Source organism: Sander vitreus, chromosome 16, assembly GCF_031162955.1.
Source record: "Sander vitreus isolate 19-12246 chromosome 16, sanVit1, whole genome shotgun sequence".
Classification (NCBI taxonomy): Eukaryota; Metazoa; Chordata; class Actinopteri; order Perciformes; family Percidae; genus Sander; species Sander vitreus.
The window spans coordinates 9891573-10007006 of NC_135870.1; the positions used below are offsets into that span (position 1 = coordinate 9891573).

Sequence of the window (115434 nt, forward strand, 5' to 3'; positions counted from 1 at the left end):
TAAGCTTACCATATGATTTAAATGTAGACTTTTAATATGAAAGTAAGTAGTAGCTACAGCTGTCAGATAAATGAAGAGGAGTAAAAGGTAAAGAACAGTTCACTCTGATATGTAGTGGCGTAGGAGTATAAGGTAGCACAATTTCAATCCAAAGTGAGCTAGTTAATGTACTCAGTTACTTTCCACCACTGGCTATAATTATTAGACATTTTATTCGTCACTTTTAAGACACAGTGATATGTAAATGATTTTGGATCTCTAGCAAAATGTTGTATGAACGTGTTGGATGGCCTTCTCTATCAACACGGAGACTTCAACATTGGCATACCTTCATATACAAGGCTATTTTAGGTCTCCTTCCATCCTACCTTCTGACCTATATCAGTGTAAATAGTACCGGGACTTACAATCTTCGTTCCCAGGATCTTTTCCTTCTGTCTGTTCCAAAGGTTAGAACTGAGCTGGGAAAAAAGGCCTTTAAGTTTGTTGCTCCCTCTGCCTGGAACAAGTTACAGAAATCCATGAAACTTACTGAGTTGGTCTCATTGGTCACTTTTAAGAGGATGATGATTGACTTGGAGGCAGCCACATCTGGCTGCAGATGTTTTGCCTGATGTGTTTAGGATTGTGGTTGACATTGAAAGATTTGCTATGTCAGTTGTTTTATGTTTTTTGGTGTTTTTGCATATTTTGTGTTTGTATTTACTGTATGTGTGGTTGTACTGCTGCCTGTCTTGGCCAGGACACTCTTGAAAAAGAGATTTTTAATCTCAATGAGTCTCTTCCTGGTTAAATAAAGTTAAAATAAAAATAAATTAAAAAAAAAAACAGAAAACATGTTACACATTTCTAAGATATCACAACTCAATGCACTGAGCAGACGCTCTCAGTCCTCAGATGGCGGCTACGATCAGCCCATTTTCCTGGACACTTCAGGGCAAGTCTCAGGGAATTAAGCCTCAGCTGTTTGATGGCTGTGAGAAGCCCCAAATATTACTACTTAGTAATTCATGACACACATAAGCTGCTTCTATGAGCCTCTGAGGTGGTATGAGATCCTGACCTAATTTATTCCAAACTTCGTAAAGTGTTAGCTCTCAGTTTGTTTGCCTGCTTGTTTGGATTTGTACAACTATTGCCAGCTTCCACTTTGCCTCAAACAAAGCAGTAAGAAACAGACTGTTTTGTTTTTGTTGGGAGGAGTTATTGGAAGGAATATAAATCCGTGGCAGGCAGGAGTCCACAATCCCTTATGTACTGGTCTTGTAACTGCGTACACAAGCATACATATGTACACATAAGTGCACACACACACACACACACACACACACACACACACACACACACACACACACACACCTACGCTTGTTGAGCTGAGGCCCCCAACTTAACTCTGTGTCCTGCTGTGCTGCACTGAGGTGTAGAAGTTGAAAAGCTTTTGCTGCACGTACCGCCGCTTCAAAATAACACATTTACACACAAACTCTGTCGCGCACACAGTCTCACAACAACACAATCACACAACTAACATATTGTTCTCAGACCAACACAATGCATTATCTCCCCCGCAGTTGTTCCTCTCCCCATCACAACCAGGCACACGCTCTCTCCTAGTAGCTCTGTGTGTGCCGTGCGATGCTGAGAGTAGTGTAGAGTTGTCAGTCATTAATCTGCTACAGCACAGCCTGTAATCCTGATGACAGAGCAGAGCGGGCTTACAGAGAGCAGAGAGGATCTGAGCCCAGCCTGGAGTGGGGAACAAAGGAGCCAGAGAAGACTGGCTTTGAATCCATAAAGAGAAAGGAAGTGTTTGTGTGTGTGTGTGTGTGTGTGTGTGTGTGTGTGTGTGTGTGTGTGTGTGTGTGTGTGTGTGTGTGTGTGTGCGTGCGCGTGCGTGCGTGCGTGCACGTGTGCGTGTGCCTGTGTGTGTAGGGATTCTGGGGTGAGGTAGGTAACTATTTTGTCAGCAATGCTGCAGTGCCATTCAAGAATGCTGGCACACACAAAAGGGAGAAAAGCCTTAGATGGAAAGCAACCCTGGCTGCCGGTGTGTCACACTGACACATCAGGTAAATGGGCTCTGGTCATTATGGAGCTCCGGAGAGGCCTGCAGGGAACCAAAGAGAACAAACCTATTCAAAGAAACATCAAGGGTCAAAGTTGGCTCACGCAATTCGCTGCAACATCAGTCGAGGCTTGACTTAAAATGAATGAGAAAAAAATAACCATGTCTTGAGGCATCAACAACTGTGCATAATGGGCATGTGAAAACAACTACAACTGCCTCTGCATGCTGAGAGGAAGCAGCGAAGCTAATACGGCATGAGTCATTGAGCTTAGGCTGCTATAGAGATATTAAGTTTCACTTTACCACATTACATCTAAAGAGGTCATTTCACAGTCAATCAGACGGAGAAGTCAGAGGTGTTGGAGACAGAACCTGTCCAAAACGTCCAGTACAGAAATAATATTATTTGAAGGCTAATGAAATAAATGATGCAACATAATCTGTCTTTTCTCAATGCCTTAATAATGATGCCGATAAACAAACGCCAAAGATGCAATGATACTTGAAAGAATTTTCTTTTCTTTGAACTGAAATAGGAGCCTCATTAGTGACCAACTAAAATAAAAAATATGGATTGAATGTGGACCAGGGAATCCAAATTAAAAAATACACCCAAATACACACACAGAAACACACACACGCAGACACAATGCCTGGGCACATCCTCTGGCTCTGCTCTCTACATTTCAGAGGAATCACAGACAGTATTCCGGTCATATCTAGCATTCTGTGTGTGTGTGTGTGTGTGTGTGTGTGTGTGTGTGTGTTCGCACACGTGTGCGTGCGTGCGCGTGTGTCACTGGGACATTGTAAATAATGAATTAAAAAGTATTTCAAGACGACCTGCCAAGTTTCTGAGTAAACTGCGATAGCCGCAGATTGGTTTAATAAAATATGAGCTAAATTTTCCCCTGCCACTGCTGTCACTGATGCAAAAATGGGCAATGAAATGTAAATACATCATGGCTGGGCTGATGAGGATACCGACACACGGCAGAGCTGCAACAACATGATCAGATGTATATGGCACACATGAAAAGAGTTCTCAAGTAGGCTGGCTAAGAAAAATATCCAGTGTCCTGAATTTGTTAATAAGTTTGCATAAGTTTTGATTAGCTTCACAGAAAAACTTCAGACACACAGCAAACATTTTAAGAAAGAGTGGGATGATATTCGACAAGGGCCCAGACCAGAGATGTTGGAGGAGGTTCAGAAGAATCAGAAGAACATCCCAAATGTATATAGTTTGGGCTTCACAAGAACATCAACATAGGAGCTGAGCTGTGAGCAAAGTTTCAACTGTGTGCTCATTCCTTCACTTTTAATGACTTGTGTTATATGTTTTTGTAACAATATGTAAATGGTAAATGGACTGCATTTATATAGTGTTTTGTTCTAGTCTGCCATCTATAGTCATATGCCAATATTAACCAATTCACACACACATTTATAATTATGCCAGTAGCTCCTCACGGATGCTGATTGGTGTGGTACACTAGTAGTTTAGACACAAACGCCCTACTTAAAGCCTGCCTGACAAAATTGATTTTTTTGTGACATGTGATTCTCGCATGATCTTGTAAGAATCCAGCTGCCATGCAAGGTAGGCCTAAACATATTCATACCATAATGGTAGAGGCTGCCATGCAAGGTGCCAACCTGCTCATCAAGAGCAGTTAGGGGTCCAGTGTGTTAATGTGAGCAGCGTCATGGTGTACACTGTTTAATGCAGTTAAACTTAAGGCTGAAACATGATTCTCCAAGCTATACGTTGCTTCGTGCATGGGGGTCATTCGATCATGGTTGGTTGATTTTGTTATACTTGTATACAAGTTGTACGGTCCACCTCCCAATAGAAGTGGATCAACCAGTCAGTTGCTTGTAGCTGAAATTAGGCTGTGGCCCGAAAAAACGTAGCCCCTTAATTCACTTAAATGTGGTCGGCTGTTAACACAGGGGGGTGCCAACACTTTTGCCGATCAAATACATTGAAATACACATTACTGTTGGATAACTTTGTGACATGAACTCTGTATTTATATTGGGGTGACGTATAAAATAAAATAATTGCCAATGTGACAAATTCATGTTTCTGTTATTCAAACTGGTCTCCCTACATCCTATTTTTATCATCTCAACAATACCAGACACAACATATCCCCACTACCTTGTGTTGTCTTAGGGCTGTTTTTGGTCTGCCACACATCATTTGGAGGCTACTTACAACACTTGGTGGTGAGACGTAGAGTTTTTCACTCTATATAGTATACTCTATATACTGCATATGTAAAAGATCTGACAGTTCATAAACCAAATAAAATAAAACTGTTAAAGCCACACTACGGATGACAGTAATCACAGCTTCAAAATGTTAACTACTTACCATGACATGTCATGCAGCAAAACTCATTTTGCCAAACAATGACAGTTTATAAAAATGTTTTTTTTTTTTTTTAAATGAACAAAGAATAAATAAGAGTTCATGCCTGTGCTGCCTGCAGGGCAGTCAATGTGCTTAGGAACACGTTTGACAATTATTTTCAGGGGAATGTGTCACTGTTTGAAAGGAGTTTTCTGAACATCAAAGTCAGTCTCTCTGAAGACATGTTAGATAACTTCAAAGTCCTGTGACTGCTTTGCCGAGAGGTGCTTTTCCTTTGTTTTGTTCAGTTTGTTTTTTACTCCACTGTGGAGAAGATGACTGTGAGTGCATATTGCATCAGGAACCTGTTCTTTGGGATATACGCTTCAAGGTCCCAGTGGACATTGAACATGACTTTAAACAATATATTGACCTTGGTATCCAAGCAAGATGCTTAGAGAGATCATTTTCATGTGGATTTTCTTCTTGGTCTTATTAATAATTTGCCATGAATTGTTACGTGATGACACAACAGACAGAATAATTATTAACATTTTAAAACTTTGATTTTCTTCAGATTTTTCTCTGGTTGCACTTTACATTCATCCTTCTAATAAGAAATGTTTAAGAGACTATTTTCCTTGAGGCTCTCGCTTTTTGTTAATCCACAACAAAGAGCTTGTCCAAGGATCGCTGATTTTCTCTTAGATTCATGGTTCATATGAGGATCCTTGGCTGCTTGTGATGGAACTGAATTGTCATTGGCTGTGCTGCTTGCATTTACCTGCAAGTCTTCTGTAAAACATTAGCTCAGAAGTGGTCATAGCAATCAATATCCTGCTTTTTCAAACATTGCCTGATAAAAACATCTCCAGACTGTCCAGTCCAAGGTTGTATCTAAGTGATATTACGTTATGGATAAATCAATTTAAAGGCATTGAAAACCTTTTGAACCATTGCAGACTGAAAGCAGGATTAATTAGTATGTTTTAGAGGTTCTGGTAGGTGGATGTTGTTACCTTTGGACAGAGCCAGGCTAGCTGTTTCCCCTTGTTTCCAGTCTTGTGCTAAGCTAAGCTAACCGGCTGCTGGCTGTAATGTGTCACTTAATATTTACCGTACACACATGAGAGTAGTGTCAACCTACTCATCTAACTTTCGCAAAATGTTGAACTATTCCTTTAATAAATAGGATAGTACATATTTTATATTAGCAACCACCTGTATTTACAAACAACACTTTTTTCTTACGTTTTTTATATTACATATTTGAATGATTGTTTTGCATCTATTTTGTCCGGCAAAAGACCAGTTGCTGCCTTATCCCTTTATTTCCCACAACATCAAATCAGCAGCAAGAGATGCCCACAACTCCTCCCAATTAATAGGGGATCCTCCAACAACATGGAATATACATCACATTATGAACCTCATCGACCTGACACACACACATAGCAGGTCTCTGGTGGCATAATTATACTGTGTGACTAATGCTGTGGCATTAATTGAAATTACTGCCACTGAAGAATTTCATTAGTAAAATAACAGTAATGTATTGTGATGACTTATGATTATTTTCACCAGGCTAAGCCTGATGTAATGCAAAACAGGCAACAGTTCTTCTTAAATAACGCACACAGATCCTAGTAATATTTACACACTGGGACATGTTGCATCACATATCCTGGTAATTCTTAATTTCCTATCAACTCCAACTATTTGCATTTCTCCATGTAATACAGTATTGTATTGTTTTAAATATGCAATAATAAGATACTTTGGCACTGGATGAGAAGTTCAGAATGGATTTCGCTGTAGTATGCTTCAATGTAATGAGATGAAATAGAGCTTTCCAGCTTTGTAGATGGCACAAAGGATTTAATTTAGTTCACCTCCTCCTCCATCTTCTCCAGTTTCTCCTCACAATTGTCAACGGTATGCAAAACAAGTTGTTTTACCAATGTGCACTTTTCTGTGCAAGATTTTTTTTTAAATGTAGGTGTTTTAGTTACAGATAATTCTCCTAAACATGCTAGAACTGATCATCAATCAAAGATAATGCAGTAAAAGGCTGTGCTCTTTGAAGTAAAGATGGAAATACAATGTTATTTATTAAGTTTAAAGATTTGTTGGAAGTGGTAGATTGAATATTTTGTCAAAATATGTTTGCACAACATAATAATATTTATATCAAAAGTACTATTTATTTAATTATTACAAGTTCTTTATAATGCAGCAATTTATGTAGGCTTTTTGGTATACTAGCATTATTATGAAAAGCATGATAATCAATTTAATCATAATTATTATTTGCTGGATTATAAGTTTTTATATAAACCAGCAAATAACATCCATAGTACTTATAGATCCTTTGACAAACTGTCAGGAATAAGAGATGAAGTAGTAAATGCACTCCTAGAACTTGGTGCAGAAAATTATGATTGAAGAGATCTTTCATGTTTTATTGACTGTATTCCTTTATGTATGTGTTTATTTATTGAAATAAATGAGATCTGTGAGAGGTCTGTGGAAACCATATAAGAGCTAAGACAATGTCACAGTTAAAAAGCTATATGACAGAGTGCACAGTTGCTCAGAGGGCGATCAGATTGACATTTTGGGTAATATGGTTATTTACTTTCTGGCAGAGAGTTAGATGAGAATATTGATACTCCTCTTGTTAATGTTAATGTAGAATTCAACAACCCACAGATTTGCATTGTTATGGCCCTACACAGGTGATTTCTCAATTTACTAACTGCATGCAGTTTATCACCACCACTCAAGTCTCATCTGTGTAGAATCGCAACATTAAACATTAAGAATATCTTGATGGTATTCTTCTTACACACCATAAAGGTTTATTTTCTGATTGCTACAGATTGACCCAGTTAAAGCATTGAATCTTTAAATGCAAAGATGTCGCTTCACAATGAACAGACTGCTGTGGTGCCAAGGGAAAAGGCATTTGGCCAAATAATAATACTACAAAAACATCCATTGCCTCAAAGGAAATATTACTTGTTAAATGTTATGTGTTTTTCACTGAAAACACACAGGCCATATATACAATCAGTTTAGACAGTGACTCCTTCTCTCCACAAATGATTTGTCCAGGAGCAAAGAGTTGACTGAAATAACCATCACATGTTATGAGGTTAAAAACATGAATCTTATAATGGTATTATAGCTGAAATACTTCTGAGTACACATGCATATTGAAATACGATTATAATACAGATATAATAGAAATATGAGTCCATTTCACCTTTTAATGGTAATGCTGTGTTCTAAATCAGTGGTAGAAGACATACTCAGATGTTTTACTTAAGTAAAAGTATTAATACTACCGTCTGAAAATACTCCATTACAAAGTCCTACTTTCAAAATCAAGTAGAAGTACAGAAGTATTAATTACCAAAATGTACGTATGTATGTGTGTTGGGCCTGAAACAGTTATTTAAATGAAACCATCAGAGAAATGTAGATAGGAAATGTTCTTTTGGGGGACATGCTAACAACTCATAGACTTCTAAAACATGTATCAAGGGGCCTCAACTAGACATGGCTCGTTTTGTGCCGGGTCACAATATGAAAACCACTCATTTAATCTTTAACAATGTGTTGCATTTTATAAGATCTTCATGTTTTTTAATATAAAATCTTAATCTGAACTACAGCTACATCTCTTAAATAGAGGTAGTGGAGTCAAAATTACAATAATCGCCTAGCCCACCTCGCCTACCTCGAGTAGCTAGCCCAGTAGAAGTACAGTAAGTATAACATAAAATGGGAAATATCCAAGTAAAGCACAAATACTTTAAAACTGTACTTAAGTAGGCCTACAGTACTGGGAATAAGTACATGTATTTAGTTACTTTCCACTATTGGTTCTAATGAAAACATGTTATTGCAACTGCTTGCCATTTTTGTGTTTAGGAATACAAATAATTTGTAAAATGTTGTTGTTGGGAAACGTAGGTCTACACCACTGACTCTATCACTATGTCACTATGCCATAGTCCTATAGAAAACGCTTTTTTTTTTAAATCATTTATAATAATGTAGCCTATTTATTGTATGCTGCTTTGTCAATTTAAATGCTTATTAAATTATTGAGGCCTATAATGATGACAGTTTATTGTAATTTGCAGTTTCTATTAGACAGTTCACATTTGTTTCTGTGGCCACATCTTAAAAATGCACATGTTTTACAGTAGGCTATAATGGCAACTAATGAGGAAAAACAAGGGTTATTTCATCAACACGACAACGTGCAGACGAAGCTGCATCATAAGGGCATTTTGGGCTACAACCAATCCTCATAAAGAAATACACTACAGGTGATCCCTGGCTCCCATATTGAATCAGTAAATCGATGCTTGTTTCCAGTGAATGAAAGTCAAGTCTTGACAACTTCAGCCGTCAAAGATCCTTCCGTTCATGCATAACATCCCATGAAGCAGTTTTTTTTTTTTTTTTTTTTGCGACAGTGGACTTCCATTTCGCCATTGAGAAACACGTTCCGCAGGAGAGACAACGCATGAAACACCTGGTGCCTCACTCTAATTAGAGGAAGCCTCTTTATCTCTGCAGTCATGCGGTTCTTAGCGATGTGGATGGGAATTCTGCTTCAGTTTTGTCATGCAACGATTTACACCAACGACTGGGCGATAAGAATAAGAGGGGACAGTGAGTCTGTCAACAGGATAGCAGAGAAATATGGATTTACTAATATGGGTCAGGTAAGTGTGATGCCACATACAGCACTGTAGCCTATATAAGAAGCACCAGAGAGGGACACACCGAGCATTTGCAGTCTTCATCTTAATTGTTGTTTAGTTTCTTTTGAAGTATTTAATTCCTCAGTCGGTCACTGTTAATGTAAGTGTGTAGGGAAGTTCAAAGTGTAGGCCTCTCAGTCAACGAGCTTCAAGTTAGGCCTCAGCCCTAATGGGACAAACACATCTAGACAGAAACCAGTCAACAGTATGAGGATTGTTGCTAAATATTGTCTTACATTGTTAAAAAGAATAATCTCTAACTGATCACTATAATTGATATAGATTTAATCAGAGAAATCAATACGTTAATACTGCCCCGTTTAGCCAATGACCAGACTGTCAGATCTGCAATGTCTTATAAAATATTTCAAAGTAAGGGTAATATATTGCAAATATCCAACTGGAGTAGTATGGTATTATATTTGAGATTGAAATTGATTCAAATTGAATTGCAATTCACTGTCTGCCATCTGCCTGGCATAAACTAGTCATTTTTAATTTCTGCACACTATTCTATAATATTTTATTTCATATTTTATTTGTTATATTTGATCAATATAATAAACTTGCACTATTTTATGTCTTAGATTGTCTTTATTTTACTTGTGTGATTTTTTTTTTTTTAAACATAATTATGAGCATTGTTGGAGAGAGCCTGAGACCAACAAATTTATTGACTGCTTCTGTAATTATTGTGCATTTGATAATAAATAACTTGAAACTTAAGAAAAAAGAGTTAAGAAAATCATGATCATATTATTAGTAATTTATATAGCTATCTTAGATGATTATGTTTCAATGATTAAAAAAAAGGTAATAGCCTAACTGGTAGAAGTATAACTAAACTGTTACTGCAGAACAGCGTTTACATATTAGTTTAGTCATAGGGACTGAAAGCTTTTACTTTTGAGGAGTCCTGGAGAACTTTTTATATCAGAAGTCAGCAGCTGCTCATCTACATTACAAGCCTGCCGGGATGTTTGTCGTCAGTGTGAGAAGGATACCAAGCTGCCGAAAAAACCAAACACATTTTGTTCTCTTACCTCCTTGCTTTCATTTCATTATTCCAACCCCAACCATATAATTTTAATTATCCGAGCAGTTAAACCTCAAAGAAGCAGCAGTTTATTGCCATCTCAATCAAGGTTGCAAAGAATTTGTCAGAACTCATTTACACAAAAGAATAAAAAAAATTAAAAAAAATCAATCAGACCAGAGATGTCAATACACCCACAGAATGACCAAATAAAAACTAAATCAATAAATAATAAAGCAAATAAATAAAACCGAGCGAGGCCAGGCCCATAAAATTCAACACATGTGCTCCCTGGGTATAGGTGCTGTAATGAAAGTTGCAGTTCTTGGGTCCATGTTTCACTACGGGTGATATGAACCAGGACAACCCTTTTGAACTTGGCTTCATATAGCTGAGGGCAGAAGTCAAAAGCAAATTTCACATTGAACCATTGGCCAATAAATACGGATTAGGACTATAATGTAGTCTTGTCAGTCACAGAACATAGCCAACCCATGACACTTACTTTATATTAAACATACATTACCCAGAGCTCCTTTTCTTATATATTAAAAAAATCTATCTGTTTACTTGGCATTATAGACACACACACATGAGCAGCAGTGTGGTTGGTGTCTTGTGGCTCAGGTTGCCGTTGCCTGAAAAACTATCACTGGTGTAAGGTAGCCAACTTAATGAAACACACCAGAGGCAGTTTCATAATTTAACAGCTGTTTAGTGTAGGGACAGAGCAGGATGGGCAACACACCTTCACCTGAAAACAAATTAATTTAGAGGATTTGATGTCTGTGTCACCAGATTGGAGACCTGAAAAGTTATTACAGTTTTCGCCACCACGAGACGGCAAAGAGGTCCATTGTGTCCAACAAAGAGGTGTCTGTTAGCATCGCCAAGGAGACCAAGGTATAGTAATGAGATATGAGGAGACTCTGCTGGATTATTTATTAATTAGCAGCATGTCCCCTTCCTATCTCCAAACACATGAGCACACACATTCATGTACTAGCCCTTTCTACACACACATGTATGTTACTCAAACTGCCTGTTTGAAACACCCATCACTTCCTGGTTAAACTTTGACCCATCTACTAGATCGGCAAGTACCAAGTCTATGCACCAATCTGATTCCACGTAATTTAGCCCACAGTTTTTTTTACTTTTACTTTGAAGTAGTTTATTTATGTTATCGTTCTGTTATAACTGACTGTCAAACTAGATAATAAAAGAAAGTTCTATGGCATTCATTCTCTGTATGCATGTGTTCATGTTTTACAAAGGGTTTAGCCAGGCCATACAGCAATGATAGCAATCATATCACATCCATTCAGGATTAGTAGTACACAGCTGTTAAAAAATTATATATAAATAAATAAATGAATATAATTTACACACTGGTATCGGATCAGTACTCTGTATCGGCCGACACTCAAGTTCAGGTATCTGTATCAGGAAGGAAAAATGCTATTGGAAAATCTCTACTATCTATAACTAAAGTTGAAAGCATAGTTTTCCAGTTCAGTTGACCTTTTGCTAAACCCCTCTTATTTAAACGGAGCAGCCAAACGGGGTTATATTAAAACAAAATATCTGATCTACAGCCATGCTACAGTAGGAAGATTCTTAGAGCTAATGCAACAGCTGCTGATGTTTAGCAGGTATAATGCTTACCATGTTGACATCTTAGTTTAGCATGTTAGCACGCTAACATGTGCAAATAACACTAAACCCAAAGAACAGATGAGGCTAATAGGAATTGGTAATAAACCATAGTATTGGACAAATTAAAAGATTGACCTGATGATGGTCGTAGATAAAAAGTTAAGTGATCACCAAAGTTGGTACAATTCATCCTGAGGGGCTAGACCAATGTCATGGCAATCCATCCGATCGTTGCTGAGATATTTCTCGACTAAAGTGGTGGACTTACGAACCAACTCAGACTAAGCCACGCAGCTATACTTGTCTACATCTGTACAAGTGCCCTGTGTGTTCCTTTTAAGGTGGAATGGCTCCAACAGCAGGTGGTCCAGAGAAGAGCAAAGAGGAACTCCAGAGCAAGTCACATCTACTCCATTGACATGAAGACCAAACACCTTCCCACTGCTCATCCTCAGTCCAACCGCACCCAGGCGCTGCTCTATAATGACTCAATGTGGAACAGCCTGTGGTACATTGTGAGTCAGATTTTTTTTTTTTTTTGTTCCTTTTACTGAGCTAAAGTCTGAAACCCAGACAGACAGAGCCTAGAATAGACCCTGATTTATTCTTTACTCCCAGGGGCTAAATTGAATGTCCCACTATTTGCTCCACAGCGCTGCAGTGATGAGTCCAAAGGCTGCCAGTCTCGTATGAACATTGCACGGGCCTGGAGGAGAGGGTATACTGGGAAGGGTGTGGTGGTGTCTGTCCTAGATGATGGCATTGAGACAGAGCATCCGGATCTGAAGCCAAATTATGTAAGTGCCCTGGGATGGGACGCTGTTTTCAGGAAGGGGACATTAATCATAAGCAATTTGGCGGAGCTCTTAGTGTAAAAGCACAGAGCTGAGACAGATATTGCAGGCAGAGCTTTTGGGCCAAAGGTTCGGATAGAGCCAAGAGTATAGGAATGGACATTAAACGTCTGATCCACTTAACTGTCGAGTGGACTGGTGAATAATGTTCTTTGTGATTTGTCTGATGAAACGGAGACAGACAGCTACCGGCATCTCATAATGTGCTGCTACTTACTATCCATCTGATTCAGGATCCACTCGCCAGTTATGATGTGAACGGACAAGACGAAGACCCTTCTCCGAATTATTCCAACGATGCGTTTAACTAGTGAGTACTTCTTATTCCTAGATTTCTTTTTGCACCTGTTTTGCAGTTTCCTCTCCCTGTCATAATTCCAACAATTTAATTAATGCACGCTTTTCTTTCCATTTTTCAGTAATTGCATGCATATATGGATATGCAAATCCCCCAGTCTGTATTCTGTCTTCTCACTGGTTTGATGTAACGGAAATAGCCCGTCTTCTCCTCATGCATATGCATCTAACCTCATGTTCTGATGTTCTCCTCCTTTCTCTGAAGCCATGGGACACAGTGTGCAGGGATGGTTGCTGCCGTTGCAAATAACTCTCAATGCACGGTTGGAGTCTCTTTCCACGCACGGATAGGCGGTGAGTCCAAGTGACAGCATGAAACTGGAATGCAGAAGGACTTCTGGAGGTGCACGTTTTTGTATATAATAGATTCAAACATTATCTTTACCTGTAGGCATCCGTATGCTGGATGGAGATGTGACAGACATAGTGGAGGCCCAATCACTGTGCTTCAGACCACAGTATATTGATATCTACTTAGCCAGCTGGGGGCCAGAAGATGACGGGGCCACTTTGGAGGGACCCGGGCCTCTAACTCGTCTTGCTTTACAGAATGGCATCAAAACAGTGAGAGAAAGAGAGTTTGTGTATGAAAAAGACTTGGCTACATGTGGTTGTTTATGTCTGTGTCCTACCTGCCGCTGTATATTTAATTCAAGGGTGTATCTTTTTCTTTTTCATTGATAAATGAATCACCTCTGTCTGCTTCCCCAAATAATCTCAGGGCCGGCACGGGAGGGGCTCTGTTTTTGTCTGGGCGTCAGGGAGCGGAGGGCGAAGAGGTGACCACTGCTCCTGTGACGGCTACAGCAGCAGTATCTACACTATCTCTATCAGCAGCAGCACTTGGCGTGGAAGCCAGCCAGATTACCTGGAGCAGTGCGCCTCCACAATTGCGACAACTTACACTGGTGGGGGGACAGAGGAGATGGTGAGTAGAGGCTGTGAGTTGCATAAGAAAGATTTTCAGTGTGATTGTTTAGTACCAAAAGATGGTAAGAGGCCGTGATGTGCTGAAATGAATCTTTATGGGTAATAAAAGAATTGTGTGGGTATGTACCCAGATTCTTTTTTAAAAGAAGCATTTTATTTCTTGAGAAAAGTCCCCCCATATTTAAAATTGTCTACATTACTAGATATCACTTGAGGTAAGTGTGTTTATTTTATATTTTAAATGCAGCAACATAATGTTTAAGACGTTTCCTGTAAAATAGTATTCATAAGGAATTATAAGGACAGTGTTCAACAGCTAAATGTCCAATTGATAATTCCAATTTGAATTGAGTCAAAATTAGAGAGTCAAAATTATGTTAATAATACATAAAAATAGTATTTACTTGGTTTTATATGGATCTTTTCCCTCAAGGGCATTCATGTTCTTCTTTGGAATCTTTATCAAGTTGCATAGTTCTTTTCAGAAAACTTGTTGGAAAGTTTTCTGAAATGTGGACTTGTCATGGAATATGAAATGGCTAAATCTATTGACATTACACCTGTAACTCCAAATAATGACAGTTACAGGTGTGATGTAATGAAAGAATGAGAAAATAAAAGTACTGTGGGTCAAGTCTACCCATCCAAGAACAACTTGAACAACACCTGTCAATCAGCAAAAACGCCCCAGACATACTCTCTATGAACTTTCTTTCTGGTAGACCACTAACTTTGAAATTTGCAAGACACAAGAAGAAGTGAAATTGGCTAGTTAGACCCTGTTTTTATAGGGTCAATAATCTCATGTGGAATGTGGCATTTTCCCATTCACTTCAACAGATGCAGTATTTTTTTTTAGCCTTTAATTAATTTGCACTAAAAGCCATAAGAGGAGCTGCATTGTAAGGCAGTTGCAGCGTGTCTAATTATACAGTAGGAACCTTCTGTAAAAATCCTGGAAGCCACATACTCAGGAGGCCATTTTTTTGCCTGGTTGATTGGCAGTAGTCTTTGTTTTGCATTGCAACCGACCAGGGAAGATAGACCGTAATTATACAGTGTAATTATGTGTACTGTAGGTGCAGGGCTTTTGTAAAACATGCAGAAAAAAGGAACTCCTGCACATTGACACATTTATTTAAAGGGGCTGTACTTGACATTCAGAACATTGATTTAGCAGCAAACAAATACTTGCCATGTAAAGATATAGTGGAGTAATGGCGTCCTGAGCAGAGAATGTCACATTCACATATTGGGGAACGAACGGTCTGTGAGGTTCGTGTGGAGGCAATCCCAGCCTGCTGTTTTTTCTTCTTCAATATTTTAGGTGCACATTTTTAATGTTCTCTATTTAAATACATTTGGAGTCAGAGAGCAGAAAATGGCACATACTTCTCTCTCTCCATGTAATTTGCAGGGTTCATGGGTTAATCAAGGTTGGGTGGCTGATTAGAGTAAATTGGGTGAACACTGAGAGCTGCTCCTCGGGCTCACTGAGGGCTTTTCCTTCTGCAGAATGTCTGTTAGGACACCTGACAACATGCCAAAAGCAAAATCATGCATTCAATTTAACGGGGCTGCCTTCAGCAGAGACAAGATGGAAGAACAGGAGCGGATGTTATGTGTCTTTATAATACATCCATGAACAGAAGTGGATGGCTAGCAGAGACGAATCTCCTTGAGCAGAAATGGATAAAGAATAGGGCCTTTGAGTGGCAAGTTGAGTTTCAAAGTCCTTCCAGATGGTTCTCTCCAGAAGACTAAAGTTTTTTGCATGTACTGTCGATGTGAACTGAGGAGTACGTCCAGTACACTCATACGATTAATTGCGATTAAAAGGTTTAATCGATTGACAGCCCTACAATATATATACATATACAATGTATGACATTTTAATATAATACCATCCATCCATCTTCATCCGCTTATCCGGGGTCGGGTCGCGGGGGTAGCAGCTCCAGCAGGGGACCTCAAACTTCCCTTTCCCGGGCCACATTAACCAGCTCCGACTGGGGGATCCCGAGGCGTTCCCAGGCCAGGTTAGAGATATAATCCCTCCACCTAGTCCTGGGTCTCCCCCGAGGCCTCCTCCCAGCTGGACGTGCCTGGAACACCTCCCTAGGGAGGCGCCCAGGGGGCATCCTTACCAGATGCCCGAACCACCTCAACTGGCTCCTTTCGACGCAAAGGAGCAGCGGCTCTACTCCGAGCTCCTCACGGATAACTGAGCTTCTCACCCTATCTCTAAGGGAGACGCCAGCTACCCTCCTGAGGAAACCCATTTCGGCCGCTTGTACCCTGGATCTTGTTCTTTCGGTTATGACCCAGCCTTCATGACCATAGGTGAGGGTAGGAACAAAAACTGACCGGTAGATTGAGAGCTTTGCCTTCTGGCTCAGGTCTCTTTTCGTCTAACGGTGCGATAAATTGAATGTAATACCGCACCTGCTGTGCCGATTCTCCGACCAATCTCCCGCTCCATTGTCCCCTCACTCGTGAACAAGACCCCCAAGGTACTTGAACTCCTTCACTTGGGGTAAGGACTCATTCCCTACCTGGAGAAGGCACTCCATCGGTTTCCTGCTGAGAACCATGGCCTCCGATTTAGAGGTGCTGATCCTCATCCCAGCCGCTTCACACTCGGCTGCGAACCGATCCAGTGAGTGCTGAAGGTCACAGGCCGATGATGCCATCAGGACCACATCATCTGCAAAAAGCAGCGACGAGATCCCCAGCCCACCGAACTGCAACCCCTCTCCACCCCGACTACGCCTCGATATCCTATCCATAAATACCACAAACAGGATTGGTGACAAAGCGCAGCCCTGGCGGAGGCCAACTCTCACCTGAAACGAGTCCGACTTACTGCCGAGAACCCGGACACAGCTCTCGCTTTGGTCGTACAGAGATTGGATGACCCTGAGAAGGGACCCCCTCACTCCGTACTCCCGCAGCACCTCCCACAGTATAGTAGGAACCCGGTCATACGCCTTCTCCAGATCCACAAAACACATGTAGACTGGTTGGGCATACTCCCAGGCTCCCTCCAGGATCCTTGCGAGAGTAAAGATCTGGTCCGTTGTTCCACGACCAGGACGGAATCCGCATTGTTCCTCTTCAACCTGAGATTCGACTATCGACCGAATGTAATATAATACAATTTTATAAAATAACCAGTCAAATCTACAGGAAGTACTTAATGGCACTGAGGCAAAAATCCTGTAAATTCAGTATTGCCATTGTTTTGCGTCAATGATCTAATACATATAAATACATTTACACGGTAACGCCCAAATCTTTGATGGACAAATGTAGATCATCTGATGGTATACTGTATATCATATTACTCAATCCAAATGAACATCTTCTCCATTAAGGCCTTCAAGCAAAAAAGAAAACACTTCTGTGTAGTGGCAGGTGAAAACTGTTAAAGATGCAGTAGGTAAGACTTATAAAACTAACTTTCTGTCATATTTTCTGAAACTGACCCTATGTTCAAGTAGAACTACATAAAGTAGTTAATTTAAAAAAAACATCCGGCTCCTCTGGCTCCACCTACAGCCTGTAGTGCGATTTGCAAAAATCCACGGCTCCCTGTTCAGATGCACCAATCAGGGTTAATCATTGCTCATGCACACACATTCACCCTCCCTCGTAGGGGGAGGGGCTTAGGAGACAGTTTGGGCTTTAGAAGAAACGGGGGAGGGACTGAGAAGTTGTAGATGTTCAAATTCTTTGGCTAAGTCCTGGATCTTCACAATCCTACCTACAGCACCTTTTTAAATGTTGAAAAGCTAAAAAGATCTGGTGTCGTGGACAGGTAACGTTGGGTCCACAACAGAGCTGCAGTTGGGCTAAATCAGAGATGTCAATCTCCTCCTCCATGGCTGCAGGCATCATCGCTCTCACTTTGGAAGCCAAGTAAGCAGCTCTCCCACATACGTACACAAAACCCATATATGCAGGCACCGTTAATTGGTTTGATCAGGTGATGAGAGTATGTTTTTGTTTTTTTCCTCTGACCTTTTCTCAGCCCTTTACTAACCTGGAGGGATGTGCAGCACATTATTGCCCGAACATCAAAACCTCAGCAACTTCTTGCTCCTGACTGGCGCGTTAATGGAGCCGGATACAAAGGTATTCCCATTGGACGTCTGCTAAATTTATAATTCCACACAGTTTTTTTTCTTCAGTATTTGCAAAGTAGTTTGAAGAAAATTAATAATTACATGATGTATTTTGAATCCTCTCAAAACTTATAATAAAGAAGATGAGCAAAGAAGCTTGATAAGCATATTTCGGTAAATGTTCTCTCAGCTCTTTTTAGGGAAACTATCAAGCAGCGAGCAAACAAACTAATGAGATACTGTGAGCAGGGGAGTAATAAACGCCTACAAAGTCCCTGGAGTGCGTGATGTTTTTTATAAGCTACAGCGCCTTTTCTGCCCCAGCTTATGTGTGTGTGTGTGTGTGTCTGTGTCTGTCTGTGTCAGTGAGCCACCTGTATGGCTTTGGCCTGCTGGATGCTGAAAGCATGGTGAACGAGGCCAAGCATTGGAAACAAGTCCCCTCACAGCATGAGTGTGTGGAGGAGGCACCCATCCAGCTGAGCAGGTATCACACCAACTGCACTGCAAGACATCTTTGCTTTGAGTCAGGGCTTCCCTTGATTCCTCCTCTTTTATCACACTTTATCTATTTCTGTCTCAGTTCTCACATGGATTTCTCTTGCATTGATTCTCGCACATTTTTTATTTTTACTGCTCTTTCCTTGTAACTTTGTCTTGTGCTTCCTGTTTTCTGTCTCCTCTTTTATCTCTGCCACTCTCTGTGTCTTCATTCTTTTCCCATCTCCATCTTATGACAGAACTATTCATCCAGGCTCGGCGCTGACGTCTGTGTATGAGAGTACGGGCTGCTCCAGCAAGCCCCAGCAGCACGTTGTTTATGTGGAGCATGTCGTTGTCCGTGTAACCATCACTCACAGTCGTCGTGGCGACCTTTCCATTACGCTCATGTCACCTTCAGGCACTGTGTCGCAGCTGCTAGCTAACAGGTAACTAAGATCAAAGCTCAATCAGCTCGATGGTGTTTTAAGCCCCCAACGTCTCCTTCCAGGCAGCGCTACAACCGTTGACTTCAAGGCACCTAACCCTAACCTTAACCCTAACCATAACCATTGCCTAATCCTAGAGCCTTCCAGGCAGCACTGCCGATAAACGCTCAGTGACGGACTGTGTGGCAAATACATCATCACCCTCTCCCTATAGCTTCACCCCATGGTTTCTACATGCATTAATGTATGGGCAATACCTTCTTTTTTTAAAGCAGAGCATATAACTGCTTTAAAAGCACACCATAATTCTCCACAGTTAAATTCTTCAGTTTGACACCTTGTCAAATTATGGGGGGAAATTGATTTTGGCAAACACTACTGGAACATAGCAGCAGAGAACTGGGGAACTGGTGTCTGAGAAAGATGGGCAAAATTAATTTCTTGAAAACTGTAATGCCAAAAATACAGCAACAAGACAGACACATGTGTTGATAACGCATTGGGGGGAAAAGTAAAATATGTGCATTTTTCAAGTACTCTATTTGAAGCTGATCTAATCAATATTTTTATATTAACGATGGATATAGTAGTAGACGTACTGTAGTAGTAGATGCAATGGTAGCAGCAGTACTAGTGGAATTGGCAGCAGCATCCCCAATAGTAGTAGTAGTTGTAGCGTTGGTGGTGTTGGTAGTATTATCATGATTATGTATAGTAATGTTTTGCTGTAGGCCTTTTGACGCCTCCACCGAGGGATTTCAGAACTGGGATTTCATGACAACTCACAGCTGGGGGGAGCAGGCAGCAGGGGAATGGACTTTGAAAATCCAGGATACTTCCTCTCAGATGAGAGACAACACTGAACTAGGTCTGCTCTTCCTCTTTGTAACATCACAGTATTATGAAACGGACATTAAAGTTTAACTAGAATAGCAGCTAAAATACAGCGCAGGCCTCCCGGGACAGGCCTCTTATCTTGCTCTCTTCCTGTTTCTCTGTTGTTATTAAATAGGGATGCTAAAGGAGTGGTCCCTGGTGATTTATGGCACCGCAGAGCAGCCATATCCCAGACATCGTGAGCGAGCCCGATCAGCTGGGATGCCGATGGATGGTGACCTCACTGAAGAATACAGTGGTGAGTCATGTACTCAGCTGATATTAAGTTGCCCTTGTTCTAGTTCAGACCTCTCAGACAGCAGCTAGTTTGTTGGTTAGGTAGTTGTTTTTTTTTGTTTTTTTTTAATGTAAATATGGAACTACAGTATATCGGCAATCTAAATAACCTCTCTGTTGTTGCTATGACTGTGCAGTGACTTTGCGAGCATTTGCCCTTCCAGGACCCTGCGACCCAGAATGCAGTGACGATGGTTGTGAGGGGCCCAGCCCACAGCAGTGTGTTACGTGTTTACACTTTTATCTCAAGTTCAAGAACAACACAAGGTTAGCATGAGTACAGTTTGTAGATCCAGAATGCAGTGTACAGTATGTGGTGATGCTGCTGCAGAGCATATGGCTCACACATACAGTATTGCAAAGGTAAATAAGCAGCTACTATTTAGTCCACGTGTTTATACATTATTCCAAATTCTTAAGTGACCATGATTTCACATTATGATGGTGAAAATGAACCCAGACTGTCATTCACTCCTACTCATTTAGAGAATGACACCTGGTGTCCTCTATGTGCTTTGGTCCGTGTCGTTCCAATAGGATGTGCGTATCAGAGTGTCCCAGGGGTTTCTGGGGCGACCGCCGGCGTTGTAAGAGGTGCTACTCCCCCTGCGAGAGCTGCACTGGGAGTCGTAGTGACCAGTGCACTTCCTGTCAACCTGGTCATCACCTGACTGAGGGGGCCAGTACCTGCACAGCCGCCTGTGGGGACAGCTTCTACCTTGACCACGGTTGGATTTTTGGCCTTAAAACTGCTATTATGAATTGTGTTTTGTTGCATATTTTGTAATTATACTTAAGAATGCAGAAAGAACCTCCTCCCCAGTGAACCTTTTAAGGGTCCATGGTTTTCCAAAGAGCTGCAGACGGTTGCATATGAGCCTGCTAATGAATAGTCAGTTGATGTAACTGCAGTTGAGGGGTGTGTGAGTAAGATTGATTAATCGCTCTGATGTGTATTCCATGTGTATTGTTTGATTTCCCCACAGATGCAAATATGTGCAGAAAGTGCAGTGAGAACTGCTTGAAGTGCACCTCCTACAGCATCTGCAAAGAATGCAAACCGGACACAAGGTGAGATAAATTCTCTGATGGTGCTTGAATTAACTGCTCACTGCTCTTTCTCTTCCAGCCGCTGAGAATACTGATTCTCCTTGTGCGCACACACTCTGCAGCATCATAACAATTAGAAAAAGCTACAATGTTTTTAACTCTGTACTCAAAAGAATGTTACCCTTTCCTTATCCATACACCGCTCCAAAAGATTCATCATTTATCATGATTTCCATTTTTGCAGTATTGTCACAAGAAAACAAAACGTCCCTGTCAAATGTAACCATATTTTTGAGCTAGAAGTTTCCAGAATACTGTGTTCACTGACTCAGTTCTTTGAGTACTTGTGGTGGTGTGCTGTGGGTTGGAAAACTGAGTCTACAGTCTAAAGGCAATGAGTCATCTTCATGGTGTCTCATGATTGGTTGTGTGTGTCACGGTGCCACATGCTTTATCCGCCCTCTCCAGTCTGCAGGGAAATCGGTGCCAGCAGAGCTGCGTGGCAGGATTTTACCTCGACAAGCAGGAAGGCAGATGCAAGCCCTGTCATGAGGCCTGCGCTACCTGTGCAGGTGAGAGCACAGGTCAAAAGTAATCAACTGCATAAAAACTTTAAATGTTATTAAAATGCATGACGTGGAATTGTTTGCAGTACTCTTCTGTGTCTTTCTATCATTTAAAAACATTTTTGTTTCTGCAACATCAGGTGCAGGTGTTGCGGCATGCAACCAATGTGCAGAGGGTTACTTGATGGAGGAGTGGAGGTGCGTGCCCTCCTGCAGTGCTGGCTTCTACGCCACAGAGCCAAACCCAGAGATAGCTGATGGGCACAGGATATGTAGGAGGTGAGCTCACTGGTGTGTGTTCAGGTGTGGGTGGTTTGTTTATCTGCTGATTGCAGGCCTTATTTTGGTGGCTGGCTTCTGTGTGTTTGTGCTCGTTCTCATGCTGTTTGTAGTTGTGTGCCTATATGGGCTTTTTTCCCCTCTGTTTTTTGTGGTCAGTATGTGTGTCTGTGTGCGCATGTGTTCAGTCTCTGTGCTCTCCTCCTCAGGTGTGACGCCAGCTGTCTCACCTGTGTGGGGCCGAGCCGGGGTAACTGCAGCAGCTGTTCCAGCGGTCACAGCCTGCTGGAGGGAGCGTGTGTTGTTAACACTGAGTGCACAGACGGTCAGTCAACCATCTTCTTCCTCTATTACATGTTGGCTTTACTGCTGCTAGATACATAGAAAGCAAACTTAACATATTTAGTTCTTACTTCTTTAACTTCTCAAATACAACTATTTCCTTTAACTAAATAAATGTAATATGTTCACAACTGCTGCTAATGTTTAATGAGATTATAAAGGCTATTTTATGGACATTTTTTATATATATATATATATTTTTTTTACAGTGTGGTAAATGTATACATGTGTAATGATTACATTCAGTCATATGAGTCAGCATCGTTCTTTTGGTCCATGTCTATCAGAAGAGTACCAGGACAGTAACGGAAAGTGCCACACATGTGATGCAACGTGTCTGAAGTGCACAGGGCCACAAAGAGAAGACTGCATCAGCTGTGCTTCTTCACGGTGAGTTAGTCTTTAGATTCAGGGTCAGAGGGGAAATTGATACATGTCACTGTTTCTTGAATACAAAATGGCACTTCACCATGATGTGGAGGATCAAATAATACTAGAAAATGCATTTCCTGCAGAAAAGACTTAAATGCTGAAAAGCCAAATTGTTACAGTTAAACTGGATTGCTGGCATAATTGCATAAGAAGAAGGTGAAGAAGTGAGAGTAGTTGGAAAAGTGGGAAAGGTTTAATTAGAATGACTTTAATTGAAATGAAGAATAATAATAATAATAATGTATTGAACAAAAGTGGAATATTAAGGTTTTTTTTAAAAGCTGTCGCTACACTAAAATGCTGGTTAAAATGTGTAAGAAGGTGAAGTTGTAGGGAAAAGTGGAAATGGTTCTAATAAGTCGAATAATACCAATCTTGCATGAAGGCTTTTATAAAAGCTGATGCTAAACTGAATTGCCGGCTTTAATTTGGATGAAGAATTAACTTAGAGTTATGAATGAGTTGGTAAAAGGGAAATGGGTGGGTCAAATTAGGAAATCTCAATCGGCAGTGTTCAATATTTTCATTCAAGTACAAAAAGAATTTACAATGAATGAAAGATGTGGAACATTTTTAAGACTGAATTAATAGGAATTCGTAAATAAGACTTGATTAAGCACGGAAAGCAGCTGCAGCAGTATAAATAGCTAAAGTGGGAAAGGGTTGAAGGATGCAAAATAAAGAGTAAGAAATGATAGGGGTTCAAATATTTTGCCTATTTGCGCCACTATTTTTTTTTTTACAGCAGACAGACATATTGACAGAGAGACATATAAACATATACATATGGAGAGAGAGGCCCCATTTTGACCTGGTATTAAAATCCTGAGTGATCGTATCACAAGTACAGGTGTAAACGCACTCCGGACACACACACACACGAGACATGTATTGTTATAAATACACAACTACACATGAGATTTTTTATATATATATATATATATATATATATATATATATATATATATATATATATATATATATATATATATATATATATAGAAAGTCATGATGCAGTTTGCCGAAAAAAGTGGGAAAAAGTCATAGCATAGTATTTCGAAAAAAGTCATGGTATAGTATGTCGATAAAAGTCATAGTATGTCGAAAAAAGTCATTGTGAAGTATGTCCAAAAAGGTGATAAAGTCATAGTTTAGCATGTCGAAAAAAGTCATAGTTTATTGATTAAAAAGTGATAAAAAAAAGTCATAGTATAGTGTGTTGAAAAAAGTCATAGTATGGCATGTCGAAAAAAGTCATAGTATAGTATTTCGAAAAAAGGGATAGTCATAGTTTAGCATGTCGAAAAAAGTCAGTTTATCTATTAAAAAGTGATAAAAAATGTCATAGTATACTATGTAAAAAGTGATGAAAAAAGTCGTAAAATGTCATAGTATGTCGAAAAAAGTGAAAGTCATAGTATATCAAAAGTAGGGCTGTCAAATGATGATTATTTTTTTTAATTGCTGAATGTCTATAGTTAATCGTGATTAATTGCATGTTTTATCACATGATTAAAATTCTATTATTTTGCATTTCAGAACTGTTTTTAAGTACATATTAACAATGGAAAGCAATTCTTACCAGTGTATCTTGATTGGGAATCAAATGAATGCAAAGAAAGTTACTGTGATGTCGTGTCGTACAGGCTGTGTATGCGTGAAACTACTGTCCCCCTCAACGGCAATGTATGAGAAGGATCAGAACATGCCAACCGTAGTACGTCTTTAAGACCTGAGTCTTCTACGATGCTGACAGGTCTGCAGTTAGTTGCCACCCATTTCGCAAGAGCTGTAGTAATTTTTTTGGATTTGGTTTCATCCACAGGTCGGCAACTAGTAGCACTCTCCAGCCACGTTAACTGTACTATGCGTAGCTCGTAGGTGGTAGCTCAAGCTTGACGTGCTTCGGTGATATTTTAATTTGGCTTTACACAATGTGCATATGGCTTTCGACTTCTGAGCCGTCCGGGAGTTTTGGAAAATAAAAAGAGCCATTGAGAATTGTGTTGCTGCTGTCTTTCTCCATCATACCTGCAGCAGTAGGATGTGTTACAAGGAAGTATGGCAGCTTGATGATAAGTAAAGGTGCGGCAAAGGGTCAAAATAGTAGCCTGTTAGGCACGACGCAAAGCTGAGTGAAGTGTAAAATAAATTAATAAATGGCGGCATGCAATTAAAAAAAAAAATTATGCGTTATGCTCGGCCCCTAATCGCATCGCGATTAACGCGTTAATGCTGACAGCCCTAAAATAAAGTGAAAAAAGTAATAGGATAGTACGTCAAAAAAAGTAATAGTATAGCATGTCAAAAAAAGTGAAAGTCATAGTATGTAGAAAAAACTGGAAAAAAATAATAGTACAATAATCAAAGTGATTACAAAATGTCATACCATACAAGTCAGTTTGTTGAAAAAAGTCAGTATATCGGAAAAAAGTGATTTAAAAAAATGTCATAGCATAGTATTTCGAAAAAGTCATAGTATGTCGAAAAAAGTGGAAAAGGTCATGGTATAGTATGTCAAATAAGTGATGAATAAAGTCCTAGCATAGTATGTCAAAAAAAGCAGCAAAAATTCATAGTATAGTATATTGAAAAAACTATATATATATTGAAGAAATGTGATAAACAATGTCGGAGTATGTCGAAAAAAGTTCTAGTATCTAGAAAAAGTGAAAAAGTCATTGTATAAAATCTCAAAGTCCAGTATAGTATGTCAAAAAATGTGATTAAAAATATCATAGCATAGTATGTCGAAAAAAGTCATAGTATGTCGAAAGTCATAGTATAGTATGTCGAACAAAGTGATGGAAAAAGTCATGTTAGAGTATGTAGAAAAAAGTCATAGTATATCGAAAATAAGTGATAAAAAATGTCATAGCATAGTATTTCGAAAGTCATAGTATGTCGAAAAAAGTCATGCTAGAGTATGTAGAAAAAGTCATAGTATAGTATGCCGAAAAAAGTCATACTATGTCAAAAAAGCAGAAAAAATCATAGTATTTCCAAAAAAAGTGATAATAAAAAACTTCATGGTATGGTTTGTCGAAAAAGCGGATAAAAGTCATAGTAGTATTTTGAAAAAAAGTGATAAATGACATATGTTTGTCCAAAAAAAAGTCATAGCATAGTATGTCAAAAAAATTATGATAAAAGTCATAGTATATAATGCCGAAAAAAGTCATTGTATATTATGTCAAATAGCGGAAAAAAGTCATAGTATGTGGAAAAAAGTGAAAAAGTCATAGTAATGTCAAATGTCATAGTATATCGAGAAAAAAAAAGTGATTTAAAAAGTCATGCTAGAGTATGTTGAAAAAAGCGAAAAGTCTTAGTACAGTATATCAAAGTGATAAATGTCTTAGCATGGTATGTTGGAAAAAAAGCCATAGTATAGTATGTTGAAAATGTCGTCATAGCATACTATGTTGAAAAAAGTCATAGTATGTACGAAAAAAGTGATGGCATGTCGAAAAAAGTCATAGTATATCGGAAAAAAGTGATAAAAATGTCATAGCATAGTATGTTGAAATAAGTATAGTATGTCGAAAAAGTCATAGAATAGTATGTCAAAAAGTGATGACGCGGTCTACTTGGTCAGTTAGGACAGAAGACAAACAACTTCTTTTATTCAAGGTGCTTTATTAAAGCTGGAAGAATAATAGAAACTTGTATACAAGGATCTTTCTGGTTTGAGAATCCACAGTCAGCGGATTTTGCTGTTTCTCTCTCTTCTCGCCCCAAAAAGAATGCAGTTCAAAAGTCATAGCTCAATATATGAAAATGTGCAAGCTATTGTGATTATTACTAAGGCGGGAGGCAGCTGTGGTTTAGACTCTGACGCTTCCTTGTTGGCGCACAGACTGGTCCTAGTCTCTTGGCACTCGATCCATCCAATGAAAAGACATTTCCTGCTCTCCCTTCCCTCCGGGTATTGTTTACTTGTTTACAAGGATGTCAGGTTACTTTAGGAGGAATTCAAACTATTTCAACCCAGTCTAACTTCCTCCACATCCTCAAATGTCAGTGCTCTGTATGTGTGTCTATCACTATGTGTGTGATTTTACCCAAGAACAGCCATTCTTTTAAGATGACTGTTCTCTACAGTACTAGTAAATACTCCTAACAGTGATTAAAAAAGTAATTGTATAGTATGCCGAAAAAAGTATAGAATGTCAAAAAAAAGTCATAGCATAGTATGTCGAAAACAGTCATAGTATAGTATGTAGAAAAAAACTGGAGAAAAAAAAATTAAGAGTATAGTATGTCGAAAAAAGTTCATACTATAGTGTGTCAAAAAAAAACTAAAAAAGTATGTATGTCAAAAAAAGTCATGGTATTGTATGTTGAATGTCACAATATAGTATGTCGAAAAATGTCATAGTGTAGTAAGTCAAAAAATTATGAAAGTCACAGTAAACTGTCGAAAAAAAGTGATAAATGTCATCGTATAGTATGTCGAAAAAAGTCATAGTATAGTTTTTCAAAGAAAGTCTGGAAGAACATTCCACACAAAGTCCCAGCCTGGACTGGGGATCAAACCAGGGGTCAACGTCTGCACTGTCTACTTAGTGGTGCTTGTTTGAACCGTGCTACCATGCAGCCAAATAGAAGACATTGAAAACAGTCATAGCATAGAATGTTGAAAAAAGTCATAGCATAGTATTTCGAAAAAAGTCAACGTATAATATGTCGAAAAAACTGATAAAGTCCTAGCATAGTATGTGAAAGAAAGTCTGGAAGAACATGCAAATTCCACACAAAAGGTACAGCCTGGATTGAGGATCGAACCAGGGGTCAACTGCCTACTTAATAGTTCTTGGTGTAACTGTGCTAACCACTCAGCCATCATGCAACCAAACAGAATATGTTGAAAACAGTCATAGTATAGTATGTCGAAAAAAGTGATAAAAAATGTCATAGCATAGTATGTCAAAAAGTCTAGAAGAACATGCACATTCCACACAAAAAGGCACAGCTTTGACTGAGGATTGAACCAGGAGTCAACATCTGCACTGCCTATTTAATAGTTCTTGGTGCAACCGTTCTAACCACTCAGCCACCATGCAGCCAAATAGAATATGTTGAAAACAGTCATAGCATAGTATGTCAAAGAAAGTCTGGAAGAACATGCAAATTCCACACAAAAAGGAACAGCTTTGACTGAGGATTGAACCAGGGGTCAACATCTGCACTGCCTACTTTAATAGTTCTTGGTGTAACCGTGCGAACCACTGACCCACCATGCAGTGGAGTATGCACCACTTAGCATGCTTAGTATGTCGAAAAAAATCAGTATATGTCAAAAAAAGTCATAGTATAGTAAATCAATAAAAATGTGATAAATGTCAGTTTGTAGTATGTCGAATAGCAGGGTTCCTGCAGGCCTTAAAAAGTCAAAAATTTCAAAATCAAAATTTTAAGTATTATGTTCTAGGTTGTAAATAATTTTCAATAATAATAATTTTTACTGTATGGAATGTTGGGAATAGATTAGTGTTGCTGAGATATTGCTCATCAGCAGATGAATTGGTTATCAACAATTTCAAATAATCAGCGCTGGTGTCTAAAAAATCCCTCATTACCTCCAAGTTTAAGCGACCATCCCCACCCCTCCCTCTCTTCTCACTGTGTCAACACACTCCGCTTTATCTGTGTAACTCTGCCATATGTTACATGCTGGGATAAAAATGAGTTTAGCTCATTTGCATAGACATAATTCAAAGCTGTTGATTTTGTGGTGTTGCAGCTGAAAAAAGTGGTTCTGATGTTGTTGTCGGCTGCAGGGCTCTAGATGCAGGCCGCTGCGTGGCGGAGTGTGCCAAGGGCAAGTACCAGTCAGGTGGCCAGTGTCACCTGTGTGACCACACCTGTGCCACCTGTGTGGATGCAGGGTCTGCCAACTGTACCAGCTGTGACACTGGTAAGGACTGAACACATGAATCACACTGTTTGTGTGTGTGTGTGAGAGAGTGACAAACAATTGACTGATTAATATATCAGTCTGCTGTCCATAATGCCACATATTGTTGATCATGTTTATCTGTTGCTAACATGCGAAACAGAAAATGGTACGGTTTTTCTCCCTTTCCAGTCACTGTAATGGTCTCAAAATCACTTGGTACATGCACGCAAAGCAGAGCCTCCTAAAACATATAAATCAAAATGCATTTTTACCTAATTATGCAAATGAACAGACAGTTTACCCTTCTGTAAAAATAACTAGCAGGACTATATTAATTTATTATTATTATAATAAACAAAGACATTTGTGTGCTAAAATGTGACTTGGAGACCTGTTTTGCAGTACAGTGAGTAAAATAAAGAGAGCCGATTTAAGAACTACACTTATGTAGGTGAATGGTAAGCTAAAATTTGTGTGCATTGCTCCATAGAATAACACATACTCTGTACTTAACGAGTCCATGTATTTTACCAACGTTACACTAAAATCCAAATGGCTATGGCAAACCAAACGTATGCATGACCAGGAATTTCAACATCATACTTCTTTTAACCATGATTGTTTTCCTCCAGATAAGTTTGGACTGGAGCGTTACCTGTATAAAGGCCTGTGTGTGGACGCCTGTCCTGAGGCCTTCTACCACACTGAGGAGAGGAGCTGTGAGGCTTGTTCGGACCACTGCCGGCTCTGCTCGAGCCCCACCCACTGCCTCAATTGTAACTCTTCCTACTACGTCTCAGATGGAGTGTGTGTTAAGCTGGAGTGTGGAGAAGGTAACAGCATTTTGTATGAGCTGGTTTTCTTATGTCATGCTACACAGTGTCAAAGAGGACCTTGAAAAGCTTAGTCTCGCACCTGTCCCTTCGCTCTCTCACCCTCTTTTCTTTCCCTATATCTTTCTTTCACACTCTTTTCCTTTTTTTCCCAGGGGAGGTGGAGGATCCAGATTACGACGAGTGTATGGCCTGTGAGGAGGGCTGCAGGAAGTGTGTCTTGTGTAAGTCACGGCTCAGTAGCCATAAAGTTTCCCCTAAATGAACGTTGCCTACAGGAGACCGAGCTCTCCTGTTCAGTGTGTTGCCGGCCACGTTCAAGGGTTTCTCCTGGTAGTTCCTGTTAAAACGAGAGCTGAGTTTTTTTTGTCTGCTTTCAACAGATAACCCCAGGCATTGCCTTTCCTGCACTGAGGGCTTTTACAAGTAAGGCTGTGTGCCTCACTGTCGCCATGTGTGATCTCACCTCTCTGCACTCGCTCTGCCTTTCAGTTTACTGCTACACTAGAATGAAAAGAGCCCTTTTTGGTGTCTGTCTGTCTGTCTGTCTGTCAGTCAGTCACAGGTATAGACTGCTGCTTTTGTTAACAGTTTTCAGGATGGCTGCTACAGAAACTGCCCGGCTAAGACGTACAGCGTGGTGGAAGAGGAGATGACCTGCGTTCCATGTGATGACAACTGCGTGAGCTGTGATGAACATGAGTGCTACTGGTGTGAGACCGACCTCTTCTTATCAGGTAGAACTGCCCCACTTGGCCAAGGCATGAAGCATTATTTACATTTCTTGGCGGAGGAAGTATTCAGATCCTTTACTGAAAACATCAATACTGCAATATAAAAATACTCTATTACAAGTAAAAATCTTGTATTGAAAGTTTTATAATATGTTGGATTATTATTACTGATGCATTAATGTGTAAGTAGCATTTTACTTTTCTAGTTGGTTTTTAATTGTATATACTGTTGGGTAGTTTAATCTTAAACAATGCATTATATTTCATGAGATAATCAAATCTTTTGTATGTAAACTTTTAATATTCAAATGTACTAGTAATTATAGCTGTCAGATAAATGTAGTGGAGTAAAAAAGTACAATATTTTTTTCTGAAATAAGATGCATTATCGAGTATCAAAAGTGATCAACATGCCCAAAGGCCCCTTACAGTTATATTATCATGTTTACTATATTTTATGAGAACTGATGTTTAAGCTTGTAAGCAGGTCAAACTAATTTTAACTACTTTATGTTGACTAATTTAATGCATCATATTTTACGAGATGATCATTAATTTTTTAAGTATTAATCTCTCAAAGTGACTAGTAACTATGGCCAGGGCAAGATTAACCCACCAGCAAAATGGCTGTGGTTCCTAAATCTACCCACCCAAGTTAGTTTGAGATGTTTTGATTACACACCCCTTTTTTTTTTTTTTTTTTTAACAGCATGCACCATGTAAGCGTGATATCAACTGATCTATTAAAAGTAATAAAACTTGATTTTGACACAGGATCTGTAAAAAGCCTTGAATCGGTATTGGGAGTTCCCCTTTAAGTATAGTACAAGTACCTAAAATAGTGAGTTGTAGGCTTCATACAATGTATATTGAAAAAAAAAAAAACGTTTCCCAGAGGGGAGTTGTGTTTCAGTGTGTCCTGATGGTTTCTATGGCGACGAAGACACCAATGACTGTGAGGAGTGTCACTCAGCCTGTGAGACATGTGGCGGCCCGGAGGACGATGACTGTCTGTCGTGTGAGGAGGGAAAGATGCTGGAAAATGGAGAGTGTCTCTCTGACCATGAGGTCTGTCCCATTAAGACCTTTCGCAGCGGTGAGACTTATACTTACGTATTCCACTAATCCAACTGTCTGCTAATAATGAATCAGGGATTTGGACACTTTCACAGGGGCAGAAAAGAAATCTTGGAGGGTAATTGGTCTGTGTGCCACCGTCCCTGAACCCCGAACCAACTTAAGTACTGGAAACGGGCAGAACTACTGAACGTCGGCTGGATACAGACTTTAAAATAATTGATTGTATATGCTGAACATTTAGTTCCCCCCCAAGAATTAGTTGGGCAGACCTTAAAACAACATATGGTAATTAGTGCGAGGCAAGACATTTTAATTATAGGAACTAAAGTAACTCTGGTAAAAGTACATAGGTCAATACAAAGGTTGAAAATGAACACACACAAGTGAAGTTATTCTTAAACTTTAAGTCATGGCAGCTACAAAACCACAAATTAAAGCCCCTTCACACAACATTTGGAATCAATCAACATTTATTTCAATCAACAGTTATTTATATAGCACTTTATAGCAACCAGCAGGTATCCAAAGTGCTTTACATCAGGAACCAAGAATAAAACAACATATCATACAATAAAAAGAATGAAACATAGAAAACGGTAAAATCAGAAAAGGTTACATAAAAACAGGAGAGGGAAATTGTCACATCACGACTACGTATTAAAAGCCATTCTAAACAAATTTAATCTAAACTTTTAATACGTAGTAGTGGTGTGAGAATGTTGCAGGACGCAATTGGACTTTTGTGGAATGGCCTGTTGATTTAAGAGTAGGTTTAAGTAACTTAGTTTTTTTTTCTTAACGCCATTATTGGAAGACATTTTGGGAAACACGCTTTCTGAAGGGTTGAACAAATGAGACATAACATGTTAATAAGTACAATTTAAAGGTGTTGGTAGGCAGACTTTAAAAACTTTGGACAGAGCCAGTCTAGATGTTTCCCCCTGCTTCCAGTTGTTATGTTAAGCTAGCTTACCGCCTGCTGGCTCTAGCTTCATATTTAGCATACCAACATGAGAGTGGTGTCAATCTTCTAATGTCATTCTTGATATGAAAGCAGATACATGTATTTCCCAAAATGTCGAATGATAGTCTATATAAATTAGACTACTAGCAGTACTGTATATCTTGCAGCAACCATTGTTTTCAACCTATATGTACTGCAAGTCGCTAAGCAGATAGGACGGAGGTTAAATTAATCATCGATGCGTCGTGATGCGGACCTGGATGATTCAGCATCGATGCAGTGACAGACCATAATCGATTTATTTCCTACAGATGCTACTTGTTGATTTTCCGGGTGCTGATTTTTGTTTTTGCCTTATGTCTGTTGTCTGCTTTGTTCAGAGTCCGCTACATTAAGTGTCTTTTTAAAGAGCAGATACAATAAAAAAGGGAGTTCATATATATATCTGACTGCTTGAATTTGTTGATTAAAAACCATGTGTAGCTATATATATATATATATATATATATATATATATATATATATATATATATATATATATATATATATATATATATATATATATATATATAAAAAATAATATTGAGGAGGTGACGCATTGTGATTTCCAATCGTTGATAGGGTCATCGAATCGTGAGACCAGTGAAGATTGACTCCCCTAGCAGATGGCCTTCCACTATCTGACTAAAATGTTCGAGCTCCAGCTGTTAGCTAGACAGTGATTTGTACTATAGTGGTCCTGGATCAGGGATTGGTTTCCCTCTGTGGCTCTATCATGTTCACTGTGTTGTTTCCCCTTCAGATGACGGAGCATGTGAAGACTGCCACACATCCTGTGAGTCCTGCTCTGGAGAAGAGAAGAATCAGTGTACAACATGTGCAAAAGGTCTGTCAGTCACTTGCATAGATTATTGGTTTGAATACTTTCAGATCTGGTTACACCACAGCATATCCAGCTATTTCGCAGTGCAGTGATGAGGTTTACTCTTTCTTCCTCCTACAGGGCGGTTTCTGACTACACAGCAAACATGTGTGTCAAAGTGCCCGGGAGGCTTCTTTGCAAGTCGGCTAAGCGGTGTTTGTGAGGTCTGCCCTCCAGGCTGTTTGCAGTGTGTGGATGCTCAGCACTGCACCCGCTGTCAGAGCCCTCGTAAAGCTCAGTTATTCCTGCAGGCTGGACAGTGTGTCCAACAGTGTGTCAGGTAGAGGTCAATCCTATCAAATATATAAACATAAATGTGTATGTTTATCCACACTGGGACACAAGTGTGCTTCAGCATCTGGAAATTGATTATTCTCTTTTGGGAAATACTGTGGGGGAATTAACCCTGCTGCCAAAATCATGGTAAATCTCATCTTTTGTTAACAACAGGCCATGTGTTTGAGGCACGATCTCCGAAGAGCCAAAATAAAATTGCAGGAGAACATGGCCATGGTTTTGACGTATCCTACTTGATGTTAATGTGGCATTAAATTGTGACATCCTTGAGTTTGAAAGAATATCTCGTCCTTGCTGAAGAGGTCCTTGAAGCTCCATTAGCCCTGAGATGACCATTTTAGCTTTTTGGCCATGAGGGCTTTATTTTTTTATTTTACTTTAATGCAGCTTTTTGAGCAATACTTAAGTGTTACATGATTGTCTGGATGATTTGTCAGTCATCTTGTTTACCCCAGCAGCACACACACATTCATCACAGCATATTTAATATTTTTTTTCACATAGTGAAAAAGAGAGAGATATATATATATATATATATATATATATTGTGTGTATATATATGTATATATATGTATGTATGTATGTATATATATGTATATGTGTGTGTAATCCAGTTTGATACATATTACAAGGAAAGCCGATCAATTAAGAGACTCTTAACACAACAATAGTGTTAATACTTGCCGTAAAGTAGGAATTTGAAAGTAGTGCATTGGTTAGTGATGCATCTAATTTATGTCCATTATGCAGCATGGTTAAACTGATATGGACAAGGATGCAAATGCAAAAGTATACATGCATAATGAGCCCAGTGTACTGGTCATGTGTGTTTACTGATGTCTGCTTGGCTTCTGTCAGGGGTTATCCTGCCGGCCAGGTGTGTCGTAGCTGTGCAGCGGGCTGTGCGTCCTGTGGGAAGAACGCCACCCACTGCCTGGGCTGTGAAGAACCTCTCCTCCTACACAAGCACCAGTGTGTGGAGGAGTGTCCTCTAGCGCACACTGTCCGGGACGGGGAGTGCCAACACTGCCCCTCAGCCTGCCAGGAGTGCAACCCGCTCGGGCAGTGCACAGGTACTGAAACACGATGCAAATAGGGACAGATTCAGCTGTTACAACTCGTTCAGACTAATGCAGAATGTGCTTTAACCTCACTATAGTCGACTTTGGATGGTGTTATCATTACCAGAAAGCGGTTATTGTCGGTCAGTGTGCCTGACGGTCCACCACTTTGATCCAAACTAAAATATCTCAACATTGTCAGATGGCTTGCCATGACATTTTGTGCATGTATTCATGGTTCCCAGACAGTGTATCATAATTGCTTTGTAATCCTCTGACTTTTCCTTTAGCACCACCATTAGGTTGACATTTTTGTTTTTTAGTGAAATAACTCACAGCTATTATACTGTAAGTATTGTCATGAAATTTAGTACAGACATGTCCCACACAGGATCAATTATAATTCTAATAACTGGTGATCCCTTAACTTTTCCTGTAGGCCTATCAAAACTTGTCTGCTACCTTGGATGGCAACCAAATGCCTGCAAACTAATGACTTTCCCATCAGCCTCAGCTCTACTTTGCATACTAACATGCTAAACTAAGATGGTAAACATGATAAACATTATACCTGCTAATCATCACCAGCATTAGCATTGTTAATCTGAACATACTGACCTCTTGCTGTAACTCATGGTCTTGTTCTCCACTAAATGCATTCTGTCTAGATGAATATCAGTATGTTTTTTTACTCCATGTACTGTTTACACACACCATTTGACTCATCTGTCTCAAGTCTATTTTTCTGTCATGTCTTGTCACTTTTTGCTCAAATGAAATCGATGCCTGACAGAGAGATGACTTTTTTCCTCTTGCAATCCTCTCCAAGACGTTAGGTTACTTAGTATAGATTTACTGAGTTGTACTAAATTGCTCTTCCATGCAGTGCTAAAAGCTGTTCTTTGTGCAGGCTGTGAGGAGTATCACTTTCTCCACGAGGGCCTGTGTGTGCCAGACTGTCCTGAGAGGTTCTTTGAGGACAAAGAGCAAAGGGAGTGTTTGCAATGCCACCCTGACTGCACTTTGTGTGATGGTCCGACCAACAATGACTGTGATGTCTGTATAGACCCAGAGGCCACTCTGCACGATGGGGCATGTTTGGAAGCCTGCCCCTCCCATACCTACAGAGACTCTATAACAGGAGAATGTAAAGGTACAACAGAAAACATACAGCACGTTTATCTGCCCGTTTCAGAGTTTTGGTAACTAAAATGCTGAGTTGCATAGAGCACAAGCAAAAACATGCACTCATCTGATCAAAACCCATTTATTTTAATATTACTTTACTTATTTTGTAATATACATTCAGTACTCCTGTCCTTTTTAGGTATGACAAATGCAGAGACTCCATTTCTCCTGAAACTTTGTTTTCTCCTTACTGATGAAACATTTTCTGTCCTAGCGTCCTTCATGCATTTTCTCAATTATATTCTCTACTATGCCTGAGTGTGTTTCCTGACTTTAGCTCAGACTAAAATAGCAAAGCTTTTCAGACAACAGGCAGCTGTCAAACTTGAAAACAGAACAGCGATGTCAAAGACAGTTCCCTAGAGAAAGAGGCACTTTGGTTTTTGTTATCCCACAACACAGAGGATGGTTAGTTTCTCCTAGGAAAATGTAGGCGATGCCCACTTTTGTTGCTACATACAGTAGCTGCCAGCACGGTGAGGTTTAAGGTTTATTTTTTATCCAAAGTTAAAAAAAAAAGTCTGCAGGCTGCTGTTTTCACAGATCACTCTTTGAGAATCCAATAGGTGAAAACCAGATCAGATAAAGTGTATTCCTGCATACAAATGTGCTTCAGTAAAGGTGTGAATCCTTTGACTGAGTTACTTTTTCACATGTATTTCCAGAATGTGATGCATCTTGCCTAACCTGCTTTGGGCCCCACGCTGGCTCCTGCGCCAGCTGCAGAGAGGGTCAGAGGCTAGAGGGCTACAGCCATTGTGTGTCATCGAGCAGCAACTGCTCGCCTCAGCAGTACGCAGACCAGGATGGGAAATGCCATCCGTGTCACAAATATTGCCACCGGTGTTCAGGTCCCGGCAAAACTCAGTGCCTAAGCTGCAACCAGAGACATCTCCTGCTCAGTATGTTTGGTCTTTGCTCATGAATTCTCTTAAATCTGCTAAAATGCTCTGCAACCATCGGTTACTTGTTTGTACAGCTTCATGATAATGTGTGTTTGTTGGTACAGATGGCACCTGTGTGGAGAAATGCCCCACAGGCTACTATGAGGATGAGTCGGGGCAGAAATGTGAACTATGCCACCCTTCCTGTCAGTCCTGCGTTGGAAAGCACAGCCACGAGTGTCTCGCCTGTAAAACCCACCTATTTCGAGAGGGCAAAGAGTGTGTGGAGACCTGCCAGCACAGGTAGTTTAACCTGCTCACCGTCCAGCTGCGTCGCTCATCCATCACATTAAGTGCGGTCACACAGAGTTGTCATTAATAAAAAATCGGGCTAGTCCCATAATGTCATTGTGGACACTAAACCATTGCTTTTCTTCAGTTAGCTGGACAGGGCTGCAGTTTAGAGATGGAAGCTCATTTAGCCTGAGATTTAAATAGCCCTTCATGTGGCCCGTAAAATGCTAATTAGACTTGATTTTATTTGGGGTGCGGTGATTGAGAGAGTTAAATTAATGTGCCGTTAAATTGATGTGCGTTATGTGCAATACTCAAGAGAAAACACAAAAGGGATCCAAAGCCTATTTATTCCTCGGCCAACCCTACATACTTTCAGACCTTTATGGAAGCAATGCAGCATATAGCAAAAAACAAACAAACGTATATATCACTTTGAATTTATAATGCAGAACCTGTGTCTCACTTAAGTGTTTTGTTATGACTTTGTTCCTGTCATGGTGTCTTGGTCAGTCATGTCTGAGTAGTTAAAGTTGTGTATTATCTGTATGTGACTGAGTGGCTGTGGAAAGGAATTTCCTTTGAGGATAAACAAAACTCTAATCTCATCTCCTTTTAATTGAATCTTATCTATCATAACTTTTCTCACCATCTATCCGATCAGTCACTATGGAAACACGGGCTCAAGGGTGTGTGAGAAGTGTGACCCGAGTTGCGGAGAGTGTATCGGGGGCGGGGAGGACAGCTGCCTGAGCTGTGCTCTGGGTCTTATCTACTTGCGGAAAGAAGGCCGTTGCCTCCCCTCGTGCCCTCAGGGATACTACCACGACGCGGTGCACAGGACCTGTGAGCCCTGCCACACCAGCTGCAGAACATGCTCAGGTATAAGCGTCCAATATTAATATTTCCAGCAGCAGGACAGTGTATGTGGAATTGACTGAAAATAAACTACATTGCTTAGGCTTTGGCTACACAGATAATACTTGTTCATAGGATCAATTCATTGTTGGTTCTTATATTTTCTTGGGCTTTGTTGACAATAGGAAAAATCCAGAATATCCCCTGACTTACCCTTTAAGTTGTCGTGTATCTGCAGGAAGAGATTCCCAGTCCTGTGAATCATGCTACCCTGGATACCTGCACTCAGATGGCATGTGTGAGTCCATGTGCGACATAGGCCTGTATCCTGTAATAAAGGTAACCACACTGTTTTTAGGTTTTATTTGACAAATATTAACATCTTTTTATTTAAAAAAAAAAAAAAACTTTACCCTGCTTCACCCAAATAATGGTGAATGTTTTGGCCCCAGGTATCATATAATGTAAGTCAGACAATTCTTTTAGTACTGCACCAGTGGAAATCTCAAAACGGCAGAGTGAAAATTATTACCGTGTTCAAAATAAATCTCCTGGCTTGTGCTGTGAGGCAACTGACTGAAAGTGTTTGGCATGTAGATGCATATTAATTGATTAAACTGAGAGGCAATGCAGAACTTATGTTCAGTCCTTTTTAGTAATGAAAGTCCTGCATATCTTTGGAGGTAAAGAATCAGTAGTTGTGATGTAAAATGCATGCTGTAGTCTTTTCAGTCCTCTCTCTTGCCACTTATCAGGGTTCAGGCCACATTTGTGAAGGCTGTGACAGCTCCTGTATGGCGTGTTGGGGGCCCGGTCCAGCCAACTGCACCAAGTGTCCTACTCAGGCCATCTTAGAAGCTGGAGGGCGCTGTTTGCTCTGTTGCCGCCATGAGGAGGAGGAGGAGGAGGAGGAGGAGGAGGAGGATGATGATGATGATGAGGCAGCTGCCACAACACAGCAGCAGGACTGTTGTAACTGCACCGAGACTCGAGGTAGGCTGTAGGTCGGTCTTGCTTATTGTAAGAAAATGGAGGAGGATGGAGAGGCACGACTGGGTTTGAAGTGTCAGGTGTTATTTTCTGGATAAACTTTGTCAACACTGACATTCAGATTGCTTACTCACTACTCACTCAGTCTATAAAATGTCAGAACAGCTAAAAATGCCCATCATAATTTCCCATAGCTCACTGATATCTTTAAGTTGCATGTTTTGTCTGACCAACAGTCCCAAACCGGCAAAAATATTCTACTTCCAGTGACGGTTTCAGTATTTGCATACAATTATATAAATCTGACAAATAACAAATTATGATGAAATTGGTTATGGTGGTACTATGACAAAAGATAATTAGAAATGCTTTGTAAATTGCTGCACTATTAATGCAATAACCCTACTTGCTTTTATTATTTATCTCGAACAATCAATGTTGCAACTTGTTACTTGAAAACGTATTTTCTCAGTTTTTTTATTCACTTTGAAAATGGAGAAGATTGTTTTTGTAGGACCCGATGCTCAAAGTAAGAACATGGATTATTTCACATTAAGATTCCTCTCACTGGTTTGAAGTGGGCGGGACTTGGTTAGAAAAATGTGATGTCATGTACTATTGTGCACAAACAATGTGTCAACATTTGAATCACAATGTGATAACAGTTGGTGGGTTGACAGGCCACTGTAATCAAATCTGACCCACACAAAATAATACCTTTTTAAAAGTTTGTATTTTTAACGGATTATTGCCTAACTTAGTCATTAATATTTAACGTGAGCATTTCTTTTAGGGGCTTTAAAATGTCATATGGATGATGTCATATTTGCATTTTTACTGCAATGAGTAGTGTTCCTTTTGATGTTCAATTCTAGCATCGTTTTAGGGAGACTGTTAACTGGAAATAATATCGATCGCTTTCGGACTCTCGGCTGGCAGTCTTTTTGTAGCTCTAAGAAATGTTTTAATGTGTCTAAACTTCCTGTCTTTGTGGGTTTCTAGGAGAGTGCATCCTGAGCACCAACTTCGCCTTTAGGAATGAGGAGGCCGGAGGTAACCTGGCAATTTTCATTATCTCCTGCATCCTGTTGGTGCTGGGACTGGTGGCTGTCGTCTTCCTCATCAGGCACTCCCGCTCCAAGAGAGCGCCCCCAGACATCACTCCCCGCGGCTACGAGAAGCTGGGCTCCGGCAACAGACTCGGCGGCTACAGAAGTCGCGCCAGCTCCTCTGGCGGTCGGTTCCAGGAGGCTCAGTTGGTTGACATGACTGAACGTCACTCAGGGAGTAAGGAGGAGGAGGATGATGATGATGAAGACATTGTTTATATGGGCCAGGATGGCACCGTGTACAGGAAGTTTCGGTACGGACAGCTGGGAGAGAACGAGGACGAGTTGGAGTATGATGATGAGAGCTACACGTTCCGGTGAAGTATAAGAATTTCTCTAAAGATCTCTCTCGATCTCGATCTCTCTCTCTCTCTCTTTCGGACAGACCAGTTATCCTTCACTGAGTAGGAGTTGAACCAAATAAGACATAAAAAGCTATTTATAATAAGGAGCATTTTACAACTGCTTTCCATTCACAAAATGTGCTGCAAAAAAAGATACATACTTATGACTTTTTACACTTGGCTTTCTGGACTTTGTTTGGAGTACGATGACTTCCCACATATGAATTAGTCATGGGCATTTACTAGTTTTGACAGTTTCATTAATCATATTAATTTTAAATTTTTGTGGTGTGGATTAGCATTTTAAAATGTAATTAATCATGGTATTTTGCTTTTCTATAGTACTCCAATGTTATCATTGAATTTCAATTTTATGTGTTCTGTTTAAATAAAGTCTTGAAAAGATGCAGAGTCAGTCATGGGCATAAAAAGACCAATACTATCCTGCTAAATGTTGAATCAAAGTCTTTACAAATCAAGATAGAAAACAACGTTCAGACTTCAGTCCATTTTTATTGAATTACTAGACAGTGATCCATTATTTCTTTGCACATCCTCAATACACCATAGAAGACTCATGGGTAAGAGGATCATTAGTATCAATGAGGGGACATGCACTGATGCACAAACAGGATATTGTGCTTTACAGAAATGCCATCCTTATTTCTCTGAGGTTTCTTCCTGATGATCCAGGAGAGGCTGAAGAGATTTCCAGTTTATGTATCTGACAGATTGAAAACAAACGCACACATTGCAGGGCTAAAAAGACATGCGCTCAAATTGCACTGATAACTTGGTTTCAGATCAAATATTTTTGGATTGCTTAAATGCAGTAGTTGGTCATCTATGGCACAAGGGTTTTTTGGCCACACCATGTGCTTTTATTGTAGATTGATGTCACACAAGTCCCCTCTTTATCTGAAATACTGAGTGTGTGACCAGTAAAGGGGGATATTATTGCTTAACTGCTTCTCATGCACACAACTACAACACAATAGACTCTACAAATAGTGCACTGTCTGGTGTGTAATTGCATTTTCTACCCCTCCGTGAACGACGCTGCTACTCTGTAGGTGCTGCCAAACATCACCCCTGACTATAGTTCTCTGGATTGCAGGTGTAAAGGTACAGGAGATGCTACAGCAGCCATAAAGAATGAGAACTAACTCTTGAGTGTTAACAGGAACTATTGCAAGTTGTGTTTTCATATTAAACTCCCTTGTCTAATTGACAAACACTAAGACACAAACATACACACTAGCTTTACAAGCCTTTGACTTTGTTTTCCAGCTTCACCCGTACAATACGTAACTTCAAAACATTGAGATGACCCATCCATGTAGGATGTTTGGGTTTAAGAGCTGCTGGCACCGGCTACGTCTGGTCTGCGGGGAAGACGAAGGAAAACAAAACCGACATTAAAGATGGGTATGTTTATGTGTGGGTGACAGAATGCTGACACAAGGCCATTTCTCTTCCATGTGTGAACTAAAACGTCTTAGAGGACTTACTCTGTTCCGCCTGCTGCTGGCTCCGGTCCCAGCAGAAAGCTATTCATTCTTGAATGAAAGGGGGAAAAAAAAAGAGCGGTCGTTAGAGCAGAATTTATTGTTGTCAGGTGTTGTAATGCACTGTTATTTTGCAAATTTCAAGACACATGCAAATTATGATTCGATGTACAATTAATCAGCCACAGATTAGTGAGTGAATTCTACAGTGTTGTTCCAACATTTAGAGAGTAATAGATCACTCTGCAATGAGGACTGGCTCGTTTATTTTACTGTAATGATAAATTAGATGAAAGTGATGCATTTAGCATCTTTTTTCCCCGTGTCCTTCCCGTAATTGCAACCATAGTCAAATCCAATTGGTCCTCATCCAGCAGAAGATCTCTGATCTAAAAGTGAGCCCATCTGATAAATGAGCGCTCCAGCCAAGTATAAAACTGAGGTAGGGGCCTCGACCTCTGCAAAGGGAAGTAATAAGAGGCAGGAGAGTTGATGCTTACTTTGAGTTCTCCGCTGCTTCCTTCAGTTCCTTGTCAAGTCTAGAGGTGAGAGTTCAAATGACAAGATGAATATAAAATAATTTAATGAGACAACTCGTGCGTTGGTGGGGGTGGTGCAGCGTTTGGAGGGACTCACTTAATGATGCACTCTGGGATCTGGATGCAATCCATGGGGATGAATTCCTGTAGTTCGTCCAAACTGTTCACATACTTAATCTTACTGCTGAACTTGGTGCTGTGACAGGAGCAACATGTACACACACACACACACACACGTGCAATGACAGGCACATGAAAAGCACAGTGAAACTATTTAGCACTTTTTGCACATTAGCAAAGTTGTTAAAATTCATCCTCTGGTAACCAATATTGTCTGTACAAATCTAATAGTTGTCGAGCTATTTCAGTGGTGGACCGAACTGACACTGCAAAGATAATTTTTTAAAGAATTTTTACCTGATGAAGGGCTTGGTGATGGCTAGAACAGTCCTGATAAACCATGAAGGATGGAGAATAATGAAGGATTTCAAATTCTTCCTGAGTCTGAAGACAACACAATGAGTCACATGTTAGGTGTGTTAATGTCCATGTTGCATTTTACACATTTATTCAGAGGAGATACAAATCATCGCCACAAGTCATGCTACTGTTATCTCTCACAAAGTCCTTATCACATAACGGTGTAAGTGAACGGAACAGACCTTCTGTCAATCATGTGATAGCATTTCTTTAGCCAACCAAGGCCAGGCATTCTTCTGTGGGGTGTGGCTCCATTCAGGTACACGATCATGTAGTCCTCTGCCACCATCAGCTCCAGTGTGCTGATCACATAGCTGGAAACACAGATACTTAAATGCTTGATGACCTTGATTTCTAACAGAGAATTAGAATTTTTTCTGGAATAAGAAAAGTATAATTGACCCAAAAATTCCTCTCCACTTACCCTTTATAAGCCAAAATTCAACAAGATAGTGTAAAGTGCCATGCTAGCACTGTACATTAGCATAGTGGTGCATTGAGCTAAATACTAACATCAGCACGCTAGTCCACACAACTGCTCTGGTTTATTGGCATTTCTTTAAACCAATCACTAACGTCATGGGTGGCGCTAAGCTAGGGTGACCAAACATCCCGGTTTGACCGGGACAGTCCTGATTTTGAATTGTGTGTCCCGAGTCCCGACAAAAGCCTCTCGGGACGCTAAAATGTTCTCGTTTATACCACTATGACATTGTCCCGGTTGTCAGCATTTATATAGCCAACATGGTCTTATTATAGCCCGATCATTAACTAAACTCATGTAGAAAGACTAATAAAGCGTCCAGTGTATGATTTTTAACTGTGTGTGTGTGTGTGTGTGTGTGTGTGTGTGTCAGTCAATCGTAGTGGTCTGCATAATCTGTGCAGCCAGCGTTACAATGTAAGCTATATTTGTAAACATAGTTGCAATGCCACTTCTTATCTTTCTTGTTTTAACCAGTCCCTCCAGGTCCGCTGGAAAGTCAGCGGACGAGCGCTGGGTGGAAATGGGGACATTCTAAAACGTGAAAAAGCTTAACGTGGTTTACTGTACCTAAACAATGACTACCAAATTTCTCTCTCATATTTCTCTAGTTATGAGGAGCAATATGAGAGAGACATTTGGTGATCATTGATTAGGTACATTAAACCACGTTAAGCTTTTTCCTTACAATAGCCTCAATGAAGCAGAAACGCGTAATGTCATAACGTCCATAATAATTGGACTTTGGGTTAGATTTTTTGACAGTTTGCAGTGGTTATGAGGAGCAATATCAGAGAAATTTGGTGATCACTGATTGTTGTTGATATACATTAAACCACGTTAAGCTTTTTCACATTAGGACTTAAATAAAGCCCATGACAACCGTGGAGAGTCAACCCACTATCATCAGGAATTGACGTGTTCATAGTCTGTCATTTGTGACCTCATACATGAACAACACAATTAAAGCATTTGGTACGTGGGCACATCATTATGAATTATGATTTATTAAGCATGATCATGATTATTTTTCTGCAAAAAAAAAAGTGGTCATCACTGCGCAAATTCTGATTTGAACACAACTTTTGCATAATGATGTACCCACCTTACCTAATGCTTTAGTTGTTAGTTTAGTTTAATGTGTTGTTCATGCATGAGGTCATGAATGAGAGGCTATGAACTCATGTCAATTCCTGATGATTCATAAGATATAAAAGGAATAAAGTAATGCACAAATCATGAATTAATTCATGCATGAATTCATAATTAATGTACCCTTACCATAAAGTGTTACCATAACTTTAGTTCAAGCCTGTGGCAGCAGTTCCAAATAATTTGTTTAGTGCCATGCAATGAAAAATACCTTTTCACAAAGTTCAGTGGGTGAATTTTCCAAAAGAATGCTTTAATTCCGAAAAATAAAGTTGGTCCCAACAAAACTCATTCAATGTCTTTTAATAGCCTATTATTTCTTAGATATGTAGGCTACATACCAAGAAAATTCATGAATATTAACTGAGATACCCCATTATGTTGTGAGCAGTAGGCCTGTGTGTGCTGTTGGCCAAATTGTGTCTAATCTGTCTGTGTCTATGTCTGACCTGGGCTGGCACATGTTCACGTTAAAAAGCGTGTGTGTGCACGAGCACTACCGTCACGCGCCAAGTAGTTCCGGGAAATCTGGTCACCCTACGCTAAGCACCGGACAGAGCCACAGTGCCGCTGAAAAATAGCCTCGGGAAGGAACTTTTTTTGGTGGAACGTGTGTACGTTCAAAAGTTGTTTTAGTCGTGCAAGAGAAAACTCAGATTGGACAGATAGTCTAGCTAGCTGTCTGGATTTACCATGCAGAGATCTGAGGAGCAGTTAACCATAGTCCTCAGAAATCAACCACTTTAAAATTCCAACACAAAGAAAGCGGAAGGTAACGGGCATCCGGCCGAAAAAAGTAAAATCCGGTGGAATTTCCATCAGCAATTGAGCAATCCTTGAAGTGGAACGTCGTGGATATAGACTAATAGTTGTAAAAATATTTCAGTCTGGATCAAAGTGGTGGATCACGCAATAGATCGGCACTGCTATCCCTAGCGCCAATCTACTAGCATGCCTAAAAATTGAAAAAATAAAATAAAAACAATCCATTTCCATTGTTTAAATATGGTATTGGAAATACAAAGACAATTGTGACAAATAGGGCAAAACCATTAGGAGAATATTATTGTAGTTCTTATACTGTAGATAAAATAATTAGCCAAAGCGCAAACATCAAAACTATGTTACAATAATTTATGCCCTCATGCATCTTACAAAAATTATCCCGTTTGCCACACTGTCATGTCATGTGTCAGTCATGTATTCCAATCAGCAAAATTCCAGATACCAAAAGAAAAAAAACATCACTTAAGTCTTTAACATCACATGTCAAAATGGTGAAATGCAAGAGCAAGAAATGCAGAACCATGTTTTGAAACGGGAGACGTATACCATCTTGCTATGATCCTCTGATGACAGCTATGAGAAATTGGTACAAACGTTGCTTCATGGATGAGCGGTTTTGCTTTGAATCTCTTTTTTTCCCCCGTCTCCTGCATCCACCTCAGCAGCTTAATCAGACGGCTACCTTTATAACATCCAATACTCTGAAACCAAATAAAACCAAGCTCTCTCTCATTTCTCTCCTCAATCCCCCCCCCCCCACCTTCTCTACTTCTTCTTAGTCAGCAGGGACCTTTGTCATCTCCTTTGAAAATGGTTGACAATATTCTCAGCTAACAGTCCTCTCTAGTTTCCTCAATAACGCCTCTAACTTTTTGGGCTCACTCTGACTCTCCTCTCCTTCTGATCCAATGTCATTCTCCAGCTTACAAATCAACTCTGCTGATCCACTCCGTTTCGTGACTATTGTGATCATCTCCCACTGACATCAAGCTGCATACCATTCACTTCCCAGCTATAGTTAACTCCTTGCAAGGATTCAGACCTCAAGCCATCTGGCATCAGAAAGTACAGACACTGCGGTTTACCCACTTTCATTGCTATCCAAAACTCTCAGATATGCCAGCTTACTCAATATCTTTCACAGAACAGCCTGTGGGATCCCAATCACACTGTCCAAGCATGAACTGCAACAGTGCCAGAAACACAGTGAAGACATCAACATTGGAGGTCTCCACAAACAAGTTAGACTATCACTTTGAGTTTTCCTTGTGCAGAGGGACTATGGTTGATTTAAAGAATTAAGTAGCATCCTTAACATGCTAAATACTATTTATAGAAAATAAAATGTATCTTTTGAGTGAGGTCTTTTTGTATAAATTCAAAAAGGATGGCATCATATCTTAAATAAAATAGAACCTGAGATATGTCATAAAAAGAGTCTTTAGCAATGCTATCAGCTCTGTGAGACTGTAGGCAGTGTTCCTCCATCTTAGTTTAGCATGTTAGCATGCAAACATTTGCCAATTAACAATTTATTTTCATTTTCGACTGATGGAAGTGTCTTGGTCACTGTTACGACTCTGTCCTCTGGAGACCATGAATGACTACAACATTTCACTGCAATCCAACAAACAGTTTTTAGCCATCTTAGCTGCATGGGTCTAGGTGTGTGTGTGTGTGTGTGTGTGTGTGTGTGTGTGTGTGTAAGTAAAAAACTCACAGGAAGAGGTTCTCCATTATTTCATGGTAGTCCTCTCTGTCGCTGTCTGGCAGGAAACAGGCAGCAAACACTATGATGGCATTCGCTCCGTTGCCATAGTAGCCTTGATAAAAACACAAATAAAAGTAATAGGCGTTAACTTGACCTTGTGCCATTGTTGGTGAGAGCTTAGCCTTAATTAGCATAGTTATTATAATTTGATTGCTCCCATATTTTCCTCGTTTTTGTTCAATTCATCTCCCAATATGTGTCTTTTGTCTGAGTGTCTCTCTGTCCTGTTTCCTCTCACTACTTTTCAGATTAATGTAATTTCCTTTTATTCACCAACCCATTCATCACCAAATTTGGTGTCACTCAGACAGAGGGTCTTTTATCTAAATGACAGAGCTTGTGATATTTTCAGTGACAGACGTCTCCGTTTCCATGGGATGGCTGTGTTTCACTTAAGCCCACAGCACAGTGGGAAGAAAATGCACTACCTGCTATGGTTAGGGATCAGATTTCCACCAATATGGCCAGTGATTACTAAAGGCACAGGCTTACCAGGATGGAAACCCATGGCCCTGGGGTTTTCGAGGGCCCCGCAGAGAGGAAAGAGAGAAATGGCGCCCCTGCCTGTGAAAGTAATATCGCGTGACTCCGTGTCCGGCCTCAATTTAAGACCCAGGTCCCCCAGCAGTCTTAATGAAGCTACATATATGGTGACTGACTAAAGGGAAAAAAACAACTTAATTAATCTGTATAAGTACAGGTTGGACAACCATGAGAAAAGCTTAAATGCTTGCTGGCAAAGACTCTGGAACTCTGCTTTAGAGATAAACACTATTCTTCTAATAGATGTTCCCTCATTCGGTGTTTTGTAGAGCTGAATGATCAATTAGTCGAAAAATGCCAAAAATGACTTTTCTTCTTTGACATTTTATAGACTGATACATTGAGAAAGATTACCGACAGATCAACTGATAATGAAAATAATCGTTAAGGTTAAAATGATGGTCGTGGAGAGTGCCGTCTAACACATTACCACACACACATTCACATCATTTTCATATCATTCAGTGACACCTAATGTATTGAAGTAACTGCACCCGTTTCTCCACTTATTGTTTTCCCTTTAATTTGTCACTTGTCTATACGCACTAGAGTGTTGTTTGGGATAGCAGCAGCCACCCATCATCAAACACACAGGGTATATAATTGTCTAGTGACCACTTTGCCAATTTTCAACTTGAATCCTAATTGTTGTAATGTGCAGAGGACGTGTGAAAATTTCTGTTTGTGGAGAGTTCCCTCCCTGACGGCCACTGAATGATGAAATACTCAGCTGGCTTCAACTACAGTCTGCATTTCCTCATTTTGTTTGGTTGGCCCACCTCCAAAGTAAGATGAAGCATTTCCAAAATGAGACATCATTCTGCCATCTTGTTAGCTGAGAAGTGACAGTTGCCAGCTCGAAAACAATAGCCGATTGTGATACAGTAGACCAGGGAAGACTTTTAATATGCGGTTACTTTTGGAATCAGATATTCAGGCCTGCTGTAAACTGAAACAGAAAATGTTTACTGTGCTCAAACAATAAGGATCCTCATATTAAATACATGAATACATGCTGTCAGTTCAGTGACTTTTTTTGGTCTCTTAAAACAGTCACAAGCCTGTATGTGCATTTCAACAGTTGTTGGTAGCTCCAATTGTTTCAGAGAACAGATCTCTTTCTAAAACTAAGTTAAATTAATGCAAGACATGAGGGACAAATGCCACAATTCTCTTCTATACAAAAACTCCAAGTTCAGCTGTGTTCAGCCCGAGTTTGTCAATTTAAGAGGTCAAATGCACACAATTAAGTCAAATTGGTCTACAAGCTTTCCATAATAATGGCAGTATACCAAAAATATGTAATATGCTATGTAAATACATGCATTATGAATGCACTAGCCCCACTAACCTCATACTTCTCTTCTCCTAAAAACCTCTCTCTAACCTTGTGTAATGTGTATATTGCCACCTTTACTACAAAGAGCATTGTCCTGCATGAGCTTGGACTGGTGTTCAATTGATCAAAGTTTCAAAGTCACCCTTTCAGGAGAAGACGCCTTGAATGCAAAAGAGTTGGAGGTGAGCAGGGTCTCGGGTCTTCCTCTCAGAATGTGTAAAGCCCCAGCAACCTGCCTCCAAGGAAATATTCCAGCCTGTATGTTGCCTCAGAGGTGAAATCCCAGGGGAAAGAGTCTGCAAATCACTCACAACTGCTCTAAATCTTAATTGCTGTGAGCACATGGTAATACTGAAGGCCATTTAATGCCACTTTGATCAACTCAGCTTTTCCCATTTGATTTTTAGCAGATGGACAGTAAGAAGACAATGTTTAGAGAGAGTTTAGTGAATAAGTCAAATATGATTCTGAAAAGTGAGGCAGACATGTTCCCCCATCTCCCCACCACCCCCCATATACCCTATAGGTATGCAAGTATTGCTAAAACTTGCAAGATGTGAACCATAACAATTTCTTATCCAGTATTGAGTATATTTGAAAAATATTTGCTTCTGTAAATACAGGTAGATGGACATAACATCCATATTTACAATGGTAAAACGGCTCTTTAATAGTCACCTCCATGGGAGATGACTCTCATGTAGGACTCAATGATCTTCATGTTGATGCGGTGCTCCTGCTCCCCAATGACGACCGTCCTCCATAGTTTGCCGTCCTGGCGCTCCTCTTCAGCGCTGTATGTCGGGATTGGATTGTAAGGCTCACTTGTTCCGCTCCTATTGGCTGCATTGGGGTCTGATATGAGAAAGGACCAATACTGTGTGATAGGCACAGGTGTTACTAACATCATTAGTGATGGCTTTGTTTTGTTCAAGTGTCCCAGTAAGCCATGACAGTGTGACATTTAATCCAACATGCACAATACCAGCTGGCCCCTGAAACTAAAGTAGCTAAATGGAATTCAGCCATCAAAAATTTTATTATTCACACCCGTGCATTTCCTACTGTGACATGTCAAAATGTCTTCCGTGAAAAAATAGACTGAAATCCATAGTCAACCTTGGTGGTTTGGAGAATTATAAAAAAAACTTAAGTTATAAAGTTGCTGTAAGACAAAAAACAGCACAAACAAATCTCTTTTTCGGGAGTTGTATATAGAAAATGAGACTAGCTAGGAAAGTCTTTTTTGTTTTAAATTCTATACATCAACATGTTGGCACATCTTGCCTCCTTCAGCATCATGATAATTCAAGAGGTTTCTGTTCTGAATGACCCACCTTCCCAGTCCATTTCATGGTCCGTGTAGTCGAGGTAATCCCCCTCATCAGGAGTGTCGAGGTCGTCAACATTAATGTCGAGATCATCTGGCGTCTCCCCCAAGTCATCCTCACTCTGGTCCAGTGACAGGCTGATTCGAGGGGCAGATAGCTTTTTTCTTTGGGTGGGACCTCCTTGCAGGGGTAGAGAGGTAGGAGGGACTACAGAAAAAAAAACATGCATAAAAACAGTGATTCACTTGGCTCATGGCTGTCTTTTAGATATCAAAAATAATTTTCTTTACATTTCTTTTGAATAACTGCTGGTTTGCTTTGAATCTGAGCATTGGTTGACTCATACTCACCGGGTCTGCCTTCACTCCCCTCAGAGTTCATTTTACTCTCTGATGCCAGGTCCATCCCCAGGAGGACCTATCAGAAGATAATTACAGTTATTAAGTTGACTCTTATGATACAACAAACCTGGAGAGTATCCAGACTATTGTGTAATGCATCGCCTGGGATTCCTCTAATCTGAATCTTGATAGGATATTGAGTGGGGAAGACCAGTTGTTAATTAAAATCGCAACTTGTGCCAAACTTTAAAAAGACCAGTAGTGGAAAATAACTAAGGAAATTTGAAAAATGTACTGTACTTATTTCTTTATACTTTTACACTACATTTCAGAGGGAAATATTACTATTATTTTATCATACATTTATTGTTTTAGTCACAAGTTACTTTACACATTAAGAGTTTACATATAAAACACATGACAAACAAAAAATAGTTTGAATTACTTCCACCTTGACCAACTACAACAGTATCAGTAATAATATATCATAGTATAACAGCCATTTTCTGCATTATGAGTATTTTTACTTTTGATAAGTACATTTTGCCAGTTTGCATACCTTTTGCTTAAGTGACATTTTCAATGCATGACTTTTACTTGTAATGGAGTATTTTTATATTGAAGTATTTCTACTTCTACTTAAGTCAAGGATCTGAATGAGCCACCACTGAAAACTACTTTCTTAAATAGTGTTTGGATAATAGTTTTTTTTGCAGATACGGTTATCTAAGTTGAGGTAATTGAGAAATAGTGTCACCATAAAGTGTAGTGTGTTGAATGATTACCATTGGCCAATATATCTTAATCTGATATTTTACCAATGGATTTCCACAGTTATCAGAGAGCAGGGGTACAAGAGTGGTAAGGGGAGAAAGGAGGGGGAGGGATGAGGGAAAGAAAGATTAAGGTTAAAGGTCATCCTCCCCCATTAATAATCCTTCAATTCTGGAGGACGGGATGTGATGCTGAGGGATGGGAGGAGGGGAAAGAAACCGGGCATGTTACATCATGACAAGCTCGTGCCCTCTCCTCGCAGTCTTTTTCTAGTGCCGATTCAAATCGAATGACTGCATGCTCGCATGAGCACAGATTGAGCAGAGATGCAAATTCACAGTGAGTCACATGTGCTCATTCGCATGAAAAAAAACATCCATGTTCCTTCTCGGAAGACTGCCTGGAACAAGGAAGATGTGATTGTATTAACAGCAGCAACAGAAAAAAAATGCTGAATGGTGACTCCTGCACAGCTGACACGCTAATGATTCACAGGAACATGTTGTGACAGTTTGTCCCAAACGGGCGACATCTTCCAAGCTGTCACAATGTACAGTATGTGCACACAGACACGCAAAGATAAACATACAGTGATATACACTCCTACATTGCAGAATAACAAAATCAGCATCAGCTGTTATGTGCATCTTCCATGGAGGATGCTGAGCTGCTTTAGATCCTCTTTCACAGCATAGCACAGGACCACAGTGCTGATGACAGCAGCCCCTCCCTCATTCTCGCTTCCTGTCTGCTGGCTTTGAGGCAAAAAAAATACAAGAACATATCCATTTTTTTATCTTTACGGAATAAAAGCCATCTACTCACCACTGCTGGGGATCGGGAATCTCTTGTCCTTTTGCGTCTCAGAGCATGGATGTACTTCCAAGTTCCCTGCCTATTTCCTTTTCTCCCAGCCTCTCGGTGGAGATGCTCAGCTTACAAACAGCTCACAGCTTCCACCATTTTGTGGTCACATGATCTGGGCCATTACCAAATAAGGGCGATCACCTGCTATCACAGCTCTCAGCACAGCAGCAGGCAGTGCAACTGAATGGAGATATAGGAGGAGTTGTGATTGTGTGTCATTATCATCCTCGTATGGAGGGGGTTAACTGTGCGTGTATGTGTAGACACTGTTTTATTACTACCCGTGAGGAGTGTGGGGCTGCTCTTAATGCCTCACAGTAGATTTGATGAGCCTGACTGTGCAGCTACGTACAAGATTGTGTTAGCCCTTAGGCTTAATAAAATAAAAATAAAAAACAGAAGCAATAACAATCAGAAACGAGAACACTGTAAGCTTCTTGTGCTGATAATATTCACACGCTTTACCACATGCTGGCAAGAAAATAGAGACTGCAGGCAACTTTAAATGTGTCCTTAATATTCTGAATTTGCCCTAAACTTTTCAACCCTTAAGAAAACTACTGTATAGCCACAAAGCAGATACAGTCGTACCCATTGGCGCCGGTGTTGTGCCGAGTTTTGCATCTTTGCCAAGAATTGCATCCACCTCACGGGCAGCAAGGAAACGCTACTACTACTACTCCTCCTCCTCTAACAAAACATTGATGACTCTAAATGTTCTAAAATTATAGACTTCAGATAATTTACCATCATTGATGAACGTGACAAAGAAGTTTATATAGCTTAGTTCTTAACAGTACTTTGCCTTAGTACACACAAGAAGCACCCGCTCGCTTGTGGTATCCACGTGTACACATTTGCTGCTTTCCATTTAGCTCGGAAGTCAGAACTGGGAATGACATCACACCTGAGATGACTGTGTTCCAGTTACAAGTCTGAAAAAGAGGGGTTGGGTAGGGGAGCTCTAGCCAGGTTAGCAATACCAGTTGATAATGATGGATTGTGTGGCATTTTGTGGATGACAGAAGAGATAATGAACAATATTCATACAGCCACTCCCGTTGGTGCATGAAGCAGCCATGTTGGATTGTGATGTCAGGGTTGGTGAGGTTCTCCCGAATTTCCAACGACTGTAGGAAATCTGACTTCAACGCGTTCCAGTTGACATTTCAGAGTGGGAACTCAAAAATTCTGACTTGCTAGTTCAACTGGAACACACCAGTGAGCAAGCAATACTGAGAGAGACTGATTCATTTTTGCACTAATGTTACCGCTACGCCACCACAGAACTGATTAGCCTACCGCACACATTTCAAATACCAGCCAACAGGCCGAGTTTACACAATCATACATGTCGTAATGTCTCACAGAAAACGGCGCTGTCACTCAAGTCATCAGCAGGCCAGACCTGCCCCCCGTCTGCTCCACCAAACACACTGACCAAGCAAGTACCATGCATTCCCCAGAGAGGTAGTAGACGATAGACTAGCTCCGCTAATCCAGAACTCCCAACTGTACAAAATCATTTAAAAAAATTTAAAAAAACTATATAGACACTGTGTGTACAGCAGACTGCTGGTGCCACTGATAGTACCTAAACAGTCTCTCCTTCCATATGGAAACAGGCTTTGTTCTCTCCACAGGTCTAACCCCGCTAAATGACTTAACTTACCACTGTTCAGTCCCAACAGGAAGACAGAGGCCAGCCTGTTAGACCTGTGCACATTGTTTAGTACAAAGGTTGTTACCACAGAACGCCAATCAGTGTGACCACGCCTGGAGCTCCAGTATATGGCAGGCATGTCAAAAAACAGCTTTTGGTTAATGAGTGCCATGCAGCTGTTGTCATACATCATGAAACGGATCCTACATTTGTTTTTTTCTCATATACAATAATGTCAATAAACAGTTCTGTGCAAAGTGACAAGAAAATAAGGAACGAACAAGGCAGAATCCAGGTAAACTTAAAACACAAATTACAGATGGTTTAAAAGTACCCATATTGTGCTCATTTTCAGGTTCATACTTGTATTTTGGGTTTCTACTAGAACATGTTTAAATGTTTAAAAAACATTTCTTATAGCGTTTGTCTGAATATACCTGTATTCACCCTCTGTCTGAAAAGCTTTGTTTTAGCACCTGTCACTTTAAAGCTGTAGTGATTAGAAAGCAAAAACATGCCAGGATTTGAAGCAGAGTGAGATCTCTTTCCTGCAGCTCTCCCTCACCCCTCTCTGACACACGGGCATATGGGCTAGATTTTCTAAAGCCTGAAAACAAAGCCAAGAGGAGGTGCATAAGTCTAATTTTCTCTCAGACAACTTCAATTACAATTACCTGAAATATTATGGATTTTTTTGCCCAACAACACAAAAACAAAAACCTACCACAGCTTTAAACCCCCCCCTCCCCAAAAACATCAGTCTGCTCTGATTGGTCAGCATTTACGGGGGTCTTTTGATCTGCGCTCTCGTCTCCGTAGCAGCACATTCTACCTACAGTAAAGTTGTGACATTACAACCGTACAGATGTCCTGATGACTCGTTTAAAAAAGGCACAGTTCTTAAATACAGGCTGTGCGCATTTCTGTAGATTGAGGGTCTTTGATTCTTTTACAGTATGTATATAGCGCCTCCACCTGCTTTATAACCAAAAAAGGACATGGAAATCTCACTTTTTACAATATCGGCCCTTTAATATCTAGTGAAAAAAAAGAGGAATCATTTTATAGGCTACATGGTTGTTGTTGCACACATAAAAACATTAGCATAAATACAAACTTGGGAATTGTTGGTCCCAGCAGGGTATTTATTCTTTTACTTCCTCTTCAGAGTTGTAAGGCAGGGTGGGTTGCATTAGTAGACAAGACTTTGTCTAACCAGTTTGATACCATTTACTATCCATCTAATCGATCCATCCACCAACTGCAATGGTATACAAGGAATCTCTCTGTAAACAGTTCAGTACAACAATTAACTGACATTGCAGTTGTTCCTTTCTCTCCTGTAGCAATAGAAAATATGCTTTTTTACCATTTACAGTTGTGTTCAGAATAATACTGCGTTTAAAAAAGTGAATGCTCAAAATCCTTAGAATAGCTTTTAATTCCATAATATCAATGCATTGGGAACACTGCACATTCAATTCCAAATCAAAACATGACCAAAATTGATCAAGTTTGTGTTATACCTTTACAGAAAGTGAAGAAAAAGGAATGTTAGGCTGTTAAAAAAAAATAGCAGTATTTGCATTTTTCTTTACAAACTCAATCATTTACTGTATGAACTGAAACATGTCTCAAGGGTTTGCTTTACTTTGAATCACTGCACTAATATTTAGTTGCATATCCATTTCTGAGAACTGCTTCACATCTGTGTTGCATGGAGTCAACCAACTTCTGGCACCTGTGAACAGGTATTCCAGCCCAGGACGATTGAACTACATTCCACAAATCCTCTGCATTACTGCGTTTTGCCTCAGAAACAGCATTTTTGATGTCACCCAACAATTTTTCTATGGGATTGTCTGTGGATTGGGCTGGCCACTCCATAACATCAATCTCGTTCATCTGGAACCAAGACTTTGCTCGCTTACTGGTGTGTTTTGGGTCATTGTCTTGTTGAAAGACCCATTTCAAAAGGCATTTCCTCTTCAGCATAAGGCAACATGACCTCTTCAAGTATTTTGATGTATTGAACTGATCCATGATCCCTGGTATGCGATAAATAGGCCCAACACCACAGTATGAGAAACATCCCCATAACATGGGGCAACATTTTGCACCACCATGCTTTACTGTCTTCACGGTGTACTGTGGCTTGAATTCAGTGCATGGGGGTCGTCGGACAAACTGTCCGCGGCCCCTAGACCCAAAAAGAACAATTTTGCTCTCATCAGTCCACAGAATGTTGCACCATTTCTCCTTTGGGCAGTCAATGTGTCCTTTGGAAAATTTCAACCTATTCAGTACATGTCTTTTTTTCAGCAATGGGACTTTGCGGGGGGTTCTGATAGCTTTGCTTCACATAGCCTTCTTCTGATCGTAACAGTACTCACAGGTAACTTTATGTCTTCTTTGATTTTCCTGGAGCTGATCATTGGTTGAGCCTTTGCCATTTTGTATATTCTTCAATCCATTCGAATGGTAGTTGACCGTTTTTCCCCCACATCGTTCAGGCTTTGGATGCCATTTCAAGGCATTTGAAATCATTTTGGCTGAGCAGCCTATCATTTTCTGCACTTCTTTATATGTTTTCCCCTCTCCAATCAACTTTTTAATCAAAGTCTGCTGTTCCTCAGAGCAATGTCTGGAACGACCCATTTTGCTGAGTATTTCAGTGTGAAATGCACTATAACCAGCATGCACAACATTTGCTTCCTTCCTTACTTCCTTAAATATGGGCCATAACTGACACCTGTTTCTTCACAGAATCAATCACCTCACTAATTGAACACAACACTGCTATGATTTTGAACATGCCCCTTTCAATTACAGATTCAGTTACACAGAAAGAGCAGTATGCATGTCATGACTGTTGGGTCTGTTGGTTTTCTATGACTTTACAATACTTACTAGTAAATTATTTGCCATGTGGAAATATCATTTCTACCAAAAAGAGGTTAGTGATGTTGGACTGCTATTATTTTGAACACAACTGTATATTAAGAAATGGCACATACTGCCTGTATTTTACAGTGCAAAGATAAATGTCCCTTACCTGTCATTGCTGTCTGATTGCCTCCCTTTGATGTCTTTGAACAAGCTGCAACCGACAGCACAACAGATAAAATGTCCATAAAAGTGACATGTCACTGTATAACCAGGCTCCTAAAAGGTGAAACCATCACTTTGTCCTACAACCTCCTTATTGGAGGTTGAACAGGTCAAAGTTCTCTTGGCGGATTGTATCTTCAACGGCTTTGAAGACAACGCGGATGTTCCCTGTGTCCGTGGCACAGGTGTAGTGTGAGTAAAAGGATTTAGGATGCCCTCGGTGCTCATCCACATACATTTGTTTGATGAACTTTTTCGCAGCTCCAGCATCACACTGAGGCCCTGTGGAGGCAAAAATGCCCAAAAATCAGGAACATGTAATTAAAACATTGAAAGCAAAATGCAGAAAAATGACCCGTGTGACAGTTATACTATTATATATTGCATCATTAGATTAATATTATTCATGCATTAACAGCATTTTACTGTTGTACAGTAGTTGGACTACAATTAATAATTATTTTCATTATGGACTTCAGAAAATAGTGAGAAGACCTCAAGATTATTAAAAAAAGAAATACAAGAAGCAAATCCTCACATTTGAGAGGTTAGAACAATGAAATGTTATGTTAATGTTAGTTTGAAACAATTACCAAAATCTGTTGCTATTTAATTTTCTGTCACTCAACTAATCAATTAATCAACAAATTGTTTCAGCTGCACTTGTGTAAACTCTTGTTTTGAATCTTTATTTGTAAAGGAACTAGTAACTAAAGCGGTCAAATAATTGTAGTGAAGTAAAAAGAATGATACTTCCCTCTGAATTGGTAAAGGTGGAAAGTGACATTAAATGAAAAGACACAAGACACAAGTAGTACCTTAAATCTGTAATTAAGCACAGTACATGTAATAGAGTAAATGTAAGCAGCAAATCATCGTTTGAGTTCAGAATACTCAGACACTCAAATAAAATGGCAAACAGTTATTATGGTGCACTAAATTCTTAATAGCGATTTTGTTCTCAGCTATGAATGCTGTTTTCACACAGAGCAGAACAAAAAAAGAACACATAATTTACCAGTAAAGGCCGGGAAGTAGGTTGCCAAATGTGAATGTGTGATTTTCTCCTCTAGCAAGTCTGTTTTGTTCAGGAAGAGGATGATGGAGGACTCCTGGAACCAAGGGTATGAGATGATGGTCTTGAACAAGGCGACGCTCTCCTTCAGTCGATTCTGAAGGAGGGGGTGAGGAAAAAACTAATGTATGGGAACTAGTGAGAGCAATTGCAGCCATGGCACAAGAAATCAATAATTAATACTTACATCTTTCTCATTCTCGTAAAGGACTTGATCATACTCGCTGAGGGCCACTAGAAATATGATGGAAGTGACATTCTCAAAACAGTGGATCCATTTCCTCCTCTCTGAACGCTGACCGCCCACATCCACCATCCTAGAGACACAACAATTGATTGAAGTAAAACTCATGATTGTTTTTAAAGGAATAGTTCGCTAATTTGAGAACTACAATACTTATTTGCTTTCTTGCCGAGAGTTTGAGAAGATGTTAAATATGAAGCTAGAGCTTAGCATACTGTACATTCTGGAAACAGGGGAACAGCTAGCGTGGCTCTGTCCAAAGGTTAAAAAATAAATAAGTCTACCAAAACCTTAAAAGCTCACTAATTAACACATTATAGCTATTATTTTCAATTTAGATGAAAACAAAAAATGTAAAAAACAACAATGTTGGTAATTTAAAAACAGCTGGACATTTTCACTTTTGTTTGCATATGAATAATAAAAATACAGTATGTAATGTGTTGATTAGTGAGCTTTTAATATTTTTTTTTCCCATCATTGCAAGGAGCCAGGCCAACTATTCGACCGTTTCCAATCTTCATGCTAAGCTAATGCGAATCTCCCGTTTGCTCTAGCTTCATATTTAGCGTACAGACATGAGTGGTATCAATCTTCTCATCAAACTCTTGGCAAGAGAGCAAATAACGTTTTATTTTTTTCAAAATCTTGAACTATTTCTTGAACAGATGCACTCTCTGAATTTGTTATAGGGCCATATCATTTCACCAAATGCCCAAATTCCCCCACTGAAGTTTTAAAGCATCAGAGATATAAATCTGGGATTGTACTCTTTTTCCTGTGTTGTTTTAGTCAGAAAACCTGTCAAACATTTACTAAATTTTTCAATTGTCCTTACATTTGTGCTGTGGCAGGCAGGTAATAAAAGTACCCTACCTGAAGATAACTTTTGACAGGTCAAAGGGGTACTCCATGATGCCCGTGGTGGGGACCCTGACCCTCAAGATGTCCTGCAGTGTGGGGATGTATGACTGGGCTGTGATTCTGTCCAAGTCACTCAGGTAACTGAAAAGTTAACAATGCAGCCACATTTAATATGCTAACTGGATAAAAGTGAGCATCATGCAGAAATGTGCACTTGTATGCACATTGACAACTATGCTTTGATCAGTATGAATCCACACTCTTAAAATTTTGAGTCAATCAATGCATAATGAAGCACTGCAAAAGCTTTGGGTCTCTGGAGGAGCCTTGGGTTTATGTAAATAATATACAATATATAAAAGTCTTACTATTTGGCAGAGTCTGATAACTGGAATTCCCTCCTGCGGTCGTAGCACCTTTGAACACCGTGGTCATTCCACACTCGCATAATGGCGTCCACCTGCCAAGCCTCCAAAGTGGACACCTGGTCTGCCTCCACTTGGCTCAGCTTCTGTGCGTGACTCTGAGACACACACACACACACACACACACACACACACACACACACACACACAAACTTTCAATCTTTGACTGACCAATTAATAGACTGTTAGGAGGATGAGAACTGCAACAGAACCAAGTGGAGTTTGTGGAAACCAACAAACTCTGCTGTGATAAAAGTGGGTTACAGAAGCTCATCTTAGCGATGTGGCTCTACGGATGGCAATGTCAGTCGGTTGGTCGGTTAGTCCACAACTTTGGTCCAGACTGAAATATCTCAACAACTATTGGATCGATTGCCATACAATTTTATACAGGCGATTGTGGTCCCCACACTATCCATTCTAATGACTTTGGTGATCCCCTGGCTTTTCCTCCAGCACCACCATGAAGTTAACATTTGTAGTTTTGAGTGAAATGTCTCAATATTTTTATTTGTCTAAATACTTTGGTTTATGACCTGCAAAACTGACATTCTCATAAGCCTCAGCTGTACGTTATGTTTAGTGACAATTATCAAATGATAGCAATGCTAACATGCCAAACTAAGATGGTGACCATGGAAAAACATAGCCTGCAAAACATCAGCTTGTTAGCATTGATATTGTGAGCACACGGAGTCTTTTTATTTATTTTTTTTTAAACCTGCACAGTTTCTCACAATGTTCTGGTCATCGACGTAGTCAATCCGTAGAGTCCTCATGGCGTGGATCAGCGACTGGATGGCTGTGACGATGTTCTGAAACACTAGCCGAGTGAAACCTTTCCTGTCACCTTCACTGTAACCACTGCCATGGATGATCCTCATCTGTTTGATGAAAGTGCTCTTCCCGCTTTCACCAGTCCCTAGGCAAATGAGATGAATGAGACCGAAGGATGAAAAATGGAATAAGATCAAAGCAATGCCAGAAATAGGACAAGAACCAAAAAATAATCTGAACATCAATCAGTCACAGCTAAACAGGATTTCGGCAACAAAACAACGGCAATATTCTTAAGAATGCAAGACATTTTCAGAAGTTGTTTCAAAAGGTTTTTATAGTTTTTTTCCAAAGGTATAGATGTGAGTTATGTGTACGTGAGTGGGTGCATATATACTTGGTTTCTTTAGGTGTATGCAATCTGCCAACTTTCATTTCTATAAAACATTGATAATGTTAATTATTAGGAATGCAGGTATACACGCTCGTTAACTTGTTTGTACTTTCCTTTTCCATGTATTTACTTACTTACAAAAACAGCATAAAAACAGAAAGTACAAATAAATCTAACGATAAAATCACAGTGGACCAAAAGAAATTAAAATTCAGAGAAAAAGATACAATATAAATGAATAAACAGTTACACTAAAAGGTTTGTGTTTGATCCGTCCAAGTCAATCAACATCCATGTGCCCTTGAGTGAAACAGCTTCCTGCTGTCTGGTTGTAAATTACTCTTGATAAGAGTGTCAGCTAAGCACCTAAAATGACTTAAAATGTTAACCATTAGACTGACCTTTACAGGAGGATATTCCAATCTCCAAAATCAAGATGAAGTTTGAAGTAGCGCTGAACTTTAAACAAAGTCCTTTATGTCCAATGCATCATTTCCAACATATCAAACAGTGACGCTTTTATAAGTGGACTGTTTTGATAGTTGTGGGGGAAATACAGGCCTCATGTGAAGCCGTGATATATTTCATACGACTGGTGTTTACGCATCATCATGGTTGTCAACATGTGGCTCTGCACTGCAGGACACATTTATTCTCTTTTTTTGCTCTGCACTTTTAACTTACCTGTCATATATTTTGCATATGCATATTGACAATTCAAACAAAAGCAACAAAACAAAACCATCTTGCATGTATTGTTCTAACCTAACGCAAAAAACGTCCTAACCAAGCAACAGCACATAAAGCAGGGCTGCACCAACTATTTGAAAAATGCAAACGGTAACCTGTGACTACTTTAAAAAGAGAGGGAGTGCAATCAGAAACACATACCAAAGCCTTGCTATCTATCGATCCAGATACCTTTGTACTGTATTTGCTGGGTTTGTCAGCTCAACCTTACGCATTGGAGCTCAACGGTACTTGAGTTTCGGTCAGTCCACCACTTTGGCACAGACTGAAATATTTCCAAACCTTTTGGATGGATCATGTTCCCCAGAGGATGCAATTTTTGGTGAAATAACAACTATTAAATTGATTATCATGAAAATGTCTACAGACATTCGTGGTGCCCAAAGGATGATGCATAACGACATTGGTGATCCCCTGAATTTTCCTCTAGCGCCAACATGAGGTTGACATTTGGGGTTTTGAGTAAAATTTGTGAGCTCAGTGCGTCAGGTTTGTTAGGTGCTACTTCAGCAACTTGTAACTTCTGATGTTAATGCTCAACAAAACATAGTAAATAAAAAATGTTAGCTCAAAGCAAGGTTGGCTACATAATGTGGTCACAATTCTGTAATGTATTATTAAAAAGGCTTAGGTGCAGTTTAGTGTCACAAATTATTTTCCAAAAACTGAGTGTCCCAAATGATGAGGGTCTTATTTGAGACACGTTAAGGTTAGGGTTAAGGTTAGGGGTAGGGTTAAGGTAGCACAGGTGGTTTAGCAGGTTCATAATTAATTAAGGACATTGTATTGGGAATTTGGGACACTAAACTGCACGTATACCTTACTAAAAATATACAGCTACTTGACTCCAATAGAAGTCATGCAGGCTCTATCACAAACTAACTACAGCTATTTTATTTGTAACATCTCAAAAGAAATCAGTGACTAGCCTGGTATATAAAGATAACTAGCCTGGATGAATAAAAAATGTTTCTGACTTTAACCTAGGCATAGCAAACATGTATGATAACAGTTTAAAGTCACTTTGTCGACTACATTTAAACGGTAGCCTCATAACCATTTTTTAAAGGAATATTTCCAATGTCCATTTGAATTGTTAAGCGTCTCAGAAGGTGAGCATGTGGTCGTTAATTATTTCCAAACATTTTCAGTCGCAGTGTAAACGTGTGGAAGTTAATTAATAAACTATTCTGACACTCACCTAAAAGCAGCAACTTCAACTCCCGGCTGGAGATTCTTTTATTACGACGAAGTTGTTTCTCTATTTCTCTGTGTATCCTCAGACTCTCCGCTTTCTCAGCAGGCAGGCAGCAATCCATTGTTGTACGAGTCTACGAGCCGCTTTTAGTGAAACTGCGCCCCAGCTTACAGAGATTAATAAAATAAATGGGTAATGATTTTTCTCTCGGACCTGTCCCGGAACAGGTGGCTTGGCTACTTTGATCAGTCATACTTCCTCGTGCAGGATCCAGTTCAGGTGCATTCCGCATTCCTGGGGAGGAGGGCAGGGCGGGCAGGTAGTGTGAGTTTATGTAGACAGCGTGTGTATCTATGTATCTGCTTAAAGGTCCATACTCCCATGGGCCGCTGAATTTGAAACTCTTTTCCCACAATGAAGTAGAGTCAAAGACTGTAAAAGGGTAGAGTTCAGGAAAGAAAACATAATGGAGAACAACCAGGTACAATATACCAACATCTCTGTTTAGGCCTATGTGTTTAATCTATACCAAAAACCTAATGACACTATTCATGGACCAATACAAATTAAATTAAAGGGGTAATCCAGTAATTTATTATTATACTTACTTGACGTTGGGGAACTCACACGAGACATAAAAAAGTGGTCAAAATTGAAGTTTAAGAAGGCAAGATACAGCCTACTGACTTTAAATCCATATTATAGCTAAATATCAAAAAACGCTTGATCCTACATTTCCCATCATGCAACTCTAGCGTCTTACATTTACACTGCCTGGTAATTGCCCACATCTTTCAAACTCTATCCTCCAGATCGTAACACAGGGTTTCTGTTCAAATGTTTAAGTCTCAAGCCCAATCTGAGATTACCCTGATGACATCACCATTATATAAATGTTTTCACAGACTGTGTAGCTAATATTCCTCGTGATGGGTAAACACACAACAAACATCACAACAAAGATTCTCCTTAATCCTATAGTAGGCAAAGTAATTTGTTTTTTCAAAGTGTCATGCAAAATAACCAATATAACCTCCAAAATCAAACAATGTCAAAGCAAATATAAACACATCCTACTCATTAGACATTACAGCTACACAACATAATTTAAGCGCACAGACTGCGCCTGAACACATCAAACAGAAAGCACCTTCCTATGCTGTTGGTAGACATACACAAACTGAGCTAGGTGAAATCAGGTACTGAAGTCTACATTCATCAGGCATAGAAAACAAAATCAGGGCATTCTGCAGACAGTTTAAGAAAAGCCTGGGTCTAAGATTGTGATTTAATGGACAATGGAACAAAAATTGCAATTCATTTACGACCTCTTCCAGATCGCACAGGTGACACTTTCTAGTCCCCTTCTGGAATTAAGTGAAAGCATCTGGTTTCCACCTCCAGAGGCAATATACCACATCTCAACTGGGCACAGACAGACCTCTGTGCTCTGGTCATGCTACATTTTGGAGCCATTTAATGCACACCCAAAAAACAGTGCCTATGTACAGTATGCTGTTCTTTACCCAGATTAAGCTTGTTTACTAACCAGGCCAAAGGCGTCACTGAGAGCCCAGGGCCCCTGACCATAGGACAGTAATCGCTGATACAAAAGTGAGGCCCATCATCACAAATGTATTACTTGAAGTGAGTCAGGAGCGGGGCCAGGGTGCCCCCATTAGTCTGGTTGTCTTTCTCTTATGTAGGAGGGGTGGGGGTCTTTTACATGTCTGTGTCCAGGAGCCTACTGTCTTATAATCTGCCCATTGCTTTGAAGTAATAAATAACAGCTATTTATTGATATTATTTCATATTACAATGTTTAACGTTGTTTATTTGGTATTCATTTACAAAGTATTACACTGAATAATTAATGTAACTATTATTAATGTAGTTTCTAGTGCCATGTGCTGCTGTCAGGTTACTTCCAGTGCTCGTCTTCCTCCAAAAATAAAGATTCTTTGCCACACTATATATATATATATATATCTGTGTACAACACTAGAACTATGGACCCCTAACAGAAGTACTGCTGCAGCCTCCAGCCAGATGGATGTATCACAGAGGATTTCAGGACCAACACTGCTCCAGCTTAGCAGACAGAGCAGCCAAGAAGACAAACACTTGAAAGCTAAACCAACAGTGTGCTGGAGCTAGTTTGTAAACACAGACAAAGAATTAAAAAACTGAGCAGCAAATGTCTGTTTATTTATCCAACAAAAACTGCATAAAGACATCGCAGTGACAGTGAAATCTAACCATAAATTACTGTTCAAATTAGGTCGTAATTATTTCTGAGAATAAAGAGTTGTGTAAACATTAGTGCCTAGATACGCTCTCATTAGCTTTTTATTCATGCATTTGATACCCTTGAACAGCATATGAAAAAAGGATGCACTAGTCTAATACCTCAGTGATTATCATTGATTGATTATTATTATTATTGTAACAGTTCTCCCTTTAGCAGTTAGCCTTTCAACACTGACCTTGATGCAAGCAAAATGTGTACCATTACTGTACCATGTGATATTTACAATATGCATTCAGATAAATAATGGGGTAAATTCTAAAGCCATTTTAGCAAAAGACTTTTAGGCAAGAAAACTACGTAAATCCAATCAAATAGTCCCTGAACTGCACGAACACTTGATTCTACAGCTTTGACAAAATAAAAACTTGTGTGTTAAATTACATACAAATATATTAATACTGTGCTTACAAAAAGTGGTTTAAGACTGAATAATGCCATCACAGACAAACGCGAAAGTGTACAAAGTCTTGTGAAACGAAATGAGGTTGTGGAAATGAGAGTACCCAACTAAGTGAGGTACACACAAACAGAATATCAGCACAAAGACCAATGTAATACAGTAAATGTGTCATTAGTGTTAATTATTACACAATTTCTCCTTAAGTCAAGACACAAAATAAGCATTTAGAGTATTTAAAAACAAAAGTTTTTAACTTTCAAAAAAAGTATGACTAACTTGGGTTAGTGATGTGAGGTGCTGCATTGCAGTTAGTCTACATTCACTTCCACAGATTCCCTGAAGGAGAGACCTAGTACGTTACAAGTCCTCGGAGGCTTTTGAGGCCACTGACATACTTTTTTCCCTCTCAATCCATCCATGTGCATTTATACTGTTACTGCTCGAACATTTTCACAAAGAGCTCCATAAATTTCAGAGTGCATATTATAATAGACCCCTCGCTAAGGCAGCATTTTAATTGTCGGGTCACACTTCATTATAGCTGGAGACATGCATTTTCAAAGAGCCTAACAGGGAAATTTGAAATACATCAGTAGTACAGTCATTTGTCGACAAGCTCTGTAGCTTCTCAATTTCCTGTTGTGGATTATAGTGTTCAGCAGCAGTGTGAGGCAAACTGAATCACTGCAGAGCTCTCCAGACTGCCAGCTGTACAAAGCCGATTGAATTACAGCGGCAACACTACCGTTTTAAACCAAGTTGTAGACTTCCAGGTTGATATGCAAGATGTGGTCCTTCACTGCGCTGAAGACAAATCGAATGCTGTCTGTGTCTGTGGCACAGGTGAAGTGTGAGTAGATGATTTTTTTCTCATTTGGATTGAGACTGACAAACATATCTAAGATGAATTGTTTTCCTGCTTTGACATCCTGCTGGGGACCTGGTAGAGAGAGACAGAGGGCAGAAACAGCACATTAAAGTCATTGTAGTATTTTTCAGTAGTATTATAAAAGCTCAAGAATATAGAGAGGCTAGCACAGTAATATAAAATGGTTGCAGAACATTTAAGTAAGACTATGTAACTTATAAAAAATAACCCATTAATCCATTCCATATTGACGTTTGCATACAGACGAACATCTGGTGCCACTGATATGTCTGCGCTTCTCTCTGATGCTCTCAAACAGACGTTACAGGAAACACAAACCCCGCTGCATGTGACGCTAGTTAACACAATACTCAACAGCAGCTAACGTTAGCCTACCGCTAGTTAGTAGCTGGATTAAACACGGTTAAAATGCTGACAGCTAACGCTAAACGGTGTAAAGTTGTAAGACTGTGTTTTACTGTAGAGGATTCAACACCGGTATGTAACAATCTGCAGCTGCCGTCGGAGAAAAAACACAGACGGTGCGTTCAATTAAACTGGTAAACTACATTCTCGTGGTGCATTTGAAGTTATTGTAAATGTCCTTTTCCTATCTGGTTGTTGTTTTTGTCGTTCAACAGCAATTTACTAGTGAAATTTGTTATTGGTATACATTATTATTAAATCATTTAATTTTGACCATATGGCCTTAGCAATAAACAAGCCATTCTTTAATGTCACAAACTGTTGTTTAGTACCCTTTTTTTTCTTTTCTTTTTTTACTTTCTTAAAAAGTATCGGTTCAGGCACCGTTAATTATGTATGCGATTAATTTCGATTAATTAATCACAGAGTATGTAATTAATTAGATTACATTTTTTAATCAATTGACAGCCCTAAATATACATATACACACACACATATATATATATATATATATATATACTCCACAAAATGACAATTTAAAGACATCACCATTAGGTGACCCAACTGAGAGCAAATAAAATGGGACCACAAGCAGAAAACAACTAAATGTGTCAGCGTATTTACCTCTTGGTTTACTTTTGTTATAACAAAACACATTACATTGTTTATCTGGTACATGCCAGCAGTACAAGCAGAGAAGAGTTATAAGATCAGACTCAGTAAGTCAGTAATATTTAAAGTTGGCTAACATTAGCCACTAGAAAATACTGGTGATACCAGACCACCCTGGGCTGTACTGTAGCAGCAAAATTACTGAGCGTATTGAATTGAGCCAGGCTGTGTTTTATTGCACATCAATTCAACTTTTCATCTGTAAAAAGAGGACAGTTTTTTTCTTCTTTTTAAAAAACAAAACGCAAAAAAAATGTCACTTTAAAAAGAAACTCTAACTAAACCAACAACAGATAGAGACGCTTAATCAATAATGTTGTAATCAAAACATAAATACCATCATGCTTGGCTGCATTTTCGCCAAGAATGAACTGTTTCCTCTTACCATCATATTCAGGGAAGTAGTCGACCAAATGTGAGTGCATAATTTTCTCCTCCAGTAAATCTATCTTGTTGAGAAACAAGATGACTGAAGACTCTTTGAACCACTTGTATGTTATGATTGTCCGGAACAAGGCCATGCTTTCCTCCATGCGATTCTTTGAAAAACACATGACACAAATACGTCTAAACATGAGCAGAAATATGGAATCAGTCATATAGAGTTAGACAGCAGTACTTCAGCAATGACTGCTTGTGTGAGCAAATTCAATTGGCTGTAATCTCATCAAGTGAACAAGCCTCTCGGAGAGGTGCACTTTGCTGAACAGAGCGACTAAAGAGCTCCCCCTGCAGATGAGCTATGTGCACTGCCACAAATTAAGGGTTTATCATTGTGACCAGAAAGAGAGAAAGAAAAAAATAGAGAGAGAACCAGACTTGTGCTGGACACTGTAGAAAGCTAGGTCTGCCTAACACGTTTGGCCTTAAACAAAAGAAACAATGTCTCTTTTGTGTCCCACACATTTATTTTTTGATGATCTCAAGCTGAGCCCTTTTCTTTCCTATATACAGACTAACAAGATATGTAGGGAGAGATGGTCCTGTAATTGTTACAGATTATTTTTGCAGGCAGCAGCCTGCATCTCACCTCATTGACGGACTCAACAAGGACCTGATCGTACTCGCTGAGCGCCACCAGGAACATGATGGAAGTAACTTCCTCAAAACAGTGAATCCACTTCCTCCTCTCTGAACGCTGGCCACCCACATCCACCATCCTACAGCCACAGGTTCAAGCCATCATTCAAATGAAGCATCATACTACCAATTTACTGACAGTTTTATTATTTATATTTAGCGCTGTATTTGTGGTGATTAATGCAATTATTAAATCCCTTAATATAGATAGTATGATGAGTTTTTTTTTTTCAGAATTGATCATAAGTAGACGTGATGACTACTGACTTTTTACTCAGAACAGTGTTATACAGTACATTCACAAGGTTGCACCAGTTAAATGTACTGAAGCATTTGAGCATCTATCTCATATTTAACAATAATAACATTATAAAACCAAAACTCTAAATTATATCTAGTCTAATATCACCATATCAACATCATCTCAACTTATTGCCTAGTTGTATCTGTATTATTGTCATTACCTAAAGTCCATGTATGGTAAGTGTTACGGGGCTACATTCCCATGACAAGTAGAAAACTGTCAGCATTTGCCTTCAGGGCATTAAAGTTAAAATATGGGAATAGAAACTTTCACTTCATCAAATAATGTGATTTCAAAAGGAGACATTTAAATGTTTTAAGACCAATTGAAGGTAATTCATTAATATAGAAACAATACCTATTTCCACAACTGGCCTGATTTGACATAACTAATGGAACTTGTGAAACTACATGGGCAAAACAAGACCATGGACCTCTGACAATTAATTATTAAATGAGGTCCAGCTGTGCTGGAGCAAAACTATTAAAGACTAACAAGACATAATGGCTTCCAAGGCGTGTCTCTACTTCCACAGCAATGCTCTTTAGTCGTGTCAGAGGACACAGGAAGAAAAAAAGAGGCTACAGCCTAGCTAGCGGCTCTGTGAGGCTGTACTTGTAGCACAGTGGTGCTTTGAGAAAAATGGTAACGTCAGCATGCTAACATTCACTATAACAATGCAAACATGCTGATGAGTATGTGTACCATGTTTAACTCTGGTAGCACGGAACACAAAGCACAGTCCAGGCTGATGGGAATGTCACTAAATACTAGTCACCGACGTCAATCTATGACATAAAATATAACAATGACATAAAACACTCACCTGAACACCACATTCTCCAGGTCAAAGGGGTACTCTATAATACCGGTTGTGGGCACCCTGACCCTCAGGACATCCTGCTGGGTTGGCAGATAAGCATTATCTGAAATTCGGTCCATGTCATTCAGATAGCTATTTACACAGGAGGACAAAAATGAAAACCAGTTAGAGTGGTTTAGAACCAGGAGAAGGACAGAGGAGACATATATTGTAAAATATTCACGTCATTGATGCTTCTGTTTCAGCCAATTCACTAAAAGTGAGAATTTAAATGGTGTTTCTTTGCTTTTAAGCCTTTTGTCAACAACTTTAAATATGAGCCTTCTGATTGCATTAAACAGACAACTAGCAGATACAACAATGGAAACGATTTGACAATATCTGAGTTTCTGTTTACACTCACTATTTGGCTGAGTCTGAGAGCTGGTATTCCCTCTTACGATTGTAACATTCCTGAATCCCTGGGTCACTCCACAGGCTCTTGATGGCATCCACGTAAGGGTTTTTTAATGTTGTGACCTTCTCCACCTCAACCCCACGGACAATAATGGCGTTCGCCTGAACAACAACAGAACGACACAGTGGAATTAGTGACATACGCCGACACTTTCAGAAATAAATATACTGAGGGATTTATGGTGGACATGCTTTCATGTTTGTGTTCTTGTACATTGTTCTCGTAGCGTTATGAAAGATACAATTCAGTTTAAATGTTAGAGAGCAGGGACATGGTGATGTCACTGGGTTTATCTCCCACTCCAGATGTTTAATTTCATTAGTGAGGGGAAAAAAGACCTTTATGTTCATCTTTACCCTTACAGTTTGACAAAATCACTTCATCTTACACCCAGTGGCCCATCGTTTCATTCTGACCTCAGTATCAGTCATAATAGGTGGTAAAGGCTGACCCTCATGGCTTCAAACAGGATGCCCTGTAATTCAGAACCTGATTCGTACCACTGATCTTAAAGGTCTATTCAAAGACGGTCCAGAAACTACACTTCACCAGCAACAAGTACAAAATACCTTATTTACCAACGCTGTGATTAGAAACTAGGACATTCTGCTTCCATTACAAATAAGCAAATGTGGCATTTTGATATTTCTGAGCCTAACCAACAGACTAGAGTTAAGTTGTCTATACGTGATCACCAGCAGAGTTTACCTGTGATGAGACATGATCAGAGGTGATGCCAAACCTTGCAGCAGTGCTACCTTAAGCCTCGAGAGATCAAATTAATTGAACTTTAACCACATTCATAGACAGCCTTTAAAGCACATTTAGTCTGACCAAGAAGCTGAAACACTGAGAACGTGCCTCCGAGTTTCCAGAGATGTAATACAATTAGTCTAATTTAAAAGTCACTGTGTATTGGGTTGTCTTCGGCAAGTTTTTAACAGTCCTTGATTATAAATCATGTTATGTAACTTATATGATGACGCTGATCTCTCAGCACTGATTCTATGCTGACTTGAATGTCTACAGTTTTGGACGGTTGATCAAACAAAACAAAGGATCACCTTGCAATTTAGGAAATTGTGATTATTGTGAGTATGTTTTTTTTTTCTTCATCTTTTATAAAAGACCAAATGATTAATCAAAAATACATTACTGGCAGATTACCCAATCTTGAAAAGAATCATTAAAGTAAACTTTTACTGGCTAACATATTTAACGAGAAATAATTACACCACAAGCTGAGGATGATGTGGGACTACCCACTCTGCTACAAAACGACCCAAACTATTCTGTTGTCCTCAGAATGCTTTAACCCCGATCACAAGCCTCCACAGTAAACCGCTGGTAGATTTAGCAATAATGTACTGCACACAACATATTTCTATCCTTGCTGTTTATTTCAACTGTTATTTCAGGGGTTTTTCTTAAAGCTAAATGAAGTAGGGCTGCTTTGTGTTTTTCTGGATTTGTAAAGAGTTGTCCTCGGTCTTCTTGGAATTCCCAATCTCTCTATTTTACCCTCACTGGACCCACAGTGCAATTAGTCAGCCAGAAAACTCACACACTCACAAACTCTGCACAAGCAGTTTGGAGTACTTTTATGGTCATTTATGGGTGAACAATTCCTTTAAGTCTGTTTATTCTCAGTTACTGCTGCCTGGGACTTTGGCACTGCTCCACGGTGCTGTGCCAGCGCTGGAGAATGGTCTGACTGCACGAGTTAACATTCTGGTATTGGGGCATATTACTTTAAAGCAATCACAATCGTTTTGGGTGCCACTAAACCCCGGATGCAGCAACGGTGCCCTTCCAAAACAGATACAGTAGCAGCGTTAAGGAAGGGGAAGAGAATGCCTGCCATCCGGTGCATGAGAGACCAGGCTTTATACCCACACTGACAATCCGGTAAACCAGACTACACCAATTCTAACTTCAATGAAACCAATACTTTCTAAAGAGCTGTTTGCTGTCATATCTCTATACATAATAATAATAATAATAATAATAATAATAATAATAATAATAATAATTTTCCTGTTTTTCTGCTGTTTGGCTGACTGAATATTTGCTACCAGATATTGTATGTGTGTTCAAAACTACCTGAGAAGTTTATTTTTAGTTACTTCTTTTTTTACACTTCTGGGGGAAGTCTTACCCTCAAATGCCTTTTCCTTTTCGTCCATCTTTTAAAATTAATTTCATGGCTCCTGCTTCAGCACTTTCATGCTCCCACTCTTCTCTTTGGAGAAAAGATGGGGAAAATTTGAAGGGATCGTTAGAAGCTGCTGTGCCAGTTTTTTTTAACCTCTTTTTTTCTCTCCATTCTCTGACATCCTGAGATCAATCAAAAAAATCTTAGCAATTTACTAAAAGCTCACTATTGATTCCTCCAACTTCATTGCATCTATCAACCATCTGCTAAGCCCTAAGGCTGTTAGGGCCTGTGTCCATATAGCGTTTTTCACCACTCACCCGATCTGCTCTGCTGAAAGAAGCTGGCGCTCAGAAAAGAACGCTATGTGGACACTCAGCCTTAGTTACTGTTGCTAAGCCTGTCAAGCTTCTCATCCTCACACAGCGCGCACACACACCGTAAATGATCAAATAGTGATGGAGGCCTTTAATTACCTAATCTGCAGAGGGTACCAGGCCTTTGAAGCAAGCTTATATTAGAGACAGATCTGCTAACTTATTACGCTGTTAATACAAACTCAACACTTCCTGTATCCGTTTCAAACTAAAAGCCCTCTAGTGTTAGTAGACCGTTTAGTTCGTGAATGGTAACATGGCTTCTTGACCTCTCTGACCCACAGCCACTCTGCACTTCAGTACTAAAATCTGCATGCTCAGTGACAAACAGTGTCATCCTGTGAGCTTGCACAGAAGATCACCCTCACTCAAACACGTGCGGACTCAGACTTGGTTAATGCTGCTAAAGGTCCACGACGGCCACATGACCCCCTCCTCCTACAGTTGTCACAGGAGACAGGAAGTGGACTCTTCATCTAAACCCTTACAGCTGGAGCACACCGGGCGAGCAAGTGTCGCGTAGCGTAGATACGTGCGCCTGGCCATTCTACGCGCTGGTCACAAAGCGATCCTTCTCCTCTCTCTCTCTCTCTACAATAGAAAGAGACAGGATGAGTGGGGAAAACTGTGGTAATTGTAGCCTATAAGTGGTTGTGTGTCTGGCTGTGTGTGTGGCTATGTGTGTGTGTGTGTGTGTGTGTGTGTGTGTGTGTGTGTGTGTGTCTCTCACACTCTCTGTCTGTCTGTCGGTCTCTCTCTCTCTCTCTGTGTGCCTGATTGCGTGTCTTGCTGTGAGAAGTCAAGACAGCTAAAATCACCATGAACCTAGGTGTTTTATTTTTAATGTGTTTTATTTTTGTAAAGTATCCGGCTGCACTGTGGTCTTCCTGTATGTGATTACCTGCCTGGCTTGACACATACACTCGCGTCTCGCGCAAGAAATAGAGGAGACGCCGAAACTATTGCTGCAGCGCGCGTGCCGACGCGGATGCTATAGCCCGGTATGAACGGACAGATTGGATAACATGTGCGCCAAAATAAAAATAGCTGCACTACGCTGCTTGCTATATGTGACGCTTACGCGCCCAGTGTGTTTTGGCTGTTACCTGGAACTTTAACTAATGTAACATAATTGTGTGGACCAGCAAATGTGTGTGATTAATAGGCACCTGCCATTAGTATGATTCCTGTATTCCTGTATGATTAATGGGGAATTCTCTGTCTCCCTTCCTCTTTGTCTCTTACTTATATTTGGCCCAGGAGTACCTGTCTTTACATGCCTGCAGTGTAACATCATATGTACTTTCCAAAAGTCAGCCTGCTCTGTCTCAGCCAGCCTCTGTAAGTAGACAAAACATTCTGGAAGCATGATTGCAAAACTAAACAATGTTGCAAATTACCAGAAGTACTTCACCGTAATACACACCGCAGGCTCTGTCAGTGTCTGAGACACTGAACCATGCCGATGCTTCTGTTGGACAGTGTGCAGTAAAACCTCTTTCTCAATCCGTCTGCGTGAAGCAGAAAAGTAAGGACAAAGAAACAACCGTCTGGTCTACCTTGTTGTGTTCATACTTGTAGGGGATCTTTAATGTGTCCATGGCCTGGATCATGGCCTGCATGGCTGTGAAGATGTTCTGGTAGACCAGCCTGGTGAAGCCTCTCTTGTCCTCGTCAGAGTATCCACGGCCATGGATGATCCTCATCTGCTTGATAAAAGTGCTCTTCCCACTTTCACCAGTACCTAGCCACCAACAGATACATAACGTAAGTGCACACATACATATCAACTTAAAGAGCACCCGGGGGAATGTTAAATGCGTATATTTTCCCTATCAGAACTGAGATCACTACAACAACATAAAGCTCACTTGGGTCTCAAAGAAAGAGGACAGTCACCCATTCATTGTCCATCGCGCAGCTCCAGACTTTACACTTGATGACATCACAAGTTTAAGACTTACTTCTCTGGTTTCTGGCTTTGAGAGAGAGTAGCTCATCTTCACAAATATTGATTGAACTTTCCTAGGCCACAACATAATGGCATTCCTAATTTAGGTAGTGTTCCCCTTTAAAAGACCCAAACCAACAATGCGCAGTCCATCTCTGTGATCTCTTAACTTTTCGTCTAGCGCCATCATCAGGTTTGTCCGATACTTTGGTTTGGTTTGTACTTTGTGTATTAGTCATATTAGCAAACGTAAACTAGGATGATATAACTATGGTAAACAGTATACCTGATAGACAACAGCATTTTAGCACTGTCATTGTGACATGAGGCAAGCATTTAGCTCAAAGCACCACTTAGCTTAAAGCACAGTCTCACAGAGCTACTAGCATGGCTGCAGACTCTGTGCCACAGACAGCAATGGAGGGCTATGGCACAGAGAAATAAGCTACATCACAAGTTTGCTACAGAGGCAATACTTGTAAGTAGGATCAATTTAATGCTTAAAGGTTTTGATCTCTTCATTCAATATGAACCACCATTTTTCATGTCGTCAAAATATTGTCTATATTTTTCAAAAATATAGAATATCGCCAGCCTCTGTTGTGTGTGAAGTACTTTCACGTCTCACTTTTATGCAATCTTGGACTTAATAATCAGAAATGCCCCTTCAATTGTGATATTCAAAGCCAGGCTCAAAACTCACCTTTTTACACTGGCCTTCCCGGCATTTTAATTGTCTTACTCGGCTATGTTTGTAATTAACTGTTTGTCTTTTGATGTCGTTTTAGCCTAAACCACTGATTTGTGTATTTTATTTTTATTTTATTACCGTGTGGCTAATGCGCTATGTACAGCACTTTGGTCAGCACGAGCTGTTTTTAAATGTGCTATAGAAATAAACTGACTTACTAATATACATGAATTACCACTGTCTCAGTTTTATCTTACCCTTGGGCCCTGTGGGTCTTTGAGTCAAGATTTACAAACAGTATTGTGTCATCTTACCAGTGTCTGCCTGTAAAAAGTGGAACTAAAAGAAGTTGCAGCATTTCCCCCTGTAGCTGACAAAGTTGAAATGAAAGCATTTATTGGCAACCGTTAAGAGGGCTTTGTAGACAGAGTGAAATGATTAGCATGTAATTTTGAAATTTTAAAGGATTATATAAAATAGTAGACAGATATATTTAAGGGTTTATACTTAATATGATTATCCTGATTCATTTAAATCTAATATGCTGTACAGTGTGAAATGTAAGGTAAGGTAAGTGGTCATTGTTTGGAAAGCACTGAAGCTACACATCGGACTTTGAACCTAAAAGAGTGGTTATACATTCAGTATGAGTCAATCATTTTTTAAAAGCAGAATAAGCATAACAAACTCGACCACCTTAAACCTTCACAGCATTGCTGATGCATCCTTTGTCAAGTAGCACAAATAAAATGGCCTCCCAAGATGATACCTCTATCATACATTTATCTACCAGTTGGGACTAATGTGTGTCTTCTTAACAGTAAGTTATAAGCAGTGATGGAAGCTAATTTACTGTACTTTAGTACAGTGTTTAGGTTGAATATTTCTATTGAAAAATATTGTACTATTCCTCCACTACATTTATCTGACAGCTATAGGTACTAGTGACTTTACAAAAGAAGAGTTTGCATACAAGTTACATTTATAAAATATGATGCATTGTTACATATGAAACTATTAAAAACTAAATAAAATATCAGAAATTTGCTCCACCTCAAACAGCTACAAGAGTCAAATGCAGCTTACACATTAATGCATCAGTAGCAATAATCTAATAATATAGCCTATTCAATAACTCTCACCTGGAACTTTTCCCTGCATAAGTACCTTTACTTCGATTTGTTTTTAGTAAATGTAGCTGACACAATGTGGTGTGTCAAATTAAAGTCAAGGATTCAAATCCTTCTTACACTACTGGTTATAATGATGATAGTATTTTTCAACCCACTGTGGTATTGCTGTAGAGTTTTCTTTGGTGGGGTGTACTGTGACTAGACACAGCTGCATCTATTTATTACTTGTGGATTAATAATGTAAGCAGTTTTTTGTTGTTGTCCAGGGGAGCTAACCTAACTTTATATACTGTTGGAGTACTCCAGTTTACTACAGTTTTGAGGCACTTGTAGTGTATTTCCATTTTTGTCGCTTTATATTACATATAAAATATTGTAGCCTATACTTATTAATCCAGTACATTGATTTAACAGATTTAGTTAGTTACCTAGTTACAGATTAGGATTTTACATACAAAACAATAATAGGCCTAATCATCTCGCGAAATGATGCATTGTTAAAAATAAAATACCAAATACAGTATATGAAATATTTAAAATTAGCTCTACTGTACGTTACAGAGCAATGTTCAACATGCTCCTTTACATAATGAAGCAATAATAATAATCCAATAACACAACATATATAATGATATATATATGACAACACTCTGAAATTAAAAGTCATTTTACTTTCGATACTTTAAGTACATGTCATCACTTCGATAAGTTTGAATACAGTTTTTAATGTAGGAGGCTAAGTAGGCTAATATGATACTGCTTCTTTTCTTCCGTACAGAGAATCTAAATTACTCCACCACGGTTTAAATAGCCTTAAGTATTACTGAAAGACAGTATTTCATTGTCCCATACCGAGCAAAAGGAGCTTGTATTCCCGTCGCGAGTCCCTCTTGTCCCGGCGGAGCTGCCTCTCAATCTCATCGTTGATCCTGCGAGCCTCTTTGGCCTCTGGGCTGAGGCAGCAAGCCCCAACGGAGCTCAGAGTCATTAGTCCTGGATAACACGTCACCTTCCAAGGAACAGACACATACATAATGTTGGTTATACAAGAAATAAAAACCCCCGGAGTATCCTAAAGTCAATATATTTTAATTAACCCCTCCAGAATCCCCAGTGCGTACGCCAACAGTTTTCTCCTGAGGTGGAAACAAGGTTTAACAAATGTAAATTTAAGGAAGTAAAGTCGTTAATCTCAAGGCTGTTTGTATTACCTTGTTCCTCTCCTGTAAAGAGGACATTAAGTTTGTGCAACAACTTAAGAAGACGAGTGAAGCAGCGAGTCTTCCCTGGTAGCTGTGCTTCGGGCGTGGTGGGCTGAATATGGCGGAGTTTTATTTCATAGCGCTACAAAACAACACAATTGGCAAAAGTCATTCGCCAGGGCTAAGAAAATGATGCTCACGTCAGGTTTTCTGTATAGGCGAAGCTCGGTGTTATTTCCTCTGCGTCCAGTTTGTTTTGTCCCGTCCGCTGTCCTGGATAAAGAAACAACAGTGCACCATGTGACAGAGGGCTGGCTTTGATGGGAAATCGTGTGGGCTTTCACTATTACATTATGGGAACAAATTTCCGGTGTTAACTTGTAAACTACGGATGCATATGACAGAGCAACAGGCTGGCACAAATTAGAACCACAACTAATTACAACCAGAACTAGACGGTCATATCTTATCCGCCGTAGAAATAAAGTAGAGCACACACTTAGTGAACTGTGACACAGACTTTATTTACCAAACACCTGCAGGTACTACAGATAATCAGACACAGAGCTACAGATATGACCGGATAGAAAACACCACTCATGGACTCACAAAGCTGTATGCTCCTCGTTTCAAACGGCACCCAAGAGCCTATTCAAAACTTTACAAATGTTTCCAAACTGTTCAAATTAAAAACACTAATGCAAGAATAATGGATCAAACAGATCCAAAATTGAGGTTGCATTACAGCGAGTCATAATTGGCAGAAAATAAATCAAATAACATAGAAAAAAAAGGTCTTATGGCTCTTTGGGCTCTATCTATTTTAGGCCTATCTAACCTAACCACTCATGAAATTACTGTTTCTATGTAAATATATACACACATACACACTTTATACAGCTCTTTGTCTTTCTATGAAAAACAAAAAAATTTCTTAAAAATGTTCTTTTTGCTATATCACACTGGCACGTTTATCCCAACTTAAAGCAAAAGTATGACATTTTGAGAAATAGGTTTATTCAATATCTGGTAAAGAGTTAAAGCTGCAGTGGGTAGAATGCAAAAAAAGCCAGAATTTGAGCGAGACCTCTTCCTGCAGCTCCACCTCTCCCCTCAATGTAGCGTGGGCAATGCATGCGCAGAACAGCCAATAGGAACGCTCTTTCTCTGAAATGACCTGTGATAGATCAAAGTCTCCTGTCACAGCTAGATTTCTAAAGCCTAAAAACAGAGCCCAGATGAGGTGCAGAAGTCTCTTCTCTCAGACCATTTGAATTACAATATGCATGAATTATATATTATAGAGATTATAATGAACATGGTGCCCAATAAAGCCAAAAAGAAATGGCCTACCACAGCCGTAATGAAGGTTACTGCTAGCAGCCGGTTAGCCTAGCACAAAGACAAATAAGCATATTACTCAAAATGTCAAACTACTCCATTAAAGCCCATCTTACAAAAAGCACTTCATTTAAAAGTGGAAAAGGATAATGGATGTTGTGTAAAAATTAAAGTTTATTTCAATGGTTCTTTAACCATTCTGAAACCATGCATCTTTATTTAGAGTGTGCTTAAACATTGAAAAAGGGGGGTAGAGAGAGAAAAAATCCTCACATAATGTTCCTTACAAAAAGATTACATTCTGCATGCTGTATTGAAATGAAGATAAGGGCCCAGGGCAGCTCACAACACCAAAAGTTATCACACGTACAGTATGAGTTTACTCCACTGACGGCACAATAATCTCATAAAAAGAATTACACCAGCACAGAAACACCTTGACTCCTTAAAGTTTTTTTTAAATGCCTGTAAATAAAAATTGTGATTTATAGGTCGATGGTGTAGTGTGCGATAGTGAATGGAGGAGGCAAAGCAGAGGAATGTAGGCTCTGAATAGAAGGAGGAAACAGTATGGCAGCATGGCTTCACTCTTCTTCTTCACTTCCCCTCTTCCTAGAAGAACCGACCAGAGTACTGCCTCACACTGAAATAAGAGACAGACGAAGGTAAGGGCATTGAATGTGACATGGGTCAGGAGCTGTTAATGCTGTAAAGCAAACTGTAAAACATGTTTTATGTTGAGCACAACTGTAAGTCATAAAAAGTATGCCAAGGTCAACGCTGAAAATAAATTATGTCTGCAAGAAGCATGACTGCTGAGACCAGCTTAGCCATTTAGGGATGGAGGCGAAAAGGAAGTGTCTGAAAAGTAAGTAACTGAAAAGCTCAAAGGCTCAACACCCTTATGTTTTGGCATAATGTAAAAACATTTGAACATGTATCTAAGAACACTGATTTCAGTAAAATTTCAGGTTTGTACAAAAGCTTAATACAATTAGATATTTCTCAGTACTTTGTCAATCTTTAATTCACACAGGAGTACACAATAATAGTCTTTACCATGTGGTTTTTTTCATATAGACTATTTATTTAGCAGAAAACATGTTATATCGCGATATATATCGTTATCGAGACATGAAATGATCTATATCGGAATTGAAGATTTTGGCCATACAGCCCAGCCCTATTGTCTATAAAAAAGGTCACAAAATAGTGAAAAAGGCCCCGTATAATTTCCCAGTGCCCAAGGTGGCACCTTCAAAAGGGCTTGTTTTCTCAGACCAACAGCCCATCATTGTTTACAGTTTAAAGTGAAAACAGCAAAAAAGCAGCAGATCCTCACAGATTATTAAAGTGAGTAATACATTATCAAAATAGCTGCCAATTCATTTTCTGTTGATCAATTAATCGCTTCAGCTCTAGACAAAATTAGCATCTCTCTGGTGGGGTTCAATTTTTGTTACTGATCTTGGTCAACTTCTGGTCTAAAAACTTAGGAGGTAGTCGTAATAGTAAATGCAGCATATGGTGTATAGTACAATTAACATAACAGCAACAACTGACGACAAGATTATTATGTGTTTTATGTATTTTATTATTAAGTCTGTGTGTGTTTCAGCTGGCTGCAAGAAAAAAAAATACTCATTGGGTACAATAAAGTTAAAGGTCCCATGGCATAAAAAATGTCACTTTATGAGGTTTTTTAACATTAATATGAGTTCCCCCAGCCTGCCTATGGTCCCCCAGTGGCTAGAAATGGCGATAGATGTAAACCAAGCTCTGGGTATCCTGCTCTGCCTTTGAGAAAATGAAAGCTCAGATGGGCCAATCTGGAATCTCCTCCTCATGATGTCATAAGGAGGAAGGTTACCTCCCCTTTCTCTGCTTTGCCCACCCAGAGAATTTGGCCCACCCATAAGAGAGAGACATCATGGCTTGAAAACAAGTGAAGCATGGCAGTTGGTCAAGCCCCCCTCTCCTCAATAGCATTTAAAGCTACAGACACAGAAATGGCACATCCTAAGTAAAGCTCACTGTGGGCCTGGCTCTAGTGGCTGTAATTCTGCACCAAGGCTGAATTTTCGGGAAAGAGACTTCAGATACAGTATTAGGGGACCACTAAGGCCTATATAAAAGCATAAAAAAGCAGCATGTTATAGGACCTTTAAGTGGAAGTAAACGTTTTAATGCAGCAACAAAAAAAATGTTTACTTCCATCCAGTGGTGGATGAGCCTACAGGCCATCAGAGGAGACCACACTGCTCCAATGAGATGAGTTGTTTGGGGGAGTCACAGGAGCACATGCCTGTTCTGCAGCAGGTACTGGGCGTTCTGGATCTGGTCCTGTGTTCCTGTGATGGTGATGATGCGGTCCTCAGAGCCCTCTAGTGGTTCATCAATCTTGATGGATGCCCCAGATTCATGGCGGATCTGCTTGATCCTCTGGCCGCCCTTACCAATGATGGAGCCAGCCAGCTGCAGAACAACCACACAGGCCAATTAAAAGTGAAAAGTCTTTTCTGTCATTCTTAACTGCAAGAGTCTAAAGATGTCTTACTTACATCTTTTGGTATGGTGACTTGTGTTGTGATGACTGGGCCTCCAATATCACTGTATGAGCCTCTGCCACCTAAAGTCAGAGGTGAGAAAGAACATTTAAGGTGAATTTGTCTTTAACTTAAGCATGCAACAAGAAGAAATGATCCCATAAGGGTAAGGAAACAAGAAACTGACAATAATAATCCCTCCCCACTCACCAGACTGAAAGTGCTCCCAGGAAGAATTGTTGTCTTTGAAAACATTGGAAAGGAAATAAGAAAAGGGAAAAATGAAAATACACCGCAGGGACAAAGACGAGAGCAAATGCCCAAAACAAATAAGTTTTCCCTCTATGTGCTCTGACAAATATGTAATATGGAAAATGTTTTTTATAGAAAATGTTTATTCTAGGATGTGTCGACATGTCAAAACTTGCAGTCATAGCTTTACAAAAGAGTTTAAAAGGGGTAAACAACATGAGTAATCAGGCAACCAGACAGGTTTTACAACTAAACATTAAAATGAAAACATTTAAACATTTACTTTTGTGTTTTTAATGGTTTAGATTATAAACGCAGTGTCCACTCTGTTAGGTACACCTGTACAGTCAAATGCATTTTGTCCTCTCTATTTACATACATGAGGTGGGCAGAATATTAAAAACAGACCAGTTGTATTGGATATACAACTGTTCTGTATTGTATATGCAACTGCCAGAAAGTCTACTTTCATAATGCATGATGCCTACAATAGTCAGTTTTTGTTGACACTGTCATAGAGGTGTTACATTAATTGTTTTAGTATTTAGGTCATAATTAGCATTATTATTAGACTTTTGATTTTCTTTTGATGAAATAAAAAATAACACTCACCATATCCACCTCCACTCTGCATTTCAGGATCGATTTAAGAGGAGAAAAGAAATAAGGTAAACATACGTTTGTGTTTTAATGATGGAATAATGACAGCACATTTTAATACCAGCAAGAGAACTGTTAACTGGAGTACGGAGTCAAAATACTAAAACAGATTTTCTACTTGAGCTTTTTTTAGAGCAAAAGGAGAAACAATCTGAGATATACCTTTTTCTTTATAGACATGGCTCATGATAGTGAACCATGATAATTTAACCCAAGAATGAATTGCTCATATTTAGGACATTTAAATGCACAGTAAAAGTTTGCCTTAACCACATAAAGCCATTGACTATTCAATGTGTTAATAAAGCAGTGAAAATTAGAGCAAGGTCACACCCTGAATAAATAAAAAAACATTTTGTGAAAGTTATTTGAGCACACAAAACAGTAAACCAGATGTTGTCTTCATAACGCTTTTAGATGAGTAAAAGTGATGAGCTTATTTTATTATCCAAGGCTATCTTCTTATCGTATTTAAGTATTTTCGCTAAAATTAATTTGCATTTTGATGAGAAATATCTAAATGCTTTAAAAGTGAAGATACATGTTTGATACTATGCTGGTCTCAAGCACACCATGTTTGTCCTTAAATCTCAAGAACTAATTGACATCTACTGGTGTTTATTTGATCAAATGTATTATTTACCTTCTTATTGAAAGTATTTGCTTGCAGCTAAGAACTGAAGGAAGCCTGTTCAGGAATTGCTTTGGTTTCAGCTCAAGTTCATTTGCTAGCCTGGTGGATCTCTGGACTACGTACTCAGCTGCTCTGTGGTAACCACGGAGACAGCTGTTGCCAGGCAACAACAGGCCTCGATCAGTGTGCATTCACAGTGAAAAAGCAGCCCAGTCCATGGCTCCGTGCTTGTACTACAATCAGAAAAAGGAATTCCAATCCCCTTGTCTGAAACATAATTCACAAACTACTACACACAACTAGGAAAGCTACAAACATACAGCCTAGCATTACAGCAGCACCTGTAAACACAGACGGCACTCACCATGCTGTCATAACGGTCTCCTCCTCGGCCTCTTCTGTCACTACAGACAAAAAGGTATGCGTTAATATAGTTTCTCTACTCTAGAGGACACTTTGACACTACAGTATCACGCGGGTCAGCGCTGTTAAGATTGGCATTTAGAAAACTGTGAGTGTGAAAGGACATGCAGACTCTACAGATGACCTGTGATCAGACTCTGAATCAGGGCTGGTGGGTTGACATTCTGCTACTGAGCAACTCACTCTGATGTCAGTCGCTCTGCTTTTGAGAGAAATTAAATTATTGACAATCCTGCTCCGTATTCACCTTGGTCTGTCGTCCATGCCGCCATGATAGCTGCCATGTGAGAACCTGTCTCCCCTGCAAACAATGACAGACAAGGAAAGTGTGTTGGAAAAATAAAATATAAATATGTACCTGTATCTAAACAATTGTGTATCCAAGAGTGCTTTCACACCTGTAGTTTGGTTCATTTGGTCTGTACCAAAGAAAAATGATTCATTGTTGCCTTTTAGTCCTAGTCCTGTTCATATTCACAGAATTTTAAGAGCTGTGGGCATAAAGTCATATGGACTGACAGGTATCTCATTGATTGGACAGTTTTGCATCATCATCATCACCACTACATGGATCAAGGTGGGGAAATCAAATGTTGGTGACTGAAAGAAAATCACATGCACCTTTGGAGCTAGCTCACGACAAAACAATTATGAGCATTATTAGTCGAGACTAGAGGTATGACGAAATCTCGTCCCACAAGATCTCGCGAGATTAAAACGTGACAAGATTTCTTATTGAGGTAAAAAGTGTCTCACAATATCAGTACACAAGTGCAGAGCAGCAACCAGCATGACGGATGAGTCTGACTCTGACCTCGAAATTAGCATAGAAGATCCCCCCCCCCCCTCCCGTTCTCCAAAGTTAACTTTTGCAGAGCGATAGCGGAAGAAAAAAAGCTGCCTGTAAAACAGCATTAGAACATTAGAGAGTTTTCTTTCTCTCTTTCTCTCTCTCCCCCCCCCTCGGCCGAGACACACACGTGTCTGTAGTGTGCAGCTCACTGTGGCGCTGTCTGGCGCAGACCACTCTCTCTCTGTCCTTTTTAAAATGAGTCAGGAAGCGGACAGCAAATCATAAATTTACTTTACTGCTGCAATGAATAAAATGAAGAGGAGAAAAGAGCATCTGTCTTCACAAGAATCTGTTGAGTGTTTGATGGTCATTTATTTGTGCTTAAGAACGTAATCACTGTGAAACAATGTTAAATAAGCTTTATTTCTCTTGTCTACTGTACAATGACAAATTCAAGTACAAACAACTGGTCTCAACTACTGCCAGAAAACGCTTAGTTACGTTGTAACCTTGGTTCTCTGAGTGAAGAGACTCTCTCTCCACCGTACACATGGAATAAGTAACGGTGTAACTTAGTTATACAGGAGAGAAGCCAGTCATTGAGTTTGTGGCAAAACATTTCAGTGTTCGTTTTTCATTTTGTGACTTTCAATTGAATAAAACACTATTTTTCCAGTCTTATTTCTTCATTGAAGTTTCCTTTAGAATAGTATTAAAATATTGTCTCGTCTCGATCGCGTGAACCCAATCTTGTGTCTCGTGTGCTGGGTGTCTCATCACACCCCTAGTCGAGACTGCAACTGAACCTTGTATATAATAAATGACAAACGGGAAAAAAGGCATTTTGTACCTTAAAAAGGAACACGCCGACTTATTGGGACCTTAGCTTATTCACAGTAACCCCCAGAGTTAGACAAGTCCATACATACCCTTCTCATCTCCGTGAGTGTTGTAACTCTGACGCCCCCAGCACTAGCTAAGCCTAGCACAGATCCTGGAGGTAACCGGTTCCAACTAGCCTACTGCTCTGAATAAGTGACAAAATAACGCCAACATGTTCCTGTTTACATGTTGTGATTTGTATAGAGTTACGGTAAATAAGCTAAAGTCCCAATAAGTCGGCGTGTTCCTTTAATATAACATGAGGACTGCTAGTTACTGTATGGTGACTATGAACCAAACCACTAGGCCAAATGCACCAGAGTTCATTTTAACGAACCAAACAGGTTAAAGGTGTGAAAGCATCCACAGTAAAAGAGCCCCTCCTCACCCTCCTCTTGGCGGTGGTGGCGGGGGAAGAGGCAGATTGCGTGCTCGGCTGCCCCCTCGTCCACCTCTGCTCAGCGGAGGTGGAGGACCCCGACGGGGGCTTATGTCATCGTAGTCCCTTCTGGAGGGAGGTATAGGTCTGTTGCCACGAACCGGGGGCATGCGCTCAAAGCCCCCACGCACACGAATGGGGAAGCTACCAATGGGTCGTCTGCCTCTCTCCTCGAATAACATAGTGAAACCGCCATAGTCGTATGTCTCATCGTAGAAATTAGGGTCATAAGGCTGGGCACGACCTTTGATTGGCGCCTGCAAAATGAAGGCAAAGGAAATTAATAAGATTGTAAGAGTCTGCTCTGTTCTGAAATAACTGTTGAAATTAGTTGTAAAACACACAGACTAATACTCTTTAAAGCTGTTGAGGTTTCAGTAGTCTCACTTTGCCAGGCCTTCCTCCACAACGCTGCGGAGGAGGGTCTGGCTAGTCCACAGAGCACTCCGGGATGGGAGAAAAACATGCTCTGGTTTATTGACATTTCTTTAAACCAATCAAAATCGTCATTGGCTGCGCTAAGCGCTGTACGGAGCCCCGGTGCCACCGAAAAACAGTCTCGGGAAGGAACTTGTTTTGGTGGAAGGCGTACATTTAAAGGTTGTTTTAGTCGTGCAACAGAAAACTCAGATTGGACAGATAGTCTAGCTAGCTGTCTGGATTTACCATGCAGAGATCTGAGGAACAGTTAACCATAGTCCTCATAAATCCACCGGAGTTTAGAATTCCAACACAAAGGAAGCAGAAGTTAATGGAAATCCGGTCGGGAAAAAAAGGACATAAGGTGGAATTTCTAGCTGCAAAAATCCATTCCATAAAATTATGGAATTCAGCCTCTAGTCACAACTATCCTTACATCTGCATGACATGAAACACATGATTATATAAAGTATGTTGAGGCTTTCAGCAGATCTCAGAGATGTAAACTGACCTCTGACACTAGCTCCAGGATAACTTTTATACATTCAATGACCCGTTCTGGCTTTCCTCCCACCAAGACGACTCGGTCAGTGGAGTGTGGACAGCACTCCTGGAACAGCTTGATGGTGGTCTGGGTGTTCTAGCGCATGAAAACATGGAAATGTAAGACTTGTATCCAGACAATCAAATTCATTTTGATTGCTTTACTACTAAACTAAGTTACACCAGTAAAAAAAGTTCTCTTTTCATACATGTTTGTTATGTCATTATTGGTAGTGCAACTCACAAAATACAAGTAACATGTATGATTTTAACAATTCATCTCCAGGCCAACTGTTGGTGCAGAGCATCATGGCGAGGCTCCTGCTAATCTGGACTCTGTCCTACCTCTCTCAGCTCCTTTATCTTGGCACCTTTTACCCCAATGATGCCCCCTGCCAAGCTCTGATGGATCAGCAGACGAAGCTCAGAGTCAAAATCAATCCCACTGTAATGCTGGTACTACAAAAACACAAAGCAAGATCAGTGATGTCATCAGGGCCTGAAACTCTTTCCAGCATTGATAACACATTTCTGCAACTAGATACTCTATGTTGGAAATGTGAAAGAAAATAATGGCCACAAATGTAACATGTAGTGGGCTTTAAGTTTTAAATAATCCGTTAACAGAAAGATGAATGTCTGTACAAGGGATATGTTCAGGATCACAGAGGCAATTTGGAAATTCATAACAAGCTTATGTTATGTGCTGTTAAAACAAACATTGACTTTGTTCTGTAACAGTTGCATTTTTTTGTTTTACTTTCCTGAAATAATGGAATTTAGAACTGAACAAACGTATGCACCAACACAAACGTTAACCAGTGCAGGTTTGATTAAGGAAAATTAAAACAAACGTGTGTATGGTAGAACATACTGCACCATATAAAAATATCTGAAAAATATTGGGATTTATCAATACCCACATTTGTTCAGGATTAGCACACCTCTGCCTGATGCAAACTGTTTGAATCGATGTGGTCTTGTTTTATAACATCTTCTAACATTAAATAGTAGTAATATAAGCAACATGTGCCAGCTTTAGAAGACAATGCTTTTAAAGCAGCACTGGATAACTGACAGAGTAACAATGACTAATTGGCACTCAAATTGTTGTTGCATCAGTATAAAGAATTACGAGAAGAGAAACTGTCAGTCATGACAGCATTTGCAGAAAAAAATTGCTAGATAGAAGAACAGTGGTGGCAAAGATTGAGCTCACCAAGATTCGACGAAGTAGTTAGAAAATCACCAACAACAACCTCAGAAATAACACTGAATTACATTTCCGTGACAGTCGAGACAAAAGCTAATTACTGTGAGCTTCACAAAAGGTGATAGCTATGGTAGGGACATCATTTAAAAATATATTCAAAGGCCAATGTACAGTAAGTCAAACTTAGATGTATAATGTGTCATGCAGCGCACAAAACCTTGAGATTCGACAGAAAAAGATTCGACTGTGAGATTCACAATCAAATATTCGAGGTCAGCCCTATTCCGTTTGGATATTCAGAATAAGGCCTATTTATGAATCAAGCATTTTCCCGATTAAGACACATGGGATATGTAAGTATTATTTGGGTTTTAGAAGCATTCTTTGAATGTATACATTCAGAATATGCATCTCAATTGGGGTTTTTACAGCCGTTTTGCGACATAACGGTTAGACCTGTGCGTCGCTATGGTTGTTGTACCTAAACCAACTAGCCAACAGGCAGTTAAAGGCAGTTTTGTTGTGTAAAGCTCAGCCGGGTTTGGTTATTTTGTGCATCAATGTCATGTGTAGCAAGTCAATCCGCAGTGCCCAGTGGGAAAAGCAAGCCTGAGTGTAGCCAATTTGTTGCATTAGCCAGGCGCTTTAAAGATCAGTAATAAATGAAAGCACAAACAAAACATATTACAACTAGTGTTACTCACCAAAAACACAGTGTGTGTATCCTTGAGGTCCAAGAAATGTGTATGATGTACCTTGCTCAAAATATTTGCAAAGACGTTTTTTTTTTTTAGCTCGTTTTTTTTATATTTGTTGTATACTGTTTATAAGCTAGCATTCTTCTTCACTTCATTTGTTGGCACATTGCTACGTTTGTTGCCACCAACTGTCCCGAGCAGAATAGCGCATAGCCAAAGGAAAGATGTGTATTGTGCCACCCGCTTGCTCACGTGTTCTTGTGCTTCACAGGGTACTTTTAAGGCTTGTGTAGAACTCTATTATAAGTTGAACTTCAAATTCTGCATAATATGTTTTATTCTATTAATTCCAACAGGCAACACATTTCAAAAGGTAATGTCATCAGTCATCCTGGACTGTCCACAGTTCATGTACACATAATAAACACGGAAATTAACATGGTCTTACCTCCTCTAGAGTCGGTATGATTTTTAGCAGAATATCTCCAATAGTGTCGATGCTGGCATTCACACTCAGGATCCTGTCAGGAACCATTTTGGCCAAAAGGAAGCAAGGCATTACAAGGTGGACAAAAAGTAGAACACAAGGTAAAACCCGAAATATCTGAGAAGCAGTCCAGCAAACAGTAACAGACAAACTTACGAAAGATTTCAAACTATAAAAAGGACAAATTTAAAACTGCAGCATACTATGCACAACTACAACTTTTCCCCAACACTAAATTGATTAAATAAGTTGACATGCACTAAATTTAATATTGTTTTTAAAGTAAGAGAAGTCTTGGGAGGATGGGCAGCTTCAGGATGGCTGAAATTTGGGTGAGACTGGCCACACAGAGTTGGGGGGGGGGGGGAGATGAGAGAGAGAGATCTTCTATTACCATCCCACCACCAGCAAGTTGGGGAAAAGGAATGTAACAAACTCAACATAGGCTTGCCATTACAATTGCGCCACCAGCACACCTTCTCATTTTGATCAGGGTTTGGGGAAGAGAGGAGAGGTGGGGAGGAGGGGGCTAAGGGCTGAGGTGAGGAGGATACGAGGGGGGCAGTAGAAAAGAGTAACAGAGCAGAGGGGTTGAAGTGGGGAAGGAAATGCGAGTGGTTACCAACTACTTTGTGGTACAGGACAGGAGCAGGGGTGGAGGGGTTGGGGGGTTATGAAAGGTTTGGCAGGCAGCTCTGATCTCATGTGGCCTGAGAGAAATTTAACAGAAGGGATGCAGCACATCGAAATAAAGATAAAACATTAATGAGTGACAGAGTGGGGGACAAAGCCTTTAGACAAGAGCAGTGCTCTCTCAGAAATCATGGACAGTGATGCTGACAACAGTGGGTGAGGGAGGTAGAGTTCCAAAGTAAGCAGGCCAGGTGGGCCACAGAGGACAGAGCGAGAAAAAGATGTCTGCTTTTCACACGTTTCAGGGTAAAATTAGACACAGCAAGGAAAAACAACATCCAACAGCTGTGTTGCTAACCATCAAATACTAACTACTTGGTAGTGGGCTGTCAGTGATTCTCTACATGGACAATAAACTGTAATGAAAAATACTCAATGGAGAATGCTGAAAATGGACAGAAAAATCAAAAGGAACAATACACGTCTCTTACAAGTGGAGGAGGGGGTGTTTGGGGGAGGAGTTGGGGGGGGGGGGGGGGGGGGGGGGGGGGGGGGGGAGTATACTGTCATGTATATAGAAATGTTAAAATTAAACAGAAGGCAGGTTATCAAAGACATGTGTTTCACTGTTCTAATCAGGCAGTGAGGCAATAACTGGTGGGACATACCGCTCTGGGCCACTGCTGTCTGGGACTGATACACTGGCATTGTACTGCATGGGCCGAGGAGGTGGTGGTTGTGGTGGTGGTTGTGGTGGAGGAGGTTGGCATTGGGCGGGGGCATTCAATCACAAGATGTCAAGTTAGGTGCCCATTTAAGGAGGGGCACGGTTTACGGGCGGGGCCAACCGGGAGTGTCAGGTGGGCGGGCGTTCAGGGGCGGGCGGAGGTTGGGCCAACGTCAAGGTGGGCAACGCAGGAGGGGCATGTCGATCCAGTACATGGGCAACGGAGGAAGGTGGCCAAAAATAAAAACAAAAAAGTAAAGGAGAAGGGAAGAGGGGGAGAAGGAATACATTTTTAATTTAATACAAGCTATACTTCGTCCCAAAAGTGAAATGAGAGACTTGAAACTAGGCTGAGAAGAAGAACAGGAAGTGTGACCATGACAAAGATAAGTATAAAAAACATTTATAGCCTCAGGATTTACAGCCCTGAGGCTATATCCACTCAGGCTTTCTGGCACCTGTTGTCAGTTCAAGCTCAAACATAGCTTCAACACTGTGAGGGGAATCAGGTTGAAACTCACAAGAGGACTGGAAACAAAACCCAAAACCCATTCTTCTCTGTCAACATGAGCCAACTTGAGCTGTTTTCTCATATGAATTCCGGACAATGTCTGACAAATTAGGTCTGGACATTGTCCAAAGTTGCCCTTTCACACATGTAGCACACAACAGGAGGTTGTCCGTGTCAGACACGTTCTCACCTACTGCAAATACTCTGTTTGTTTTAGGCGAGGGGTGGCGCCTGGGCAGAACATGCAGGAGGCAGGACATGACGCGGATTACACCGTGGTCACATAGCCAGTTCGGAATTTGGTCATAAACAACCGGGTCTCTTGCCGTTCCTTGAATTTGTCTGATGATTTCAGCGTTGGCCCATAACCACAGAAGTTTCATTGGTGTCTTCGTGTAAATGGCCCTTCTTCTTTACCCTTGGATGTTTTTTCCGATTTTGCACTAGCAGCATGATGGAAAGGTTATATGCGTTCTCACATACAGCTCCTCTGGGTAATCATTTCAGGGTTGCAGTGCATGTGTGAAAGGGGCTTTGGTTTCATCGTTATAGAAAACTGATCTATGACTAACATTGCATGTCAATTCTTGAACCTGCTGGAAAGAAATCTGGAATTGTGTCTGTGGGAATCCAATGAGGGGATTGAATTGATTGATTGATTTGATTGGAATTTAAGTTTAAATCTTTTCTATTTTATTAGCCAACTAAATTTGCTCCTAAGCTGCAGAAATGTTAGCCGCATTTTATCCGTTTACTCACGTCTGTGCGTAGGGCTTTTATGTTCTTGCCACCCTTTCCGATAACAGCACCGGCATTCTGTGAAGAAAGAATTAGAAATAATAATCGCTTTGATCAGTGGGGGAAAAAAAAACCCAACAACTAATGCGGCCCACTGTGCGAATGAGTCTTTACTTTGCTCTGAAGCAACACACGCAGCTCCACCATCTCGTCTGCGTTGCGAGAACGTTTGAAGGCCTGCTCTTCTTCCATGTCCTCAGCTGGCCGTTTACCTGAGTGGGAAGACAATTCAGGTCAAATCTGAGCCAGGCAGTCATTCTGTATGAGGTATTCATCCGTTACAATAGGCATCCTGAGAAACAACTTTACGATTTACGATTTCCAACTGTCACACCCCAGTATGGCAGTATACAAGAAGGCAATCTTTGGTTTTTTAAATCTTTCCATGTTTCACCAGGATAATCTCATTTTCTAAAAACTAAATCTTGCTCTCATATTCTATAAACACACACAATGGCTAAAATGTAGGACTATGCCACTGAAATATTGTGAAAAAAATGCCAGAGGGAACCAAATTATCATAACTAGTAGGGGTGGAACGGTAGATGTATTCGTATTGAACCAAAACAGTACGGGCGTCTCGGTTCGGTAAATGAATTTACACGGAGAATACACGGTATAAAAATAAATAAAACTTGCGTGCAAATTAATTAATGTAATGCGGAACTACTGTTAGATACGCGTTTCTTAGGGACACCTAAGAAAGCGTCAGCTAAATGACATGTAATAATGTAACACCTAATCTGTAGCCCCCTGCTCTGAAGCTCCCGAGTGCCGCCTACATGTCGACGGTCCAGTGAGTGAGACAGAGCTAGCCTAGCCTATGGCGAGTGGTGGCGACCCACAACAGTTAGAGGACCCGCCGGCCTGATCGCAAGTTTGGGAAAACTTCGGTTTCCCAGTCAGTTACAGTAGTACAGGCGAGAGAGTGGTGCATAAGACGAAGACTGTGTCGGCGCTGTTCAGCAGTTGTTGGGTATGTGAGTGGAAATACATCTAACATGCTAACGCATATCCGACGTCATCAACCAGATGTGCCAATCACTGGAACGAGACAAAAAAAAACTGTCCAACTTCTCGTGCTACGGAAAGCTATCTCACGGTGACTGCTCATTTTATTGACTGAGTGGGAAATGAAAGCGTCAGTTCTACAGACGTGGCCCCTGTATGAGCAGCACACAAGCACTCACCTAGCTGAAAACCTACAGGAGGTTGTGGCTAGTTGGCAAAGGTATGCCTGTCGCACTTAATAGCAAGAATACTTTTGTGGGGGAAGGTCTCGCCCAAGTAGAATTTTTTTGTTTTGTTATTATTCCACGTAATTTGCACTTTCATAAATTAGAATGAATAAGATGCTGTATTTTCAGTTTTATAGCCGATTGTCTTATTTTGTTTACAAGTTACAGATGGAGTCTGGAGATGATGTTGGGTACTTATTGTTTACATCTTACTTTACATACTTCAGGCTGTTGCAGCTAGCTCAGGGGAGAGAATGTATGACACTAGGTGGTACAGCCTGAGACATGCACAATAAAAAAAATAGCCTTCTGCATTTTTGTTTTGCTTTACCCTCCATTGTACCGAACCGTGACTTCTGTGTACTGTTACAAAAATATAAATACATGGTGAGTCAGTGCTAGGTCTACAGTATGTTCCACCCCAAGAATGGGTTTCATTCAGCAGCCAACTGTATCCTGGAATATGTCCAGCACCACCATGTACCCTTCCTGGATTAAAACACGGGCAGATCTGCTCAGGGCCCACCGAACAGCAGTATCTTGGACAGAAGAAACCCTCAACCATCTGACATGTCCACATGCTATGTTGTGCAAGCCAGAAATGTTCAGTTTTTTCTTTTTTCCTCCCTTGAGTGAACTAATTAGCCTGTACATCTACAACATGTCATGGACTTACTTCATTTACTACTCATGCAAGAGTTAATTCATGCAGTTTACATTATGGTCATGAATGGCTGATCAACATGAAGATATGAAGGTATCTAATGGTATGAAGGATCTTACCATTAGTGTCAGTGTTGCTGAATGTGATATCTTCGTCCTGCTGTTCAAGCTTCACCTCCATTGTTTTGCAACTGCAGTGGAATGCAAACAGGCTCCTCACCCTGGATCTGCTAAAAGAGGAGGTAAAGGTACATAAAATATCCTGATTAGGGCAAAGAACTATTATTTGTACATCACTTAATCTGCCAATTATTTTCTCGAGTGATCGATTAGTTGTATTGGGCAATAATACGTCAGACAATTGTGAAAAATGTCCATCAAACATTCCAATGTGGCATATTCAAATGTGTTGTTCTGTAAAACCCAAAATATATCCACTCTACATTCACATAAAGAGGAAAAACAGCAAATCCTTACAAATTAGAAGTTGGAAACAGGGGATGTTTGGCAATTAATGGATTATCAACGTAGTTGCAGATCACTTTTATGCTACTCAACAGTTTCAGCTCCAATAACTTCAAATAGTTTTTCCTTATCCAAGTCGAGGGTCTAAGGACATGCTGTACAGATTGTAAAGCCCCTTGAGGCAAATTTGTGACTTGTGATATTGGGCTATATAAATAAAATTGACTGGAGTTGACAAGTGGGACTAATGAAGACAAATCATGAGTCAAGTATGCACGCAGCAGCTTGGATGTTGCCTGGGTAGTTCAACATTACAACTTTAAATATAGTCTCAAACTAGCCTGCATGAACTCTACCGTACGCACGCAGTCCACCTACATGCACTGCCCACTGTTGCTAGTAAAAAGCTGCTTTTACAAGCATCACTCACTGTACTAAGGCCTTGCTAAGTTATAGGGAGATACTAGTCAACGCCTATCGTTACATAGTTAAGGATTCAGCAGCACCTATTTTACCTACCATGAGGTTTTACCAAGAGCATTTACAGCTGCTACCCCATGTATAAAGGTTCTCCAGGAAACATTTATTCATAGGTGCATTTTTGATAAAAAAATAAATTAAAAAAAAAGAAGAAAATTGGCCGTTTGTGGAGAAAGCTCATCACGCACTGTAAGTTAACTTGTTATACTGAGCCTTTCCCCCTTTATCTCCACCTAATTCCAAAACAGCTACGCACGGAAACTGTACACGAAAAGCGAAATTTCTTACACTCAAAAGAAAAACGTATTTGTCACCCTGCAAACAGAAGTTAGCTAGCTAGCTTCTTTGCTAAGTTGACGTGACTTTGCTAAGCTAACAGCTCTGCTAAGCTAGCCAGTTGCTTTCAGTGTGTTTTGCGAGGCGTGTCTACCAGCTACAGTGCAAGTCACGTTGCACTGTAACGAATGTCACTAGCAAAAAAAAAAATAACATGGAACAATTCAGCTATCCTTGTAAATGTCAGCGGTCGAATCGAAAATGTATGAACCATATAGCTAGCAAACACGTTAAATGATGCAACGTTACATACCGAGGTAACAGCGTACAACAGCTAGAAAAACAAACCTGCAGCAAAGCCACGTTCACTGCGGTGCTCCACTGTTTCCTCGTCCAGAAACGTTTGCACGTTTTCAGCATAGAGAGAAGACGATGAGCTCGATTCGTTGACACTCTCTCGGGGGTTTGTTACTTACGCTTGTCAAGTCAGCACAGGCGGGCGGGACTATAACACATTACATTCACAGAGAGGACTCGATGTACCCGTGTGGCCACGCAGAAAAAATTATCAAACCCTCCTCATCAGTGAGCGTATTGTTGTCCCAAGTTTAGGCTCGCAGGCAGCATCTCCTCTCACCCCCGCCTTTCTTGGCAGACCATCTACAACCAACCACTGCTTAACTGATAGAGATTGTTATTCTCCTGAATGATTAGATGACTGACAGATTAGTATACATTTATAGGTATAGGGCTCTTTTGAATTCCAAAGCTTGGTCCCAGTTAAATACTAAGTAGGCTACATATTACAGTCAATTACAGCATGAAGTACATATTTTGGGAATATTTCATCCACTGAGTTGCTTCCTGTTGCAGAGTCCTTAAACGTATTAACTTTCCATTTACAAGTGTGGGTCAATAATGCCAAGTGCTTCCAATTGTATTTGGTAGGAGGGTAGGCTCTACAAAAATACCCAATTAGATCACAAACAGTTGATTAATTGATTAGTCGATCAACAAAAAATGTATCTATTCTATTTTAATGCAAGTGATTTTTCAAGCAAAATATGTGGGTTTGCTGCTTTTCTCTGTTTTGCAACACTGTAAACTAAATATATTGGGGTATTGGACTGTTGGTCTGACAAAAAACATTTGAAGATGTAACCTTGTGCTCTGAGTCATTTTTATAGGCAATATTTCTCTATGTTTTGACATTTCTTTAACTAAAAATAGAGAAAATAAGGAGACGATTAATTGATAATGAAAATAGCCATTAGTTGCAGCCGCAACTGCAGTATTTAGCAGTTTCTCCTTGACCTACTCATGTGCATCCCCAGTGGATACACATGGTATTTCAACGAAATAAACACAAGGGGCTTGGGGTGTTCTACTGTGCTTACTTGTGCTCTGTAGTTGTTGGTCCACACCAGCACACCTTTGGTGCTCAGAAGTGGATTGCAGTTGTTGGAAGAACTTGGTGCTTCCATCTCTAGGTGCCAGATGTCTCCCCATCACTTCATGAATGCATTTGTGAAAGCCACTAGAACACCAGCCCTAACAGTGACCCATTCATCAGAACAACAGGGTCCCTCCATTCTCCATTGGACCAGTGCTCAGCTGACTGGTTGGAAAATACCCAGGTTCTGTTACTTGTGACATTTCAAGTTCAAGCCTTGGATGCATAAACCACTGCGACACTTGCCTCATGTGTAGAAGCACCTTAGGAACTTCTAAAGAGCCAAAAGTTTGCAGATTTGTCTAAGGACAAAGGCTAAGCACCACTCATTTATGCTGATATGGTTCACCACTTTGTTTTAATAGAAATAAAATGATGACAAAATGATGGAACAATATGGATTCTGTTTACTTGTTTTGCCTGCAGTTTAGCTCATTTATACAGTATAAAATCAGGTCTGATAAAGGTACTTATTTTATATTCACAGAGAAGGAAATGAAAAAGGTAATGTAGGACTAGAATCTTAACAAAAATAAACATGCACTTCAGCAAAGGAAGTTGAATTGGTTGGTTTTTTTTACTCATCCTTATGGTGCACATGGGAGACTGTGATCATCCAGGTCAAGACAACCTTATCATCAGTGAAGCCTTTTAACAGTAATGTGCTAAGTTTAAACAAAGTCTAAAAGAAAAGCAACAATAAACAATAAAGTAATGTATCAAAAGTACTTGAATGTCGGGCGCCCGGATAGCTCAGTTGGTAGAGCGGGCGCCCATATATAGAGGTTTACTCCTCGACGCAGTGGGCCTGGGTTCAACTCCAACTTGCAGTCCTTTGCTGCATGTCATTCCCTCTCTCTCCCCCCTTCATTTCTTCAGCTGTCCTGTCAATAAAGGCCTAAAAATGCCCCAAAAAAATAATCTCAAAAAGAAAAAAAGTACTTGAATGTCCTTAATCCTAACTGCCTACATAATTCAACCTGTCCTACCACCAGGCTTATTTCATCCTCACAATATTCATGCAAGATGTTGATTTAGGCAAGTTTAAACTTTTTTTTTAGATGGATAAAAGAATTCTGTGTTGATTTCACAATAAAACATAATTCGTGAATATTGGGTGATGAGTTTTGGAAAAAAAAAAGTTTGGTCTGAAACAGAACTATTGTTTGTATTCACTCAGATAAGCCACATTAGTGTAACAATGTGCACAGTGTTGATAATAATCCATACATTGAGATACAGTGGATTGTACAGGATGTAGATCAGTGGGCTGAGTCACAGCTGCATCACTGCATGCAAAGTTCAAGACAAGTCTGCCACCAGCTGGTTCAGGAAGAGGTAGGAGCAGAGATGGAGGAGTTGCAGAGTTGGATGATGCAGAAGTGGTACCAAACTAAATGTACAGGAGGAGGAGGATTTCTTGGTCTGGCATGTCAAACGTCTCAGAGCGTTGAACATGTAACTCTTGTTTCTGCCGGTGCAAGGCAAAGTTCAAACTCATGTTCCACAGGAGGAACCTCCTCAAAGTTGTGATTTTTTTCCATCTAAGAACAGCATCTTGTCTTCAGGCAACAGAACATTTAAAAACATACATTTAGTTAATTGAAATAAATAAATTATGCTTTGAATTCACAAGTAATTTATATGCACAGACACAAACACACAGATGCACAAATCTACTTTTCTCAGTGCAACTAGATTCACTTTAGTTTTCCTGCAGTGATAAAGTGATAAGGCCATGACATCAGACGTATTAATCCTAGCAGCTAGAGCTGCCACCTCTCTGCCCATGTATTGCAAATCAGGAGCCTGACTTGTGTCCATATACTTCTATTTTAAACATCCCTTTTTCTCGTAGTGTTGTCATGCTCCTTCAGATAAAGGCAAATGATCTAATGCAAAATAAAGAGCTCTCTTCCCTCTCCTATACTCTGAGGTTACCATGGAGACAGCTATAATTCAGTTCTTGATGAATTTTCTCATAAAAAAAGAAAAAAGCCTGCGTACATATTTTCATCTGCAACCATAGCGACACTTGACATTGTCAGCGCTATTTGTAAAAACCAAGTCACCATAGCGACACTAACCATCCAGGCTGTGTCATAGATCATGTGTCCTAGCTGAGTATGCCTCCTCATTATGAGTGAAATTTAGGAATCCACTGGTAAACAGGATTTATTTGATCATTTTGAAACAAATTATCACCTTGACTTTTAGGACAACTCTCAAAGGACTGAAAAATAAAGGATTCATACGATGTTTGGAGCATTAAAAGTAAAAACAAAAAATCTGTATGTTGCAATTAATGTCTAAATGATATAAATATTAACATATAACCTACATCGGTGAGTGGACAATACCGTACTTGCAGGTCAGCCTCTAAACATAGTTTACAAATCTATTTAATAGGTCAGGGTTTATTAAACTTGAATCAAAATATGTCAGTGCTACAAATAAAACCTTTACAAATAATTACAGTCGGTTGTAATTCAAATGTTCTGTAATGTGTACCAAACTTAATAGAACAAATACATCATGCTTTTTGTCAGGAAGAATATTTTTTAAAATATAGCAAAGCAAAAGTTTTTTTTATTCTTGCTCCTTTACACTGGCCAGTGATTGGAGTGAGACCCATTTGAAGCTTGCAGACATTGTACAGGTAATTATTTTTCATAGATGCACCCCGTCTTGTGCGTCAACCGTACGTCACACTATAGGCCTAATGGCCAACCGTACAACAGTGTTGATGTGGGGGAAAGCTTTCATCCAATGCATGGCTTCAGAGCAACTACAACACAAGAGTTTACATCCATATTGTTGTTGTGCCATCTACAAACGGGGACATTTGACCCACAGCTGACCACTTATGCAGCCCAATGAGACTGCAGCATGTGATGTTTAAGGTTTTGTTGCATAATCGACATTTCTCAAAGAAATTCCTATAAATTCAACTTATCAGCAAAATACATCTCCAGGGTATCATCGCAACCATCTCCCCTATAAACCCGATCCCAGTGATGGCTGGGGGAGATGCGCTCGTCCTCGGCGATAATCGATAGACGCATGCAGGTAGCCTTCCTCCCTACACACGCAGCATCACCACGCATCCTTACTCCACTGTGCAGTCTCTCTTATTTTCCTCCCCATCACCACACATGAGAAATCGCTCGTGGGGGCCCTGCCTATTGATCTCTAAACATCTGGAACACCTCATATTTGTTTTACAAGGCAGAGGCGGACAGTCTGTGCCCGAGATAGAGGAGTGAGACAGCAGCAGCAGCAGCAGCAGCACCAGGACGGACCACTTGACACCTTGCTTCACGACATCGATATGCAGTAGTGTGATACCAGCTCTGCGGAGACGGGAAGGCCAGTCCATGGCATCTTGATATGAAAACCGTGGGCTCTGCGCATTCCTCACCGACGGCGTAGTCTCTTTTTCTGCGGAGTCGAAAGGATTAACTTGGCCAGATAAAAGCAGCGAGGGGGGGGGGAAATCTTAACAATAATTCAATTTGGCCAGATTCTGTTTGGGGGATTCGTGGGATATCTTTGGACCTGCGATGGACTCCAGCGCGGGGGAATATGGCATGGCTCGTCTTGGATTGTTTTTGGTTTTGATGGGGCTGTGGAGATTTAGCGATGCTTGCCCCGCATCCTGCACTTGCAGCATCTCAAGGATTGTTTGTATTGATTCTGTACCAGGGATCCAGGATTTCCCTGTCCTCACGTTAGATGACATGGAAAACATCACCGAAATGTAAGTGTATGAAAATGATCGTGCACACAGCGTACGAACTTATTAGGATGCAATGCGTAAAGAACTACCTTCGGGTAGGTCGCAATAATACCCAAGGGCTAGGATTATGATAATAATAATAAAGGTAATAACAACACCAACAGCAATAGTATTTAACAGCAGGCCTAAGTCCCCCCCAGTGGATTTAAGATCAATAGAGATCTGTCTTCTGCGCTTAATGCCAAACACAACATGTGTGATTTTATTCTTATAACCAATGGGTTTGTCAAATCATGTAGCCTAGTACATGTGTGTGTGTGTGTGTGTGTGTGTGTGTGTGTGTGTGTGTGTGCGCGCGCGCGTGTGTGTGTGTATGTGTGGCGGAGATGGGGGTCGCGCGTGCAACCAACGTCGTGTGTGTGTGTGTGTGTGTGTGTGTGTGTGTGTGTGTGTGTGTGTGAGTGTGAGAGTGAGTGTAATGGTGGCGAGAGTGCGTGTCAGGCTTATTTGGATTAGTCAGTGTTTCCTTTACAAAACAGCTCTAGAGGTAGTGATGGAGTAACTGTTTAGGCCCGACGCAGCCTATCAGGTGTTAATTCGGCGTTTGGGCGGCGGCGTGATTTAACCTCAACATTTCCAAAAAATGACCACATTCTCGCCAGATTACACATGAGATCACATCAGTTGTATCGAGCCGGCGATTGGCTGCCCACAGTTATGTAGCCTTATCTGCGTCAGTGTGTAGGCTTGTGTCGGAGTGTACCTGCTACAACCCTGCACAAGTGTACAACTGCACAGCACCCAGTGGAGAATTGAGGGGAGACTGGGTGAGTTTTCTGAGGCAGACAGACTGGACACATACCCATCATGAATGTAGTGTAGGCTATAGGCGTTTACTGTTGTCGGATCAATACATTATTATTCCTTACTTCATTTTGCAAATGATAGAAGTATTTTAGCATCCTGCCCCTTGTAAATGAACATCTTTTTTTCAGTGAGTAAGATTTGCAGCTTTGGCAAATGAATCACCTTTGAAGCTTAATATCAAAATGAAAGAACATTTCAATGAAGATTGTGCTGTCAGCTGCACCTTCTAAAAATCTAACAGGTAATTTAAAAAAAAAAAAATCCTGTGCCCCATTTGTAATACTTGGGAATAAAGACAAAACTCCTGAAGCAGCGCCATCCAGATTGTTGAAGATACTTAAACTTGTAAAAAAAAAATAAAGGTTGGCTACAATCTACATGTAACAAAAGTCTCTCCACACAAACAACATTTAAAACAACCTGCAGTCATTCTTAAATGGATTTACAGTTGTTGTGCTTTAAACACAAGGCAATCTTAATCTTTTCTCATCTTGTGAAAGGTTTGTTTGCTTCAGCAATATATTGTAATGATTCATTTTTCATTCAAACCTTTATTTAACCAGGATAAAAAACTCCTTGAGATTACAAATCTCTTTTACAAGAGTGTCCTGGCAAATGATCATTTGAAATGTTTTTACTCAAACTCTTCCACGACATATATATAATGTAGTTTAGATGGTCCCCATTTAAAAAAAAGTTTTGATTTGTTTATTAAAACAATGAATCAAGGTGTACTGTTTAATGACTGTCTCTTGCCAACATGGCAGATACTTATTAGATATTTGAAAATATACCTTCAGGGGCGTAATTTTATCAAAAAGTTGGAAGAAACGGCATCTTTAGGCCATAAAAAGGAAATTTTCATCTTCGTTAAACACCTAAATAACATAAACAATATCAGCAACAATACAAAAGCATAATGTTTGTTAACTGCCAGTGTGTGAATACATGCTGTTGTACTGGTTCACATTAGATCGACTCAATCAAATGCTACAGACCAAATTCCCTCAGTAAAGGAATATGACAGCTGTGTGGGCAGTATCATATTTAGCTGACTGTCCACAAAATGAAAAAAACACACACTGTCATGGTATTTAGTTTCCTAAAATACACAAACACAACTGATTTGGCTGTTTCACACTGACATTGTGACATTGTAGAGTATAACACACACATACAAACATACTAGTTTAAGATCAAAATATTTATCTGACCACCAGAGCTTCTCAGCCTGTATCTACTTCCAGACCAACTTCATATTGAATGAACGGTGTGCACGTGTGTCATAACAGGCTTTTCTTTCCAATTCTTTCACAGATACATTGCTAATCAAAACAGACTGTTTGACATAGATGACAACAGTCTGAGGCACTACATAAACCTCAGAAACCTGTAAGTATCGTACGGTATGCCTTTTGTGTTTTACATGGAATCACAATATAGTTTGCTAACAGAAAATTTGTAATTACCTGATAACTCTACATTTGAAACTTCCTACAGAACAGTGACGAATACAAGATTGACGTCTATATCATCAGATGCGTTTTACAACAATACAAGACTTCAATATGTGTAAGACACATTTGAAAGACCCTCATTACTTGTATCATTGACGTACACACGAGTAGCCTTGTTTGGATTTTGATTGTTTCCCCCCCCTCTCCTTTTAGAAATCTCACAGACAATAACCTATCAACACTGTCATGGAGAACATTTCAGAACTTTAACAAAACATACTCGTAAGTGTACAGAAAAGTTTCAGTACACATCTTTTTTTTGTGTGTGCAGCCAAGCAGTTTCTTATGTGCTGTGTTTTGATTTCCAAGGCTCCTGCTGTCCGGTAACCCTCTGGATTGTGTTTGTGAGAACTTATGGATCAAACTCAGGCTAGAAGAAACCGACAGTCAAGAGCTGAAGTGCATAGATGAGAGAGGAGTGCCAACGGCCTTTGCCACACTCACTCCACCGGACTGCGGTAATGTGAAACCATGTTATAATAAGCAACTGCAATGGGTATCTGATATTGAACGTGTAGAGAGACGATCGCTTCACGGAGAAATAAATCTGTATACAAATCTATCTATGTTAAGTTCTGGTCGGATGTTTAATTTAGCTGTTTGCTCATTTTTTCGCAGTGCTTCCCAAAGTAGAGGTCGTCCCAACCACCGTGACGGAGATGCAGGGGAGTAATGTCAAAGCTGTGTGCAGCGCCTCAGGCACCCCTCCTCCTGAGATCCTGTGGAACCTTGATTGGCTCTCAACCCACCACGAGGTGAGCCGGTCTACCACACAGCTTCCTATTTAAACCTTTGGTACCTAGGTCCACCACTCTAGGCTCATGATTGTTTGTTTTTTTAAGGGTTTACTCTTTGAGTGGAATGGAAAAGATAGGAAATCTTTTTATGAAAATATTGATGATGAATAATTTTATTTCGGTTAACATACATGAAAGAAACAATTATTTTCCACAATTTGCCACCGTAGCTAACCGAAACAGGGATAGGCTGAAGCAAAGGCTTATTTTTGCCTATCCTATAATCCCCATAGAATCACCAAGAAATCCAAAAAAACTAAATGATACTAAATACTTGAGTACAATCCTAGTAATTTGAATCAAATTACTTCATAACCCTTAAATATTTTAGATTTTAAAGCTTTTTTGAAACTCAACAGAGACGTACACATTTTCAACTCATCATTAAGTTCATTCCATAATTTAACCCCCAAAACTGAAACACATGTATATTTTACATTAGTCCTCACTTTACCAGTTTTAAAGATAGAGAACCGTCTTAAAATAAAAAGGACCTTCTCTTAATTAAAAAACAGAAAAAAACCAAAAAAAATAATACAGACAGGAAGGCCATTGTTCACAACTCGAAAAAGTATTTCCAAAGTTTTTAAATATACAAGATCTGGAAATTTTAAGATGCTGGAATTATAAAAAAAAAAAGATTAGTTGATTCATAATAACAAGCTTTATGTATTATTCTAATCTCTTCTGAAGTTTATTATTCATGAGATGAGTTCCAATGAAGCTTCAAAACTAACTCTGTGAATATGATGGCATGAAAGTCATGATAAAGCTGTAGGCTTGAGACTTGGACTCAAGTTAGGCTTAAAGGATGCATTTAGTGATTTTCTATGTTTTTCTTATCATCAACAAATCCCATGAAAGGACTAAAACCGAATACCGAATTGATCCAACAAAAAACTCTGTGTGGCTTATTCTTCTTCTCATAGAGTTCCATTGTTAACAACTATTAAAAACACATCAGTGATGATTGAAATAAAATGTTTGTACTGACCTGGTACTATTGGTTCCTGGTGACGATTTACATTGTCTCAGGAACCCAATGGACTGGGCGGAGTGCCACAGCAGAGTAGGGAATTGGGAAAGTATTGAGAGATGGACAAACACATTGGGTCTTTTCATAGAATCTGTTGATAATAAGAAAAATAGAGAATATGACAGTTGCAATACGTTATGTTCTACCACTAATGAGGTATATACTCAGTCAGCCTGATGGTTATTGTACAATTTTACATACAATACTAGAGGACATATAATGCAAATAATAATGCTGTTTTCAGATTGATCCTTCGGATATGGAGAGCAGCCTCACCTTGTCAGACCTGTCTCCTGATGATAATGGCAAGGTGATCATATGCAGCGCTGAGAACATGGTCGGTCAGACCGAGGCCACACTTACGCTCAATATTCTCTGTAAGGACTCTTACTTTTCGGTTATTATTGACTGTACATGTTAACAAACAGTAGCATGCATCTTTAGAGACAATATATACTGTCGGTAAGTTTATTTTGCCTAATTTCCTCTCATGATCTTGTAAAAGCTTTCTTCTAAACCTTGTTTTTTTCCCCAGTGAAAGCACAAGGCCCCTAAGTTTGTTATCATTACTGTCTCTTGGCAAACCTTATTGACTCTCCATGTTTCCTGTCCATAACTCTTCCTCCTGTGAAGCTCCTCATGCCTTACCACACTCCTCTGCTTGTTTACACGTCTTCATTTCTCTTCATACTCCTCTTCCATATTTTCCTGATGTCAGCGTTTAAATGTTGTGTAATCAGTCTCCCTTCTCTTCCCCCATACTCTTCATCCCCCAAATGCTTCTCCTCTCTAAGCCCATAAATGTTGCTTTTCCTACTGGCTTTTACTCCTGGTGTTGATTTCCTATCATCCCGTTATTACTCTTCCTCTACCTCCGTGTCAGTTGCCCCCACCATCCAGCAGCTGCTGGGGCCAGAGCGGGACCACCACTGGTGCATCCCCTTCAGCGTGACGGGGAACCCCAAGCCCGAGCTGCAGTGGTACCACGAGAACGTGGCTCTCCTGGAGCAGGACTTCATCCGCACAATGATCCACCTGTTCACCGAGAGCGAGTACCACGGCTGCCTGCAGCTGGTCAACCCCACGCACATTCACAACGGCGTGTACAGGCTGGTGGCAAAGAATAAGTACGGCCAGGACGAGAAGAAGGTGTCTGCCCAGTTCATCGACCCGCCTGACATCGACCATACAGGTGTCTCTTTACAAGAGTACATTCAGTAGGAAGTCAGCACATTTCTGTTTTGTGAAGTGGACTTCTGACTTACATATATATTTTTTCCTTTTCAGCTGAGGACCCCATCTACTACGGTAAGTAATTCAGCTTTATAAAACCAACAGTAGCTGTACCTGTTAGCTTGATAATACTGTATACAGTTAAAATTAACTCTTCTGTGTCTCCTCCCGTGGCCTCTGCCTGCATCTTGCTTCTGCTCAGACACCACTGGTAAGTGTTTGAAGGGTTACACACTATATAACATGACACTCATCAGTCAGCATTATAAAGTAAATTGCTTGCACTTAATAGTTATTTTTTCGAATGTTCTGAGAAGCATTTTGTTTATTTTCAGAATCTCCGGTCCCTCCGCTGGACGACAGTGTTGCAGTAAGTGATGCTCATCAGTCCTCACCATTGAAAGCAGCGGCTCCCATCATTTTGGCTCAATACCCCTTGAAACAAATGTTTACTCGTGACCATCTGTCACCGTTTTATGTAACATAAATATTTTTGCTTTTGCTTTCCTATCACGTAAATAATCTCATGACTCCTCACGTTTCATTTATGACCCCTCATGGGGATCCGACCCCATGTTGGAAAACGCTGATCTAAAAAGGATGCCAAATGGTTTTGTTGACAGTTATGTTTCAGACAATCTTTTCTTTTTTTTTGTCTTCCCAGGTGTATGTAGTTGTGGGAATCGCAGGAGTTGCCTTGACTGGCTGTGTTCTGATGGTGATCATTTTGAAATATGGAAGAAACTCCAAGTTTGGTCTTAAAGGTGAACTCATTTTCTTAAAGGAATAGTTTGACATTTTGAGAAATACACCTATTCAATTTGTTTCCCAGAGTGAGATGAGACGATTGATACCACTCTCATGTGTGTCTGGTTAGCTTAGCTTAGCTTAGCACAAAGACTGAAAATAGGAGGGAAAAGATAGCTTGGCTCTGTCAGACAGTTTCCACTCTTTATTTGAAGCTAGCCGGCTATAGCTTAATTTTTAGTTATGAATGCTTCATAAGAGGATTTATATTAGACAAATACATTAATAAACACTTAAATGTCCTTATATCTGCTTACAACTACATTATAGTGTGTATAATGTGATTATATAAATAGTGGGGGTTAAAATAAATAAAATAAATTTCAGTTTCCACTGTATCGGTATAAAAATAACTGCAGGAATTTGAGTCCTACTTTGCTCTGAGGTCATGCTCTCATGTGATTTAGGATGTCATCTGCCTCTGATCTTCTGATATCTTTTTGTCATTATGTACAACTTGTATTCACAAGTCCTTCCATCGTTTTTCCTCCTCCTCCTCCTCAACCAAAATGTCCTTCCACTCCTCTCTTCTCCTCTCCTCTCCTCTCCTCTCCTCTCCTCTCCTCTCCTTCTGCCTCTCTTTCCTCTCCACCTCCTCCTCTGTGGCTCCCTAGGCTCCTCCTCAGTCATCAGTAATGACGATGACTCCGCCAGCCCTCTTCATCACGTCTCCAATGGCAACAACACCCCGTCGTCCTCGGAGATGGGTCCAGACGCAGTGATCATTGGGATGACAAAGATTCCTGTCATTGAGAACCCACAGTACTTCCGTAACTCTGGCAGCATGCTGAAATCTGACACGTGTGAGTTACCGCCTCGCTCGACAAATGTCCGGTAACCCGGACCTTTTCTGATAAATCCATGCAGGGGTCACAGCCAGATGCCATATTTATTGTCAGCATCCTGCTGCATTGTGACAGTGACTCCTGCTCTGCGGGACAACTGGATAGTTAGATGATGTTCAGAAACACAAGCTTGTTTACAGAACTCAGCAAAAGGAACCTGAATGTTTTTCTTACACAGACACACATGTGCATGTGGTTTATTATACTTTAAGGCATTTCAATTAGAGCTGAATCTGAAAAATAACCATAAACAATTTTGATAACTGTAACATTTGTTAATTCTGGCCTTTACAATGTGTAGATTTGCTGCTTTTGTCTGTTTTATTTTATTGGAAACTAAATATCTTTCTGTTTTAGACATTAAAATCAATCGGAAGCAATCGGAAGACGTCACCACTCTGGCTTTTTTAAAATATATTTTCTGATATTTTCCAGATTAATTTTTTAATTGCCAATGAAAATATTCCTTAGTTGCGGCCCTAATCTAATTTGACTTGCATGACTATAACTGATGATATTTCTGACTGAGAATCTTAACCTCACTCTAGTGAAGAGATTAAAAAGAAATTTTACATACACCAAAGTTCCCACTCAATAACCAAGATGAATTTGTGACCATGAGAGTGATTTGTCCTATTCTGCATTAAAGTTGTCCAGCACATTAAAAGACACAACATTGTGCTGAAGCGGGAGCTGGGAGAGGGAGCCTTTGGGAAGGTGTTTCTCGCCGAGTGCTACAACCTGACACCAGACCAGGAGAAGCTCCATGTGGCAGTCAAGGTACAGATCAGGATTCCGTTTGCGCAAATAATCAATGCACTTGTCATTCAGTTAGTGAATTCTATTGACTAGATGTACATTCTTGTAGATAATGCCCTTTACCTTGTCTTTGTGTCTTTGCCTTTTCGTCAGACTCTGAAAGAGGCCAACGAGAGCGGCCGAGCGGACTTCTACAGAGAGGCCGAGCTCCTCACCAACCTGCAACATGAACACATCGTCACTTTCTACGGGGTGTGTGTGGAGAGTGACCCGCTCATCATGGTGTTTGAATACATGAAACATGGTGACCTAAACAAGTTCCTCAGGTAGGGTCATAGGGTACCTTACTGCGTGGCTGCGGGTTCAATTCTGACCCGCCTTGATGAGTTGTGTTTTTTATGGAGCTTATGTGACAGAATATTTATTGGCCAAGAGCAGTGACTTCCTGGAGGCTCCACTAGTTGCCTGGCAACTTCATGGTGACGACAGGATTCCAGGAAGTCACTGTTCCCTGCCAAGAAATAGTCTGTCATATAATCTCCATAAAAAAAACACACAATTTAAACCAAAAAAGCTTCTCACATATAAATATTTGGTCCTTTATGGTGCAATATATTTTCAAAACTATTCAGTGGTACAATTAATGGAAGCTCTGATTAAGTGTTTCTGGGTGCAGGTCCCATGGTCCTGATGCAGTGCTAATGGCAGACGGTCAACACAGTATCCTGGTGGAGCTCACCCAGTCCCAGATGCTGCACATTGCCCAACAGATTGCTGCTGGCATGGTCTACCTGGCCTCCCAACACTTTGTCCACAGAGACTTGGCAACCAGGAACTGCCTGGTTGGAGAAAACCTGCTGGTCAAGATAGGAGACTTTGGCATGTCCAGAGACGTTTACAGCACGGACTACTACAGAGTGAGTCAAGAGTAGTTTTGATTATTTCCCTTTTTCTCATCTTGTCTTGCCCCCAGTCTCTTTTACACACACACACACACACACACACACACACACACACACACACACACACACACACACACAGTCTCAAATATGTTATTAGAATTTGATTCCAGTTTTAGCCTGAAATAACTGTGTAGCTGCAGAAATGACAATTTTAACCAGTGGTGTTTTATCTATTTTTAATACAATTTAAATGCAAATTCTATAATCTGCATAAAATTACTGTTTCCATGGTAATAAGGGCCAACAGTGCAAAAATGCATCGGCAGTTTTTCGCTTATTCCCTGGGCAAGCAGGGAATACGTCCATCACTCTACATGAACAGCATCATATTAAACCATAGAGGAGTTATGGTACCGTATAAAGTCTGACCCACTGATAGTCGTGAGAAGATCAGATTTTGATGCTTCAATACAGGCCAATAAAAAAAAGACAATTTGTCTTATTGAGTAGCAGATGGATGTATTTAATTCCCTCATCCTTTCTGCCTCAGATCCCAGCTTGAATCCCACAGTGCCCTCTGCTGCCTGAAGTGGAGTCAGAAATCTAAAACACAAAACACATCTGTGAGATGCATTTCCCTGCATGAGATAAGATCACCATAAAGAAGGCCTGCCTGTCACCATCTCCTGATTTCAAACGGTTTTTTTTTATCAAATAGAGAGCAAGGGCATGAACACAGCTAACAATAAAAGACTGTCTTTGAGGTTGCTTTCATTTTATTAAAATCAAAGTTTAGCACGTAATACAATATCAACCAGGAATATAACTGCATAAAACTCACATTGAGAGCATGACATGGCTTAACGTTTAGTTTAGTAGTGAATAAAACTAGAATTTGTTCACCATTGTTGATCCTTATAAAAAGTGTCCTATTTTTCATTTCATTAATGTTTATTTGAATAGGGACAGATGCTTAGACATAGACTTGTGTGCAACAAATCTCCAATGTGCAGCATCGCAGCATTTATAGCTGTATACACATACAAGACACCTACTGTACATCTGTAGGTTCCATGCAATCGTGTTTCTAGTGGACAATCCACTGGCCTGTAATGGTTGCACCCTGTCACAGAGAGCCTGAGGGGCCTGTTCATGTAAGCACTTCCAGATGAGATTGGAATTTGCAAATGCAATGTAGTTGTCAAATCTTAACATGTTCAGCTCTCTCAGGACGTGACAATGATGTGATATATGATGGTGTGATTGTACATTTATGTAGGCGAGGTGATGAACTTGTAAGGATGGTGATTAGATAAAAGTGGAGACGCCAAGGGATGCATTTAGTAGACAGGAAATATCTGATGGAAGAAGACAGGAAGACGCTGGTTGGATAAAAGGTTTTGATGTAATAACGGCCGTGTTTCAGGAATGCCAGAGTGACTTAACTTAATTTCTCACTATAAGAAAAAAAGTACTCTCCGTTGCAAGTTTATTAGGTACACTTAGCTCAAACTAATGCAGTCTAATGCCATGCCAGTCCAAGAAAGTTGTAATGTTCAGGTTTTGTTTAAACTGTTTGAGAGAGGTGTTCAAATGTATGATTATTTTGGAGGATGCAGTTTGCGGTGCTGTTGAACTGTATTGGGTTATACTGACACACATCCAATTGAAATCAATGAGGGTAGACTAAATAACAGAAACACCTCTTTGTATAATGGGATGTACTGATGCACAGCAATGCTTTGAGCTAAATGCTAATGTCAGCATGCTGACATGCTGACGTTTAGCAGGTATGATCACCATGTTCCATCTTAGATTAGTGTGTTAGTGTGCTAACATTTGCTAATTCACTCTAAACACAAAGTTCAGCACAAAAGCAAAGATCAGGGACTCCCGATGTAATGGCTTGGTGAACACAGGTTAGGACCCAAACTTACTTGGTAGTGAGAAACAAGCAGGAGTCAGGAAACCAAGGGGGGGAAAAGAAAGGTGGACTTAACCAGGCTGGGAGCAGGCAGGCAAAGTGGCTGGAGTACTAACTGCTGAATGCATGAAACAAGGGGAAATGTGCTGGTCATATAATTAGAATATCATGAAAAAGTTGATTTATTTGTGTCGATGGTCATCTTTTGGACAGCTGTCAAGTCAGCAGTCTTCCCCATGATTGTGTAGCCTACATAACTAGACTGAGAGACCATTTAAAGGCCTTTGCAGGCGTTTTGAGTTAATTAGCTGATTAGAGTGTGGCACCAGGTGTCTTCAATATTGAACATTGTCACAATATTCTAATTTTCTGAGATACTGAATTTGGGGTTTTCATCAGTTGTCAGTTATAATCATCAAAATTAAAAGAAATAAACACTTGCAATATATCAGTCTCTGTGGAATGAATGTATACATTATACAAGTTTCACTTTTTGAATGAATGGAATTACTGAAATAAATCAACTTTTTCATGATATTCTAATTATATGACCAGCACCTGTATACGGGCTGACGATGAAAGTGGAACAGGTGTTAGGTGGGAGAGCACGTCAAGTGGACTGGCAAGAAAGTCTGAGGGCATCTAGTGGATGGCTTGAGGATTGCAGGTCTGGGAGTGAGAGGAGAGTACATGGCCTTGAGGAAGGGATGCGGGGGACAGCTGAAAACAAAGAACTAGACAGTCTCATGGCACACCAAAGGCCTTTGAGATATAATATATCCTCTGGAAACCATGAATGTGTGTACCAAATCTCATGGCGTGGTTTTTCAGAGATTCCAGCCTGGACCAAAGTGGTGAAACGGCGAAACGACATTGCCCCACTCAAAGTGCCGGGCCACAAGCCAGGCTAAAAATATCCCAATAAAGTACAGCCAGTCCAACCAGTAGCTTTAAACTCTTCAGCAGGCCTCATGGTGTTGGTTTCTAATGGAGACTGCTCGTTCTCTCTCTCTCTGCAGGTGGGCGGTCATACGATGCTGCCGATCCGCTGGATGCCCCCAGAGAGCATCATGTACCGGCGGTTCACCACGGAGAGTGATGTGTGGAGCCTCGGTGTGGTGCTGTGGGAGATCTTCACCTATGGCAAGCAGCCCTGGTACCAGCTCTCCAACAATGAGGTCAGAGTCACACACAGTCTGCAGATCCTTTAGTCAACGCTGGCACTCGGTCAGACAATGTTCACAGAGACTTTTCTCCTGGTGGTCTTTTCTCCTGGTGGTCTTGAAGTCTAAAGTTGGAAACTCAAAGTTGGAAAATTCATTAAAAGAAATCAGGGTTATGTGACACAGCTTTGCAACTAACACCAAAACACTGTGACTGTAAATCTTAATGGAAATATTTATTTCTTCCTATGCAACACAATGTTTACCTAATCAATTATTTCAATAGTTGATGAAGTAATAGAAGTAGCCTATTCAATCCAATTTATTAAAACCTGTGGTAAATTGTATCTATGCATGGTTGAACTCCACTGTTTTTACACACACATCACTTTACACAGTCATGAGGAGTACAACTCAGTTATGTCTTTAGTGGCTCTAGAGGAGCTTTGTGAAGTTAGAGAAAATAACCCCGACGATGTTCCCAGATAGCAAATTATATGAGGCGTCCATCTTTGTTTTTCGGCACTTCCATATAAGTAAGTGCCAACTCAAATATATATCAGAGCTTTCAGAAAACTCTGAGTGTCCCAGTTGTCATTTTGACTTGGATGTTGTTGTGAACACTATGATGTGAACACTATTTACCAACCAGAAATGTGGCATAAGAAACGCCGCTGGTTGCATTATGGGGAATGTAGTATCCAGTGTTTTTGGAGCTTGACAGATACAGGGACCCAAAGCCACAATATCTCTTTGATTTTGACCATTCTGTTTTTAACCTCCTGAGTCTCCCAACTTTATGGAAGTCATTTAATATATTATGTAATATTTCGGTAAATGTTTACATTTTCTAGTAATTTTTTATTATAGAAATTTAATTAATAATTGAAAACTTTTTTCAAATGTATCTTATCTCAGTGTTCATCTGTATTTAAACAAAGGAAAAGAAAAGCATGTTCTGCCTTTGTTAGATAGTGACAGTAGAGAGATGACAGCAAATAAGAATTGATTCAACATCTGTGGAGAACTTGCTGTGTTGCTTTCATAGTAACACCACAGCCAAACAGCTGACAGTGTGTTGTCGCCCTGTATCCTGCAGGTGATCGAGTGCATCACTCAGGGCCGCGTGCTGCAGCGGCCCCGGTCCTGTCCTAAAGAGGTGTACGACCTGATGCTGGGCTGCTGGCAGAGGGAGCCCTACATGAGGCTGAACATCAAGGAGATCCACAGCATGCTCCAGAGCCTCGCCAAGGCCTCTCCTGTGTATCTGGACATACTGGGCTGATGCACCCGTGTTCTTGTATGTACTTTTGCGTGCATGTGTATGAGCTGGGGCTTCATATGGGCACGACAGGTTGTGTGTTTGTTTGCACTTGATGAGACGGAGAGGAGAGGAGGAAATGAAGGTTGTGCGACTGTGTGCGTGTGTCTGTGTACAGTACCTGGCTGTAAATGTTTCTGTAAATGCTATCCGTTTGTGTCCTCATTACATCAAGAAAAGCCTTAAATTTTGAGTGATTTTGTTTTCGCTTTTCTTTTCTTATCCATTTGCAGACGTAACTGAGGCATGTTTCACAAATGGAAACCAAAATGCATACAGGATTATGTAATTTTATCCAAACCATCAACCCTCCCATATGTGAAAGGTATAAAAATAAATGAAACCTAATGATAATTAGAATCATTGATTACTGGGTTAGTCTATCCACATTCATCGCATTAAATAATCTCCTGTGTTTCATATTTGCTGGGAATGAAAGGGAAAATAATGTGTCTCCATAATGGACAGTGTATGGGCACAACTTTGTAGATAGAGCTTTCTCTTCTTTCAACAAGCAAAGAGCATATTCTGCAGGAAGAAAAGAAATTACTCAAGTTACAGCTGAAGCTTTTTCTTTTATATGTCACAGACTATTTTAATATTTGTAGAATTTATAAATGTTGACTCTGTTTTCATACCAAGTTGTTGATTTCAATCTGTGGTTTTTTGAGTCATCTACGTATGTTTAAAAAAAGTGAAACCCATATAGATTCTCATAGATGCCTGTTGTCTGTTATATATAACCTACTCAAGTCCACTGAAGGACTTTCCAATGTAAAAATCAGTGTTGAGGTTGTAAAACACAAGGGCATACAGCATTTTACAGCACTTTTGTTTTAATAATGCCATCATAATTTATGTAACTATCTTCACGCAAGATCATCTATAGTTACAGTGGTGTTTTAAACGTTGTTGGAGTGCTCTACTCATTTCACAACCTTTTCATTTGATGTATCTAAAGCACAGAGAATGAGGACTCGGCAGTGTTGAGCTCAAAAAAAGATGAGCACAGTTTTGCTTTGTTTTTTTTCATTCACCAGCAATGCCATTTAGCAAATCTTTGTTGTTCAGTGGCCCATATCTGTAAGTGATGTGGTTTTGTATGCATCTTCAGAGACAGTTAATTTTTTTTTTTTTTCAAATGTTGTGGCTGTTGATGAGATTGTGTTTACGGTTTAATAAGAGAAGATCGAATTCATCTTTTGAGTAATTTCCAAGACGGATTGATGGGGCATTTTGATGCAGTTTACTGTGCACTGATGTAGGTTCAATATATTGAGGATTAATTTGTTTTCAGCACTTTGGTCTTTGTATGTATTGAAGTTGCTACTTGTTTATTTGTCATTTATTTGCATTACAAGAGTGTACTTTGAAGATGTAATCTTTAATTCTACATAGAAGGCTAAGAGGCCACAGCAAAAGGATTAATTGAGTGTCTGATTGCCCTTAAAGTGTCCCAGGGGTGCTTTCATCTCTCTGAGCGGCCCCAGTCAGCCGGGTGGTGAATGATACAGCTCCCTCACTTCGGGCATCACTAAAGTATTTACACACAAAGTACATTTGTATAGCCTGCTTGGAAAAAGGTTTTGAAATGCATTCTTGTAGTTCATTTTCCAAATGATCTTCAATTGTTCTGTTTTGAGATTTAAAAAAAAAAAAAGGTTAAAATATTAAAGCAAGTGTGGTGTTCCAAGTGTCTAGTACAAACTTCTGTATTAATCTTTGCAAAAACAGCAGAAATCACTCCTTCATTCTAACCGTCATGTATTTCCATATGGAGGCATAAAGCAGTAAGGTTCTTTGCTGAGACAGTAAGTCATGTTAAGTGCACTTTGTAGCATTACTTAACCCCCAAATGCACAACCTGAGCGGCTGACCACTCTCCGCCTCGACCTCAACTGCACTTAATAACAACAACAAAACATTTCACCCTTGCTGTGCCGGCCATGAATGACGCAAGTCCTAACTCTGATACATTGTCCTTGATGAAAATGATTCAGTGTCCCTCTATGTTTTTAATACAGCGTTTGTCAGTTCTGTATAATAGTCACGTGTCTGCTGTACATTAATTGCTGTCCATTCTGTACAGTTCTGATATTTGTCTATATCAATAGTAGGCTATGTTTAATAGTATAATCTGTTTTGAGAAGGTATCATGTCAAAAACTGTGTGACATCTATTGAAGACAACGTGTTATGGGCCACTGGCAATACATACTATATGTAAATATGGTTTTATTTGTGCTAAATTGTATAATTCTTTTGTGCTTGTTCAT

At 39.9% G+C, this 115434-nt stretch overlaps 6 protein-coding genes across 14 annotated transcripts; 2 read left to right on the top strand and 4 right to left on the bottom strand.

Annotated features, from left to right (window-relative positions):
• The first annotated feature begins 4765 nt into the window (after positions 1 to 4765).
• pcsk5a (proprotein convertase subtilisin/kexin type 5a) lies at positions 4766 to 40823 on the top strand. The gene is given in 38 exon segments (XM_078271930.1): positions 4766 to 4771; positions 8924 to 9175; positions 11049 to 11153; positions 12251 to 12424; positions 12563 to 12706; positions 12997 to 13073; positions 13326 to 13414; positions 13512 to 13684; positions 13842 to 14048; positions 17871 to 17971; positions 18084 to 18187; positions 18544 to 18664; positions 18918 to 19106; positions 19838 to 19974; positions 20119 to 20241; positions 20444 to 20546; positions 20817 to 21007; positions 21266 to 21350; positions 21798 to 21901; positions 22036 to 22174; positions 22384 to 22499; positions 22804 to 22906; positions 28732 to 28868; positions 29483 to 29683; positions 29839 to 29907; positions 30067 to 30109; positions 30275 to 30420; positions 31313 to 31513; positions 33264 to 33347; positions 33465 to 33663; positions 34539 to 34753; positions 35652 to 35894; positions 36595 to 36831; positions 36939 to 37116; positions 37772 to 37989; positions 38204 to 38304; positions 38721 to 38958; positions 39958 to 40823. Coding segments are annotated over 38 exon segments (5781 nt in total). The 3' UTR covers positions 40386 to 40823.
• A 66-nt stretch (positions 40824 to 40889) lies between these two features.
• On the bottom strand, positions 40890 to 54904 carry prune2 (prune homolog 2 with BCH domain). 2 transcript variants are annotated; one of them, XM_078272069.1, is made up of 11 exons: positions 52282 to 54904; positions 50692 to 50758; positions 50348 to 50548; positions 49689 to 49853; positions 47078 to 47180; positions 43118 to 43249; positions 42873 to 42959; positions 42553 to 42651; positions 42417 to 42455; positions 41920 to 41967; positions 40890 to 41793 (listed from the first exon to the last, which is right to left on the bottom strand). In XM_078272069.1, exons 2-11 carry the CDS (start codon positions 50744 to 50746, stop codon positions 41763 to 41765), a joined length of 960 nt encoding a protein of 319 aa, XP_078128195.1. In that variant the 5' UTR covers positions 50747 to 50758; positions 52282 to 54904; the 3' UTR covers positions 40890 to 41762. The 2 variants fall into 2 exon arrangements, with proteins under 2 accessions (XP_078128195.1, XP_078128194.1); XM_078272068.1 differs by having other exon boundaries at positions 49689 to 49865.
• A 505-nt stretch (positions 54905 to 55409) lies between these two features.
• On the bottom strand, positions 55410 to 63083 carry LOC144531774 (guanine nucleotide-binding protein subunit alpha-14-like). The gene is made up of 7 exons (XM_078272067.1): positions 62828 to 63083; positions 60443 to 60627; positions 59649 to 59803; positions 59293 to 59421; positions 58360 to 58489; positions 58116 to 58269; positions 55410 to 57379 (listed from the first exon to the last, which is right to left on the bottom strand). The coding sequence occupies exons 1-7, from the start codon at positions 62943 to 62945 to the stop codon at positions 57189 to 57191; spliced, it is 1062 nt and encodes a 353-aa protein (XP_078128193.1). The 5' UTR covers positions 62946 to 63083; the 3' UTR covers positions 55410 to 57188.
• Positions 63084 to 65011: 1928 nt separating this feature from the next.
• Positions 65012 to 78019, bottom strand: LOC144531773 (guanine nucleotide-binding protein G(q) subunit alpha-like). Of its 2 annotated transcripts, none has more exons than XM_078272066.1 (8): positions 77875 to 78019; positions 77325 to 77481; positions 74257 to 74441; positions 70112 to 70266; positions 69712 to 69840; positions 68532 to 68661; positions 67887 to 68040; positions 65012 to 66475 (listed from the first exon to the last, which is right to left on the bottom strand). In XM_078272066.1, the coding sequence occupies exons 2-8, from the start codon at positions 77458 to 77460 to the stop codon at positions 66285 to 66287; spliced, it is 1080 nt and encodes a 359-aa protein (XP_078128192.1). In that variant the 5' UTR covers positions 77461 to 77481; positions 77875 to 78019; the 3' UTR covers positions 65012 to 66284. The 2 variants fall into 2 exon arrangements, with proteins under 2 accessions (XP_078128192.1, XP_078128191.1); XM_078272065.1 differs by having other exon boundaries at positions 77684 to 78019.
• Positions 78020 to 78177: 158 nt separating this feature from the next.
• Positions 78178 to 95278, bottom strand: hnrpkl (heterogeneous nuclear ribonucleoprotein K, like). 7 transcript variants are annotated; one of them, XR_013503252.1, is made up of 16 exons: positions 95110 to 95274; positions 93696 to 93805; positions 91789 to 91886; positions 91636 to 91692; positions 90307 to 90350; positions 88967 to 89039; positions 86953 to 87066; positions 86576 to 86704; positions 85594 to 85901; positions 83778 to 83831; positions 83472 to 83511; positions 82426 to 82441; positions 81772 to 81804; positions 81577 to 81644; positions 81227 to 81490; positions 78178 to 79658 (listed from the first exon to the last, which is right to left on the bottom strand). XR_013503252.1 is itself a non-coding variant. In XM_078272059.1 (16 exons), the coding sequence occupies exons 1-16, from the start codon at positions 95214 to 95216 to the stop codon at positions 79628 to 79630; spliced, it is 1449 nt and encodes a 482-aa protein (XP_078128185.1). In that variant the 5' UTR covers positions 95217 to 95275; the 3' UTR covers positions 78178 to 79627. The 7 variants fall into 7 exon arrangements, 6 of the variants coding, with proteins under 6 accessions (XP_078128185.1, XP_078128184.1, XP_078128187.1 ...); XM_078272059.1 differs by having other exon boundaries at positions 81321 to 81490; positions 93696 to 93802; positions 95110 to 95275; XM_078272058.1 differs by having other exon boundaries at positions 81321 to 81490; positions 95110 to 95275.
• Positions 95279 to 99812: 4534 nt separating this feature from the next.
• ntrk2b (neurotrophic tyrosine kinase, receptor, type 2b) lies at positions 99813 to 113123 on the top strand. Its single transcript, XM_078271506.1, has 16 exons — positions 99813 to 100009; positions 102173 to 102247; positions 102356 to 102427; positions 102526 to 102594; positions 102682 to 102830; positions 102991 to 103127; positions 104450 to 104582; positions 105089 to 105397; positions 105756 to 105808; positions 106103 to 106202; positions 106860 to 107048; positions 107740 to 107870; positions 108003 to 108175; positions 108526 to 108766; positions 111695 to 111853; positions 112938 to 113123. Exons 1-16 carry the CDS (start codon positions 99813 to 99815, stop codon positions 113121 to 113123), a joined length of 2373 nt encoding a protein of 790 aa, XP_078127632.1.
• The last annotated feature ends 2311 nt before the right edge of the window (positions 113124 to 115434 follow it).

Excerpts from the sequence above, each read along its gene's own strand:
- prune2 (XM_078272068.1), bottom strand. The coding sequence starts at position 50,746 with ATGGACCTGGCATCAGAGAGTAAAATGAACTCTGAGGGGAGTGAAGGC. Across the intron at positions 47,181-49,688 it reads GAGAGTCATCTCCCATGGAG|GCTACTATGGCAACGGAGCG; the intron begins GTGACTATTAAA and ends GTTTTTATCAAG. Across the intron at positions 41,968-42,416 it reads GAAGCAGCGGAGAACTCAAA|AATGAATAGCTTTCTGCTGG; the intron begins GTAAGCATCAAC and ends CTTTCATTCAAG.
- LOC144531774 (XM_078272067.1), bottom strand. The coding sequence starts at position 62,945 with ATGGATTGCTGCCTGCCTGCTGAGAAAGCGGAGAGTCTGAGGATACAC. Across the intron at positions 59,804-60,442 it reads ACGTCGATGACCAGAACATT|AGTCACGCACAGAAGCTGAG; the intron begins GTGAGAAACTGT and ends TGTGTGTCTCAG. Across the intron at positions 58,270-58,359 it reads TTTACGAGAATGAGAAAGAT|AATCGACTGAAGGAGAGCGT; the intron begins GTAAGTATTAAT and ends CCCCTCCTTCAG.
- LOC144531773 (XM_078272065.1), bottom strand. The coding sequence starts at position 77,710 with ATGTCCTCTTTACAGGAGAGGAACAAG. Across the intron at positions 69,841-70,111 it reads CTCTCAGACTCAGCCAAATA|CTATCTGAATGACATGGACC; the intron begins GTGAGTGTAAAC and ends CTGTGTAAATAG. Across the intron at positions 66,476-67,886 it reads CTACTTCCCTGAATATGATG|GTCCCCAGCAGGATGTCAAA; the intron begins GTAAGAGGAAAC and ends TCTCTCTACCAG.
- hnrpkl (XM_078272058.1), bottom strand. The coding sequence starts at position 95,216 with ATGCTGAAAACGTGCAAACGTTTCTGGACGAGGAAACAGTGGAGCACC. Across the intron at positions 93,806-95,109 it reads TGTTGTACGCTGTTACCTCG|CAGATCCAGGGTGAGGAGCC; the intron begins GTATGTAACGTT and ends CTCCTCTTTTAG. Across the intron at positions 85,902-86,575 it reads TCCTGGAGCTAGTGTCAGAG|GCGCCAATCAAAGGTCGTGC; the intron begins GTCAGTTTACAT and ends TTCATTTTGCAG.
- ntrk2b (XM_078271506.1), top strand. The coding sequence starts at position 99,813 with ATGGACTCCAGCGCGGGGGAATATGGCATGGCTCGTCTTGGATTGTTT. Across the intron at positions 102,595-102,681 it reads AACTTTAACAAAACATACTC|GCTCCTGCTGTCCGGTAACC; the intron begins GTAAGTGTACAG and ends TTGATTTCCAAG. Across the intron at positions 107,871-108,002 it reads AGCTCCATGTGGCAGTCAAG|ACTCTGAAAGAGGCCAACGA; the intron begins GTACAGATCAGG and ends CCTTTTCGTCAG.